Source organism: Neolamprologus brichardi, chromosome 15, assembly GCF_056152115.1.
Source record: "Neolamprologus brichardi isolate AB-2024 chromosome 15, ASM5615211v1, whole genome shotgun sequence".
In the NCBI taxonomy this organism is placed as follows: domain Eukaryota; kingdom Metazoa; phylum Chordata; class Actinopteri; order Cichliformes; family Cichlidae; genus Neolamprologus; species Neolamprologus brichardi.
Genome location: NC_142118.1, coordinates 23,478,402 through 23,603,366, shown reverse-complemented (window position 1 = coordinate 23,603,366; position 124,965 = coordinate 23,478,402). Strand labels below are relative to the sequence as shown.

General features: G+C 41.9%; 3 protein-coding genes across 6 annotated transcripts; 1 reads left to right on the top strand and 2 right to left on the bottom strand.

Moving 5' to 3' along the window:
- Positions 1–3,433: 3,433 nt before the first annotated feature.
- Positions 3,434–75,280, bottom strand: mei4 (meiosis-specific, MEI4 homolog (S. cerevisiae)). Of its 4 annotated transcripts, XR_015720719.1 has the most exons (6): positions 75,150–75,280; positions 73,883–74,128; positions 71,547–72,064; positions 48,306–48,437; positions 43,579–43,717; positions 3,735–3,767 (listed from the first exon to the last, which is right to left on the bottom strand). XR_015720719.1 is itself a non-coding variant. In XM_006793469.2 (5 exons), exons 1-5 carry the CDS (start codon positions 75,175–75,177, stop codon positions 3,522–3,524), a joined length of 1,170 nt encoding a protein of 389 aa, XP_006793532.2. In that variant the 5' UTR covers positions 75,178–75,280; the 3' UTR covers positions 3,434–3,521. The 4 variants fall into 4 exon arrangements, 3 of the variants coding, with proteins under 3 accessions (XP_006793532.2, XP_006793533.2, XP_087708643.1); XM_006793469.2 differs by lacking the exon at positions 43,579–43,717 and having other exon boundaries at positions 3,434–3,767; XM_087852517.1 differs by lacking the exons at positions 3,735–3,767; positions 43,579–43,717 and adding an exon at positions 47,708–47,925.
- A 13,853-nt stretch (positions 75,281–89,133) lies between these two features.
- On the top strand, positions 89,134–90,740 carry htr1b (5-hydroxytryptamine (serotonin) receptor 1B). Its single transcript, XM_006793471.2, has one exon. The coding sequence runs from the start codon at positions 89,475–89,477 to the stop codon at positions 90,624–90,626; it is 1,152 nt and encodes a 383-aa protein (XP_006793534.1). The 5' UTR covers positions 89,134–89,474; the 3' UTR covers positions 90,627–90,740.
- A 26,166-nt stretch (positions 90,741–116,906) lies between these two features.
- On the bottom strand, positions 116,907–123,139 carry LOC118454386 (uncharacterized). The gene is given in 6 exon segments (XM_087852511.1): positions 116,907–117,188; positions 117,190–117,626; positions 117,629–117,758; positions 121,681–122,228; positions 122,525–122,626; positions 122,737–123,139. Coding segments are annotated over 6 exon segments (1,902 nt in total).
- Positions 123,140–124,965: the final 1,826 nt, after the last annotated feature.

Below are 124,965 nucleotides of genomic sequence, written 5' to 3'. Positions count from 1 at the left end.
AACGATTGATAAGATGATGTCAGAGGAATTGGTGCGCAAATTATCGTCACTCACCAATCAGTGCTGTCGCTTTCTATACACAGTTCACGCAATTGCAAAGTGAAAGCAAAAAACAAGCGCAAATTCAAACGCGATTTCAGTATGTCACATATTGACAGTGGCTCACCGATGCCAATGACATAATTACCCAGCTACATTTCGGAAAGAATGCAACCTCATTGACATATATTTTTCCTTCCTATGATAGCCCGACGGGCAGGGCAGAGAGAGATTTTGGTAGCCCGACTGGAAAAATCGCTAGCCCCGGGACGTCGGACTAGCGATTTTGCGAGCCCTGCAGGCAATCTTCTAACAACTGAAGTTACCACTAGGAGGTTTTTGGCAGCATGCCTTCTTGGGAACTGATTTCACCCAGCAAGAGCCAGAAACCTTCAACAACTACTGCCAACCAGAATAAATGTTTCCTCAGCCAGCGATCGCATCGCATCCAATATGGCACACAACCCTTAATTCATGTCGTGTGAGAAATCTCAATATACGCAGATGTCATTTTTCAAACACAGGTATCGCCCCCTGGTCGCCATTAAATAGAATGCAGATTTCAGGAACTTCAGCGGAGGCAGTGACACTAATGTTTACAGACATTATCCAGTCGAAAGACCAAACAGAGCCTGAATCAAACAACTCCTCTATGATTCGAATGGCCTGCTAATATAGAAATTAGATAACTTCAAAGGAAAGAAGATGAAACTAACATTTGTCCAATTACTAACTTTGAACCTTTGCTGGAAGCATGCAAGAGGAACCACATCACAACAGGGGCAATTTTCATGTAAGATTTCATGAAGATTTAGAAAGTGCAGACATGTAAAAATAAGAACAAATGATTCAGGCTCTATATGCTAAACACAAATAAACCAGGACCAGCCTCTGAACTTCTCATGTTATGAAGTCATTTTCCCATCATCCATCATTGCAGTGCCTCTCACTGGGGTATTCAGCTGATGACCCAATCCGCCATGCCTGCGCCCGTCAAACACCCCGAACAGGAAGAGACATATCCACCTCTCCACAGAGGCACATTAACCAGCAGCGCACGTATGAGCGACCCAATTTTATTTTTTCTAATGCGAGCCCTATGCCTGCTTTGCTGTTCTCAACAGGATATGAAAGATGAGGAGATCACAGACGGAGAGGGCCAGAAGCCTGCAGCAAACACAATAGGAGCGATGGTATCGATGACGTACCAGGAAGCTTATTTAGCTGCGCTCGTGCCCAAATTATTATTTCACACGCCGAATGAACAGCAGGGGAGAAAGCAGCGCTGCTGATGGAGCCTCTCGGCTTCCCGAGGAGGGAGTTGGAAACCGAACGGTGGCAGCCCACATCATTAGGATGCTGACGCAGATACAGCCTCCATTAGAAGAATCTAATACCAGAGACAGTCAGGGAGTCATTTACACTCCACATAATAGAGCACGTCTCCTCTGACTTTTTAAAACCTTGTTTTAGTCCCATCTACATTTTTCCCTGAGATGAGTGGATGTAAAAGTCGAATAATTTCCATCAGCCGTAACATTTACAATAATTTCACTGTAATAACCAGCAGTGAGTTCTATTTTCATTAATTTTTGACTGCAAATTAAAATCAGAAGAACTAAGCCAATACGTAAGTCCCAAAAAATGCAGTTCCTCTGATGTCCACTAGGGTCTCTAACAGTGCCTGAGTCCCCACAGGCACACATGTTAAGATGTTAAGATGTCCAGTCTTACCATAGAAATAAACTTGTTTACAGCCTGATAAAAAAAACAACCTGTTACTAGTTTCTATGTATAGTTTGCCTGTTAATCAAAGGCAGTGATTTTTTTTAATAACACAGCCTTAAACTTTGCATTATTAGGGCCATGACTGTTACAATCATCAAAGATTGTGCTACAATTTTAGTGAATAAGAAAACTTAGTTAGCACTAATTATCAGCCACAGTGTATGGACACAGTTTGGTAGATTTGATCACTTCTGGCACCAAAACAACTAACATGGTGGATTTGACGCTGAAGCTGACGTTTGTAAGCCGTCAAACACATTGATTCCCTTTGTGGATGACGGAGGAAAGGAAAACTTGAAGCTCATAAAAGACTAACCATTATTTGATTTAAAGTGGGGAGCCAGAAAGGCACCAGCTTTCTGGGAGGAGAGAGAGTGAGGGGCTGCCATCTTGGAACAATATCAGCTCATATAGGCTCCCAAAGAAGTGAAGTTCTTTTTTCCTAAAGGATGGGAGGGGCAGTTAATGAGGACCCGGACAGAAAGAATCAAAACAAATGGTTGGATGGATGGATGCATGAATGCTTCACCTTTCATCTGAAAGGCTTCTTTAGTTATCAAAGCTGATGAGGAGTTCGAGATAATGAACCTCTAGTGGGGTTGTCATCTTGAGGTGTTGCCAACCTATCAGGGTCACATGGGCCTAATCTAAGGCTGCCTTGACCTGGAAGACAGCAAACCCACAGGGACCTGCTGTACATGGCATTTAATAATAAATGGTACCATTCATCATGAGACATTCATAGTCTTTAACCAAACGTTAACAGTGTGGCCTAAACCTGTAGAGGAGTTTAAAGACCTCCAGAACGTTTCATCTATTCCATGTCAGATTTTTAATGGATTCATTTTATACCTGCGTTAAGAAATGCATGAATAAAATGGATGGATCAAATTATCAGATCAAAGTTTAAACACTTACCTTCCAACAGTGAATAAGTTTCACAGACCTGCTCTGACTCTGTTAAACACCAAAAGCTCTGATATCAAAGGTCAAGAGCTCCAGTCATTATTCACAGAAATAAAGCGGGTCTGTGTCGGCTTCACGGGGAAATCAATCCTATTAGCGCTCACCGTGAATCATTTCAATTATGTTTCAGTGTCATTCATCCAAAGACAAACACTTTAAAGTCCAGCGAATCCCCACAGAGCTCATAATGAAATACTGAGACAGTTAATGTTTTTGTACCACTTAGCAGAATAAAGAGGCTTAAAAAAAACGCACTGAAGTAGAAACATTTCACACATTTTTGGTGGTTTCATCTAAAGTGATAGAAGGAAAATATATTATCTCCTGACACAGGAGCTAATGCAGATAAATTCATTACAAATAGATCAAATTAAGGCTGTAAATAGAGAAAAATACTTGCCATTTGTTTTAAATTTTTTAATATGTCTGTGAGACTTCTGTGTATGGGAGGGTTGGGGTCTTCAACCAATGCCAATTAAAGCCTTTCTTTTTTTACAATAATAGGGTGTGCTGGAGCTCTGTCTGCTGCACCATCTGACACATTTGGTATTTGTGGCAAATAAATGATGTGTTTTGGTTAAGAAACTACAGTGTGTGCCCGCTGTGGCACAAAGAAATGAGATATCTGAAAATAAAGCACTCAAAGGGATACATTTATTTAATGTTTGGGGCTTTTTTTGTCAGATTTTTTCGCATTAAGAGAAATGACTAATGTTTCCAGACATATCCTATCTGCTCAGAGGGGTGAGGAGACCTCGTATCCCCCACATTCGGATGGAAAATAATGGAAACTCATCGGACAGGAGGAAGACTTGCTGCTCCACATGGCTCAGGAATTCCAACTGTTCCGGGCCCATCTCGACCCTGTGCGCCACCTCGGGTTTCTGCAGGAGCTCCTCCAGGACGGTGAACAGGTAGCATGACTTCTGGTACCGGTCGATGGGAAACGTGTCAAGCACCGAGCCATCACGCCCCTGTAAAGGAAAATTAGTTTAACCAAAACTCGAATCTATGAAAGAACCAGTTTCCTGTGTGAGGTTTAAGGTCAAAATTCAGCATAAAACAAGGGGTACTTTTCCACTCACTTCACTCACTGTTACAGCGATACAAATCTCATCAACATGAGGGGAGAAACACGGCAAAAAGATGAACAAGGACAAGAAGAGGGGCAAGAGGAAAGACAAGGATGAGAAGACAGAAGATGATGATGAAGAGGAAGGAGAAGGAGGACATGAAGAACAAGCAGGAGGAGATAATTTTGTATTGTTGATCTTTTTAAGCGGGGGGTTCCCAAACTGGTCTCATGTGATGAAGGCCTGTGTAAGGCGCTGGCAGGTCTCAGACATGACAACAGCGAGACGAGCTGTCACAACTCATCCTCGTTTTTAAGGAGACTTTTAAAAAACAACAACAACAACAAAAAAGTAATTTGAAATATTTTAGTGCCAATTAAGGGCTTATTTTCAAACTGAGATCATTGACTTTGAAGACTTGAAGGATCTGCAGGAGCCCAAATGATTATTGACAGAACTGGAGCACTGGGGTAATCCCTGAGACGATGGGCTTTTAGATGATGAAACAACAAATACTCGTACCACGAGTTATTTACCTGCAGATTAAAGACGAGAAACACGAGATCCGACTGTTTTCAGAGCACAAACTGAGTGAAAGGAAATACAACACACAACAGCTCAAATCAAAACGTAATTATTCAAACCAGCAGAAGATGCCGCATCTCATCCCGACTACATCCCAGTGAGAGAGAGAGTGTGTGTGTGTTGTTTGCATGTAAAAGTTGGTGTGTGAGGGATGTCACAAAGAAAAACAAGCGCCAGATGGCTGTCAGGTATTCCTCCTGGCAAAAACCTTCAGAGAACCGACAGGATGTGACAACAACACCCTCTTAACCCCACACACATACACACACGCACACACGCACACACACGCACACACGCACACACACACACACACACAGGCCCGGACCCCATCAGCATCAGGTCAGCAGCCATTTTTTAAAATCACGATTCATGTTTTTCTGCCTGAAAGCTCTCCGGCGTCTCCTCTGCTGACCCACAGAGACGAAACACTGAGAGACACAGATTCACCAAAAACAAATAAACTGCCAATAAATTACTGAAATATTTCAGGGAAATGTGAAATTGTGAACACTTCAAATATGTCATCTTCCACTGTAACAACTGTAAAAATCTAAATCAGATTACTGGGATCTCTGGTCCTCCGGAAGCGCTGATTCTGTCGTGACTACGGATCAGGAACACTTCCAGAAATCACTGAACATGGATGCCATCAAATTTAAAGTGACTTCAACTGTTTCTCAGTGTAAGCACCTGATGCTTTGTGCGTTGTACTGTGAATAAATATTTATATTTTCCAAAGTGTTCCAACGTTTTTGGGATCCTGGATGTATTTTACCTTCCGCTCACGCAGAATACCAGAACTGTGTTTTTGTTGTTGTTCATTACCCGAACTCACTGAATTAAAAATGCCTCTGATAGATCCCTGCCAAAACATTTTTAGTCTGACTGGAGAAAGGAAAAAGCCAATGTCACCATCACCAAATAAGATAATATTAGTCGTGATGAGTTGCTCAATCACTGCGTCATATTTCTGAGGTCAGAGCTCCAGAAACACCTGCGGGTACATTTAATCGTTCCACCAACACATTTAAACCCAAGCAGCTACAGCACTTTAACTAACTAACCTTTAACTTAAATAGTTATAAAAATGTCAGTAATTCCTGAAGAGTTCATGAAAAACTTTGGTTGAACTCCTTGAATTAAAGCCAAAAAATTCTTGACTAATTTAAAATCTACTGTGGTGTTGTACAAAGGCAAAGCTACAAAAAATCAGTTAAAATCCAAAAACTTAAGAATTTAAATGTTTAACCCTTTCACGCAAAGACTGTTCTCTTGTATTTGTGTCAGTATTAATGATATACTTGCACATAAACCACTACATTGGACACTGATGTGTCACTCCACACCCTGCCACCCACTGGTCGTTTAATGTAACTATAGATGTATGACATGTTTCATGGTAATGAAGGAGCTCCCAAAAAGCCAGCTGAAGCTGAATTACAACCCATAAGACACTGTTAAAAAACAGATTCAGGGAACACTCGATCGTCTCAGTACAACACAAAGTCAGGGATATCAAACCATTGTTAATCCATTTCAGCTCCTTTCATCCAAACTGACGTGAAAACAGATGAACAGGAGAGGGAACAACAAACCAACCCTCACTTCTGCAGGTGGTGGTCACAGACCGCTGCATTTTCTTCACTGATTTTTCTTAGTGTCCTCTACGGCACCTTCAGCCTGTTCAGCTTCATGTTAGCACAGGAAGTCCAGCTCATCCATACGTGTCACCTGAAGAAGGTTTGCCAAGTGTCCCGGCACAATCAGGGGGGTGTGAAGGAGACACCAGGAGTGAGATAAAGGATGCTTATTATGATCCATAAATCATGCAAAGCTACTCTAATAGAATCCAAGAGTAACAATACAAAGCTGGAAATGTTAAATTTTCATAGCTCGTTGGAGCGCTCACACATAATGATTATTCAATATGTGCTGTGCTGTTTCCAGACTGCACCACACACATGCAAAGCTCATGCTTATGTAACTGTGCTGTTTATTTAGAGGCATGTCAGTCAGTGTGAGCGTGACAGCAGGTTACAGTCCCGTTAGCTCTGCGTCTGAACCGTGAATTTATGGTGTGCACATACTCACAGCATGTAGTTATATTTGGTGGAACAGGAAGAGGCCACACATATTCGCACTATCGGCCGTCAGCGGCTGTCAGCAAGATGGAGACGGTTTCATCTTATGTGGTGAACACAGGCGTGAAGGCAGAGACGAGGCTTCGCAGGTCTTTTCTAGAGAGGCGACTCAATCCGCTCCGAGTCCTTCCTCTTTCACGTCATTGTGCCGCCGACCGGCTTTGGTCTACCATCCGTTTAAAACCAACAAACCGACCAAGTGGCGAAGCTGAGACGAGGGAATGAAAGCGGTTCACACAGAGGGATAAGTGCAGAGAGAATGTCATGATTAATTTTTAAAAGAACCTCTCGCTTTATACCAGAAAAACAACCAAAGCTCTGCACTGATCTCAGGAGGGCTGTCAACCAGTGTTTCATAATTTGATTATATAATCAGTTAAAAAAAAAAATTGACATTCAGCTGTGAAATTAATATTCGATCGTGGGGGGGGAAAAGCAGCTCGCACAACTGCTGTCTGTCTCCTGAGCAGCAAAGTGGAAAACCTGACAGAAATACATGGAGCTCTCTGTTATTTGTATTCAAACATAAAAAGTCCTGTTCATTACCTGCAGATGAGCCGGCCCTTTGTTGTGTTACACCCCTCGAGTGAGAACGTTCTGTTATTGTTTAATCTAAATGCGGCGTTTGATTAGTGAGAGTGGACCAGCACTGGTAGCTAACCACTGAATGCAAACGTCTGTGTTTAGAGCATACTAACAACTAGGAGTGGGTTTTAATAATCGATTCATCGATTAAAATCAGTTCTGGCTTGGATAACGTGATGTCGATTCATTAAAATCCTGAATCGATTTTTTTTATATAAATGTATTTTGCCCAAAATTCCAGAATCTCGGGTGAAACGTCACAAAATTTTGACAACCACCAAACATTTAAAACAGTAAATGAGAGCAGGTACACGGCTTCTGCACAAAGACGTAAACACAAAGCACGGACCCGCCGACGGATCAGAATCAGCGAGATGTCGCCTTTCTCACCCAACGGCACGGACACGGTCGGGGCTGAAAGCCGACAGCTCGCTGATTCTGATGTTTCGGCGGGTCCGCACTTTGTGTTTACGCCCTTTTTGCGCTGATTCTGAAGCTGTTTGATCTCTCTCCAAACAATATTGACCGAACCAGCAGCAAAAGAAGATCCAAACTGAGCTTCACATAAACATCGTCATGGACTCCCTCTTACTTTCGCTGTTTTGCTTCCACCACAATAAAATCACACTTTATGCACAGCTCTCTCTCTCTTTCTCAGTGTACTTCAAGAACAGTTTCCCGTCTATCCCCGAAATCTGTTTTCTGCATTATTCGCTTGCTTGTTACGCACAAGTCTATCATTATTTACAGCGCTGTCAGCCGCTGTTTTTTTTTCCTTTTACTTACTTACTTAAGAAAACCTAATTTCTGCCGTTCAATAGGCTTCTGAACAAATTTAAACTTTTTGAAATTATACAAAATGCAAAACGCTTAGCCCTGTCTCTAATAAAACCGCTGTAACTTCAGAGGTAATGTTCATAAGTTGATTAATGGTTTTCTTTCGTTTTTGATGTACTGCAGAATATTTTTATAAAATCCCAGGCCAGGAAAATCACCTTCATGTTTTTCTGTGTTTTATCTTCAGCTACTTTGACACAAAGGCATCTGCTGTGATGCTCACACCTTTGATAAAGTCTGGAAAGTGTCAGCTTCCTTTTTATAGATACAAAAATATGTAAATGTACTGATCTGAATTATAGTATTTCTGACTGTCTGAGGCAAAATTTCCCAGATTCAAATCGAATCGAATTAAATTGAATTGAATTGAATCGAATCGAATCGAATCAAATCGAATCGAATTGTGGATCGAATCGATTCTAGAAATCAGTGACGATACCCAGCCCTACTAACAACACCAGGAGAGTCAGAGCATTAAAGACTATTAGTCCATCAGCTCGGCCAGCAGATCCAACGCCTGAGCGAAATACAGCAGCTGTGGATGAGAGCAGAGCTCAGGCTTACATGCTGCTTGGTTAACTGCTGTTTGATATCGGACACATTCAGCGTCTGATTTCAGATTTTCAGTTCAGTCTTAAGGCTACATACATCGGTGCATTTACCCTCAGACATACACTCGGGTCATTTTCTCCAGTTTGCATAAAAATGTTATGATAAAAAGTTTGGACACATATATAACGGTGCCTGTGAATTAATCAGTTAAAATTAGAGTAGTAGAAATCTGTTCTATTCTATTCGGGTTAGACCGTCAACATTTGTTTTTGTGGCACAGCTTGTGATATTTGCTAAGTCAAGCATAAAAGTGAAAATAGCATTTTCTTCTTTTTTGTGACAAAGAATTTATAAAAAGTATTCTGTTTTATTTGAGTATTAATGTGAAATATAAATACGTACGATTCAAAATGATACTACATAGTTTTTGTGCTATGAATTTTTTTGTTTTCTTTTTAACGCTCAACTAAAGGACTTTGAATGTTTGAATGTTTTAACATGCAAAATATAAATCACACTTCAGGTTTCACATGAAACTGCTGACTGTAGTTCTGTTATTACCTTCACTGAGTTTATGTAACAAAGATATGACCTATCTTTGTTCGCCTCTGTCAGTGCGCTCCAGGGTGGCTGTGGCTACAATGTAGCTTGCCATCACCAGTGTGTGAATGGGTGTGTGAATGGGTGGATGACTGGTTGTGTAAAGCGCTTTGGGGTCCTTAGGGACTAGAAAAGCGCTATACAAATACAGGCCATTTACCATTTACTCTCTTGTAATTAGCACAGTCCTAAAAACAACCAGACCTGATCACTGTTGATGAAGTCCAGTTATTTTCATTACTACCCATCACTGGTTCAACTAACCGACTTGCGGTTTAATTGATAGAAATCTAACATGACAAACAGGCCAGAGGACACACAGAGGGGCTGTTAAACTGTTCGCGAGTTCAATCAGTCAACTTATTGAGGAACTGGGGAAACATTTCAGTTCTAATAAGGTCACCAAAAAAACAAAGTCAATAATTTAATGGCTCTTATATTATGACTCATCAATATCAGTGAAACCCATCAGCCTAAGAGAAATACTGCAGGTGACACAAAACCAATCAATTTGAACAAACCGACAGGGAATTCGTGGTCTCTAGGTCCTCCTTCAGGAAAATCACAATCTTATTTGTGGGTTTTGGACTGTTGATAAAAGGAAAACAATAATAGGAAACCCAACTTTTACCTTTGAAATATGTGCAACCTGAATGGTTTATTGTCTGCAGACCTGTGCGTCCACCAGATTTAAACCTCTGTAAAGGAGACTATAGCGCGACTTTCATTTGACAACAACAGAGCAGCGTCAAGGAGGTCGAGCGGCTTTATGCCCGTGAGGTTGGCGAGATATTCCATTTTAATCTCCAACCTGTCAAACACTCACATGCCCACAAAATTTATGAAGCCGTGAAGCGAGATTCAATGAACGGCAGAAATCGATAACTGGAACGAGGATCCAGAGGGAGCGGTGATGGAGCATCTGCGAGGAGCATATAGAAACATAACGGGGGCTCGAGCTCCGCTGCAGGAGACAGAAATACTCTCAGAGGACCTGCTGGGCCTCCTCTTATCAAATCTGATTAAGAAAATCAACAACCTCCCAAAGTTTCTACATTTACTCCAATAAAACTCATTTTTCAGGTTTTTTAATGTTTCTTTAGTCACAGGCTGTATTTTATAAAACAACAAAATCAACTTCAGGCTTCATTCAGTGAGCCAAGAAACTCATCAGGAAAGTGTTTGCTGAGGTCACAGAGCAAAAGCACCTAGGGCCGTTTCTGCAACTACAAGAATCGCCCCCTGCTGGCCATTAAAAATAATACCAGTTTAAAGCACTGAAAGGCTTAATTTTTCAGAATCTGAAGCTGCATCCAGCTTTCTGCATCCACCCACTGGTTAAAGGAGCCTCAGCATTAGCTTTGCGGCTGCTGCCATGTTAGTTTCAGTTAGAGGTCACAGAGTTATTGAACAACTGTCTACCATATTTATATTAAGGTCTCTGCAAAGACACAAACTGGTGGCAGGAAAGGTGAACATATGTGAATCTGCTTCTGTGGGACTACAAATAAAAAACTTTGGGAATAAAATCAGCTTCAGTTTGCTGAGATACTTCCACAGACTGGATTTTCACGATGCCACCAACAGTAAGAAATGGAGGGCAGGTTTCGTCGTTGCTGTTAAATGTTGTTTTACAATACAGAAAAACAGAGAGAGGAAGCTTGGAGGAAAGCGAGTAAAATCATGAAACTTCGTGTTAAGTCCTGAAAACATGTTTGTGATTGTAGCCATCACCTGATCGCCTCCTCCTCATCCCATTGGCTGTTGGGGTGAATATTTATGAGATTTCAGTGTGACTACAAACAAAAAGGAATTTGGAATGTACATTGTGCCTGGGTTTAGAGTGTTTGGAAGAGAGTCCTGTCTCAGTCAATTATAGATGATGTGAGAGGGCGGGTGTGTGTGTTTAGGGCCCGGATGGCTTGGGGATAGAAGCTCCTCTTGAGTCTCTCTGTCCTTGCCTGGATGATGCGGAACCTTCTACCAGATTGCAGAAGTTGGAACAGTTTGTTGCCAGGATGGGACGGGTCCTTCAGTATCTGCGCTGCTCTAGTCCGGTATCTCCTGGTGTAGGTGTCCTGAAGCGGGGGGAGAGCAATCCTGCAGCAGCATTCTGCTGTACGGATCACTCTCTGGAGAGCTTTTTGGTCCTTCACACAGCTGTTCCCAAACCACGATGTCATGTTCTGTGTGAGGATGCTCTCCACAGCGCCTGTATAGAAAATCCTGAGGATCTTTGGAGAGACCCTGAACTTCCTCAGTTGTAGTAGGTGATACAGGCGCTGCTAAGTTAATTCAGCCTGTGTTTTATGGCATTTGTGTGAATCTTGCAGGAGAAAGCTCACAAAGGAAAGCTCACGATTCTCATCAGAAACCTTCATTTTGTCCCGTCTTTCACCCGAGCTAATGGGAGTATATTTTCAGGCTGTAAACGTGTTAATTTCTGCTATAAAGACATTTTAACCTAGGCGTTTATGAGGACTGACTGCCAGCCACTAGTGGACATTAGATGAACTGCAGCTTTTGGTGCTTCCACGCTGGCTTCACTTCTTAGTGACCAGATATTAGACGCGTGCCAGGGTACCTGGCAGGTAAAGAGCCAAATGATATCTTGTTACAGATCAGATACAAGTCTGTGCCATATTAAATTATCGGGATGCCAGAAAGTTCTTTATAGGAGTCACTCTGTGACCAGCTGGGGGCGAATGACATGCATTATCACGTTATTGCCATAACACAGTGGTTTATTACAGCACCAGTGGACCATCTATAAGATGCCGCCTGCTTTGACTGACTGCTGCCTGGGAATGATAACAGGCTGGTGCTCGCCTTCACAGAAGTGGGAACCGGATTTATAAATATCAGGGCGTTATTTGTGACCTAAAAACATGCGATGGACAGCCACTGTACTGTAAGCTTCTGTAACATTCAAATACATCTGTGACTTTTCAGCAGACTGCTTAAAGGCAAATACTTGAACCAGTCCTCCTCCTCCAATCCAAAGTACGAGTACAATGCACACCAAACCAATCAAACCATTTTCTCTCCCTCATCTCGGAGTATCTGCCCCAAAAACACAAGGTACAAATCACCACAGACTTTAAATAATCACTCTTCCATTTCCCCCCACTCAACAGCACATCTAACTCCTCCTTTAATGTGCTGCAAAAAAAAGTCAGCGTGAACTCTGCTGTGACTACAGAACTACAGTCCGACCAGAGGGAACCAAGCTTTCTGAAGAAGAAGTGGTTAAGAGCGTCTGCACGCAGAGACGAGCAGCATCTCATCTACTGCACTCTTTCTCAGGTCGTCTCCAAACAAAGGAAAGGAGATGTTAAAGAGACTTTCTAATGAGCTGAGACCCCTCCATCAGTGGGTGCTTCTGATCCTCTCTGTGGGTCTGAGAGATTAAAATCTCCCTTGGGTAATACTTCTCCTCTTTTACAATCCACCAGATGATTTTAATGAGTAAACAAAACCAAATAAACCTCCAGTTAAAGTTGTGCGACCAGCAAAAGAACAGACAGCAGCTGAAGGGAACGAGAAATTCAGTGGACCAAGCAGAAACAAACTTATTTGCAGAGTTTCTCTTTTTGTGTTCATTCAGCAACTTTGACAGAACTACAATAACAATAATAATATTAATAAAAAAGCTTCTGCTGCATGAAAAATAATAAAGTTTGTGTTTCTGGCCACACAAGCTTCAGGTCCCTCCCTGAAGAGCGGACCTCCTCTTCCTGCAGTTCTCTTTACAATGATGAACTGATTGTGTTGATTGGTTAATGTTTTAATTTTCATTTAATGGTGCTTACAGGTCTGAGGGCTGAATGCTGCATTCAGCTGAACTAAACAGCACATATGGCAGCAGATTTGCATTATTTACACCCAGGAGGGATATGATAGGATCATTTACACTTAACAGGCTGTGTCTATTATAGGCTCAAAAGTAGCTTTAGAAGTTGCCAGAACCTGGTATAGGCAGGAAGGCAGCAGCAGTAATCATTATAAACTCACTGTAAACGTGGTTATTCACAGAACCACAGAGCTGGCATACAGGAGAAACCAGCAGACAGCAGAGGATAACTGCATGTTTCCTGCTGTAAACGCAAAGCTGGAGACAACATGATGTCGGGTCGTTAGCACTCCTCCTCCTCTGCAGGCTGACAGTGATGAGACAAGGTGATGCCTTTGAATAATCCTGATAAACTGCCCTATCCCTCCACGCCAGGTACAGATTTTTAATCCAGGCCAAACCACGAGGTCACAATGAACCTAAACATTTTCACAGCGACCTGAGTCTGAGACCGAGGTCCAGGCAAGTGCTAGCTTTGAAGGCTGGCAAAATTGAGTTTGAGGCAATTTTCTGGAGGACTGCAGGAAGTTGAGATGTTACAGAGACGTGTCCTCATAAAAGACCACAATTAGAATCAGTTCATGTTTACTCTGTGCAGCAGGAGCTCAGCACCCAGATTTTAGTTTCATTTTAATGTTATTCAGTAACTCCACAGGAAATAATACATTTATAGCATGTGATCAGAGGTGTTGTGTGGTGTTGTGTCATTGTTGTGAGTTTCGATTTGAATATGGACTTAACTGTACTACAGCTCCTGACATGTTTAAAAGCAGCAGGTAAGGAGACTTACCTGGAGAAAGGAGGAGAAAGGAGTTTGCGTTCTGACTCTGCAGTTACCTCTTGATATATTTCAGGTGTTCATGACGGTAAAGTGCAGTTGAGTTATAAAGGCATTAAAAACTTGTGGGCCTTAGAGTACCTGATTAAATTATTAAATTATCAAAACACAAGCAAGTCTATGTTTTTACAGTTCCATAAAAAATATATTCTTTAACCGTGCTAGCAGTCCATCACATTGATCGAGACTAAAATATCTACGTTATGAGCCAGAGTCCATTAGACTGGGACATACATTACTGTGTCCCTCAGGAAAAGTTGTAACAGCTTTGGTGATTTCTAACCCTGTCATCAGCGGGTCGAAATCTCCATTCATTCACCCATTTCCTCCATCATTCATCCAAGCGGGGTCGCGGCGGGTCATTGGCTAACAGGCGGGGTGAACCTGTTAATTACCACTTCGGGGATCTGGAAATATGCGGGGCAATTTGCACTGAGGTGGATGGGTGGAGGTGGAGGACCTGCACTTGGCAACCCTTTTAGATCTGTATGTAGCGAGGCAGTCTGAAGCACCACGACCCAGATAGCATCAGCTGCCCTGAGATTAAAGCACAGCATCCTGAAAGGTATTTAAACGTCCATTTGATTAGACTGGGAGCTCGTAACACCACAACTGGACTGCAGCAACGCACACCGTTGATGGTGATGGAGGGACGGTCATGCCGAGGTGTTAATCAGAGTTTCTCCAGTAGAAGAAAACAAGAATGGAGGCAGAGAGAGCGAGACTAACAGTACATAATCACAAAAGGAGCCCAGGAGTCATGACAATGATGTCAAGATTTTAAAATCTTAAAGCAAAAATTAGACAATACAAACACAAATATGTTCACAGCTGCATCTTCAAGAGAAAAAGGCTTGGCTTGGAAGAAGTATCACACCCCCCCCGAAAGAAAAATGCTTTTAAACCTTCTTTAACCTCCTAAGACCCAAACTCTTCCACAGCATGCATTTTTTATTTCTCTTTGATATTTGGGCATATTGGGGCCCGATGAATGTAAAAACAAAGAATTACCAGATTTTTTTTTACCTTATTTTAGTTTTTAAGAAAAATAAGAGCCACATATGAAGATATTCGTTTAAAATTTTGATAGAACAGTAGCAGTATAATGTCCTGGTAAGTGGATATCAGGCCCTTGTAGAGCAAAACTGAGTATTTTGGTCTAAATAAATATGTGGACGCCAGGTCCTAGGAGGTTAAAAGCATTTTTAAGCATTTTAAGCCAAAATTCAAGCAGGCATATGTGAAACCATGTGATGTATTCAGCTTCTTTGCTGCTCTGCTGTGGATCTAAACTTAGGTCAGATTCATCCTGTTTCCTTGAATTTTCCTTAAGACGTGGAAAACGTGACTGAAGCCCACCGGCAGCAAACTGAATAGATTCCACAGAGTTAACGAAGACTCGCACCTTTGGTCCTGGCGTTTACAACAAACACCAGGACAACAAAGCTCAACCCTCGCTATATGATCAGACCTGAACCCAACCGAGACCGACAATAAAGCATCGAGGATCACACACACCAAAGTTCAGGCCCTTTTAAATGTGAACCGGATGATTTCTGGACTTCAGTCATTCAGAGGAGCTTCTTACCATTGCTTTCAAAAAATCTCACATCAAAGTGCTAATTGACGAAACTCCTTTAAAGCAGATAAATGGTGCTAATTAGCTTTGAGCCTTCAGTGACTCATCGCTGTACGTCTGTTTGCAATTCTGATGTAGACTCCAGAGTTTACTCAGTTTTTTATATGCTCTTTTTTATAACTATGCAGGTGCAGACACACAGGAAACCACATGGAAAAGCAGAGGGAAGGTGGTTCACAGAAATTGGTCCAGAAAGCCAAACAGAGAGAAAAAGTCTTTTTTTTTTTAAAAAAAAAGGAGGAGGAGTGGGAATCAGAGGCAGAGCGGCAGAGGGAGAGGCACATAATGAAGCTGTGCTCGGCCGCCAGCATGAAGGGCAGTAATTTACAGATCAAGGACGGACTCATCTGTCACCCGAGTGCAGGGGAAAGCCCACAGTGAGAGTGAGAAGCTTCAGTCTCTCAGCCCACACTCACAACAACTCTGTCAGTCAGTCACCCTCCACAGCAGCACCGTACACAGAGCTTCAACCCACCCGCCATCAGCAAGACCCACAACGACGGCCGGCCGAGCCCAGTAAAACCATCACATAAGAACTAATTTTTTATGATTTCTTTTGGTGTAAACAAGTATATTCTGCTTCTAAAACGCACAAACAAAAGACACCATTTACCTTACATGAGAAACTTTGAGTACTTTAATTAAGGTTAACCCACGTGTCTCGCGTCTGTCATTTTCATCACTCATTACATTTATTTCATATGTTAGAAATCACAGAAGACATAAGAGCTTTAGATTTGGAACTAAACTGGGTATTTTACATCGTTGTGACTCAGTTTGTCTCGATCTGAACGTGCTGTCGACTTTTAATCACTTCTTCATTCCAGAACAGTAAAGCCTGGAAGAACACGAGCTTTCACTGAGAAACTAGAGTAACTGATGATAATCACTTCACACCCTCCAGTGGGATGAGTTCTCTCTCTGGGCTCCTGCTCCACTGGGAGTTACAGGTAGCTTGGCATGTCACGCGTTAGCTCCAACGACAGTCTATTTTAATTGCTCAGAGTTAAGATCAGTTTAACTTCCTGTTGAGTTTAATGATAACCGCATCGCTGTCAGTCTCTTCTTGTTACTGCATAAAGTGTTGGTGGAGTGTTTATATCTATGTCAAATTTTAAGATACAATAGTAGATTTTAAAATCTGGTTTCTTTTTCTTTTTAAGGGAACTCTGATTTGAAATTTGGGATTGCAAAGTTATTCTAGATTACTAAAATAAAAAATAAAAGCTTGACACTGGAAAACAAAACCATGTGAAATGATTTTGTTGATTTTGTTGAAAACTAAACTAAAACTACAACTAAGCCCTAGCTTCAGTATTCATTAACTTGGAGAGAACTGGTTATCACAGTTTGCAGATGAAGCTTACACTGTTAAAAAAAACATCCTAAAACAACGGTAATATTCCGGCAGCTGGGACGCCAAAATACGACCGTGAAATAACAGAAAATAACTCCCCATAAAAATACGGTTATTTCCAGTAATAAAAATACAATTAGTTGCGCTAATTTGACATGGGATCTCGCCTTTTTCAAGTGCCGCTAAACATTAAATTAGGAACATGTTAATGTGATTAGACAATGAAATCATCTATAAATAGGAAAAAAAAAACGTCTTAAAAAAACGGTAATATTCCGGCAGCTGGGGCGCCAAAATACGACCGTAAAATAACAGAAAAAACTTGTCCCATAAAAATACGGTCATTTTCAGTAATGAAAATAGAGTTTGTTGCGCTAATTTTACATGGGATTCTGCCTTTTCCAAGTGCTTTTAGACATTAAATTAGGAACATTTTAACGTCATCAAACAATGAAATTACCTATAAACAAGGTCAATGAATGTGGCAATATGAATCATAATACGTAAATGTACAGAAATATACAGCTAACAGTTGGTTTAAATAATAATGGATTGCACGCCCTGGGACAGACTGACAGAGGTGAGGCTGCCATATCGCACCATCGGCCCTTCTGGCCATCGCCAGTAGGTGAAGTGTCTTGACCACGGACACAACGACGGAGAGTGTCCGAGCCAGGCGCGAACCGGCAACCTTCTAATCACAAGGCGAACTGCAAACTCTTGAGCCACGATCGCCCTAACTAGCAATGATAATAATACTTATGTGATGTAACACAAGCTTATAGGGCTCATGTTATATGCTGAAAAATGAACAGTAAAATACCTTCATATTAGGGTTTTTTCCTACGGTCGCAGCCATACCCGTGACCTTGTTGTTAGTTCACATTCATTGGCCGATGCTTAGCGTCATGTTATTTATATTAATTGCATTTCCTATCTCTACATTTTTTTTTCAAAACATATAATTAGCACAGCGTGGCCGTGCAATGTCTTACATTGTGGCATGCAGAGGAATCTTAACACAGAAGCTCACAGAGAAAGATTGAGCTTGTGATTCAACCCCAAGCTGGTAGGGGGAGTTCTTTATTAAAACACTTGCCGGTGCTTCAATGTGCCTCAAAGTTCAACAACAGCACAACAGAAGTCACTCATGGTACAGCACTCGCTCTACAAAACAACAACTGTCAGTGATTCTGCACCACGGCGTAAACACAACATTCAAGATAACAGTTAAAAGTAACGTAACCATAAACAATAAAACAAGAACATCTAAAGAGCAGCACATGTCCCAACGCATGATGGGAGAGAATTAGCTGTTCCCCCAACACGCCACAATATGTTTTTTTTAGTTTTTATTCCTATTAATTATATTTTCACTTGTTACCTCTGAATATATCCTATTGAATTATAGGTGACATGAAATTTTCAGCAAAATTATAATTCAAATACTCCTTTAATGATTGATTATTCTCATTAATTTTCGATCATTTTATATATTTTTCCATAGTATTACATTTGACTTTAACAGATCATTCTCTCACATAACAGACAAAAATTCGTGAAATTATGATACCTTTCTGGATGTATTTTTACAATCTAAATATGCATATGTACAAAAAAATAGATTAAAAAAACAAGTAAATTGTGTTTTATTACATTTACAGTGATGTTATGTTATTTTACATTTGACGTGTCAGATCACAGTCTAGTTATGTAAATGTAATGATATTCTAGAAAAACAGTACAAAACTGTAAAATACACAGTAAAATAATTTGACATTACTATTTTTTGGAACAGTTTAGATGGGCCTGTTTATTGAGCCTTTGGAGAGTCTTTCAGAAGATTCTGTGTTTTTATGCTGATTTCCTTCTGGGATTAAACTAACACTAAAACTAATAAAAACTTAAGCAAAACAATCAAACTCACTATGGAAACTAAATGAGACTAAACTGAATTAATAACAAAAAGTCAAAACAAACTAAAACTGCAATAATTAGAAAATACTCCAGACGTGTTTGGATGTGAAGAATTGCTTCCTTTGTTAAAGCATGATCAGTTTTACATTGTTGCGCTGCTCTTTCAGGCTGACTCACTGCATTTATTAGCTGCTGTTTATACTGTAAATCCAAATGATCAAAATATTTAAACATGAAGTACTGTAAAGTTGGTAATGGGCATTTTGAGCAGTGACTATTCACTGAGAACTATTCGACAGAGTTCAGCAGTGGCTGACTTTTTGATCTCTGAATGTCTACATGTGTCAAAAAGCATCTGTTATGCTTTCAGAAATATTATTTCCACATAAATAAAACCATAATAATCTTAAATTTTATGTTTTGTTGACTCTGTTTACCTGGACCTAAGGTGAAGAACACAGATTATTCCTGTTGGTTCTGCACTGACGTGAACACGACCACTCTCTGCTTTCCGCACAAACAGAGGAGGAAACAACTCCCCGAAACTGACGGCTTCCTTTTTCCTCTCTTTGTCTGTTCAGGAGCCTCTTCTACCCGTGTTTTATTTTCCTTCCCCCCTAACCGTCTAGTTCAGGGTGGTCCACTGAAAATCCACTGATTCAACTGACAGAAAGTCGATCCAATCTCATCCTAGTCGGCGTTCTCTCGGCTCATATCTTGACATCTCGGCTGCCCGGGGAGGTGGAAGAACACAGGTCTCTCTGTAACACCCACACACACACACACACACACACACACACACACGCAAGCACGCACGCACGCACACACACACACACAGGGGCTGTATCCTCATTTTCTGTGAGTTTCTCATGATCAGAAACCTAAAAAGTTCCACAGGGTTGGGTGATTTGTCGAGTGGAGGTGGCAGATCTGACAGCGGCGTTCCCCCATAGACCAAACCACAGTATTTACAGTGTTTACCCACTTGGAAAGACTTGATAGAGTAGAAATGCCAGAACTGACAAATAAGCTTTACTCTTTTTTTCCTCCTTCTGTTTGCCTCCCTGTCTCTGAAGCCTCTGAAGGTCATCAGCTCAGGTTAAAGGACTGTTGTAAAGTCTGTTTATTACACATTTAACTAAACTGCCTTTGCTGCAGCTCTCCTGTGCAGTGACACATTTTATCGGAGCTCACTTTCAGTTTAACATACAAATGAAGTGGTTCATAAACCACTGGTTTTAATGTTAACGGCCCAAACTTAACAAACATAGGCCAACAAGGTCAAGAAAGTTCTGTAACGGCACCACTGCCAAAGCTTCAGCACTTCAGTCTTTCCATCTGCAGGTAAACTTTACTTCACAGCCTCGGACTACGGCTGGTCAGGTTAGATTTGTTTTTGACGAGATCAGGGGAGAGCTGGTGACATCACGCAGAACCTGCAGCAGGTACCGAGCTGCTTCGTGTGCCACGACACCACTGACACCAAAACTGAAGAACAGGACCAACACAATCGCTGGCTGCAGGTTAAAATGCTGGTGTTCGCAGAACAGGAGCACCATTAGAGAAACAGCTGAATGACACAGAGAGCCACCATAACAACACCACACCAGGGAAATTTCAGTCACTACTAACTCACTACGAACCGGGCATGGAGCGCTAAATATTTAGCTTGCAAGCTCAATTGGCAAACTACACCTTAAAACTGTACAGGTACAACACACTACATGGATACTGATACACTGATAAAACAGTTTTATTACCACTTTCTTGGGTGGTCTGCACCACACAGGAGGCCTTTTTTGAAAAAAATTAATTAAAATGCTCCAAATGTCAGCAGCAGCAAACACACAGTCAAAAGCTCCAGTTTAATAACTTGTTCATTAAACTGGAGCTTGGCCTCTACACCCCTACCTTTAAACTGTAACCAAATGGATGAGTTATTAATAAATGAATCCCCCACACAGCTGTTATGTAGCAATAAATGCCAAACAGTTTTAGTATTAGGCTGTAAACATGTTTACCTCTGCTGTGAAGTTTTAGCATGAGTTTACAGAAGCATTAGAGGAAATGCAGTTTTTGGTGTGCTCAGGACAAAAAACTGAAATGGTGAATGCTTTTTATGAGAAATAATCATCTTAGAAATTCTAAAATTAAGATTCAGGCAGTAATCTTTCCCCTTTTGTAAATGGATGGGCAGAATGTTAAAAGCCTGTTTTGTATGACCTCGTGTTTGTGACTTGGAGCTTGTGAGTAGTAAAGTAACCCCTCAGAGGTTCCCAGGTTTACTTTTCTAAAGTGACTTTGATCAGCTGCTCTGAACATTCCTCTAATGAGGCCGGTGTGCTGTGAGGACAGAGGACAGCTTTGATCTGCAGCTAACTGTCCGTCAGTTTAGTCGCCTCATCCTGTTTAATCTGACCATTCTTCAGATGTCACACATGCACCGGTGGACAGACAGAGCCCACCTCACCTCACCTAAACAGATCTCTAAACCTTTGCTGAAAGCAGATGAAATATCTGCAGTTTTAGGAGGCCTCTCAACCTCATTTATCTCCGTTATCAGATTAATGATTCAATCTGGTTCCGATTTAGGCCCGAGTTATAAAGGAGTAGAGTGAAAATAGCTGAGCTTAACTGCAAATATGCGTAGTTCTGCACTGGTAGCACTGGTAGCACACTATGGACTACCAAGAAAACCCCTTAGATAGAAAAGGGGGGCTCTGCAGTAAGAGTTTGCTCTCACTGAATATGAACTTGTGTGTTATTTATTGCCTCTCCAATAAAAAAAATTGTCCTGATTGCTCTTTTCGTTCGAACAGATCTGCTAAGGTTCCTTTATGAAACTTTAGCACCACTTTCCAAGAATAAAAAAAACGATTTTACTACCGCTACACCACTGCTAACACCCTTAACACAACCTTGGTTAGTTTTGTCTCTCCTTTGCCTACATTATGTGCTTCTAAGGTCACTAAAGTTAGACACATCAGTGGATTTTGGAAATAAACTGGCAGACAGTCTTTCTCTATGTGAGCTCAGTCATAACTTGGATTATAGTCCAGAAAGTTTTGGCGAAAACTGGCTTTTGTCTGCCAAATTTCTGCTCTTTAAATGTACTTGGCAGCACCGGAGATCGGTCTAAATATTGGCTCAATTAATTTTATATTTTCTCCAGCAGTGACAGCCAAAGTTGAGCTGCTATGCAGACACACCACAGTGTCAGGATGTTGCTTCTCAGCAGATTTGTAGGCCAGTCAGACAGTAGCTCAACTTAAAATGCCAAAGACGTTACGACTGTGAGGAGCTGGTAGCTTTACATGAAAATGCTGCAGCTTGCATTTACGTGGGGGAAAATTAACTGACAGTAAGACACTAAATAATGCTGTTGAGCACTAAAAGAAAGAGTCAACGAAGGAAAAGAGGAATATCTCTCTGTCTTTTCTGCTTATATTAACTCATCATGTCACATGAAGGCCATAAAGGCGATGAAACCATATATTTCCCATCCTGTCTTTGCCAATTCATTAGAGTCACTGCAGCTCCTCGATGTGGTTATCCATCCCAAGTCGCCTGACGCATGTGATACTAAAGACTAAGCAGAAAAGTGGATCCAATTGATTATTTAAGTGACAGCTGAGACAGGCGGGCACTGTGGGAGGAAGACGACAAATAGAGATAAAGACAACAGACAGCCCGAGAGCCCAAGAATGCTAATTAATTAAGCCGTCGCCACAGATGCCACCAGAGCTTCAAGACAAAGGATGCAAAGGAAAAAGAAAACTACCCAGAAAAGGAAGAAAAGTATAAAAATGACATTAATTCTTCTGTGTGGCTTCCATCTTTGACTTTAAAGAAAATAACAGACCTGCTGCTTACCACACTAGTGTTACACACATCATAATCATCATCATTTTCCAGATCCCGCTGGTCTTCATTCTGCAATCCAACATCTTCTTCAGTCAGTTTCACACCTCCTCTTGGTGCCTGGCTCCCTATTTCCTCTTAACAAAATGACATGCCAGCAGGAATGAGACAGCAATTTCAGATGATGCTCGAGATCTTCAGTGGGCTTTTGCAGAGCTGCATGCTAGTGATGTAGCTCCTCCAGGAAACAGGATGGTACGAAGGATGCAAGAGTAGTTTCCATTCAGTGTCTTGCTCACCAACTTGGTCAGGGCCCCAGATTCAGAGCTTTGTGGTTTCTGGCACAACTGGCAGTGCTTCTGAGGTGCATGGAGAAGATCAAACCTAAGACTAGGCTGAAGTTTGAGTAACATCTGGAAGAACAAGTTTACCTCTGGACCAGCACATTTCAGCCTGTAGCCTTCATCAGGATCATCGAGACATCTACCAGACATACTTTAAATAGCACTGATGTTTTAGTAGAAAATATTTCTAGTGGACAAAACAACCAACTGTAAATATCCAACATACATACAATGGCCATGTGGTCATTCAGTATAAGGCCAACTGAGGAGTGACCAATGAGCTTTAGTCACAAGAGTGCAACTTTAAGATGGTCTTCATCAATAAATGTTGGTGAGAAGACTAAAAGTTCATGCCGGGGGTCCTCGATGGCCTCGCTGGGCAAACCCCATCACACAGCAGGAAGAAGACACCATAAATGGAACAAACTTCAGTCGAAGAACATCTGAGCACTGGGTTACTCATTAATATGTAGCTGCATGGTTTGGGCAACTCGATATAAGTATTCTGATCCTGAACTAAATGTCACCACTAAAATCTGAGTGATTCTTTTCTTGGTGTCTGGAACATTGTGTGGCCATTAGGCCAAATCTTAAAGGTGTACTGCACGTAAACCGTGAAAATAAAAAGCTGGAGAGGCAGAGAAGACAATAAAAAGCAAAGCACTGCAGCACATGACATGACGAGAACCTGATCGGACAGATTCAGCCAAACTCATGCATGCTGCTAGATTAATGATGTTGCATCTTCAAGTGTATTACCGTAACAGCTATGGATGACTGTGGGTAATCCTTTAAGTCATTAAGTTTATTGAAAGGAGATGCTAAAAAAACTGCAGCTCCTCTAATGTCCACTGGAGGTGGGCTCCAACAGAGTACCGTAATTGTCGGGCTATAAGCCGCTACTTTTTGCACAAGCTTTGAACCCTGCCGCTTTTAGTCAGGTGTGGCTTTTCTAAGGATTGTCCATGATTTTTGTGATATCGTAAGAGGATTTGTTTTGTTTGTTCCGCTGTTGTATGGCACTACATTGCCTGGCGGAAGGGCATGTGATCAGACACACAGTATCGGGGTTCAAGAGTGGTATGTTGGTCACATGTCGGTACGCCAGGCAACATAGTGCTGTACGAAGTAGCGCGAAAAACAAACTTCAAAGTAGCGCTACGCGTTCAGTGGGAGGCGTGGATGACGAGTGGTGATAAACTTGCAAAAAACAAGTTATGCCCAACTCCACCAGTGGATTCTGACAGCGTGGAAAAGTGTGAAAACATCCACGATCACCAAGGGATTTCGAAGGGCTGGACTGCTGCATGATGGAGAGGAGGACACCGCCATGGCCCTTCTGAGGGTGTTTGACTCTGACACTGACAACGAGGATTTCTTTGGTTTTGAAAGTGACAACAAAGGAGAGAAGCGGAGAGTGGATGACGTAGCCATCCTGAGCCTGTTCATTTCCGACACTGGAGAAGAGGACTTTGGTGTCACGAACGGGCGGACTACGCACGGTAATTCGGCGTGCCTGTGTGGCGTGCTGGTTAGACCCAAACGCGGGGAAGGCTAGCGGTGGGTAGGAACAGACACGCAGTTAATCTAGTAACGGTCAGTGCACGAAGCGTGGCTTCGGACTGGCGTTACAGAAAAAGAATCGAGAGGAAAAACACTCACGGTTGCTGAATCAGAAGGACACTGACGTCGGCAAAGAGTTGGAGCTTCTGACATGAGGAGAACGATGTCTGAGCGGCGAACAGGTGGGTGGCGTCTCCCTTTTAAACCCGGCCCCGTGATCAGCTGGCGATCAGCTGATCACCGGCTGACATTTGGTGGTTTTAGTGCGCAGGAAGAAGAGAAAGATGGTGGTGAATGACTGACTTTTCTTCTTGTTAAAGCCGTGTCACTGCACCTGAGCCTAAAAGGTAGTCCGAATCTATTTTTCTGGTGTGCTGTAGGTTATTGTTATGTACTACATTTGTTACTCATTTATGAAGCACAGTACATGTTTTGTACTTGTAATTACCGCTACTTGTACATATACCTAAAAAGTTATGCAAATATGTACCCATAACTTGTTTTCAAAATATTAATAAAAGGGATGTGTCTCCAAACAGCCATCTCTTTCCTGACAATTCCCTTGCATATTTCCCGTGCATATTCTCTTACATATGATAAGTCAACATTGAAACACCTGCGGCTTTTAGTCAGGTGCGGCTAATGTATGTACAAAACAGGATTTTCCCCTGATTTTAGCTTGTGCGGCTAATATTCAGGTGCGCTTTGTAGTCCAGAAAATACGGTACATGCCTCCAATCACGAAGTGGGTAAATTCATGCGTTCTTTCATTCACAAAACCATAGATTTGGGTGAAGCTTATTGTCTGTGTCAGACAGGAAACTTAATTAAAACTAAAAGTTAATTTCTTATTTTTGGTACCAGAAATAAAACGTTTAATTTGGACCTGCTGATCTGCCTTTTTCAGCCTTGTCAGCACCTGATGGTTCACTGATTATTACCTGACAATGCCTCCCGTGTCCTCGACCGCTTTTCAACGTACTGCTGACTCAACTCAACATGGCCGCATTCACCAACTTTAGCGCCGCCTCTAGCATTGATGTCATCATTTGTTTTCCCATTAAGGTGTTTTATTGGTTTTCTGTCGCCGCGAGGAACAGAGCAGAGCTGGTGAGTGAGGATAAATAAGGAAGCCGAGAAGTCCTGACAAAGCTTGCTGCAGGAACTCCAGCTGAGACTCGGGCTTTTTATAATTCACTTTTTAATGTTCATCCACGTTTTCAGAGTATAACTGACAGAACTGCACGCTGCACACTTCGCTTGTGAGCATAAGATTCATATTTTTCCCTTTTGTGTGGAGATGAGATTCAACATCACACACAGAAAGGTCCTTTTTGCTCAATTGTTTCTTATCAAACTGACTCTCTCATCACCATCTCAGTGTGATGTCCTTAAACCTCAGTGTGAATCTTCTGTATGAAGAGACATTTGTGGGAAAATTTACCCAATTCCTCAATACAGCAGCCCATCATATTGTCTTCAAATGATGGGTTTTAACAGCTGATTTACCAACGATCACTTTTATCAGGACTTAACCGAGTCAAGGATTTCAGTTCTCACCGTCACACCTACAGAGGCTGAACGCTTTTTGGAGATTTCATCAGTTCACCTCTCATCTCTCCTTGAGACTTTCTCCTTCAGAACACCTCTGCCACTCAAACTGAAACCACAATCCCATTAAAGCCACATTTTTCTGAGTCAGAGATCACCAACAAGCATCAGGCAGCTCTGGAGAAAAATAGAGGACTGAGTATTTGAAAGTCCTGATATTTGAAGATTAGATGCAACACACAGCTGAGGCCCAACAGTGCCGGTGTCACCGCCTAGGCTTTGGACCCACAGTTTGGGGTTTCTGTGAACAGTTGTGATTCTGTTTTAGTTTTGAGGATCATTTGTGTTTGAGTTTTGCTCTTTTTGCATCACAGGCTGTACGTTTATGTTTTACCTTTATCTTGTGGAGGTCTCTGTGATGCTTGGGTAAATAGTATTAAGTTTATTCCTTTTGTGTTCCTTTCTGTTTTGGTCTTAGTTTTTTTGTCCTTCAGGGTGTCCTGTGTGGAGTTAGTCTAATTTCCACAGTCATCTCCTTCTTAGGTTTCTCTGCCTTTGTCTCATAATCCCAATTAGTGTCAGCTATGTTTCATCATATCACTTGTTTCATTACCTGGTGTGTGTATACATATTGTCAGAGTCTCCTTTTGTCCTTTGTCGCACCATGCCTCATTGTTGTGTTTCCTTGCCCCGGATTCCCTGAGAATTTGGCTTTCTCTGTATTTTGAATTACCACCATTAAATCTGTGTTTTGAGTAGACTCTTGGTTTCCTGAATCGTGAGCGTGTGGGTCCCTAACCTGCCAGCCACACAGCCATCAGATGTCTAAAAACTTACCTGACCCCCAAATCCAAACTTAGAATCATTTAGAGGTGCTGGAGTTAACCTGTTAACTCCAGCTTCCTGTCTTTGATGTTATTTTTGTCAAAAAGAGCTTGGTAAGAAATATTCACATTGGAGAAAGATTGGAAGACTTGATGTTATGCTTTGTGTGTTCAAAAGCATACAGAAAGCAGGTTTTCCAGCTGCTGCTAAACGTGCAAACGTCTTGCAATCAATGAATTTTCTCTCTGCTTTAAAATGATGACATTTAGTTGAAAGCACAGCTGTGTAAGAGCAGACTACCACAACTTCATATAAAGCGAAAGCAGTTATTTGCTTCACAAACCACAGAGAACCTCATCAAACGTTGCATGCTGATCTCTTCCAGCTCACGGTTTGTGTTTGGTGGCAGCAGCGGGCAGTTGTTTTCATCAAAAGGAGCAGCAGTAAAGTCACCAAACACCACCTGCCCGGCAGGCGGACGGACGCAGGCAGGAAGTGAAGAAAGGCAGACGTTTAGCATCCAGAGCCAGATATTTGTCTCTGGAGCCTTTAGAAAAAAAGTCGGTTATGCCTTCAGCTCCTAAGATGTGTCCGTTTGTGTTTCTTCTCTCTTCCTTGTCACTTTGTGCTCACTGGCAAATTGTCATGCTCTTTATTTTCCACCATTTACCGAGTCCAAACAACCATCTTCTCAGGTATGTCCACAGCTTTTTTTTATTTCTGACTTCACTGCAGACCCCAAACTTGTTTCAAACTGACCTGAATTTATATTTAAGGGTCGTCCTTTAAGAGCTGGCACTGCGGCTGAAGAGTCCGCACGTTCCAAACCCGGAGGCAGAACCTCAGGTAACCGGGAGGATTCACCGGATCATGCACCGTAAATTTGTCCCCAGGGTGAGACTGAGAACGTGAGACCTACCATGATGTCCTGAGGCTTGAGGGAGAAGATTCAGAGGCACCAACAGAACTGCAGTGGTGATGTCACATCACACTGAAAACGCTTTTACCACACCAAAGATTTATTTCCTGCCATTTCCTCCACATCCTGGAGATTAAAATTGACCTGAAGGAATATTAAGTACCTTAAAACAAAGGGAGCCCATTTTTATGGGTCTGTTCTCACAACTCTGTTCTTACATCTCATACATAAATAATCTAATCAGAAAGCAGCTTACTTAAAACGAATTTTTAATCATCTAAGACTTTTCCTAAAAGCTTCAGGAAACCAAAAACCTCATCCTGCATTTACTCTGTTAAACTGCTGAATCTCAAAAAAGCACATTTATCACCTTTAGCTTCTGCGTAACGCCACTGCCTGCCTTCAGCAGTCCGGTTTCTAACCTTGCCTCAGTTATTTTATTTTTACCCTGTAATAATTTTTACTGGATTGATGTTGATTGTTCACTGGTTTTAACTTTTGATTCTTACATTTTTAAAGTTCTACTCTTGATTGTAATCATTTTCTGTGTCTTCTGTAGTTTTAATAAGTGTTTAGCATCCTCTTGTTGCCTTTCTGTTTGTGTTTGCCGGTGACTGTTGTTTCTTTTTTTCTGTTGTTTCTTATTTTTATCTTATTAATTAACTTGCTCACGTCGGTCTGTTGACCGAGTTATACATCTTCTTGTGTCGTGCGTGCAGTTTCAGTGCTAGTTTATAGTGTTTTGCCTGATTTGGGCCCATTTACACCGTAAAGACATTTATTTGTCGTCTGGTTTTCAGCTTGTTCAGCAGCTGAGATTTGGTGCTTTTGTCTGTTTTCACCCTCCTAAAAATCTTCTGCACTATCAGTTTAAAAAAAAGAAAAAGAAAAGGATGAAGTATCCACCGACACTTTGCATAAAAGGCAGACGCCGGGACAGCAACCACTGAGGGTGCATAGTAATGGCATCAGAGTGGCATTTACACTGCCCAGAGGTTTGGCGGATCTCTGCGTGCTTTGTCCTAAGGGGCTGCCACCGAGTGTCACGGACCTCTGACAGAACAGCGAAGCGTCCAGATGGTGCGGCTTATCTGTATGCTGCGTCGCTCCAAGGACAGCGGCACTGGGCTGGAGCATCTCTGAGGGCATATGTCAGACAGGAACACCCGCCTACACAGTGCCGCAGCCCCTCATCCTCACGCCCTCCTCACTACTCACTGAGAACTCGTGTCCTTGAAGCCGTGCATGTGAAAATTTTTTTAAAAATTCTTCAGTCGTGACAGCTCTGAATTTGAGTGATGCGCAGTTTTATCATCTTGCACCTCAGTGTCATCATATGGAAGTTTACGTGCTAGTGTCTGCTTTGCTTTAGTACAATCATCAAGTCTACGTACACATTAACACAGAGCCTAATCACAGACTCACATTATCTGATTATCAACATTGTAATTCAGGTTTATGATGAATTCTTGACCTCCAGCAGGTCAGTGTGCATTTTAAAGCTCCTCGTAGGACGTAATGTGCTACAACCATCAGAGGGTGGTGCTAATGCAGCTATAAGCAGGTTGCAAACCTCCACTAAACAAAAACAGAAGAAAAAAAGGATGACACTGCCAACAGTCTTCAAACAGGCATTTGAAGATTAGGATCTCTCCTTCAACAAGGATCAGAAGGGTAAAAGCAACATATATGAAAATCCAAAGACAGCCACAGCTACCCATCTTTAGTTAAGTCAGTGGGGTTAGGACTCTACTGTGTTAGCACTTCTGCCACAGCCATGTTGGTTTTTTAATACAATCTTTGGACAAGAGGGAGGACTGCTAAGTTATCAGCTAAGTTATCAGAGCTAACTCTGGCTAGGTTAGAGAGTAAGCTGCAAGGCAGCGACACAGATCCCAATTAATCATTTCTGAGTAACGTCCAACTTTAAATCCTAGAATATTACTCACTAAAACTGGAACTCAGGTGTCACGGACAGCGTGACGATTAGCTGCACGGCAGACGATGGCAGATATGCCTAGCAGACAAATACCTCTCTCACCATCCACCTGTCAGTCCAAGAGACCACACCCTTAAGGTGTGGTCTCAAACTTTAAAGCCTTAATAGAGTTTAATGCTCACCAGCTGCCTGGACTGCTGTTAGGAATACGGAAACTATACCTAACAGACACCAAAGCAGTTTATTCCTGGACATTTTAGTAATGCACGCAATGAGAACCGACTCTCTGATGGAGCCCCTAGTGGACATTTGTGGAACTGCATGTTCCGGTGCTCCATTTTCCAACAAAAACATTATTGACTATGTGCACGTTAGCATATGCTACTTCCGGTGCGGAAACTCCTGTGGGGAGCTTTGTTTCCGGTGTCCAATTCGCACCCTGTTTACGGTCCAAAACAAGTTAAGCAAATGAATGAATCAAGCGGCGATTTACATTTCTATAGATGTCTTGGGCATTTACCCAATATATCTGTAAATGATGTTCATCGACTTGTCGATATTTCTCCGCGCGCCTCAGGGCAAAAGAGAAAAGGGATTCAAATGTTATATTTCTCAGCTGTCCCTCGTTTATCGCTGGTGTTATGTTCTAAAAATAACCAGTGATAGGTGAAATCAAGTAGCCAATTTTATTTTTTGACGGTGCAAAACGTTTTGTGGACATCATGGACATCCAGTACTGCACTTCAGAGTCACACTGCTAGCGATCGATGCAGCGATTCTGTACTGTACAGGAGAGACGTCACGGAGGAGATCGTCTGCAGCGATCAGGACGCAGGACACAATGTGACGTAAAAAAAAGCATGCAAACTTGCACTAAAAAATCCGCGAAACAGCGAGGTGAAAGGTGACCCGCGTTATAACAAGGGGCCGCTGTAATTTTGAAGGTAAGTCACAACATACCCTTCGTAAATACTAATGTATAGAAACCCTTACCAGCAATCGTTCATTTTTTGTGTGGCTTTTTTCATGGTTTGTTAACATGCTGTGTGGGTGTGTACTTGACTAGCTGATATCGACATAACGGGGGAAACATCTGGTTTGACTATTCTTCACCTGTAGTTTGAATGCTGAACATTTGCCTGTTTAAATCATAAGACCAGTCACTATACAGAGATGTGCTTCTGAATGTTGACGATGTGTCTTCTGCATGCAGTAATGCAGTTCTGCTTGTGTTGAGTGATGTAAACAACTGATCGATTTAAACTCTTTAAACGTCAAAATTGATCATTCGATTTTTTTATGACACAACAGTGGTGAGTGTTCCCACCTTCTGCTCTTTGTAACTTAACGCGATCTTTCTGTTTTCGAGTTTTGGACATCAATTTTGGAGTATATCTTCGCAGTAGCGATTGACCGCAAAGTAAAGCTACCGGAAATGTACAACCCCACATCCGGTCTCAAGCCAGGAAGTTAGCATATTCTCGTGCACAGGGTCAATTACAACCTTCGGCCTGAAGAAGACAAATCTGTTCATTATGATTAATCTAATCAAACTGTGGGACTAAATAGTTTGTTGGGTCTGTCAGTTAGGCTGCTCGTTCAGTTTATATATTTATAATAGGAAAATATCTCAAACTAATCTGGATCCAGGCATTCATAGTGTGGAAGACATTTCTACCTTTCAGAATGTTTTTAAAGAACATTTTTGAATTAATATATCACAAATAGGGATGGGTATCGTTTAGGTTTTATCCGATACCGGTGCCAAACCGGTACTTTTGAAACGGTGCCGGTGCTTAAACGGTGCTCAAACCGGTGCTTAAAGAATGGAGAACACAAAATTGGTCCAAAAACCTCTCATGTTTAGCTGTTTTTTTGTAAAAAGATAACAATGTTAGCCTTTTCTGCAGCTATAGGGCATATATGGTATCACTCTTGGCTGGAAGCAGTGCTTAAACAATGGAAAAAACACAAACTTTGTCCAAAAACCTCTCATGTTTAGCTGTTTCCCACTCTTTCTTTGGTCATTTTAGCCTTTTTGGCCAGGGTGAAGGGAGTATCTGCCATCAAACAAGAAGACAGCCGCATGTAGCTATGATGATGTTTGCTAGTTCACCTTACATGCATTAATGTAATAACGTGTTTAGCCTACTCAATGTAAATTACACACGAACAACATTAAGCTACTCACGCAGAGAAGAACGGCTGCTGCTGCCATCATCATCCATCATCGTTTCTGCTACACTGGCAGGGCTAGGGGCCAGGACTCTACTCTTCGGGTTTTTGGGGGATGTTGCTAACTCCGGGTCCGCTAACAGGCACCACACCCACAGTAGATGTGCTCGGTGTGAGGTCTCGCAGCAAGCTATCAAATATGGCGCATTTTTCGGCTTTTAAAAAAAACGCTATGCGTCGCCAGGTGTTTCATCGGATTTGAGGTGTTACCTCCTTTGACAGTATCACAGTATCAGCTTAAGGCACTTGTTGCAGGCTGCTGAGTTTGCATATTTTGCTGTGAAGTACAGCCTGACTTCTGACCGCTTCGCTTTGGGTATTTTTAATCTGTAGCTCTGCTCTAAAAGAACGTACGTACCTGGACCCGCCTACTATCCTCGGAAACCTAAAATGATTGGCTAGAATCTAAAGCGTATCACAGCTAAGGAAAAAAAAAAGCACCGAAATAAAGCACCGAAATGTGCGCTGCTTTTCGGTCTGGTTACTACCGTTTATGTCAGAACCGGTGCCATCATGGCACCGGATACTGGTACCCATCCCTAATCACAAATAATACATATATCTTAAATTATAAATTTGTATCTGTTTTTGCACCCAGTATTGAATGCTGACTTATTAAAACCAGTTTAACTGCTGACATACTGACATATAAACTGTAATAATACAGTTCATAATAGTGTCATCAGCACTTGCAGCCACTGAAAAACCAACAAATAACATCCCTGTGCTGGTATCCATTTAAATTCTCGCTTGAATGTGCTTCCAGACTGGCTCATAGCACAAGGTTCAGGTCTCTGACTAGATGGCACGAATGACAACAAGGAAATAAGGTTGATGATGTGTGAACCTGACACCACGCCCTTCAACCATCATCGCCTGTCCTCTCCACCTCTGGTAAAAGAAGGCCTGAGTCAGCGGAGAGTCCCCGGACAGATGGGAACAATCTGCTCTCTGAACCACCAGCTGGAGAAAAAGAGGGCCGGCAGTGTGCCGATGACCTGACCGCTTCAATTAATTACTGCGTTAACAGTATCCGTACACACAGCTAACCAAATGAAGCTTCCTCTTCATTTATTATTTAAAAAATGTTACCATGTATCAACAGTTACTGGTACAGTGCACTATAAATGGCAACTGAGCATAAAACAGTTTCAATTTAAGATATGGAACCAACATGTTATTCCAAACACTTGTTACGCGTTTGTAAACCTGAATGCCAGTGCTCTCTGGTTTCTTTCCAGAAGGACAAAATTATGATTAAAAACAACAAACATGAGCACAGTGTTTGCCTTTTTCCCCCCGTGTACTTCCGGCTTCCTCCCACAGTCCAAAGACATGCAGTTAGTGGGGATAGGTTAATTGGAAACTCTAAATTGCCCATAGATATGAGTGTGAATGGTTGTCTGTGTCTATGTGTTAGCCCTGCGGCAGACTGGCAACTTGTCCAGGGTGTAGCCTGTCTCTCGCCATAAGACAGCTGGGATAGGCTCCAAATGGATGGATGGAAAACAAACATAAATTATCTTTTTTATTTTTGATGGGTTTTGTCCAATTTTGCTCATTTCTATTAATATTTATGAAAACAAGAATAAAGATACTGTTTGACAAAAGTGGGGTCTGAACTCTAAAAAAACTTCGAAAAGGGAAAACCTGCCTCTTCAAAAGTAACAATAAAAAATCTGATGACTTTATAGTGAGATTTAAAAAATCTCGATGTTTCCTCAGTAAAGCTAAATGTCGGGAATCTGTGTTGAGGTTTGCAAAAGAAATGCTTAAAGTCAAGTTTTTGTTCGGGTAGATGAACTGCTTCCTGTCCGGGGGGGTGGTCCTGCAGAGAGGACTGGAAAGCCATCTGCTTCTGTTATCAGCAGGAGTGAAGGGTTAACTGAATCTCAATGCCCACATAAATCACTCACTGACAGACACTAAAAATAGAGTGCACAGCACCTGGATGTCTGAGTAACCTGTGGGAACACAGCGTGGGACTCAAATTCTGCCTTTAAGTCTTTTTCTGTAAAGTTACAAAGTTTCAGCTCTTGTCTCCCAGAGGAAACGCTCTTAATGCACCACCTGAGCACCCAGTTCAAGCCTTTCTTCAATAACCACCAACAAAAGTCGGCATGTGGGAGTTTATAGTTTGACTTGTTTATCATGGCTTATGTCTTTGACAGCAACATTTACATCCTTGCCTTTAGCTGAAGGCGGTACACTGGTCTATTACACGAAAAACAATCAGCAAACCTTTGCAATAAATGTTCTGGACGTGAGTGAAGCACTGCAGAAAAAGGCCAACAATAAAACCACCATTATTAAAGAGAAAGAAAACTGCGACAAATGATTTGTTAAACTTAAAGAAACAACCAAAGGGGAAAAGAAAATCATCAAAACACAAGGTGAAAGGTCTTGAAATAATCTAAAAAGTTTCAGTTTACTGAAGCCAAGGAGAGAGGCATTCCAAATATTAAGTTTGTCCGTTCAATGGAAAGAAATTACTAATTAAACAATCAACTGTTCAATTAACCAGCCTATCAGCGTCATTCTAAAACGATCTGGTAGGTCTGCAGCCACTGAATAAAACTGTGGAAATCCAACATCCTCTTACTCACCGCCTGAGAACCTCGGTTTAGCCCTCAATGATGTATTTCATTTCTAGGGAAATACAGCAGAATGAATGCCAACAGAAAGCTGCATTTATTTTCTTCATTTTTCAAGGCAAAATCACAAACCCAGAGAGAGGCGCGCTCAAACCAAACAAGGTTTCAAACCAAGGTTTCTCATCACTCCAGCTCCCAAAGGTTTCCTGTAAATTTCAATGTGCTGCTCGTATGACTAATGCTTAGCTCTGATTAATGTAATCAGTGTTTTTTATCAAGAGTAGACAGAAATGCATAGCAACTCACTATTTGATGGATAAATCATGACGCACACAGCTCTATGATCGTGTGCTACAGGGCAGCAGCGTGTTTGTCAATGCAATCCAGAGTTTAACGTTGTTTATATGCATATTTAGCTTGTCCGGTGTCACAGATCTCCCACAGGAATAAATGATTATGAACATTATTAGATGCTGTTAGACAGAAAATCAACTGAATGACATGACAAATCACAGACACAATAAATAAACTGACCTGCTGATCGGATGAAAAACATGTTATTTTTGCGAGTCATTTACATCGTTCAGGTATTACATGAAGACAATAAATCTTCGTGCAATTCCAAAACTTCATGCAATTTCTTTACTCCAGCCGTGGTGGGGAGAAGCGTTTGAATTACGTCCACCGTGCAGTATAGCGCCTCCGGTCTTGGGGTAAACCGTTATATTTGCCCTTTTGTTTGTAGGGTTCGATTGCTGCCGCACCCTCTCAGTGACCAATCGCCTGATTTTTAAGCTGCTGTTTCAGGGCTCCTCTGCAGGGCTACGTACAATCGTAACCAGCACCAGGTGTGTGTGTGTTTTTAAAGATTTCAGTTTTTCTTTTAATTTTGTTTTTTTAAATTATTATTATATAGAGAGCCTGTTATTTGGTGTACCACGTTTTATCCTTTTAATGTGTATGTCTTGTGCTTTTATTTCAGCGAACTGAGGATCTACCAGCGGCCGTGGGACCTCAGGTGGCGGGTCATTTTCCACACTTCCTTTGTTGTACAGCACCGGGTGAATAGACTGTAGTGGAGTTTTTTGTATGGTTTTCATTTTGGTCCACCGCTGCTGGTAAGTCCCAGTTGTCTGTTTTATTTTTATTGTAATTTGGGACTGTAATTTAGATGACACTACATTCAGTGCTCTGTCATTGTTGATGTTTTATCTTATTTTATATTAATAAATAAAATTGTTAATATTTGGGCCAGCTTCAGTGTGCATCCCTGAACCTGTGCAAACGTTGTTGTTGTTTGTTTTTATTTTTTTTTATTACATTTTATTCCCAAACGATTTTATTTCCTGGGGGTGAAATTTCCCTTGGTGGCGTTGTCATTTTATTACTTTTTTTTATAGCCCCGCCGACCACTTGGTCACACTTACATATATGTAGTAAAAGTTTACACATTTATTTTTCTTTTACTCCAAATAGTCTATTTAATAACTGTATGCTCATTAATAAAGTAAAGTTCACAGAACACAGACAACACCAGAAATAAGTTAAACTAAACAAATTCCTGAAACCAAGTGTAAAAATCAGTCCAAATCCAAGTTCGAAAACCAGTGAAAAGTAGGGCTGGGCCATATTATACCGTTCACGGTAATACCGGTACAAAGCTAGGCAACGATAAGAAAATGACATATCGCGATAGAATATGGGTAAAACGCGCATGCGCAGTGCCAAAAAAAAAGCACGGAAAACGCACGGTAACGGAGAATGTGAATGGGGAAAGTAGATTGTTGAGTGAAAAGGATGAGCCAGAATTGTTTTGTAAAAATGGTGCAGCTTAACTGGTTTGGTGTTTGTCCTTTAGATACACAACGAAGCACTTTTTTTTTTGTAGAACATGCAAGCGGGCCACCGTATTTGTCGACTAAGGTGCTTGTAAATCTGGGAGTAATCTGGGTCCTAAACTCCATCCTTTAAAGTCCCGAAGTCAAACGAACGTCACTGAGAGTTTAAAACTGTCTAAATTCTTTCACCTTTAATGAAATGATCAGCATTGCTGCTTTACCAGGTGTAACTATGAAGTTTAACATCCAGGCATCCATGAAAACAGAATTCATTACATTTAACGGAGTTAGAAGCTAGCAGGAAGTTAGCGGAAGTTAGCTCGCTAGTTTCGCTAGTTACCTAAACATGATATAGCATGTTCTGACTGAGATATTTCTCTAGCGACACAGCTGTGTTAGCATAACATAAACAGTGAGGCTCGAGGATGAACGCTAACACTTTTCCACTTGATAAAAGTTAATGTGAAGGTTCCTGATGGTTAGAGACAAAAGCAATCGCATGGCAGAATGCTGTAAACGGACCAAACTTCAGTCAGGAGAACAACTGAGATAATCCATCCACAATAGATCAAACAATAAAGTTTGATTTATCTGACTGCTTTGTTTTGCTTAATGTGCCTTATAATCCCGTGCACCTTATAGTCCGAGAAATACGTATTTGACTTTTTTATTTGGCACACTGCAGTATAATGTTGCAAAGCGCCTCTTTTTAACTTCAGTGGATATTATACATGGTTATGCTCAGGATATGTCAGCCCATTTCTACTGGAAATCCCTTTAGGTTTAACTTTCAGCAAGGAATTTGCATTTGCACTGTTAAATGTTTATATAACTTTAATGCATATAAAAACAGCTACTTTTTTAAGTAAAATGAATGGATCAGGGTTTTGGATCTAGTAAAGTTGTGGAGTTGTATTTTGTCTCGCAGAAATTATATCGTCAGTTATATCGTTATCGCAAATTTTCCAAATATATATCGTGATATATATTTTTGACCATATCGCCCTGCCCTAGTGAAAAGCTTGACCTGAAGACTAAAATAAGTCTAAAACAAATCCAATGATAAGACTGAAGTCCTAAACCAGTCTAAAACGAAGACCAAAGCAAATATATATTTCTCTGCATTTAGTTTTTTTTTTTTTTTTTTTTTAAATGTTTATTTATAAGATTTTAAGTTCAAAGTTACATAACGGCACACCAGACAAAGGACATAAGATTCAAAAACAATAACATTTAAGCACAGAAAAAAAAAAGAAAAAACAGAAACCAAACACAACAAAAAAAACCCAAACAGGAAAACAGGAAAGAAAAGGAAAAAAAATAAAAACAAAATAAATAAATAAAAATACACCAGTTAGCCAGTACAAATCAAAAGTTCAAAAGAAACACCATTGTCCAAAGAAGATGATCTTCTGTGTGAGGTTAGACAGGGCAACAGAGAGTTCACCAAGACCAGAAGATGTGGGAAACATGTCCAGGAAGGAATCAGGGTCCGGCAGAGGTGCAGTTTCACACAAACACAAAGTGCAGTCAAATGGGTTAAAGTTTATGTTAAATTCCCATTAATATGATTGAGAAAAGGGCCCCAGATTTCGACAAACTTAAAATGGGTGTCAGCCAAACGATAACGAACCTCTTCAATATACAAACAAGCAATCATCTCACGTAGCCAAACCCTGAACAGTGGAGGAGATGGTGATTTCCAGGCTCTAAGAATAAGTCTTTTAGCTACAATCATGCCAAACATTAAGGCTTTCTGAAGAGGACGTCTGAGTGCCAATGAGGTTAGGGAGCAGCCTAGCACTGCAAGTACACCATCCGGCTCTAATTTTAAGTCATAAATCCGGTTATATATATCAAATATCTCTGCCCAGAAACTCCTGAGTGTGGGGCAAGACCAGAAAAGGTGACCAAGGGTTCCATCCATTGCGTTGCATCTGTCACACAAAGACGAAATAGACGGAAAAATGCTGCATAGCTTTGTTTTAGAAAAATGCAAACGATGAAGGACCTTGAACTGTATAAGTTGTAGTCTGGCATTAACAGAGCATTCTTTAATCTTCTTCAACCCACTGGCCCACAAAGCATCCGATATGTCTACTTCCAAGTCCTTAACCCAAGCATCCTTGATGTGATTAGTAGGTGGTATAAGTGTAAAAAGTGTAGTAAATTGGCTGATTAGGTGTTTGGAAGTGGGATTTTTAATCAAATAATCATAAAAGTCACTATGAGCAGGGGGCTTATCCAGATGGGTAAAAGAGTGTTTAACAAAATTCCTAATTTGTAAGTATCTAAATAAATGAGCAGAGGGGAGCATAAATTTTGATTGCAGCTGAGCAAATGAAGCAAAACAATTGTCGATGTAGAGATCCTTAATAGTGTGAAGACCTAATGCTGACCAATGCTTAAACACAGGGTCCATCAAGCCAGGTGAAAAAGAAAGGTTTTCAGTTATGGGAGCAAAAATAGATAGGTCTGGAAGGCACAAAGCACCCCTAACTTGCTTTAAGATCCTAAGAGAATGACCTAGGACAAAATCATTACTTAAAAGTTTGGTATGTATGTTGGGCTTAGAAAACAGAATACCATCAAGTGATGTACCAAAAATTGATTTAGCATTGTGTGCCTCTATCAAAGGCCAAGAAGGACCGCCTCCCTTCTGAACAGCAGGAACAGCTGAAACACTGTTCCAGAAAACCCACGTTCTGGCATTGCAAGTCCAATAGTAGTGCCTGAAAACTGGAAGGCCTAATCCGCCCTCAGAGGAGGGTTTCTGCAAGTGTGCCTTTGAAATTCTATGGGGTTTATTTGCCCAGATGAAAGACAAAATGATAGAGTCGATAGTTTTAAAAAAGGATGAGGTGAGAAAAATGGGTATGTTTTGGAAAACATGAATAAATTTAGGAAGTACTACCATTTTAATAATATTGACACGTCCAATTAAAGAAAGTGGGAGAAGAGTCCATTTATCTATCTTAGCTTTAATACTATCAATAAGTACCTGAAAGTTCAATTTAAATAGCAGCTTACGGTTTCTGGGAATGTTAATACCTAGGTATTTAAAGTGACTGCTGGTGGTTTTAAAAGGTAAGCTAGAGATGAAGCTAGAGTCGAGCCCATCTGCCAATGGCATAAAAATGGACTTGTCCCAATTAATTGTGAAACCAGAGAGTTGTCCAAATTTGTTAATGAGATGAAGCAGGGGAGGCAAAGAGAGCCTAGCATCAGACAGTGTTAGAGCCACATCATCTGCATATAGAGTTATAGTGGATTTGACAGGACCACAAGATATACCTACAATATCAGAGCTGCTTCTAACTGCAATGGCCAGAGGCTCCATAGCTAGAGCAAAGAGCAGTGGAGATAAACAGCAACCCTGCCTAGTCCCCCGGTGGAGTAGAAACGGATGTGATCTATCAAAATTTGTCAGTACCGGTGATCTTGGCCGTCCATAAAGCATACGTACCAAAGTTGTAAAATTACTACCAAAGCCAAATTTCTCAAGTGTAGCAAACAGGTATTTCAACTCAATTTGATCGAAAGCTTGTTGTGCATCTAATGAAATAACAGCTGAATTTGGAGGATTTGTTCCATACAGTACATTCAATAGACGACGGGTATTAGAGAAAGCAAATCTGTCTGGGATAAACCCAGTTTGATCGTGTTGAATTAAAGTGCCCAAAACTTTATTAAGGCGTGAAGACAAGACTTTTGCAATGATTTTTTGATCACAGTTTAATAAACTAAGTGGGCGATATGAAGTCACATTGGTGGGGTCTCTGTCCTTCTTAGGGAGAAGACAAACGTGGGCATCATATATGCTATCAGGGAAAGAGCCCCGTGCAATAGAGCAGTTCACCATTCTGAGTAAAAGTGGAGCGATTATATCAATATGGGCTTTATAAAATTCTATGTTGAACCCATCCGGTCCGCAGGCTTTACCGCTAGGGAAAGAAAGGATAGCAGCTTTGACTTCTGTGATGCTGAAGTCAGCTTCAAGTGCTTGGGTGGCAGATTCTGTAAGGGTTGGAATACTCAGAGAGTTAAGAAAGCTAAAAAGCTCAGAGTCAGTGGCGTTCGATTTAGAAGAGTACAGTGTGCTGAAAAACTCAACAAATCTGTCATTAATCAGCTTAGGATCAGTAATTAATTCACCGGTAGAGGAGGCAATTTTGTGTATGGTGCGATGGGCTTGCACATCTTTTAATTGTCTGGCAAGTAATTTATGGGGTTTATCTCCCAACTCAAAGTGTCTTTGTTTCAATTTAATAATATCGCTACCGACTTGGGTTCCCAAAATATGATTGTATTCAAGTTTCAGTTTTAGAATAGCATTAGATATGTCCTCAGTATCAGATTGGCGAAGGGCCTCCTCTAATGTTGATAATTCAGACTCAATTTGGGACAGACGATTTAATCTAGTTCTCTTCGAAAATGTTTGAAAGGAGATGATCTTGCCACGCAATACTGCCTTAAAAGATTCCCAAAGAGTGGAATCAGAGACCTCACCGTTGTCGTTATGTTTTAAGAAATCTGAAATCTCTGTGGAAACATAAGTGGAGAAAGTTTTGTCTGACAGAAGGGTAGAATTGAATTTCCAATTGAAAATTTGAGGTTGTAAATTAAAATCTATTTTCATGGTAAGTGGGGCATGATCAGAAATCAAGATTTGATGATAAGCAGAGCTGATAATACTTGGTAATAGTCTAGAATCTGTAACAAAGTAATCTATTCTGGTAAAGCTACAATGTACAGGTGAAAAAAAGGAATATTGCCTGTCATTTGGATGCTGAAGCCTCCAAACGTCTACCATGTTGTGTGCTTTTACCAGATTGTTCAAAACTGCCGTGGATCTAGTAGTGGGGGCTGTTTTTGTAGACGATCTATCCAAAACAGGATCAAAATAGCAGTTAAAATCGCCACCAATTATTATATTAGACATATTATATTCAGAAATTAGGTCAAATATTTTGGAAAAGAAGTCAGGACAGTCAAAATTAGGGGCATAGATATTTAGCAAGACCAGTGGAAAAGAGTTAATGGACCCAGAGACCAAAACAAATCTCCCACCCGGATCAGTAACGACGGATCCAAATATAAATGGAGTGGTTTTCCGTATGAGTATAGCAACACCTCTGGCCTTAGATGTGAAAGTGGACTGGTAAACCTGCGACACCCAATTTGCTCTTAAACGTCTCTGTTCATTGGAGTGAATATGAGTTTCCTGAAGAAAAATGATATCAGAAGATAAATGCTTCAAATGTGACATAACCTTCCCACGTTTCAAAGCTCTGCCTAGGCCCTTGCAATTCCAAGATGTAAACGTCAAAGGACATGTTCCTAAACCAGTAGCATTGTTACCCCGCATCTAAATGAGAGGTGGTATGACATATGGACTGGTGAAAAATAATACAAAGGACTGGCATAAAAAAGGTTAAAACAAAATTAACAACAAAAACACTGAACCCCACCCCCCAAAAAGAAAAAGGCCGCAAAAAAGAACAAGAACCACTGCGGCCCATCCCAGCGTGCATTAAGGGGACTGCCGGGAAGAGGAGCACAAAAAAACAAAAAGAAAAAGAGAAAAAAATATCCTCCGTATACGGCAGCTCCGCACCAGACTCCATTAATCAAAACAATAGTTACACCCATAAATCGACTGATTGGGTAAAAAAAAGAAAAAAAAGACGCAAACATAGAAAATGACTTGTGTATAACCAAAGTTATAATATAAATGTTCTCAGTACTTCATGACAGAGAATAGTTTTAAGACGTCGTAGCAAAAAAAACAAAGCAAAAACAATGATAGAAAGCTATCACCACAGAAGCATTCAAAAAATGATTGAACGAATCGCGACTCTCACTATAGGAAGAGAAGAGTGAGAATGTTCAAAAATACAGCCGCATCAACAACATGAACAAATATATTACCAGGTCACGATTACAGTGAGTCAGCAAAACGTTCAGCTTCAGCAGGAGACTTGAACGTGTTAGTGATGTTGCTGTGAACTACCCGAAGCTGGGCCGGGTAGCGCAGACTGCACGTCGCTCCAGAGGCGCTAAGCTTTTTCCTGACCGCATTGAAGGCCATCCGCTGCGCAAGGACCTCCGCAGTGTAGTCGGGGAAGATGGACAGATTCTCTCCATCGCAGCTCAACGAAGCATGTTGGCGTGCCAGACGCAGGACATGCCACACGTCTTTCTCATGATGCAACTTGGCTATAATAGCCCTCGGTCGCTGGCCAGCCGTTGGTTTTGGTCTAAGGGTGCGGTGTCCCCTCTCCACTTTTATCGGCTTAATAAAGTTGTCTTTCCCTAACACATCCAGCAGCAGGGATGAAACAAAGTCCGCAGGCTTACCACCCTCAACACCTTCCTTCACTCCAACAATCCTAATGTTGGCCCGACACGAGCGCGCCTCCATCTGGCCTAGCTTGCCATGCAGGTTATCGGTGGCCGCCATTAGTTCCTTGCATGTAGCTTCAAGCATACAAACACAGCCGTCCATTGTAGTAAGCGACTCATCAATAACATCTAGACGCTGTTCGGATGACCGGATATCTGCCTGGAGCTTAGACAGAGTAGACTCAATTGTGTCAAGGCGGGTCTCCATAGAAGTTTTTAGGCTAGCGATAGCTGCTAGTATGGCGTCGGTGCTCGCAGAATTTTCAGCTACTGCTTTCTGGCAGTGTGTTGCATCTTTTTTAGGCGGCATGTCGTTCAGTATTTATCGTAGTCGATGCAAAGCAGTAGTGCTGTTGACCAGTTAAGTAAAGAGTCAGGGTGTCACGTCAAATTGTTGGAAAAAAAGAAGAAAAGTGCGGAGCTGAGAAGAGTGCGTCCTACTCCATCAGTGTACACGAGCGCCCCCCTCTCCATTTAGTTTAAGAGTGCAGAGTATGTTTAGAATTAGATTAATAATTAACCTAAGCTAAAGGTTTAAAGGCACCGTGAGGTGAAATAAAGACACACCACTGGGTATTTTGTTTTGAAATGAATGTGTCGGTGATAAATTTCTGTCACACAGTGATGTGCTATTATGAAGGAGTGTTCACTTTCTCTGATGGTCCTGTTAATGTTGGCAAGAAAAATCAAAACATTTGAAAATGAAAGGAGACAAATAAAATCCACCCACTCACTTCTGCCACTGTCATGATGGTTCTCCTGTCAAAAGAAATCCTCCATGCTGAGAACTACTTTTCACTCCACACTGCTCATGGGGTCTGCTGCTGCTGACAAAGAGCTGAGGCAGGGGTCTGTTCGTGGCGTTGACACAGCCTGCCGAGAGTGTGAAAGATCTCAGTTCTGTACGGGGCGAGCTTGTAACTGCAGAGCTCAGTGGTTTTCGAATGACGAACAAGAAGCTCTTAGAGGGTCTTTGTAGAGTCCCAGCGGGTCGCCGGCAAAGTAATATGTAGTTTAATGTCACTCCAAGTCACGCAGTCAGTATTAGTGACTACCCAAAACTAAGTCTGTGAAGGTTCTCAGTCATCCAGGTCATCGTAGTCAAAGGAGCTTGCAAAGAAAAGCGTCTGGACTTCTTTAAGTTGCTTGAAGACGTTTCACCTCTCATCCGAGAAGCTTCTTCAGTTCTAAGGTCAAATGGTGGAGAGTCCCAGATATAAACCTGGTGGGAGTGTCCCCCCACAGAGGGACAAAAGGACCTGATGATCCTCTAATCGCCTGAGCCGAGGTGTGAAACTGGGTGTGGGTCCCAATCAGCCAGAGTTTCGGGTGAGTTCATTCTGAAACCTGGCCCCACCTTATCATGCGAATTCCTGAGGTCAGATGGCCCAGGATGTAAGTGGGCGTTAAGGCGTCTGGGAAGGGATCTCAAAACTGGATTATAGATGGCAGAGAGTTGGTGTCGTAAACCACCGCCTCTGTTCAAAGATGGTCGCTCACAGTGGACATACATGGCTTCTTTCACTCCTCTTTCAAACCATCTGTCTTCTCTGTCCAAAATGTGAACATTGGCATCCTCAAAAGAGTGTCCTTTATCCTTAAGATGCAGATGGACAGCTGAGTCTTGTCCTGTGGAGGTGGCTCTTCTGTGTTGTGCCATGCGCTTGTGAAGTGGCTGTTTGGTCTCTCCAATGTAGAGGTCTGGGCATTCCTCGCTGCACTGTACAGCATACACCATATTGCTACGTCTGTGTTTTGGCGTTTTGTCTTTCGGGTGAACCAGTTTTTGTCTGAGCATGTTGCTGGGTCTGAAGTACACCGGGATGTCATGCTTGGAGAAAACCCTCCTGAGTTTTTCTGATACACCGGCTACATAGGGGATGACAATGTTGTTGCGTCTGTCCTTCTTATCCTCCCTCGCTGGTGTCTAATCTTCTTTTCTGTGCCTCTTTGCTGACTTTAAGAACGCCCATTTAGGATAGCCGCACGTTTTGAGTGCTTCCTTTACATGTGTGTGTTCCTTCTTTTTTCCTTCAGGCTTAGATGGAACATGTTCTGCCCGGTGGTGTAGGGTCCTAATTACTCCAAGTTTGTGTTCCAAAGGGTGATGGGAGTCAAACAGGAGGTACTGGTCCGTGTGTGTGGGCTTCCGGTAAACTTCGATGTTGAGGTTGCCATTCTCTTCAATGTGCACAGCGCAGTCCAGGAAAGGCAAACAGTCGTCCTTTGTGTCTTCCCTGGTGAACTTGATGTTTTTATCCACAGCGTTAATGTGCGCAGTGAAGGATTCCACTTCTTGTGTCTTGATTTTGACCCAGGTGTCGTCTACATATCTGTACCAGAACTGAAGAAGCTTCTCGGATGAGAGGTGAAACGTCTTCAAGCAACTTAAAGAAGTCCAGACGCTTTTCTTTTCAAGCTCCTTTGACTACCCAAAACTAAGTTCAAAACTAGATCTGAAACCAGCCCAAACCCAAAACTAGATCTAAAACCAGCCCAAACTAGATCTAAAATGAGTCCAAACCCAAAACAAAGTCTAAAACCAGCCTAAACCCAAGATCAAAACCAAGTCTTAAACCGATCAAATCCCTAAACTACCAAAAACTAAGTTCAAAACTAGATTTAAAACCAGTCCAAACCCAAAACTAGATCTAAAACCAGCCCAAACTAGATCTAAAACCATCCCAAACCCTAAACAAAATCTAAAACCAGTCCAAACCCAAAACAAACCTGTCTAAAAAAAGGCCCAAACTCTAGAACAAAACCAAGTCTCAAACTTGTCTAAACACAAGTTCAAAACCAAGCCTAAAGTAAAGAGAAAAACTTACCTAAAACCAAAACTAGATCTAAAACTACTCCAAACCCAAGCCAAAAAGCCAAAGCTAAGTGTAAAACCAGTGCAAACCCAAGAACGTTGACCTTTAGGCTTTGTTATACAAAAGTTTACATAGATCTCTACCTCTGCGTATCAGATTATTTATACACTGTATGTATTTTCAGGAAACTAAAGGTGCTGGAGCATTTTAAGAACCTCACAGTTGGGGAATGACCTACATGCACAAATCAGACTAGAGCCTGTGACTGCTTTTCAATCTTCTTATCTATGACATAGTACAGTTTTCACTGAACTTTCACTGGATGTTTCTGTTTCACTACTTAACATCCCAAGTCTCTGGTGAAATGTTTAAGGGGTTATGTTTTACTCTACTTACATTTCAGCCCAATAGACCTGAAATCGCTGTTGTTGAGGAGTCTGCTTGGTACTTAAGTTAAAAGTGAAGTTAATTCCTCATGAATGCTGACAATGAGTGTCATTTACTTTTACTTTGAGGTTTTTTTTGTGCACTTCACCCATGGGGTGAAGGGCAGAAATTTTTAAAAATCAGTCTGAACTCATATAGTCACTAATCCCCTACTTGGACATAGCAGTCTTACATAAAGCACTTCTCACTTTGTCCTGAGGCTTTCCATTTGGTTTTACATTAAATAAGTGGACAACTCAGCAGTTTCCCCTTGTATATAAAACTGTACAGAGTGCAAATAATGGGTTTAAAACATTTTCCTGATATAAAAAACTGGCCCATTGTTTTCTTTTTTCCCTTTTTTCCTTAGGCAAATGTATGCATTTGCTTTTTGTGCAATGAAGCAAAAGTAGGACCACAAAGCTGAGTGTTATCGCTCGAACATTTGCCGTAACTAAACACAATGGTATATTTGGGTATTACACTTCTGGCCATATAACTTCTAAAGCTATAAGGCTGTCATGTTGATAAGATGGAGGAGCATAGGTGAGACATGAAGAAAGCTGAGGCTTCCATATAAACATTTTTGGGCTCCATAACAGGGGTTGTGGTCTTCCACTGAAGGAAAAATCACCAGGAATTTGGTCAAAATTGTTTATTTTGAAGTAATGTTTAATCTGCTACAGCTTAAAATAAATGTCTGTTTATTAAAACAAAGGGAAAATGCACAGATGGTGTATGTAAGCAAGGTGATGCAGACTTTCTTTTCTTCATGTGGACCAATCTCACTGAAGGTCCATTTTGGGGCAGAAAAACTACTCCAGAGTCAAAGACATCCTCTAATTTGAGTCCAGCCAGCTCTACCCCAAACCACGAATACATTCTATGTGTTTTTAATAGCATGCTTTGTTAGGAGAAGGCATTTAAAACATATTGAGGACTGCAGGCTGAAATAGTTTTCTTCTGAAGGCTGTGATTGAAGAATTGAAGGTTCAACAGAGGCAGCCATCATCATTTACTGTGAAGCAGAGCATGATTGTGTGTTTCAAATGCTGCTCTCCAGTTTTTTACATAATGGGAGCCACACAGCTCTTCCCCCGAGAGGCTGAACCACAGAGAGCTGCAGGCAAATATGGGACCAACGTCTGCAAATACCAATCTCAATCCCATCTCTCTAGCCTTGAAAGAAAAGAGGAACAAAAGGCTTGTGGGGTGGTCTCTGAGACATTTCCATGGACACACTGATGGCTGCCTGTGTGCTTGGAAATGTCACACCGTCATAGCAACAGGTTTAACATCCTGCTTAATTCAAGTTCGCAATTACAGGCCTGGTGCATGCACACAGGATGATAACAGGGCCGCACTTTTATGAAGGACTACCTCTTCAGAGTCTTGCTTACAGATACCCATTACTGCTAGTTTGCTGGAGACAAAGGCTTCACTGCAGCTCAAGGCTGTTTTGCATTGTCAATATCTCCAGTGAACAGTGTGTTCAGCTGTTTGTCCTCTTTAACTTGGCTCTAAAAAAAATGCAGCATGGATAAATTTCTCTTTCTGGCATCGCCTGACTCTCGCGGCTCTCTCTCGAGAAGAAAAACAGGCACAAGTAAGCGTGACCGACCCTGCTGAGTGGGAGGGAAGCTCAGCAGGAGCAGTGAAGGGGGAAAATTGTCTGTATCCTTTTTTTAAAATTTTGATTTTTACACATTTCCATTTCGCAGGACCCCGGAGGCATGACACCTGCCTCTGCCTTTCACAGGAAGCAACACCGGTCACACGCAGCTCTCACCTGGTCAATGAAACCCACTGAGAAACGCTTGAATACGGTGGACAGGAAACCTGTAGGAAGCGGTATTGATTATGGTCTTTCAGACGCGACCGTGACAATGAGTCGATAAGGGCAAACTGTTTGGGCCTGAAGCTTCGTACAAAGGGCGACTTTGAGGAGCAAAAAGGTCAAATAAAAAATAGATGTATGAGAGAGAGACAGAATCTGTGGGGAAGAACAATAAAAACAAAACAAAAAAGTGAGCACGAGTCACAGATTTATGATCTGAACATGGTTTTTAAAAAAAGAGCTGCAAAGCTGCAGAGACTGGGAAAATAAACCTGCAGTTTATCAGCAGAAACAAAAGGGATCAGCATTGTCACTGAGCCAAAAATAAAGACACAGGAGAAGAGGTGGAGGAGCAGGTGTGGGGAAGGCAGCGGGCGTTTACCTGGAAGGCTTGCCAGAGCTGATCGGCCAAGGCGCCGATCTCCGAGAGGATGTGACGAACGAGCAAAGATGCTGACATGCGGCTGCTTCCCAGCGCGATCACGTACTCCATCAGCTTCTCCGCAGGCTCGAGCTGAGTTTGGAAAAACACCACGATGATGCTTCCTTAGAACTTTAGAACTTAATAACACAGAACATAAAATCTGTAAATACACTGATTCTATTTCTCAAGATTCTAAACTAATCATAAACAGAGTTTCTGCAGGATTCACCTCCAGCATCAACAGTTCATCATGATATCTAACTTTGTAAAATAAACTAAAACGTGGACATCATTTAGTGATGCATTTAACATGGATCTCTCTCCACTCAAATTTTACAACAGACACAATAAATAGTTAGTTTATGAAATTAATAAAGCTTTTTCTATTGACACATGAGGAAAAGGTAGAACAATGTTTCCCAGTTCAAAATAAGCTTTCTTAATCTGATACTGGGCCTTTGTACAGCACCTCATATCAGCCTGTGACTGGAATAAGCTTTTTTTTTAACAGAGGGTTTGTCACACAGCAGCGGCACGACCAATGGCAACTCGATAACGACTTGAATTCACCAAACCTTTATGAAAAAAAAAACACTGATGTAACAAAACAAAGAAAACCAGAATCAGGATAAATCCTGATCAGCAGGTCACGAAAAATGCAATAAGTGTGACCTTTTCTGAATAAACCCAGCACTGCCTCTACAGGTGAGTTTGTTTTTTAAAATAAAGACATTAAAAAAAGAGAAGAATAACATTGTTATGTTTAATGTAAAAAATGGCTCCAGTTAATGGTTCAACCTGAGCCAGAAGAAATCACTTTCACGATCTGTGATTTTTTTTTTTAAATTTAATATAATTTTTAGTTAACCTTTATTTATACAAGTAATGATATTGAGTCTCATTTAAAAGAGAAACCTCTTTCAGACAAACACTAAAGTATTGAATATTAATGGCTGTAATTGTACTTAGAGCAGGGCGATATGACCAAAAAATATTTATCATGATATACATTTGAAAATTTGCAATAACAATATAACTGACAATATAATTGACACTAGATAAATTACTTTACAACTCCACAACTTTATTAATGCAAAAAAAGAAAATCATCAATGTATTTTCACTTAAACAGCAGCTGTTTTTTATGTGCATTAAAGTTATATAAAAATTTAACAGTGCAAATGCAAATTCCTCGCTGACAGTTTAACCAAAATACATATCCTCAGCATAACCATGTATAATATCCACATGACTAGAGGTTATACACACACACAATACGGTAATATTATGTTGAAGCACAGTACGTATCACTACGCGAGGCTCCTGCCTACGATAGCCGTAATGCTCCGACAATCCATCAAGCGGTGCGGGTTCGTATCCATCAAGGGGGCACAGTCGATTTTCAGAAAAAGGATTGATTTTAAGTGTGCCGTATTTTCCAAAAAACACGGTAATAACGACGGCCCGCTAGCATGCGCTACCAAAAATAGTGCTTTGTTGTGTATCTGACGGACGAAAGCTAAACCAGTTCCACACCACTGAAGTTGCAGCATTTTTACAAACCAATTCTGGTTCATCCGTTTCATTCAACGATCTGCTTTCGCCCTTCTCATTCTCCGTTGCCGCCATGCTTTTTCCACCATGTGCGTATGTAAACAAAGGCACTGCGCATGCGCGTTTTACCCATATTCTATCGCGATATTTCTTATCGTTGCCCAACATTATACCGGTATTACCGCGAACAGTATGATATGGCCCAGCCCTAATTGTACTTTAGGTTTATTTTATGTCACATTTATTTACTTATTTAATATTAGTTAGTTGGTTGGACACAGATTATAGGGCATATCTAACGCACATCTTCCCTTATCGTCTTTTATTTTCTGCATTATTTGACTCAGTAATGATGAATGGATTTATAAGAGATCAGGACCCTGCCTATTTCAGATTTTCCTTTTATTTTTATGTACGCCACAAAGAAACTTCTCCACACGTCAACACATCCTCTGTGCTGCTCCACAGTCTCCAGTCGCCTCACATTTAGAACAAACAAACACTGCCCGAAGCTCATTAACAAACTTTTTAAATTATTTCAGCTGCTGATTTAACTCCAGTCGGGGAAAAAAATCTAATTTCACTGAAAAGCTCTGCTGAGCTGAGAAAGTGCACCCGACACCCGATGACAGAGGAGCAGCCAAATATTTTTAGTCTTGAGAATATTTTAGAGCATGATTTATAGCAGCGTGCTCAATATCTGATATGGAAATACTCAAGTGGAGCAAAAGTTGCTCCATTTTGTAAAATAATGCAGTTTTGTCAATGGAAAGTCCAAAAATGAATACAAAAGAATAAGTTTTGGCAGAGTCCGACACACACTGACTTCAATGATAAAACACTCAGATCTCGATCCAACCGCAGCAGAGCTTCTTTCCTTGCTTTCCTATAACTGGATGCCCCAGGTGTAGAAGCAGTCGACTCAGAAAAGGTGTTTTTAAATTCCAGATTACGCTCAGAGCGCATCCTCTGCCAAGGCTCCAGTTTAGCAAAGATGGATGGATAAACTGAAGTCCAACATTTTTCTTTTCCTTTTTTAAATCAGTCTCATCAGTTTTCTATTGGTGGAAATCATAAAAACATCTTTATATGAAAACCCTGTGGTGTATGTGCTGTATGTGTTACATTTCCACTTTTACTTTTTCATGTTAGTTCCCTTTCTGCCAAATCAAACACGTGGAGCTCCTCGCTGTGGCAACCTCTTGTAAATAAATACCAGCTAAAAATAACTTTTCTAATTATCAATTAAACTCTGTGAGTCTTGTCTGTGAAACCAAAAAGATAAATTAGTGCTTGTGTATCTAATACAGTCACAAAACATGTATTATTATGCATTATTCTGTTAAAGAAGCTGGGGTTCACCTACCTTTACTTGCATGTGTGCGGTTATTTTGATCGGTTGTGGTTTTCAACTAACGGTACAAAATGTATTTTGTACTGTACTACTGTAGCACTAATTTAATTTTGCAGATTCATCTCATTAACATAAGTTAATAGGTTTTTACAGATTAAGTTACCCGGGAGTGTATAAAGTAATTAACATCGACTCCAATAATTCCATGTATACAGTTCTGCATAATGTGCACTTCCAGTCTGGGAATTTAAATATACTTTGACACATTTCCAGTGGGATTATTTTTTATTTCAGCTTTTACTTAATGATCTTTCATCTGTCGACTGGAAAAGAAAAAAGAAAAAAAATTATGCTGGTGGAAAGATTCTGTGGAAAACGGGTGCCTTATATGTGATAATTAAAAATTGATTTGGTGAAGATTATGTGATTTTTGTGGTTAAATACTGTGGTGGTTGGAAAGGTCGCCAAAGCAGGCTGAATGTGCGACTGAATCCATTGTGAGAAATCCTTTTTGTGGGGTTAGCTCCTGTCTGAAAGTTCTTCAGAACCTTCGATGATTGTCGTCTCCTTCGCTTTGTGCAGCATGAATATTAGAACAGACTTCAGTCACAGTCTTAAATCCTTCTGAGAATTCGCAACTCTCAAACACACGAGAATCCTGACGGCATCACATCACTCGACATTGATTGAGGCTGGCACTACAAATTTAAATGACCTCCCAACCAAACAGAAGCTGCCCGATTAAAGGTTAACAACAGAAGCCAATCAAACAAACTCAGATTAATATTCTTAGGTTGGGTAAAACCAGCAGATCACCAAGTCCTCACTCGGTGACACACCTCCAACACCTCTTTAAAGACAAAGCTTTATCTTTAAAAAAGGGGTCTGTACTTTAACCAGGCAGCTAGGTGATGTTGCACCCATCAAACATACAAAAACAGTGCATTTGTTTAGGATTATTTTCAGTGGCGTGTTTGGCGCTTTCTTGAGTATTTGTGGCAGCAGGACTCTTCAGGGTAGCAGTGCAGCTCACTGGCATGTTTTTAATAGTTTTCATGGAGCTCATAAGAGGTTTTTTGACTAGAATATTAAAAGTATACTGATCCCACAACACACTGTCAGCTGTTTTACAGCCGACACATCCAAACTGTCCTCTGATGTAGTTCCGCCTGGCAGCTCCAAAAACAGCAACCAGGGGGTGAAATACCCAACTCTCAGACTTCATTAAAACTTCAATTTAGGGCAGGGACCACATCCAGTTAACCTACGACTGACCGGGCAGTTTGAAGCCCAGCAGAGAGGTGTAAATCTTTATTTATTTATATGAAAGAGACTTGAAAAAAGAGGTTTGATCGTTGGAAGTTTTTTTTTCCTTTAAATTTACTGCAACATCTTCTTATGTCATGTCTTTCATGCGTTACCTGCCCATCCTTTAAAAATGCATTTATTTTGTATGCCTTTGGAAAGATGATGTTACAGAGTACAAACCTGTGCAAGAGGCCTATTTTTTTAAGCCTAGCTTCATGATTTGTCTGCATATATGTGCACTGTAAGAGTGAAAGGCAGCACCGTCAGAAAAATTAATGGTGCGATATGAAGGTGAGTTTAAACACTGGCTGGATCCAGGGTACGAGAAGGTAATAAAAGTTTGTCCAGCAGACAAAAGGATGACATGGGTAAGATGAGGCAGCGGTGGAGTTATAAGAAGCCAGACAGACACCAAACTGTTCACCCTCTGAAAGGTTACTGCATGAAATATGTCTGCAGTTCAGCACAGAGGGAGAGTGACATTTGAACGAAGCCGCTCGGGGATCCGGAGCTGGCAATTTCACCCTGTGAGTTCTTCATCTTGTCCAATCTCATTCGTCTTGGCACACAACAGCTCGTCCAGGTGTGTCTGAGAAATGCAGGCAGAAATAAGAGCTCTCCGTGAGGACCTGAGCAGCTCTGAAGGCAGGACCTACCACCAAATAAACTGCAGCTGTAAACTGAGGCTGTAAGCAGTTTGCTGAAACTTGCAGAGGACTCTTACTCAGCTGTTTTCACTGTTTGAATACATAGCCAGGGTTTCAGAAAAAGGCCAAACAATGATGGTATAAAACTGTCTAGAGCTGTCACATGGGTCTCCGTTTTCAAATTTAGTAACACCCAAACAGTGAAATTTCTTGTTATTCCTTTCTGCAAGACTACAAAATGACTGAGCGGCTCAACAAAATGCTGAAATGCATCTAATGAAGACTGTAACTGACAGACGTGATCAAGTTAATGAGCACAAAGGGGGTTAAGTGCTAAAACACAGGCATGCACAACCTGTAGCAACTTACCCAAGAAGTCTGGAGCATGTGAATGAATACGAGATTTCAGTAGGTTTGTCAGAAGATCGCAACTTTTAGAAAAATGTTAAAATTTTAACCCTGGAGAACCCATGGGGTCAAATTTGACCCCATGGGTTCTCCAGGGTTAAATGCCCTGTCTCACAGTGATGCTGAAAACCCTTTCCAAAGTCAAAGTCTTGAATAATCAGGCCCCATCATCTTTTGAAGCGCTATACAAATACAGGCCATTTTGAAGACCTCATAGTAACCCAGAAGAGCTGTTTGCTCTCAGACTGCAGGCTTACTTGTTGTTCCTCGAGTATTTAAAAGTAGAATGGGAGGCAGAACATTTCAGGCCTCTCTTCTTTGGAGCCAGCTCCCCGTTGGGATATAGGAGACACACGTGAATAAAACTGGACCTTTTCAGTGTTATTGAAGGGTGAACTGGGGTATTTGATTGATTTAAAAACTAGTTGTATAAACAGCAGCAACAACAAAAATAATCTGTGTAAAAACATGAAGCAAATGACCTGAATATGAGCAGATCTGTAAGGTAACACTTCATAACTGCCAGTTTAGCACTTATTATCTGTAACTAAACTTTAGTTAACAGTTTTTATTAAAACTGACATTACTGACATTCAGCATTGAGCTGTAGCGACTGTCTTTGCTGTGATTCTGACAATGCTGACTGTCACTACATAACAGACATTTAGCTGCTTCCTCCAGCACAATTCACTACTCAACCTTTCTGATGATGAGTGCCATCTAAAATGTCCTCAGAAGTCAGTGTGCCATATGACTGCATTAGCAATAAATTTAATAACGCTCTATATTAACAGTTACACACTATATAGAAGAACTTAGAATTATAGAATTATATTTGTGCGCGATGTTGGCAGCCATCAGCGAATAGTTTTCAGCTATTTTGAAACAAAAAAAGACTTTTTATCCATAACAGCAAATGAATTGTACAACAGAAAATACAAATGCTATTTATGGTCTCCTCACAACAATGATAAGAAAAGTAAACTGGGCCAATATGGCATGTTTGTTAATACGGAGATACACATGTTAATGTGATCTCTGGTCTCCCACTCAGAGACACAGGTCTACGAGTGTCCAGCATTCAGACCGCTACCTGAGGACACTCATGTGAGAGAAAATCTGCTCACACAGATATGAAGAACCAAATACTGTCAATAAGGCCTCTGCAATGTTCTGAAGACAGTTAAACTTGTCAGGTAGTGATGTCCAGCAGGTGAAAATGCAGCTCCATGAACACGCACAGCTGTGGATTCCAGCTGCGTTCGTAGTTCTGCAAACTTCGACCACCACAGAGTTGAGCTTTTCAGTTCAATCAGCTGCATTTCGATGTCCTCCGTGTCCAGCCAGTTAATGTGAGACAAATCCAGCTGCTCATTAAAGCTTTCTGGTTTGATCAGAAATGAAAACATTGGTCCATACACAAGAAAGTCCCGAAAAAGCATCTCGAGTCTACGGATGTATCCGTGTATTTCCGCGGTGCTGATACTGCGCTGCGTGGAAAGCTCCTGAAGCATTTGGAATGTGGACATTTCAACATTGGTTGAAAAAACTGCCAGCTAGCAACGTCCCGTTGGCTAAGTTATTTTTAGCCAATTGCAAGTTTAATCTGGTAGTTGGGGTTGTTAGCTAAGATACCGTCATTAAGAAGTGGCAAAACTAATGTGTCTATGCGTGCTAATTTGCGATGTGCACCACTGGCCAGGTCATTTATTTTTTAATGCACCTCCTCAGATTAATTCACTGTGTGTCGTGCCCAGGGTTGGACCACCAGGTATTATAGGAAAGGCCATAAAGCGTTTGAATGAAAACAAACGCTGTTGTGACAGTGATGTACGCTGTCTTGTTGGTATATGTATGATTTCTATACATTTTACATCAGATAAAAACTTTGGTTGTAAGATTCAGATAATTATTTATTAAAAGCTAGACATTTTAACCCTTTAAAACCAGTCGGAGTGGGCACGCTCCATTTTGCGTAACTATTTTTTAAATCCCTGTAGAACCGGAACCACGTAAGCTAGCACAATAAATTTTTTGCACATGAAACCGGAGGAGTTGTACTTACATCTTATGCCATCAACTTGTCCTAAGTCACGGTTTCCTTCCACATATAGCTTTGCAAAAACAGCATAAAAAGCACTTGCAGCAACAAAAACATTGTTGTAATGTTAATACAACAATGTTTATAATATCCCAGAAACACACTTTGCCGATCCGATCAGCTGTTTATAACACTTCCTACGTTGGAATAGACGTCAGCGCGAACTATCGCGTGTCCACCATTACCTGGCCAAAACTGGAAGTGACGTCATTTTCGTGGAAAATGTGGTTTTTTACCTTCAGGGCCTTATAAGCCTGTACTGGTGTTTTTAAGTCATGTTTGACTTCATACTTTTTTGAATAGTTTCTGGGATGCTTAGAACTCAAATTGCACTGCTGAAAATAGTTTATTTTGATGCACATGCTGTTTTTTTGCAGATTTGCATTTCGTTTTTCTAGCAGTATATAAAAATTTGTATATCTCAAAAATAAAACTATGAAGACACTCAAAATAAATTTCCTGTTGTTAGAAACTATTTTGTGCAACTTTAATATATTTACAGTTTTGAGAAACAAAACTTTTTTTGTTCCTCAAAAAATTTCTCTAACTAGAAATATATGTAAAAAACAAAACAAAAAAACGATTTTTTTGTAGTTTTATTTTACTACAATTTATGTAGTTATTATAGACTTAATGCATACATATTATCAAAATCTGGGCTATAACAGTTATATTGATGTATAGCAACTTGAAATGCTCCCAAAAATGGCACTACAGCATGTACAAATATAAAGATAACTCTGGCGGACTTGGTTCTATGGTAGGTCTTAAAGGGTTAAATGAGAATAAGAAAGAAAAGTATTTCTTGTGCCCCCCTTTCCCTGTTAATGCCTCACCTGCCCCCCTGGCAAAACTTTGCTAGACCCGCCCCTGCACAGTTACCAGTTTTCAGCTACGTAGAAAATGATCCTGGTGTTATTTGTCTCTCAGAAACAGTTCATAACTTCCCTTCAACTCATTCATTTCACCTAAAAGGTAAACCTGTTTCTCCATCACCTGTTCAGCTCACCACATATCCAAACCGATATCATGACCAGCAGCTTTACGGCTTTGGCTCCAGCAAACATCGGCTAATACTAGAAATGAATATTAAATAAATTCTAACAGCAGCTGATCAAGCATAAATGTGCTGCTGTTGTTTAACGCGACACCCACTGGTTTCCTCTTTCTGGCGCAAAGTGGGCGATAAACAAACAAGAGAGAAAAGCCGATCAGCTGATCATTGATCAGTTTCATGATTGAAGTAGCAACAGGAGAGGGAGGGTGAGAGGATGAGAGAAGAAGAGGCAGCTGTGCAGCGTAAAGACACAGAAAAACTCCAGCTTTGTGTCTTTTTTAATTCTAGCTGAAGTACGGGACAAACTGTGTTCCTTCTCAGCTCAATACGAAACGCGTAATATTTTCTCTGAATACGGGACAATTCCGTTTTTTACAGGACGGTTGGCAACTCTAATAATTAACCTTATGAATAAAATAAAGTTCACTATCAGTAACATCATAGCACCCACCCAGCTGTATAGAAACTCCGTCATGCTAGCTAGCACGCAGTACGAGTTATTGTAACTGACTGTAAAAAGTCAGCACAATGAAAATAAACTCCACCTAAACTTGGTTTATATCTGATCCAGATAGACTGCAGGTCATAACTTCTTACCTAAAGTTCAGTTCACCTGATATTCGGGCCTGTGGCCGCCTCGGGTCTCTCCTCCTTCTGCCTCCCCTTTCTGTCATCCACCTGCTGGCCTCTGTGGAAGCTCCGCCATAGCCACCACCAAACAACTGAGTTATTTTTACACATCGACCAGCATCTTGCCAGTCCACCACCTTTCATTGTTTATACCATTACAAAACAAACAAACAAAAAACAATCGGCCCATAAAAACGAAGAATCACCATCACAATGCCCAGTGGGCCGATGGCCAGTCCAGCTGTGGCACGTGTGCCCTGGGTTGCCGACCCCTGCACTACTCCATATTTCTAGGAATACAAAGTTTTAAAAAGTTTTTAAAACCTATTTCTTATGAGTCACTCGATTCAACATTTCAAGTCATAATAAGAAAAACAAAAGATTAAAGAATAAATCACTCCATGCTGGATGATCAGTTGTTTTATAGCTGTCCCCCAACAAAGAAAAACTGCGAGAGGACTCGTGTTAAACTGCACCTGAACCTCGCCTTCCATCTCCAAAAGATAATTTCCAGGACCTCTGATTCATGTATACAGACCACCTCTTGTTTTGTGGGGGAAAAAGTCATCACATAAAGAAGAGTTATAGCGTCGGTGAATGGACACACTCCCCTCTGCTTTACAACAATGACTTTCTCTGGATGTCAGAGACCTAATGCTTCTGACTGACAAGACAAACACAAGAAGTTTTTCGATTTAGATAAGACTTGTGCTGGATGGCATGAGTTAATATGTCCACACAGCAAGATGAGAAAAACAAGTTAAATATTACAACATGCAGCTGTCAGCCACAGCACCAAACACACTGACAGGTGAGGAGAATAACACTGATTATCTTGTTACAGTGGCACTGCCAAAGGGTGGGATACATGAAGCAACGGGGGAACAGTCAGTTCTTCGTGTTGATTCACTGATGGAAAGAAAATGGATCTGAGACTTTAGAAAGTCACAGATTGTGATGGTTGAATGACCGAGACAGAGCATCTCGACAACAGCAAGGACCAGTGATGAAGTACCCACCAAAAGTGGTCCAAAGATAATCAGTGAGCCAGCAACACAGTCAGCCCGATGCTCACTGATGTGTGGAAGGAGTGAACTCTGGACCGAAGCATATTCAAGTGCAGATTTGTTTTATTTGATGCCATTCACACAGCAATTAGAGAAAGGGTTTAGGATATGGAACCTCGTCTTTCTCAGGGCCTTGAATGTATTGTAACAGCACATTTCAAACAAGTTTGGGAAATTCTTTTACATTTCTTCATAAAATAAACATGCAAACAGTCAAGACTGTGGCTCTCTGTCCAAGTGAAACAGGCATGAGAGCCAAATAACTTAATCTGAAATATGAAAAAAATCCTTGATGTCTCTACAGGAGAGAACAGTAGTGGTGGCTGATCACAGGATCCTCTCAACCTATCAAGATAGCAAAGTCTACCACAGAGAGAAGACTGAAAATATAGAGGTTTCAGTTAAGTTGGATGGGTTTCTCCCAGAAGGTCGTCATGTTAGCTTCGTGTCAATCAGTTCTGTTTGACGCTAGACTGCAAACAGCCAGACGGACAGACAAACATAGTTTGAGAGATATAATTTTAAAATTTTGTGTGATGGCAGATACCAATAACTATTTGAGCTGATTTAATTTTAGTGAAAATCAGGTCAAGGTCACAACAAATGTCAATATCAGTACAGCCTAAAGGGGAAGGGCTGTACACAAACAAACAAAGGTTAAATGAGATGAGATGAGATGAGATGAGATGAGATGAGATGAGATGAGATGAGATAGCCTTTATTTGTCAGTTGCAGGTCTTTTGCCCACAACCGAGATGACAGACCTTGCCGACCGTACATAAAATACATAAACATCACATTGGGGAGACAGGTCAGGCTAGGTAGCAAGGAAAAAAAACCTTGAAATGTGTAACACAAAAGGATAATACAGGAATGCACAGATATCAACACACCATAGCACGATAAACACAGACAAACAACATGGGAAAGAGTTCCAGTGTGTACATCTGATCTGGGACCGCTGCAATCTTTCGACTGCGCCTCCAACTGACCCGATGTCCACATCAGAGGGGAGGTAAGCGTTGGAGGTGGCGTTGGATCCGGGGTAGGGAGGGTGATGCGTCAGTGAGTGCTTATCAGTATCAGTATATGTATGTGTGTGCGTGTCCATAGTTCAGCTGAGACAGTGTCCTTCGCCCTGCCAGGCTAAGTAAACAGTCTTCCAGCCAACCCAGGTGGCCTTGCATGGAATGGGAAGGAACAGACTAAACACAGTCGTTATCAGGGTGTTTTGTTCAGCTCCGGCCTTGCAGCTGGCGCCGAGAGGGTATCCGCATAAGTGATGTTATTTTTTTACTTTAGTGCGAACAGCTCATATGAATTTCAAAGCAGTTCTAAAGTCCAACACTGGTCTCTCAATCTCCTGTTGGAGAGCCGCGAGCTTCGCCATACTTGCGTTCTGTGATGTTGTCATTTCTTGTGCTCAAGGAGCCAATTTCTAAGAACTCACGGCAGTGTGCCTCCCCGAGATGTCATCCAATTTTGCGCCCAGAGATGTTATTCCGGGCTAGCCCTTCCGAGATGTATCCAGTCTGCAGTCAGAGATCTTATTCTGAGTATTCACAGCAGCCGTAGCCTCTCCAAGAACTTATCCCTGCTGACTCAATGAGCCCATTTTGAGAAACTCACGCCTCTCCCATCGTTCCAATCCCAGCAGGCAGCCTTGTGGGGGTTTGAACAGCCGGTTCCGCTTTCTTAATTCTTCGATAAGTCAGGGCCAAGCCAGCTCCGATCAGCCAGAACCCTGTTACCAAGGTTCCGAATAGGTAGATATCTTCAGCACTCAGGCTCACCCAAGCCCAAACTTCTCGTTGAGAAAGGGGTGTCAATTGCATTTAGGGACCAGTTGATCCAATCCATAATTCCTCTTTTAGGTTTTAGAGAACAGACTGTGAGAGAGTGTTCCAGGGAAAATACAAAAAAAAACCAAAAACACGAGACTAGACAAGGACATAAGCAGGGAAGATAAGGGAGAGGAGAAAAAGTGCGTCCGCCTCCTCCGAGCGCCAAAGAAGAAAAAAAAACAAAAAAAAAAACGGCTACAATAAATCCTGACAAACCATCACAAATGACTGAAGGGTCAGACTGAGCTGCATGCAAAAGACTCTCCACAGCGTATTACAAATTAGCATTTTAACAATGATTATGACAATTTGTCCAGCTACATGTTAGTCCTCGATAAGAGGAAATTGGGTATAAAAATGTCTGTAAGTGCTCGAGTTTTTAAATCTAAAATTAAAGCTGAGACTGCGAATCACACCTAGGTTCTTTAATTTCAGATAAATTATGGTGGGGAAGCGGATCCAAAATTATTCGCTTTATATAACCTATAATTTCTGCACATTTGGTTTATGTATTTGCAAAACAAAGAAGAACTCCGGGCAAGACAAGGAATACTTTGAGTTTAAAATCCTGAAAGATATAACATTTAAGTCCTTCTCTCTTTTTTAAAGCAATTGCATGAGGTAATAACAAGCAGATGAATCATTTATTTAAAAGTAAGTTTTATTATTTGTGTTTGCAAATAAACGAAAGTTCTTGACAGAAACAGAGCGACTGCTTGTGTATAAAACATCTCACGATAAACCGGATCAAGACTGATGTTGTTTATTAAATGATTTCAACAGTTTTAATAGGCGGGGAGGTCTAATAATGCACAATAGTGTTCTCCCTCATCTCTGTCAGTTAAAGGGAGACACTGAAATCTACTCAAAGCTCCACGAACTTTGCCAGACAATCTCGTCTGCTCACAGATATGAAATTGTTCTTGAACGGCGTGTTTAATAGATTAGTCTGGTGTCAGAAAGCTTTACAGTCGTGTCCCGGCTGCCGTTTTTTCCTCCTCGATCATGTCAGGAGCCGTTTCCAGTATTATAATTACCCCTGCCCTTCATCTCTGACCTCCTCTGCCATATACGAACTGTCTTTGACAATCAGTTTGACTGGCAGAGCGATGGCGTGTTCGCCAGCTATCCTCAAAGTCCTTTCCAACGTCCTGACCCAAGAAGTTACAGAGAATGCAAATTTTTAATGGAAGCTGAGAGAAGGCTATCAGCTGCACAATGAAAATGCTTAGTGTGCTGGAGAACCCAGAGCCCCGCGTTTAAAGATAGAGCAGTGAATGACCACACTTTGCTTTAGATATAAGCGCTCTTAATTATTTAATAAGACGGTTCATAAGGTGCTCCTCTGCAAACTACTTAACCCTTTCAGGCCCAAATTACATTTTTTGTTGCTACTGCACAACCAAGTCCTGCAGTGGTACGTCTGTGTAAAAAAAACCTCATAAAATATGTATATGGGGTAATCAGGCTGTTAGTTCTTAACTGTTGCAAATCTACAACATCTGCCTGGAGAGGGTTAATAACAAATACGTAGAATAAGTGGGACCTCTGAGTATTTAAAAACCTAAAAATAAGTCAACGTTTGGATGGCATAAAACATGCGACACAGCAGGGTTCAGTGTGTTTTCCATTTTAACAAGTGAAAACGCTTCACATGCTCAACAATGAAGGCCGTTACACCTGGTTTCTGTAGCCAGGTCCACATTCCTCCTGCCAGGAAAATCAAGCTAAAGGGGTTTTTGTATGCTTGCATTTGATATGACAGAGCAGCTGTGTTTATCAGTGATGAGCTAATGATGAGCCGTATTCCAGTCCGATCGTGTTACAGGTTAATCAGGAGTGACAGGAAACATGTAAACAGACAGCATCTGCCTCTCCAACTGCCAACCACGAGGTCAAAGAGCTCAGACTTCATGAAAACATCGTGCTGAAAAGTTTCATTACCCTATTTTCTGTTAACACCGACAGACTGCGAACTGTTAACTTGGAGAATGCAACATTTCATTCATCAGACCAAAGCAAACACTGGAAACAGGAGGAGAGCAGAAAACTACACAAAGTAACATGGCCAAGCAAAAACCTCAACCTGTGCCACCCCCAGTCAAAACAAAGGATGTGCATGATTTTTAAATATTCAAACAGTTATAATAACATATACCTTATATATCAGTCATGGATGGGCCTCTCAGAGCCTGGACCTCAGCATTTCTGAAGCAGCATGAGATCATCCTGACAGAGAACAGAACAAAACGTAGAAACATCCAAAGAAGAGTTTTGATTGTCCTTCAAGTAACCTGGAGAACGATTCCTGAAGATCCTCATAGAGCTGACAGAGAGCTGCTCAGAGTTTTACAAAATCTTTAAACCCATTTCCCTTTTTCCCAGATAAATTTAAAGGGATGGCTCAAAACTTTTGCACAGCACTAGTTATTCCAGAAATCATCATCTGCTGCTGCTTTTTAATGCTTTAATGAGTTAAACACTCAGAGTGCACCAGAGCCTGGAGCTGCTGCATTTTAAGAACGGGCCCAGCTGAGCTCAGTGAACTGCATCACCTACAGAAGAACGATCACATTTTAAAAGCTATTTCTCTGCCTGTGTATAACCATGTCTGACTCAGAGGAGAAACTTTACACCTCTGTGCTGAGCGCTGCTTCATTCTGCAAAAGAAAATATCAAAACCCAGACTGAAAGAGAAGGGAGCACATCAGAAACAGTGATTGCACATGCATCACTGATTGGTCAAATCGAACCATCAAAGAGGATTTTTGCTCTGAGTTGGAGTCACACTGGGGACAACAGTGGGGGGGAAGTTACTGGAACCGTGTGCAATAAACTTTGAATCTCGCCCCCTGTGAAATGGGCACTTCGAAGACGGGGACCACATCGTTTTCAAAGCGACTTTAGCTCCATGAAGATTAGGGATGGGTATCGAAAACCGGTTCTTGTTGAGAACCGGTTCCCACTGTTTCAATTCCTTGGAATTGTTTGCCATTTTTGCAAACGATTCCCTTATCGATTCCAGTCGCCCCGAATGACGTCACCACGTTGCGGAGCGTCATTTACCTGGCAGGAAACATGGCGGCTCAAACGCTCAAAAGTTTGGTTATACTTTACGAGAACGGATGACTAACAACAGGGCAACTTGCAATACTTGCAAAGTAGATATTTCATTTAAGGGAGGAAACACTACGAATATGCAAAAGCATTTGCTCACAAAACACGCGATAACCTTAAATGAATGTCATGTTTTTAATTCCGCTCCGGACTCGTGAATCCGCAGCAGCGGTAACGTTTGCACGTCCTCTCCCGTTAATGCGGCAGGTAAATAATCAACTAACAGTGCAAATTATATTAGCGCGATCTGCCTTATTACAAGACCTGCCATTACTGTGCGTTGCATTTAGGTGACCATAATGAGAGAGACAGACAGAGTCTGGCTGGCGCTCGCTGGCAGTTGTCGCTGCAGTCTACCGGTAGTGTCTCCTTTCAGGCCAGGATAGACGAATGTCACCGAGCAGTGACTAAGTTTGTGGTAAAAGGCTTGCACCCATTTGCCACAGCAGATGCCCTCAAATTTTCGGAAAGTGAATGTGTTTGATTGTAGGCAGGGACATTACTGGATATTCTTGTGTAATTGCTACAGAATAATTTATGTTATACTTTGTTATTGCTACAGAAGAATATTTATTTTATTATTTTACATTTACAATTTTTTTCCCCAGGGACCCCGTGACACCCTATTGAAGAGCCATAGGCTGGATCTCTTAAAGATCTCTTAAGATCTCACTGTTGGGTTTGTAAGACCATGTTACTAAATTTCTATGTTGTCCAAAGAGAAGATATAAAACAAAGTTCTAAGCTAATCGACCTTAGTGTTCTCCTTTTTTAAAAATAATCGATAAGGGAATCGATAAAGAATCGAATCGTTAAACAGAATCGAAAATGGAATCGGAATCGTGAAAATCTTATCAATACCCATCCCTAATGAAGATGTTGATAAAACATAAAAATAACAGAATCAGTCAGCTATCAGTTTCTTGACTGAATGGGGTCAAGCTGGCAACTGCATGCAATCTGGTTCTGCTAGTACGGTCATTAAATGTGATAAATCAGTGAAAAATCACAAATCTGTTGCTGTCTGCATTAGCAAAAATTCACAGCCAGAACCTCAGAGATCTGAAAGAGAAAATTCTCCATAAAGGGGATCAGTAGCATGTGGAAGAACCGCACACAGCCAAAAACGCCTGGCACCTCCTCCTCATGGTGGTCACCAGCTTGGCCATGCTGCTGTCAGTGACGGCCTCCTAACTGCAAATCAACAGGATCTCAGCAGCCTTGCTTATATACAGAAATATGGCCAGTTCAGTCCCCCAATGCAAAGAGATAAGCTGTACTCGTCGGTGCAGGCTGACCCTGAGTAGTTGCAGTTTCTTGGCAAACTCTCTACATTTCTACATCAGACGGCAGTTATTTGCAAACCTTTACCAATGTCTCAGAGTGACTGCAGTCAGTCCGATTCAGACAGTGATTGTTTGGAGACAGTTTGCCAGGCAAAGGTGTTAAATGCTCAACCTCCGGATGGTCTGTTGGTCGCTGCAACTACTTTCAGTGCAACTACTGATTTTTGATGTTTACGTTTTTTAGTGTAGTGGCTACACAGGTTTACATTCATAGATTGTAAAGAATCACTAACAGCAATGATAAATAAGAATTACAATTTTGAGGCTCTCCAGGCTAAATTTGTTTTAATGCGAGTGTAGCTTAAACAGATCAAATGTGCCCATTACATATATCACATACTTTTAAAATGATCAAGCGCTGCTGCTGGTGTCGTAGTTAAACCCCGTTCTTCCGGCTGATGTCGCTCAGTTTGAATTCACTCTGCATTATTGTGATTATCAGTCCTGTAAGGCTGCACAGCAGCGCATCTCTGCTGGGACATTTAAGTTCTCGTTAAACTGAAATGATTTCACACCCTCTTCCTTTAAACCGACAACCACTAAATATCTCACAGGGAAACTCCTGTTTCTTCAGCGTAAGTCCCGACAAGCAGCGAGAAGAAATTGCCTGCAGCCATCTTGGTTGAACAAGCAATTTTTTCCCTGAGCGTTCAGACGGGATAACTTCATTTTTCGCTGCTCAGCTCACTTTCATCTCCATTTCCCGGCAGCCAGGACCTGCCAGGACGGTGTCATGTGTTAAAAGCAGCGTTCCCCATTATGGACTCGGCCGGCTTTGAAAGAAGGTTCAATGTCATAATGTCGACACTGCTGCACAAGGTTACTGTAATGGATGAGGTATCTGAGGTAACACTACATATATTTATATATGACTGTGTGCTGAAGCCTGGATTGTACTGACAGGAAACACTTGTACAAATAAGACTTTTTGTTGTTTCAGCTAAAACAAACTCCTGTCAGCGCCCTGGCGTGAACCTCAGTGCAGGAAAATCCTGGACACTGCATTAACAGTTTTAATGCTCAGAAAATCTTGTTAGCAAACAAAACACAAATTTGAGATGTGAAGTTGTAGACATGCAAATAAAGCGCAGAATAAAATTGTAAATGTAAATCATTTACAATCACATGACTTCTCTGAATCTTCAGACATGCTGGTTAGATGTGCTGTAATGCTCTCTCTTTCTCTACATCTGTTTGATGTATTAACAGTTTTTATTATTTTCATTTCTGTTAAATGGCTCCAGGAAGCTTAGAGCAAGGATATGGCTGCCATTCCAACCAGGCCGTACTTGTTCAGTCTTTTTCGTGAACTTTAACCTCCCACAGGCTGACTGAGGCTGGTAGAGTCTCAGATGGAGCTCTTGGGTCTTTTGCTGTTTTGCACAGTTTGACCTCAGGGTTAATCTGCTGGGATGTCTAATCCAATGTAGCAACTGAATGCTGCAGATCAGCAAACTGCTGTAAGCACATACAGCAGCCGTTTTACAGTATGTGTTCACAGTTACTGATTATAAATCAATCAAGTGCATTTGACTGGCAGCACTTCAGTGTTACTCACACTTTAATTCATAGTTCCTCATCCAAAGCAAGCCGAGGATTTTCAGTAATGAAAATACACCTGACCTGTGACCCCCACTACACATCCTATCAGTCTTCTATTATTAATCTATAAACATCTGCAAATAACTGACCAACTGCAGCTTTCAGTCACCCCTGTTGGCTGCAGGCACTTCTACTAGAAAGAAGGAGGACAGCTGCTGTTGGACTGCAGCAAAGTTTACAAGAAATATGAGGAATTAAGAGACTGGAGAAATAAAACTTCATCTGCATACAGAGAGCTTTAGCTTTTCATTTATTTTGCTGTATAACACAAAACAGTGGTGGCTGGATGTTTCTCTTCACCTTGGTTGGAGGAAATATACAGTGGGGCAAAAAAGTATTTAGTCAGCCACCGATTGTGCAAGTTCCCCCACTTAAAATGATGACAGAGGTCAGTAATTTGCACCAGAGGTACACTTCAACTGTGAGAGACAGAATGTGAAAAAAAAATCCATGAATTCACATGGTAGGATTTGTAAAGAATTTATTCGTAAATCAGGGTGGAAAATAAGTATTTGGTCAATAACAAAAATACAACTCAATACTTTGTAACATAACCTTTGTTGGCAATAACAGAGGTCAAACGTTTACTATAGGTCTTTACCAGGTTTGCACACACAGCAGCTGGTATTTTGGCCCATTCCTGCATGCAGATCTTCTCAAGAGCAGTGATGTTTTGGGGCTGTCGCCGAGCAACACGGACTTTCAACTCCCGCCACAGATTTTCTATGGGGTTGAGGTCTGGAGACTGGCTAGGCCACTCCAGGACTTTCAAATGCTTCTTACGGAGCCACTCCTTTGTTGCCCGGGCGGTGTGTTTTGGATTATTGTCATGTTGGAAGACCCAGCCTCGTTTCATCTTCAAAGTTCTCACTGATGGAAGGAGGTTTTGGCTCAAAATCTCACGATACTTGGCCCCATTCATTCTGTCCTTAACACGGATCAGTCGTCCTGTCCCCTTGGCAGAAAAACAGCCCCATAGCATGATGTTTCCACCCCCATGCTTCACAGTAGGTATGGTGTTCTTGGGATGCAACTCAGTATTCTTCTTCCTCCAAACACGACGAGTTGAGTTTATACCAAAAAGTTCTACTTTGGTTTCATCTGACCACATGACATTCTCCCAATCCTCTGCTGTATCATCCATGTGCTCTCTGGCAAACTTCAGACGGGCCTGGACATGCACTGGCTTCAGCAGCGGAACACGTCTGGCACTGCGGGATTTGATTCCCTGCCGTTGTAGTGTGTTACTGATGGTGACCTTTGTTACTTTGGTCCCAGCTCTCTGCAGGTCATTCACCAGGTCCCCCCGTGTGGTTCTGGGATCTTTGCTCACCGTTCTCATGATCATTTTGACCCACGGGATGAGATCTTGCGTGGAGCCCCAGATCGAGGGAGATTATCAGTGGTCTTGTATGTCTTCCATTTTCTGATGATTGCTCCCACAGTTGATTTTTTCACACCAAGCTGCTTGCCTATTGTAGATTCACTCTTCCCAGTCTGGTGCAGGTCTACAATTCTTTTCCTGGTGTCCTTCGAAAGCTCTTTGGTCTTGGCCATGGCGGAGTTTGGAGTCTGACTGGTTGAGGCTGTGGACAGGTGTCTTTTATACAGATGATGAGGTCAAACAGGTGCCATTCATACAGGTAACGAGTGGGGGACAGAAAAGCTTCTTACAGAAGACGTTACAGGTCTGTGAGAGCCAGGGATTTTCCTTGTTTGAGGTGACCAAATACTTATTTTCCACCCTGATTTACGAATAAATTCTTTACAAATCCTACCATGTGAATTCATGGATTTTTTTTCACATTCTGTCTCTCACAGTTGAAGTGTACCTCTGGTGCAAATTACTGACCTCTGTCATCATTTTAAGTGGGGGAACTTGCACAATCGGTGGCTGACTAAATACTTTTTTGCCCCACTGTAATTTTTTTACATGTGAAGGTTTTGATGTCGACTGTAGTGCATCCAGGTTTAGTGTCCAGTAAACTGGACATCGGGCCACCGGTTATGTCGAACTGTGTACACTTACGGCAGAGCAACATCGAACAAACACTGTTCAGAGTTCATGTGGGAAAAAGAAAAAGCTCCAGTTTCATGAGGATGAAAACAAACACAGCAACATGTGACCTCTCTGAACAACAAATATCTGCGTTGCTACCGCCACTCGCAGCCTCCCTGAGAGCCTCAGAGTTGCTCCTCTCTTTTATATCTTTGTAATTGAGTCTTTTCTTTCTTTTTTCTGTTTTTTACAGAGGAATTGATCAAAAGAAAAACTGGAGAGACTGAAAACAGTTGTGCTGTTTGCAGAGCCGGCTTTTAAATCCACCCCAGCGACGCGTCTCTTTCACCCCTAATCACACTCTGTGGTTGTTGGTGGTTCACTGGACTAATGATCATTTTTTACATTTGCCTCTGAGCTCTCTGCTGCTGCTGGAGACTACATTCAGATGAATCAACAAATATTTTCACACAAACCCCCCCAAAATTAAATATAATAATAGCCTCTTGGGAAGCTGGCATTTGGGTGATGTTAGTGTAAAACTAAATGACCTGAAGGGAGGTGCAGCCCTGAAAAGTAAATGTGCAGAAGAAAAAAAGTCTGCACCGCTTTTAGTTTAAAGACAGAAAATGACACAAAGACGAAGGAGATGATCCCCGTGTGAATGAAACCGCTAGCATGAGCCTGTTTTTGAGCACTTTTCACACAAAATACCCAAACAGAAAAGATCACAAAAGAAAAACTACAGTGCAAAAACACATCGATGAGACGTGATTACAGTAAGCACATTTTGGGGGCTGTAGTCTTTTCTCCATGTTGGTGTCCAAACTCTTCACATACTTTGCCGATGTTGTCATAAAAGAAGTGTGAAACTTCATCTGTGAGGCTGACTTTAGTTTAGGACATCAGTGGTGCCCCTGAACATCTCCAAACAAAGACACTGTGGTTTTTACTGTGACTTTCACCATCATTCATTCTTCTGTGCTGCTCTGTCTGCCAGTTACTCTGCAGATCTCTGCTGCATGAAACAAAGAAACTCCCCACGATACACACTCACAGCACTGGGCTGAAGCCAAACTACCCACGATTACTGCAGCTGAAAAGAGGAGACGACTGGCTCCAGTCATAACTGACTGGCATACTGAAAGCCAGCAATGGCTCAACACACAACAGTCCAACTGGTCTCCAAACTGGGAGCGTTTGTTGTAAATGGCCTGCAAATGGTAAATGGCCGGTATTTGTATAGCGCTTTACTTAGTCCCTAAGGACCTCAAAGTAGGGCTGCTCGATTATGGCAAAAATGATAATCACAATTATTTTCACTGAAATTGAGATCTCGATTATTTGACGATATTTATTTAACCCTTTAAGACCTACCATAGAATCAAGTCCGCCAGAGCTTACATTATGTTTTTACATGCTATAGTGCCATTTGTGGGAGCATTTCAAGTTGCTACACATCAATACAACTGTTATAGCCCATATTTTAATAATATGTATGTATTAAGTCCATAGTAACTACATTAATTGCAAAAAAGTGCAATAAACTACAAAGAATTGAAAATCATTTTTGTTTTTTTTCACTTGGAGAAATTTAAGAGGTTTATCCCTCAAAACTTTAAATACAAAAAACTTGCAAAAAATAGCTTACAACAACAGAAAATTTATTTTGAGTGTCTTCATAGTTTTATTTTGGAGATACAGCAATTTTTATATACTGCAGGAAAAATGAAAAACAATCCTATGATGCAAATTTGCAAAGAAAACAGCATGTGCATCAAAATAAACTATTTCCAGCAGTGCAATTCGAGTTCTAAGCATCCCAGAAACTATTCAGAAAAGTCAAACATGACTTATAAAAACACCAGTATAGGCTTTTAAGGCCTACAAGTAAAAAACTACAATTTCCGCGAAAATGACGTCACTTACGGTTTCGGGCAGGAAATAGCGGACATGTGATAGTTCGCATTGACATCTTTTTCAATGTGGGAAGTGTTACGAACAGCTGATCGGATTGGCAAAGCGTGTTTCTGGAATATTATGTTTTTGTTCCTGCAAGCGCTTTTTATGCAATTTTTGCAAAGCTATGTGTGGAAGGAAACCGTGACTTAGGACAAGCTGATGGCATAAGATGTAAGTACAACTCCTCTGGTTTCATATGCAAAAAAAATTATTGCGCTAGCTTACGTGGTTCAGGTTCTACAGGGATTTAAAAATAGTTACACAAAACAGAGCGTGCTGCTCTGACCGGCTTTAAAGGGTTAACAATAACAATGTATTGAATAATGACTTATAATAATATAATATAATAATATAAAATAGTGTGAAAATACTGATAACAGTGCAAATGTTTGCAATATAAGACATAAATGAAAAATGTAAACATCTATGTTTAGTGAACTTTGCAGTGTTGCTCTGTGGTGCAGCTACTACACCGTAGCAAAGTTTACATACTATGTCTACTTGATCCACGTCTGACTCCGCGAACCCATAATGTTTCCACACCACTGAAGTTTTTTTTACCTCTCTTTTCAACCAACGGCAGTCACTCTCCTCTCCAAATAACTTCTGCTTAGCTTTCTGAGCTTCCCTCGGGTCCTCTTAATTGTTGTGACGCGTGTTCGAAATGCAGAGAGGTGCGCTCGATTTGCCACACGGAGCAGCGCGAGAGTAAAGCACGAGGGAGGGGCTAATAATCGGCTCAGTCATTTTTAATGATCGTTGAAAGCCCAGATCGTAATCGTGATTAAAATTTGATTAATTGAGCAGCCCTACCCCAAAGCGCTTTACACTACATTCAGTCATTCACCCATTCACACACACATTCACACAGGCTGTCCTGAGGCGGAAACTAAACAGAAAACGATGAGGACATGTCCATTTTCAGGCAACAAGTTAATGAAAACAAACACACCCAAAAACTAAATCCAGGAAGTTGGGAAAGGTTTGGTGAGACAGCAAAAGAATGTAAAGAAAAAATCTCTTTGAATCTGCGGATCATTGCAGACTAAACTAAAACTGTAAAATAGCTCAAAGCTTCTGTAAACAAAGCGACTGTGTAAATTATGGAGTCTCAAACAGAGCAAACCCTCTCCAGCCCGCACTGAGAAGCTTAAACCTGTAACTGTACAGCTCTAACCTTGGGGAAGGTTTTCCTGTACTCACCCCGTCGGGCCAATCACTGTGCAGCAGCATCCTGCTCAGCTTCCTCAGTGGCTCTTCCACACGTCTCACGAGCTCAGCCGACGGCAGCTGCAGGGAGCAGTAGAGGTCCATCGCTTGGGCAGCGATCTGGCAGGCCTTCAGGAGGAGGTTGTGTGATCCCAGCGTGGAAGAATCCCTGCAGGCGGCCGCCACAGAGTCAAGGAGCTGGCACACGGTGTCAGCGAGTACTGACCCCACGTCTCCATCACACCCGAACCACAGAGCTTCCACTCCTCTGCTGTTCCCATCCACTCGGTGCAGGGCACACATCGACTGCATGAACTGCACATGAGGATGCAGCGCGGCTTCATCACGGTGACTGCAGGGAACCAGCGGTGGAGAGGAAGCGGCGGCAGGCTCGGCTTTATGCAGGAAGAGCTTGGGAGTCTCTGAGTCACAGTCTTGTTGATGTTCTTCGCTGAACTCCACTCTTCCCGGACCAAACAAATCCTGGGAAGGGTCATCCATCTTGCTGCTGTCTGCAAAAAGAATTACACAAAAGAATGAATAGAGCGCACAGCATGTTCGTTTCCTGCTGCCTCAATGGGTTTGTGTGTGTGTTTACGTTAATTTGGTATTTTAACATCTGAATTCTGAGGTTGTCTAGTGATAATGACCGAAACACCCGATGAATCCAAGGTCCACTACTGACAATGTGTCCCAAAGTTTAATATGATAATATAGATCAGAACTCTAATCCCTAAACCTAACCAAGGAAGGTAGAAAAATGGCAGATTAGCTTGGGTAAAAGACCAAAACATCCTGTGAAGTTGAGGCACACAACAATGTGTCTCGCTGGTAAAGTTTCTGGGCTGCCTTTCCTCAAAACAGCCATCCCTCAAGACTTTCTCCATTCGAACCAGTACATTATCATGGATTGTATCATCTAGTCCTTTTACTGAATCAGTCACACACTGAACATTAAAGTCAAACATCAGCCCCTTCGATCCCTCTGGTAACCCTATTCAAGCTGACATCACAGATAAAGCAGCTAAAAAGATGGATGGATGAACACATTGTTTAAAAACATGAACTAAAACAGAGAGTATAGACAAATTAAAGCACAATCTCACATCTATGGAAAGGATGCAGCTGATGCATGGATAGCATATAGTATCTGTGATGTCACTAATAATTAAGTAAAAAGATATATCTCGATGACTTCTACTGAAAACATGATGAGAAAGCTGTTCAGAGGCTTTAAGTTAAAAGGCGAATGAAGGTCAGGTCTCATCAATAAAGCGGTTTTGGAGCAGGAGGCCATCGCGGCCTGTGGGCGGGGCAATACTGGCAGCATATGTATGGCTTGGTTTAATATAAATAGTATAATAATCATGTAATTATGCCATAAAGAAGATAATCACAGTCACTTATTTCAAATATGATCCCCGTCGTCAAGACAATCTGTCACCAAGCTGCCTTCAGCTGAATTTTACTGTCGACCTTGGAAGTTACAAGGTGCCGACGTCTCATAAACTGGAGTTTATGTTTCAGCTTGTGCTCTTCTTCACACTCAAAAACGTCGAGAGCTCACACCTCTAAACACCTCATTTTTTTAAAGAGGGAAACTGTTTTAAATACTTTTAGAACATTATTGTTAATGGTGTTGCATTTATAGTATCTAATGAAGAAACATTAGGGGCCAGACTGATAGTCTAATTTTGTATAAATATGTATTTACTTAAAGTGTACGTTTAAGAGTTTCTCAGAGGTAAAACTTCATTTTTGACCTTGAGATGAACCCTGATGCTTTGTTGTTTTAAAGGTCTCTAAAAACAGATCAGTGGGCTTCTGCTCTCAGAATTACAGCCATCTTACCTCGTAACCCTGACAGCAGAGGCACCTCGGTAGCCCTAAATGTCTCCCTATGGCCCTTGAGGTTTAGATTTAGGAGGACAAACGTTTTCCTTGAAACAAAAGGTGTCATAAAGGTGGCTCTATTTACAGCTCTTTATGTTTTTCTATGCAACAGTCTGTTAAATGACAAAAAGATGGAGCCTCTGTTGGGAACCAGGATTCATTCAGGTATGGGAAATGAATGATATCATCATTTAAACCTGTCATGGCACCTGGCGAGAACCAGCAGGCAGCTACAGGTCTCCCACATAAAAGAGGAATGATGGGCAGTAAGTGTGGAAAGAAGGAGAGCGCATATAAATGTGCCATATAGAGTTTTAGAAGTAGACTCTGTAAATAAGCAGCATTTCTACAGGATTTAATTCAAATTTAAAACTCTTCATTAATTATACTAATAAGCCACTCTGACTTCAGTGAGCTGACTCTGGAGGAAGGCCTACCTGCCACCTGCGTGCTGCTCTTTGAGGCGCACGTCGCTGTGGCGATCAGTGCTTCCTGCCGCAGCCTCAGCACCTCCCGCTGCAGCTCCTCTGCTTTCTTCTTCCAGCCTTCATCCTGACTCCTCAGCCTGCAGCCCAGAGCCTCGGCGTACTGCCTGCCGCTCATACCCGGGGGGCGGTTTCTTATTAAAGCCACCGCCACCGCCACTTTAGCCTGCGTGGAAAACCACTCGGCTCGACTCAGTCCTAAAAGACAGGGGCGAATATTTCAGGAAGTCCACATCCCAAAAACTGATGGGCTGACTAACTGCATGAATGTAGAATGTAGAAATGTTATTAGAAACATAGTTTTATTAGGTTAAGCATATTTAATGTGTGTTTATTTTAAATAATATCTCTATTTTAAATAGGTTTAATTATATTTTCTTTCAGTTTTAACTTAAAATAAAAAAGTGAAACTTTAACTTTTGTTTTTTCTACTTCCCTTTAATTAATTTTACTTCTTAGGTTTAATTTTATTGGATATTATTTACATTTTTTGCTCATTGGATTTTTTTTCCTTTTACCTTTAATGCATTTTGGGGGGGGGATATTTTTACTTCTTATATTTTATTAAAATTCTTTACTGACTGAACTTAAATATTAAAGCCAAATTAACAAAAATTACACATTTTTCCTTTTTTCTGTTGAGTGTTAATTGCTAATTTTACTGTTCTTTATAGTCTAGTTTTTACATTTGAAGGTGTTAATTTATTTAATTGTTATAGTTTAAGTTAACTAAACTAAGTTTAGTGAGTGTCTTCTGTCACATTTTAACTGAGTGCTTATCCAATGAGCCACAGTATAATAGACCGTACACAGGACAATACAAAATATATAACCATTTATTCACCGATACAATGAAATTATGTCCTCCATGCTGCATGTGGTGGTGGTGATCATTTTGTCCCAATTTTATCCAAATATATTATGCATCTATTTTTGGACAGGCAGCTAATAAAGTGCTAGAGAGAAATAAACCCATGACTTTATTTACAGCTCACACAGTCTGAATCCATCCGTTTTTATTTTCTATATTTTAATATACCCTTAGCTGAGAGGAGAACTAAAACTGAGTGAAACTTTGCTTCAGGTGAAGTTAAAACTACAAACTACAAAATCTAATGGGACCTAACTAGCTGCACAGCTAACAGTCCAGCTAATGTTCACCATTTTTCTCTGCACTCTTCAACAAACTGATATACAAACTACACAAATAACGATTTACCTGTTAAGCCGTCATCCTCTTTCTCCATTAGCCGCTGCCCGTCCTCCTCACCTTCCGAATAAACTTAACTGAAAGTCCTTCACTTTCAGAGCTAGCCTAGCTTCAGCAGCTAGAAAGATGGTAGTGATGTGTCGGTTGGGAACGAAATGGCTCTTAGAGCCGAGTCTTTGACGTGAACGACGCGAGCCGGCTCCTTACAGCCAGCCATGGGGTTTGTTTGTTTTTTCATTCTCTCACCCTCTCTCTCGCACTTTTTTTCGCTTCACTCCACATTCAGTGTTGCCAACTCCTCAGTAAGGAAAATCGCTATTGGTTGTCCTAAAAGTGCTAGAAGTGCTAAATAATGTCATCACCTAATTTGCATAATTGGTCATGCTAATGTAATTGTAACCTATGCTGCTGGAGAGAGAAATAACATCGTGGACGAGACATAAAGTGAGTAAAAAACGTCCTAAATGCATTTAGAATTTATTTAGAACTACAAATTAAATTTCTTTTAGCTATTATTGTTTTTTGTAATGTCATAATTCCAACCCTGCTCCTTTACCCGGGCTTGGACCAGCAAAAGTGACCCGAAATAGGCACTCTGGTGGAGTTACTTTGTGTGTGTGTGTGTTTATAAGTAGTTTTAAACCTGATCCACAAAACAGCATAAGAGTAAAAGAAGAACTGACTGCGTTACAGCACCCGCTGCTTGTTGAGAGTAATAATAATAATAATAATGGATTGGATTTATATAGCGCTTTTCAAGGCACCCAAAGCGCTTTACAATGCCACTATTCATTCACTCTCACATTCACACACTGGTGGAGGCAAGCTACGGTTGTAGCCACAGCTGCCCTGGGGCAGACTGACAGAGGCGAGGCTGCCATATCGCGCCATCGGCCCCTCTGGCCAACACCAGTAGGCGGGTAGGGTAAAGTGTCTTGCCCAAGGACACAACGACCAGGACAGAGAGCCCGGGGATCGAACTGGCGACCTTCCGGTTACAGATACGCTTCCCAACCCCCTGGGCGATATGCGCTTTCACGTCTTTTTTTAGCGACTTTTTTTTAGAAAGAAAGTCGCTAGGGGGTCTGAAAACTCGCTAAATATAGTGACAAAGTCGCTAAGTTGGCAACACTGTCCACATGCCAGCCTTATGCTTTGCGCAGAGCAGAGGCGGGAGGGGCGGTAGTTACACTTGCAGTAGCACAGGAACAGAGCAGGAGGGGGAGAGAGAGAGAAAGAGAGCCAGGGACAATAAGATCACATTAGAAAGGTATAGTAATCATCCACAACAATTTTCAGTTGTGGATGATAAAGGATTCAGAAAGTTTATTCATGCAGGTCCATATGACAGAGAATGTGCATCTTTTTGTTTTCATATTTTAATTTATATTTAATTGTGTTGTGGTTTGCAGCGTTTTGTGTTGTTTCATTTTAAATTTGTTTAAAAGGAAAAAGCTGAAAATTTAAATAGTTAAAAGTTGAAATGTAAATAGTTGGTTTTTGTATTTAGGGCTGTGCGATATGACAAAAATCTCATATCCCGATATTAAGACATGTATCGTCCGATAACTATATAAATCACAAACATGTAACATTTTTTGTAAATTCTGTGAATCTCGGGCAGCTCGACTTGCGTGAAGTGTTTCCAGCTGTGCATCGTGTACCCGGAGTCGAGTGTTTTAACTGATGCATGAAACGATACATTTTTAGACATGTTGTAACGGCCACCGTTTTCTTTGTGAGTATTTATTACACGGCGTGCTGCAGGGAAAAGCCTGTTCTAACATTTGAGTCTAAGGTTTATTTTTTAGCACCTGACGGCTCTTTTTTGCTTCTCCTTCTCTTTTGCTGATCCTTAATATCTGCATGATATTAAGGATCAATTACAACCTTACGGTGGCCCCTAGAGACAAAGCACGTACAAAACACATGCAAACCCCAAAACACATGCAAACCCCAAAGCACATGCAAATTCCAAAACACAACAGAAGTGCTCCAGGACGCTAGGGGCAGTGTTGAGCTCGATTTTCAAAATAAACGGCAAATTTGTCTGTATGGGACGGTCTAGTCTCCGTCATGCTTCCCAGGTTGCCTAGCAACCATGATACTAACCGCTGGAAACGTGTCATACAACTTTGTTTGACAGAAATGAAGGAAAACATATTTTGTTCATTTGTTTGTTTGTTTCTACAAGAGCTTTGTGTGATTTGATAAGTATCTGAGGTTGAGACCACAGGACAGTAAAACATGATTTTTGGGCTTCATTTCTGTACTGAACAGTCATTTAAGATTAGTTAGTAAATAACAATTAGCTAATGTTGTTCATGAGACTAAAGTCATATCACTTTGGTAATGTAAATATAATATGGCCAATATTATAGTTATTATATTAATCATTATTAGCTATTACAGCAGTGAACATGAACTCTGTGTCAAATACTGAGCCTCAGTACAGATTCAAGTTGCAGTTATTTATATGTCTTATCACCTTAAATCTTCACTCAAAGACAAGTATCTTTGACAGTGCATATATAGGTGTATCATATATAAGAGACAAATGTTGTTACTTCAGTATGTTGGCATTACTAAATTTGGCTCATTGCTTACATACATGTGTAAAAAGAAATTGTATGAGCTGTGATAACTGTTTCTGATAAAATGAAGAGTAGACTGATATATTGAATATTCCTTTATTGGGTGAGAAAATCAGACCATGTCATAACTGCTTTAAGTCATACAGAATAGATATCAGAGCCTTAAACAGGCTGACTTCTGCTAAATGGGTCAAACTGGGCAGAAAGTATACAAACACATAACATCCTTATAGAATATGATGTAACACTATAGATCAACTTACCTCAGAATATATAAAGCATATAAACAATTACAGCAATATGATGCAACAAACACAGCAGTACTACTAATCCAAAATACTCAAAGCTTCATAGAACTGAAACAAACATTTATTTTTAGCTCCATTCTGCTGCTGATACATACTTTAGGTTTCTGAATATTAAACTTGTTGCTGCCTTTCATAGTGTGTAACTTGAAGGCCCTGAGTACTTTCTCCCACACTGAAAACACTGGGATGATAAAATTATTTGAACATTACCTAATAAGACTGATTCAGGACAGACAATTAGTTATTTTAAACTTTCCTAGCAGTCCTTCACAAACAGGGAACAGTCTGTCTATTCTCTCCATCTGTCAGCTGCTGCTGGCTCTTCCTCCTCCTCTTCCTCACACACTGCTGAGTTTGTCCTGGTGGATCATCAGGGGTGCAAAGCCTCACAGATGATGTGCAGCAGTGGGTCCCTCAGTCTGTCCTCACTCTGGACACTTGCAGTTGTCACACATGGAAATCAAATGTGTGATAAGCTGCAGGATTCAAACACAAGTGTCATTTATAAATACATTTTCATACTTTTATTCCACAATCAGAGAGAAAGAAAAAGAGAGAGAGTGCAGGACAGACAGACAGGTGACAGTCTCAGGTGTAGACACTGCTACAAAACAGCACAAAAGAAGGAGGACTGTGTTATTATGAAACAAGAAGAGTTCCCAGATGGTACAGTGGACACTGTACAGTGTGTTACTCCTGTGATTAAAGCATCTTTCTTTCAGCTTAACGAGTGAACCGTCAGCTCGTTCAAACACACGTTAAAGTCCGTTTGGCTCGACACCACCGAACAGAGGCAGCAATATAACATAGCTAACATTAACAGTGCAGTGTATCCTGCTTGTGTCGTAATATTCAGGACTGCAAACCGAGCAGCATCACTGACTTTCAGCTTGTTGTGTTTGTGGATATATGACTGACTTTAATTATCCATAAAATCATCACATTCTCTGTAAGATTAAAGTCAACTATTGAACGGCGTATATTTTGAAGTAAAGGCTTTAAAACCAAGTTAGTACAAACATCGCTAATGTCACATAACTTTCCCGACATGTGGCCAACAGTAATGTTTTAATGTTCTTCATTATAAAAACATTTGCGCATAAATAAGTGACATAATATTCAGTACTTACTTCTGAAAGTTTACTCTTCGGCGGCTCCGCTTCTGCCGTTTTTTTCCGCAAAGTTATCCACACCACCGCCGCGCTACGAAATCTGGGATATGTTGGGCCATGAAGGCTACACCGACCCATCCTTAAAATTCAGGGCAATTAAGGACGCATTTGAGGGCCGCATTTCGAGCAGCCTTTGAATTGGGACAGCCTTCGTCGTGTCGCTGTGACGTAATCGGCCTTAAAATGCGGCCTTTAAGGCTGCAGACCCCAAATCCGGTCATTGGTACTTCCTGGCTTGTGTAGTTACTAGGTAACAAAAGCTCAACACTGCCCCTAGCGTCCTGGAGCGCTTCCGTTGTGTTTTGGAGTATGCATGTGTTTTGGAGTTTGTACGTGCTTTGTCTCTAAGGGCCACCGTACAACCTGGCTTCCTGCGTTCGACATCAAATCTACAAACGGTGTCTTCAGCAGGAAAAAAGCAGCTTGTAGTTTTTTCTCGTAGTTCAGCTAAGAATTCACTGGAAATTACCAACGTTTCCATGCAGTGATGGCTAACCTTTTGAAATTTTGCTGAATGAAATGCTGAAGTGTCCTCAACGGCATATCAGTCAGTTTGAAGAAGCATGGCAAAAACACTGCCTTAACATCTGCAGAAACACAGCTGCACCGGTCTCAGGTGCAGTCACAGCATTTTTATTAGTGAGGAAATCATTTCAGACTCCAAGCAGAATTATTTTGACCTTAATGCTAAATGAAAAAAAAAAAATTCACCTACATTCTCCATTTTCTGTCGCTTATTCTGGTTCAAGCTGTCTAAACAGACATGTCCTCCCAAGCCACCACCTCAGATTTTCAAGAAGGAGCCCGAGGAGCTAGCTGAGCCACATGTTCATCATGTGCTCCCAATGGGACACACCCAAATGCCACACCCAGCAGGCATCCTAATCAGATGCCCAAACCACCTCGACTGGAGGCAAAATGACCACAAACAGATGTAAAATAATCACAAAGTGAACCCAGCAGATTCACAGTCATGATAACTGACAAATGACCACAAAGAAGAAAAATATGCATGCAAAACAGCTACAAAATCAAGTACAACACCCACAAAGAGACACACAACAACAACAAGCCCTGTATCTGCCCTCTCTCCTGGACCCAACTGAAGAAAGTGAAATTAGTTTCTTGTCCTTAGAAACATTTTATTGTCTTAGCAGTTTTAGCCGTGTTTGTTTTTCTCCAGCTCTACATCACACAATTGCCTCCACTCTGGATGGAGATGGATGTTTGCTGCTGCTGAAATGAGCCAGCCAGCTTTTCTTCATTGTGAAGAAGCAGCAGCTTGTTACAGAGGCCCTTTTGGTTCACTGAACGCCTCATTCCCCCGCTGAGACCGAGGCCTTTCCAGAAGAATTCATTTCTGAGTGTCTGCAACGTGCAGGTGTGCGGGTGAAGGTCGGCAGGAGTTTGGGTGGAGGAAGGAGAGCATTGCATTGACTCAGATGGCTGAGCTGCACAGTATGGAAGCAGCGTGGACAGAAAGAGAGATGAAGTGTGCTGAATGATTTATGCTGAAAATCTTGCTCTGATTGATATTGCTGGAAGCTCAGAGCTTAAAAATTGAATGTCATTTGCTGAAGGGAAAGAAGTGTCCACAGGATTCTTCAGCTAAACTAAGGCAAACTTTTACTGATGTCTCTCTAAGGTGGTTTGACGTTATTTAATAACACCGGCTGCTTGACATGTCGACCCTGTTTCCTGTCCAAGCGTTTGCTGAAGCTCCTTTGTTCCTTGTTTGCCCCCAAAAAACTCATCGTTCTCAACCTTTACAGCTTTTTATTAGAAGTATTCACATGCAACACGTCTTTAACATCAGTTTTTAAAAACTTGTCACATACACTGCAGCCTAAATCCACATTTAAACCCGAAAACCTTGATTGAATACGAACATTTATTAAACTGTAAAATAGCCTGTAATTTAAGCTAGAAGACAGTTACTTGGCTCCCAGGAAGACACAGGGAGAACATGCAACGTCCACACAGAATGACCAGGGCCAGATGGTCGATTCGAAACCACGCAACAGTGCTAATAATGACCTACTGAAAAGATATGTAAAATAATGATAGAGACACTCAAAATGACCACATACTGACATAAATTATCCACAAAGACAATTAAAATAAATACACACAGATGTAAAAACAACAACAAGAAAATAAAACACAAAAAAATAAAATAAGCAAGAACATATAAAATCACCATTACACTCAAGATTATGACAAAACTACATAAAGTCGCCATAGATACTCTGAGCCACTTCACGCCACTCTGAGACAGGATATTTCTAATTTTAGAGATATTGCACAAATGAAAGAAAGCAGTCTTACATATTTGTTTAATATGTGCATTGAAGGACATATCCTGGTCAAGAATAACTCCAAGGTTCCTCACAGTGTTACTGGAGGCCAAGGTAATGCCATCCAGAGTTAGAATCTGGTTAGATACCATATTTCTAACATTTTCAAGGCAAAGTAAAATAACCTCAGTTTTATCTAAATTTAGAAGCAGAAAATTACAGGTAATCCAGGTCTTTGTGGCTTTAAGACATTCCTGCAGTGCAACTAATTAGTGTGTGAATCTGGTTTCATAGATAGATAAAGTTGGGTGTCATCTGCATAGCAGTGAAAATGTATCCTTTACCTTCTGATGATACTGCCTAAGGGAAGCCTATATAATGCAAACAGAAATGGTCCTATAACTGAACCCTGTGGAACTCCATAATTAACTTGAAGAGGACCCTCCATTTACATGAACAAATTGGAGTCTATTAGATAGATATGATTCCAACCACTGCAGCTCAGGAGTTAAAAATAAGTTAATTATATTTAAGACTGAAGCATTAATTAATGGTGGGACTTCTTTGAGCAGTCTTGTGGAAAAGGAGTCTGAAAGACATGTCGGTGATTTGAAGGAAGTAATTCCTGAAGTTAACTCAGAAAGATCAACTGAAGGAAAAGAGTCAACATAAATAACAATACTATTGAAAGTAGTTGTACATAATGCTATGTCTGTGTGATGGTTACAAGTATTTTTTTTCTATAATGGTAAAAATTTTATATGTAAAGAATTTCATGAAGTCATTACAAGTTAATGTTAAAAGAATGATTGCCTCAACAGAGCTCTGGCTTTTTGTTAGTCTGGCTACAGTTCTGAAGAGAATCCTAGGCTTGTTCTTATTTCCTTCAATCAGTGATGAATAATGTTCTAGCTTTACGGAGGGCTTTTTTAAAATAGAGCAATAAACTGACTTTCCATGCTAAATGATGATCTGCTGGCTAAATGAGGAACAGGAAATGATACTCTACCGCAGATTGAACCAACACCAAGTGAGTGTAAAACACCAAACAAAAACACCACAAATTGGCCTGAAATAGCCAGAAAGACACCCATAATAATCCCAAACAGATGTAAAATAACAATAAATTTACTCAAAATGTTCACAAATTAAGAGAAAATGACCACATATTTACATAAAATAGTCAGAAAGGCATTTAGAATAGCTGCACACAGATTTAAAGCGACCATAAACATAATTAAAATGAGCAAAAACTGTTGTAAAACATCCACAGAGACACTCAAACTATTCGTGCAATAGATAAAATGACCACATATTGACATAAAATAATTAGAAACATGCCTTAAAGATCATAAAAATACTCAAATTTACCAAAAACTGATGTTAAATATTCATAGAGATACTCCAAATTCCCAAAACACATGTAAACTGGTTATAAAAACACTCAGAATTACCACAAATTAACCTATGATGACCATGAAGATGAAAATGACTTGTGAAAATGGTTGTTTTTTTTTTTTTTAAACCACTGAGTTATGTTGAATTAGCTACACTCATGCATGGGGTTTATTTTGTTGATTCTTAGTGAGTATCAGTGCGGCCTGGAAACAGTGTGTTACTCAGACACAGTTGTTATCTGAAGTAAACTGAAGGCCTGCCAAGAAAACATTTGCCACGCTAGTTTAGGCTTCTATGATGAATGAAGCCAGAGAGTCTCTCCATTTTCAGCTTGATAGGACCTGAAGGCTGCAGAGCATCGAAACTGTGTGACCTCAGTGACCACAAGCCATCACGGCAATGATGCCGAGCACCTGCTGCTGCCGCCTCCAGCCGTCCTGTGTTCAAATGGACATGAAAGGAGAACAGACGAGGAGAGTAACAGCAGACGTCTGCGCTGGCAGCATTTACAGTATGTTCCTTAACAAGGTCACACCAGGATATGAAACAAACAAACATTTGTGTGGAGACATCCAAGAAGACTTCCGATAAAACTGTAGCAGCAAGAAACACATAAGATAAGATACCTTTATTAGTCCCACAAGGGGAAATTTCATGTTAAGGCTGCCGACCTATTGCATGCAGTGGCGGCGCCATCTTACCCTCCGACCATACATACATTACACAAAAACATCACATGGGGAAGACAGGTCAGAGAGGTATAACAATGGAAAATGCACCACATGAGGAAAGATAAGGAGAAAAAAATAACTCCCCCCAGACTGAGCTCCAACAGGGAGATCAGTTTGAGAACAGAAAAAAAAACACCTCTGCACATAGCACATGAAAAAACTCTTAATACACCAACACATGACAAGCAACAGGGATGGGTAAAGGGTGAGAGACAGCCAGTGTAGACAGTGCATCCGGGCCTGCAGCATAAGCGCTAGTCTTCTTGATCCACCGTCAGCATCGGAGGAGAATAAGCGTCGAAGGCGTTTGGAGGGGGAGGGGGGATGAGTGTACATCTGCATGTGTATATATGTCTGTGTGTGTGTGTGTGTGTGTATGTGTCCAGAGTTCAGCTGAGACAGTGTCCTTCGCCCTGTCAGGATAAGTAAACAGTCTTCCAGCCAACCCACGTGGCCTTGCATACAATGGGAAGAGCAGTCTAAACACAGTCGTTATCAGGGTGTTGTTGTTCAGCTCCAGCCTTGAGACCGCAGCTGGCGCCGAAAGGGTATCCGCATGAAGTGATGGTGGTTTTTACTTTAGTGCGAACAACTCATATGAATTTCAAAGCTGTTCTAACAGTGCGACACTGGTCTCTCAATCTCCCGTTGGAGAGCCGTGAGCTTTTCCATGATGTTATCAAACTTACGCTCCGTGATGTTGTCATTCTTGTGCTCAAAGAGCCGATTCTGAGAACTCACAACCGCAGTGAGCTTCTCCAAGATGTGATCCAATTTGCGCTCAGAGGTGTTATTCTGAGCGAGCCCCTCCAAGATGTAATCCAGTTTGCACTCAGAGGTCTTATTCTGAGTATTCACGGCAGCCGTAAGCTTCTCCAAGGTCTAAACCATGCTGCACTCAATGAGCCATTTTGAGAAACTCATGCCTCATCCCATCGTTTCAATCCCAGCGGGCAGCCTTGTGGGGGTTTGAACAGCCGGTTCCGCTTTCTTAATTCTTCGATAAGTCATGGCCAAGCCAGCTCCAATCAGCAAGAACCCTGTTATCATGGTTCCGAATAGGTAGATATCTTCAGCACTCAGGCTCACCCGAGCCCAGACTTCTCATTGAGAAAAGGGTGTCAATTGCATTCAGGGACCAGTTGATCAAATCCATAATTCCTCTTTTAGGTTTTAGAGAACAGACTGTGAGAGAGTGTTCCAGGGGAAAGTAATACCAAAAACATGAGACTAGACAAGGACATAAGAGGCTAAGCAGGGAAGCTAAGGGAGAGGAGGAGGAGGAGAGGAGAAAAGTGCGACCGCCTTTGTCAAGAGCAAGAGCAACTTTAATGACATCAAAATGTCATTAAAGTTGCAGTCAGTCGTTTTTTGAGGTTATTTCACAGAAAAAAAAAATACTGTACTCGAAGGAGAGCTTTATAAAATGTCATCCTTTTCTTCCTCAACTCAAGCCTCTCCTGAACTGAAGTCAGCTCTAACACACAAACATGCATAAACATGCTCATTTAGTCCCGATACTGTTGCAATTAGTTATTGTAAGCAGATACATGATACGGCTAAACAACAACATCCTATTATAAGCTAACATTACGCCAGTGAATGTTAGGCTTAAATGTCCTAAGTCACACTTTCCTTTTAACAGTTTGATTAGATTCTCACATCATAGGACAGTTTATTCACTAAGCATCAAGTCCAACAATGTAACAGCCACTCAAAGCACAGTTTAACTAACACCAGCTAACAGCAACTAACATAAGCTAACAAACTAACAGCAGCTAAGAGCAGCTAGCAGAGCCTAACAGCAGCTAAAAAAAGCTAAGAGCAGCTAACCAGAGGTGGGTAGTAACGAGTTACATTTACTCCATTGCATTTACTTGAGAAAGTTTTTGAAAAAAATGTACTTTTAAAGTACCTTTTTTGCACGATACTTTTTACTTTTACTTGAGTACATTTGTGAAGAAGAAACGGTACTTTTACTCCGCTACATTTGCAAAATTCGACTTGTTACTTTAAAAAAAAAAATTAGTTTAACACATTAGATAACATGCTGCCAGTGGAGTTTCCAGTGACTTTTTTACCAATCAGATGTGGCCATGCAGTCACATGACCAGTTTGAAACTGTGGCGGGCAGAGCGACCCAAGCATTTCAAAGTAGAGGACACACAGAAAGAATAAACACATGAAAACATGGCAGAGCCAGTCGTCTATGCTAGAGCTGAAGAGGATGAACACCCTTGGCCTCACATACAAAGAATGTTTCGCTTAAAAGCAGTACAAAACAGCTATGTCTTCAGTGAGAGCCAAAACAAACCAACTTTTCAGCGTGAAACAACTCAACTCGTGTAACCTGAGGAAACGGTAAGTTTTCTGTAAATATCTTTTTAGCTGTGGTTAGCTGGATGTCAGTCTTATGTTACAGCAGCTGTGTTGAGCTCGAGCTGCGAGTCATATTTTCGGCGCTACGTTGTAGTGAGACAAGTTTGTGGGTGTTTTGGCAGCTTCGGCTGTCCTTTTAACTGTTCGCTGGTTAGCTAGCGTGAGCTATAAGCTAACAGCTAGCCTGGTTAATGACGCTAGAGTTCAACGCACATGCAAACAGCTTGTCTCTACTGCCTTAACTGTTAAAACAGAACACAATACTGCGGGTGACAGGGTTTAATATGTAAAACAGCAGCTTTTTTAGTTTAAACAGTCTGCATTAAGCTAGGCAAACACTGTGCGATTTTTTTCAGTCACGTTATTCAGCTCCTGCTCAAACTGTACAATTAAATTGCAGAGGTTAGAAGTTCATAGGTCACGATGCAGGGTCTCACACTATATGGCCTGATGCTCTGATGCGACCTGAGTGCTCAAACTGTGCGTTCATAACATGAAGCTTATCATACATAATCTGTCTCTCGCTCTCCCTCTTTGTATCTTTCACTCACTCACTCACACAGACACACACACACCACCATCAACTTTGCTAAATTACTAATGAAAAACATTGACCAGGCAGCTGCAATTGAGGTTGTTGTAGTCGTGATCATTTTGTGAGGCCACATTGATAAGCCTCGGATACGGAAGCATAGAGCTGCCACCCAGGCAAAAGAAAAATAGAGCTATATCATGTTAGAACGTGAAATGTTTATTGTCATAACAATATACTTTTCATGTTCGTGTAATATACCTTTCACGTTTGAACAATATAATATCACGTTATTCCAATATACATAATTATCACGTTCGTGCAATATAAATATTAAATTGGTGGCAGCTCTACGCTTACGTACTCGGATGAGCTTGCCTCATCCTACAAGTTGTGCCTCCATCTCTTGTGTCCAGATCACACGCTGCACTGCCGTGCTGCTCCACCTTTTCACTTTCATTTCTGTGTTTGTGTGTGCGCAGTGTGAGAGGCTGCGTTGAGGGGCGACAGGATTTCAAACAGGTTTGATTATCTTGCGACCATACGATTGATGATTGGGAGCTGGTCGTGAGGCGTTAACTGCTTTTCATTACCCCATGTATACTACACGATGCACGACACACGATTAAGGCAAAACTTGGGCCGATCCCCAAAATGGTTGCGTTACAGCACTATAATGACCAGACCTAATTCTTTTGAAAACCATACAACTTTCCACAGGTCTCCACTTCATCAGACATCACCTAGACACAGAGCTGGATGAGGCCAGCACAAACAGCGGCCTGACCAACTAAGATGATGGATCCATGGGGTCAGGAAAGCCAGAACCAGGGGAGCTGGAGAGGTACCTTTCATGTCCATTCACTGGAGGTGTGGATCTATTGCATGGCTTTCCTCACATCAAGAAGCTTCGATCAAAATCAATACTGCTCTTCCTGCATCTGGAGCTTGTGAAGGACTTCTTAGTCATGCAGGACTCCTGTTCACTGCTAAACAGTCACAGGTTCACAGTATGAACCTTGAGAGCAAACTGCTGCTGAAGTTTAACCATCACCTCACTGAGTTAAGAAATGGCACATTTTTGCTAAATATGCAGAAATAAATGCACACTCATACAACTTATGGTAAACTGAGCTGCCTTGTATGTACATACGTTGAAGATGCCTCGTTCTAATGTTTTCTCTGAGGCTGCTGTGCCATTTGGAGCAAAAATGAATATAAAGTTTACAGCATATCTTGTCACTGGAAATTGTTTGCACTGTTTATATATTTATATTATTTACTGTAGGTATTGGTGAAAAAAGCTTTATGTTGTGAAAAACTGAAATCTGGAAATTAGAATTGTGCCTTATTTTGTTGATGTTTTTACATATATTCCTTTTGAAAATACTAAAATTTGTTATTTGTTAATTTTTGTTTGTCTGATAGCATTTATTTATAAAATAAATCGGACATTTCAAACAGTTACTCACTACTTGAGTAGTCTTTTCGCCAAGTACTTTTTTACTCTTACTTGAGTAACTTTTTTGACGACTACTTTTCACTTTTACTTGAGTAATAATATTTTAAAGTAATGCTACTACAATTTTTGGATACTCGACCCACCTCTGCAGCTAACTGAGACTAACTGCAATTTACTGACATTTAGAGATGAGATTTGACACACAATATAACTTTAAAGCTTTATATTATTTCAGCCTACACTCATTTAGATTAAGATCACCTGAGTTTCCTGGCTGTGGATCCAAAATGTGATCTCTGGATCTCAGCTCTGAACTGAAGAATTATTATGATAATGATGATGCAGGAACAACAACAGTAGAGGATATCAAATACACCAAATCCTAAACTAAAGAAAACCCATCTATGAATACAACATGAAAAGAAGTCTCTAATCAGACAGCTTCTTCAGAGATATATTTTGGGTTCAACTACTTTGCATTTCTTTATGTCTTGATGCATGCTCAATCATCCAGGTAAGTAAAGCCCAAAAAGTTGATTCTGTTCATTTGGACACAGTGTCCAGATGAATCAACTCTTTGGGATCTGCATTTCTTTAGTTTGCTTCCAAGGAACCAGATTTTCTTGTCATTTTTTAAAAAAGTGGTCATAAGTAGCAGTTCTTCAACTTTGTGGTCTTTCAAAGTTTTCTTTGGACGTTGGCTGCTTTTTCGTTCATTTACAGGTAACATACAGATAAACTCAGATACTGATCCCCCATTTAAAAAAAATCAGGAAATCGGGATCTGATTGGGTAGTAACTGAGTCCTCAGTACAGACTTTGTATTATTGCAGGGTGTTAAGTATATAGCACCTTGAGGCAACTGTTGTTGAACTGAACACCTCCCAAACCTATAAATATGTGATGCTTTAAATGGATTCTTGTGTCTTCTTTGCTCACAGACTCTTTGGTTGAGGTGTAAAAGAATAGAACATTTTCGGGGGGAAATATTTGCAAGAGCCCTTTAACCATCTGAAATTTAAAAAAAAAGAAAGGGAGGGAGTGAGAGAGGGAGAGAGAGAGATAGGCGTGCGGTGCGTTGGCAGTATAAAACCTGGAGTCAGACTTGAGCAGCTCTGAACTTGTGAGGAGAGCTGAACGCGGATGAAACTCCCGCTTTCTTGTTTTATACTGAAAAAAAAAAAAGTCCAATATGAGAGAAAATGACCGGAGAATGATGGAGAGGCCGCCCCCTGAGCCTTCTAATTCTCAGCTGCTGGATATTTAAGTTGATCAGAGAGTTTTTATGTTAAACATGCCGCGGGTGACGCGAACAGGATGAAGAGGAGAAGGCAGAAATGTGTCGGATAAGTGCTGGAGATGGAGACGAGAAACGCGCGCGGTGGATGAATATCTGAGGGGCTTCGGAGCGGTCTCCTTTGCGCTCGATGACAGCGGGGTCTGACCGGGGAAGGTGGAGGGATGGAGAATGCCAGTCAGCTTAAACCGACTCCTGCCATCTACGGAGAGCTTCTAAACATCTCAACCAACGACACCCATGCCAATTTCACGGCGAAAGCGGAGCCCAAGGACAGTAACGTGGCTCTCCAGGCGGGTCTGGCCGTCACCTTAGCGCTCATAACTTTGGCCACGACGCTTTCAAACGCGTTCGTCATCGCCACCATTTACCAGTCCCGCAAACTGCACACGCCTGCAAACTTTCTGATCGCGTCGCTGGCGGTCACGGACCTACTGGTGTCTATCCTGGTGATGCCCATCAGCGCGCTGTACACGGTGAGCCAGACGTGGACGCTGGGGCAGGTGGTCTGCGACATCTGGCTGTCCTCGGATATCACGTGCTGCACCGCGTCCATCCTGCACCTGTGCGTAATTGCGCTGGACCGCTACTGGGCCATCACGGACGCGGTGGAGTACTCCAAGAAGCGCACGCCGGCGCGCGCAGCCGGGATGATCGCCACCGCATGGGTGATCGCCATCTCCATCTCTCTGCCGCCGTTCTTCTGGCGCCAGGTGAAGGCGGAGGAGGTGACGAGCTGCAACGTGAACACCGACCACATTTTTTACACCATCTACTCCACTTTCGGCGCGTTCTACATCCCCACGCTGCTGCTCATCGCCCTGTACGGGAGGATATACGTGGAAGCCCGGAAGCGCATCCTGAAGCAGGCGCACAGCAAGCCGGGGAAGAGACTCACCTCTGCGCACCTGATCACCAACTCCCCCGGCTCGGTGGCGTCCACCACGTCCCTGAACTACGGGACCAACGACTCCTCCTCCTGTGACACTACCTCGTCCGCGAACGTGAGCCAAGTCAAAGTCACTGTGTCCGACGCGCTGCTGGAGAAGAAGCGCATCTCCGCCGCCAGGGAGAAGAAGGCGACCAAAACTTTGGGAATAATCCTCGGAGCCTACATCATCTGCTGGCTGCCGTTTTTCATTTACACTCTTTTAGTGCCTCTGTGCGATTCCTGCTTCCACCCGGAGCTATTTGACATTTTCACCTGGCTCGGTTACCTCAACTCCTTAATCAACCCCATCATTTACACCATGTCCAATGAGGACTTCAAGCAGGCCTTCCACAAACTGATACGGTTCAGATGCTTCAGGGCGTGAAGGACGATGCCAGCCATGATTTTACCCCGCCCCAACACACACACACACACACACCCCACGACCTCCTTCAAGCTCCCATCTGTAAAATACCAGGATTGAGTCAAACCCGATATTGACACCCCCCCCCCCCCCCACCTCTCCTCCCCTTCTCCTAAAGTTGCCATCACCCAAAGCCAGATTTCTTTATGGTACAGTGGCTCCAGAAGGAGCGTCTGTCTGATAGGTGGTGCAGGTGGTGGACATGGACCCGCCTCCCGGCCTGTGCTGCTATTGAGGATGTTGGCGCAGATGAGAGGTGTCAGTGAGTGTAAGGCGTGTGACTCGTTTGCAGGTGATTGTGTTGCTATAAAGACTCAGAGAAAGCTCCCCCTTCCCCATGCAGGGGGCCACCCCCCGCCTGTATGTGCTGCACTTGGCTGCAGCATACAGACTCCCTTTGCCATAAGAGTTTGACAGCCAGCGTCAGTTGGCTCGTAAGCACAAACAGCTTAAGACTAAGCTACCATGAGCCCGAAGGGCAAAAAATAAGATTTGTGTTTCATTTTCCTGTCAATAAGGGGAAATACCGGTGCCTACAACATGTTTGGTTCAGTTCTTCAGATGTGCCTGGCCCTAACGGGGGCAAAGGCATGATTTTAGTTTGTGGGAAAAGATCCAAATTTGGTTTATTCTTGTGGCCAGTGTGTGTATTTCTGTTTCTTTTTCTTGCTGTGGCTGATGTTCACCTTTAACCATGGCTCAGAACTGAGTGTAATTGTACGAATCTGTATGCATCAGTGTGAGTTTTACATTAATTTGTCCAAAAAAAGAGGCTGGATTTTGCTTGGTCATGCTGTAAAATAGTGCTAATCTCAGAGAGAGGGAGGAGCCGGTACTGTAAAACCCAACCTATCTACCAGAGCTCTCTAAAGATGCATTTCTAAGTGTTGATGTTTGCTTTAATGTGCCGTCTCATATCAGACTCAAACAATTCAGATCTGACTCTAAAGGCTGCTGATGCAGACTCCCATCTCTTGGCATTTGTGTCTTCCACACCTCAAAAGTTGTGCAAATTTATTTATTTTTAAAAAGCTGGAAAATGTCACGATATTGTGATCAAAATCACATGTTAAATGTCAGGCTGTAGCTGCTGCTGCTGATCCCTTAAAAGAACATTTCAAGGGAAAAAAATCTTTTTAAAAAATAAATCTGTTTGCTTGCAGCTTCTAAAAAAATGTAAAAAATCATTTTATGGATAAAAAAAAAAAGCCACACATGTGCAGGACCATAGCAGAGGCACTGAGGTGATGGGCTTGGTTTTGTTAGGGCTGCTCGACTGTGGCTGTGTGGTGTACTGGTTATTCACCCAACGTGGGAGAGAACGCCCAAGTTAAGGCCGGCAGGAGAGATAAAAACCCTGCCTGATGGTCTCAGGCCTGGATCAATCAGGAAGGGCATCCAAATCAAGCATGTAGTGACTCATTAGCAAACAAGGGAACAGCTGAAAGGATGGTCCAAATCCTCTGGAATGACAGTGGATTTTTCACCCTTTAACTTTAAATTCAGCTGAATAAATGAAATAACTGCAGTTCAGGGTGATGGCAACTTTGGCTTTTTTGCAGGGTAAAAGTAAAGGAAAGTTGATTGCGAAGCTGATTTATTTTATCTTCATTATATACGCTTCGTAACAGGAAGCTGAACTTGTCCAAGAAATTAAGATCCAACTTAACTGCACAGTCTTAGGTGTCATTTCTTGGAGTTCTGGTTGTACGGTTATACCCAGTTTACACACTGGTTCGTTTTTAAAGCTTATTCTGTTCAGTTTGGGCCAACAACATATGACATTCAAGTGATTTACAGTATTTTACCATATTGCAGACTTGAAATTAACAAATTATTTATTATAAATTAGCAAATACAATTTAAAAATTAAATATATAAAATGTAAAACTTTAAAAAAAAAATAATTATTTACTGAGTTGCATTTGACTCTTAATTTGACCTGTGTTTGTAAAATTTCCAGTGATGCCCTAAACATGTATAATCCCAGATAGCAGGTTGGAACCACGTCCAGGTAATTTATGGAAAATGTTAAAGGGTTACTGGATTTCTGCCCTAGGGTTAAAGGAAAAGGTTAAGGCCACTCTCAAGACGAGCCATCCAAATATTTATCATACAATGCTGTCAGACAGTTTCCCCTCCTATCAGGTCAGGAGCAGCTACAGCAACACTGAAGAGTCTGAAATAACGCGTAGAAATAAATAAACAGTTTGGAGAGGAAGGTGAGTTTCTAATATCGTACTAGCCTTGTAAAAATTCACAAATTTCACAAAGAAATTTCACAAAAATCTAAATTTTCACTTAAAATGAAAAAATTTCCTCACAAATGTGCGGCTTTATAATCTACAATTCTGCCACTTCTGTCTTTGAAAAGAAGATTTTCTCTTTTTTTAGTTTTTTTTCTTAAACTCAATGGTCCGTATGTGCCCCTGTAGCTACAGAGATCTAGCAGATCTTCAGACTTTGATATGAAGTCAGGAGGTGATAATATTAGCTTAACTTAGCATAAACATTGAACTCAAAGGAGAAACAGCTAGCATCACATCTCTTTTACTCAAATCTCGAGAGAGTACGCAAGCTTTAAAGGTGAAAGGTCGTGGGCTAGCTTTCTCTCCTTGGTTTATGCTTTTGCGCTAAGCTAAGCTAAGATAGGCTAAGCAGGTGCTGACATACAAAAGAAAGAATGGTATTGATATATCTCAGATAGAAAGCTATATATTATATATATTAAACTTTTCCATCAAAATTAAAAGGCTGAATTTTCTACTCATCATAAAGGTGACCTATTCTGCTTCTGCCTAACCCCATATTGTTATTTTGAGACTCCACGAGAGTAACTTTGGATAAATCCTGGTTCAAAATAATCCTTATTAAGCTCATACTGGGCCTTAAATAGTCCTGTTCCTGTCTTTTTAAGACCCACCTACCAAAAAAAGGCAGATTAGCTTGCAGAAGCCAGCTGAGGGATTAAAATTGTTGCTTTTGATTATTTTTACTCACTTTTTACTGCATTATTTATCACATTTAACGACTATATTCCGAAGATAAGGAAGAGCAGGATCAGTCTCATTTAACAAGGGAAAATTCACTGAGCTGTTCCCGATGAACACTGAAATTAATGAGTTTGATTCCCCAATAGAAACAGTGAAAATGTCTAACCACTTTAAAAAATAGAAAATCCCGGTGCAGTTTCTCTCGAAGAGATCCCACCTCTTCTTGTAACTGAACGGCGGCCACTCTGGGATTCAATCTGGACGTATGATAGCCATTGTGCTCAAATCCAGCTCTGTGACGAGTCGCCTCTTTATGTACAGTATCGATCAGCTCAGTGTGAAATTCATCTGGTGGCTCCGTCAATCCAATGGAAGTTGCATTTCATCCAGGTTAGCTTTTTGCTGTACAACGCTTCTGCGCACATTGGCGATGCACTGTAACTGCTCTCTGCTCTGCAGGATGAAATCCAGCCCGGATGGAGCACAAAAAGCACTGCTGCTGTTGTGAAAACTTAAAAAATGAATAAAAAAGGTCTATGGCATCATGAGGATATGACCGTTTGCTCACTTGTGTTCATTTATTCCGATTTGAATGATTCTGAGCCTCAAAGAGAGCGCTGGCATTTCTTCTATCTGCCAGAATCTGTTGGCGTTTCAGTTTGCACTGAGAGGATAAAACATTTGACAGATGTGAGCTGATAGAGGTGCTGCGTGACGATATTAACAGTTCGTAACTTAATTAATCAGCAGGGGGAAAAAGTGGAAGCAGAAAAAATGTCTGCTGTAACTGCCTAATGAAATGCACGCCCTGCTTCTTTTTTGTCTTTTCCATGCTTCTTATCTGAATCTGCATCCTCCACTGTGAGTGGGGATTATATGTTAATGCACCCAGCTCAGCATACATACAGCATAATAAGGGCTTTGTCACGCAACAGCAGTTAGGTGGCCGTTGTGTTGCGAGTGTATAGGTTTATTGCTGTTTTTGCATTTTAAGTGATGTGCAGTGTTTTAAAAGTCAGCAGTTATTCTCACAAACACCAAATGTGCACTTTAAAACCACAGAGTGACTAGAAACATATTTAATTTCATATTGCAGGAAAAAATGACCCAACAATTCACCGCAAGGTCAAAGTCACCCTGTTAGTGTGTGGAGATGATTCTGGTGCGAGTTGCCCATTTTTAGTTACGATATCGGCTTTTTGTGAATACAAGGTGCAGTCAAAAACTTCCAGGAACAAACCAGAAGCCTTTCCTGATTTAAATTTGACTGAACTCCCCTTCGATGTCATCTTTTTGTGTACCTTTGAATTGTTTCGGTGCTGTTGTCATCTTTAGATGGAGGACCTGTTATGTCACTTTATACTTTGTACCTCCAGTGTAGAAAAAAAGGCACTCCTTCAACTTGATTAGCATTTTGGGGAATTATGCCCTAAGATGCTGACATTCTCGGTCCACGGGATGAGTTCATGGTGCACAAGCTGATCTGTGTTAAACAACCATAAACTCCTGGTGTCCGTCCCACTTTCAGTTCCAACTTCAGGCTTAGAAACTATTCTTCGGCTGGGCGATGTTCAGTTGGAGCTAAAGACCGGCTCTACCTACCTGTGCAGATTCTTCAAATAAAATTTGGGTTGGTTTAAAACAGAAGACAGAGTTTTGTTGGTGGTGAAATCACAGAGTGAGGATTGTAAGTGGTCAGAAAGCGACTCCCAGACAGAGGTCTGAATATAGCAGCCCTGTGTAAGCCGTCCAGTCATGCCTGAGAACATGGCCTTGAGTGGGACAATGACCAAATTTAAATCATTTAAAGTTTTTGATTCTGACAGACCTGTTAAAAACATATATTGAAAATTTCAGCAGCAGTGTTTGTTTCCAGAAAACGTTACCCAACAACTCAGGAGAAAAATCTTCCTCAAACGTCAATGTGAACAGTTTGGATGTAAACGTAAATCGTAGCATCTCAGCTAGACATACACTTCCGCCAGGACTGTTTTCAACAGCTACCCAGGAGGCCCGAGCCCCCCCAGCTGGCTCCTTTAGATGCTAAGGCCCATTATCTCAACTCAGAGCCTCCTCCAACTCTCCAAGATCCCCCCTTGATCAAGGCGAAGTGCAGAAACTCAATGGAGGAAACTCCTTTTGATTGCTCGTATCTCACTCTTTCACTCACATCTCATGACCATGGATGAAGGTTGGAATGAAGATTAACTGGTAAATGGAAAGCATCGCTTTGCAACTCATCTGTGTCTTCACCCAACTGGAGATCCGTATAACTGCAATTTTTGCACCAATCTGCTGGTCCGAGTCAGAGGGGGTGTCCAAATTCATGGGCTGCATCCTCCTGAGGCCGGATTTGTAGGCCGATTACGTCACAGTGACGCGAGGAAGGCTGTCCAAATTCGTAGACTCCTCCGAATGCAGCCGACAAATGCGTCCTCCTTTTCACCGAATTTGAAGGATGGGTCGGGAGTGTCCTTCGTGGCCCACCATATCCCAGAATTCATAGTGCGGCCCAGCCCAATTCCAGTTTTCAACAATGGTGGCCGCTACTAAGTTTTTTAATATTACCCTTATTACTCTTTCTGGGTCACAAAATAAACTTTTAACATATTTTCAGGTGAGAATGTAGCTGTGTAAACTTCAAATATCTGCTCAGTTTATCAAGACACCACATATTTTCAAAAGTGCTCCGACGTTTTCAGAGACGTCTGTTATCCACCAGCTCGATAGCTAGCTGGGAGCTCGAGGGTCACTGAAGCCACCGTGAACGGCACAACTCCCGGTACATCATTTTCAGATCACTGCGGTCTTTCACCACTCAGGTTAAACGTAATATATAAGTCACTTAACAATGTTATTTTTTGGCTTTTTTCAGTGTTTTATTTGTTCGTGAGTAAATCGGTTTGGCTGAGATTAAAGTTATTAGATTAGATTAGATTAAAAAAAAACTTTTTTCCCACAGCTGAATAAACGTCAAACAGAAAACTGATTAAACAGAAGTGTGAGATGGTCGAGAATTTACGCTGTTGTCCTGTTATATTTTAGATAGCAAGGAGCAGACGGCTGAGTTTACTAAACTCCACCGAGACAGCGGTGACGCAAATCAGAAGGCTAGACCGTCCAATTCCACAGCCGTTTACTTCCGGCCTACCCGACCTCCTGAGGACCTGAGGTCCTTAGGAGGATGCAGCCCATGAATTTGGACGCGACTAGAGACATTTAGTGACTTCCATAAGTCAATGTTTTCTCAACTTTGAAGCAGGCAATTGAGCCAACTGCCAGTGATCATAGAGGATACTGCAGATCGACATATGAGGATGATGTAAATACATTAGAGCGTTGCCTAGGCAACCGAAGCCTGGAACCAGCGACCAGCAGTCAGCTGTACAGCAAAGTCCAACATGTGAGGTGCTTCCTCTGCGGACGCCCTTGGACGGTGCTTCCGTGCTTGTTGACTTGTGTCTTGCTGTGAGGGTGTGGAGTGTGGGTGAGTGTATTTGTTAGTACCATCATCATAACAACAACAATCAATCACTGAGAAAGCAAACTGAGACTCATTCATAAACTTTGTTGATATAGAACAGGCTTTCGATGTACAGGAACAGGCTTTCGATGTACAGCAACAGGCTGCACAGGCTACCACCTGATCAGCTTTACATGTCTGAGACCCTGATGTCACCTCCTTGGTCAGAGGCCATCAGCAAAAAAAACCAGTGGGTTAGCTGTTGGTTAGCTCTGAGTGTGCTCCAGATCGATGTCGTGAGGTTCAGTCACCCTTTCGTTATTGATGACGTCCTTATTCAACTGTCAACCAAAGCTACGACAGTCCACAAGAGAAGCGAAGAAGAGAGTGCAGGAAGGGGGGAGTGGGTGGAGGCGAGTTTCAGGGCTGATTTGTGACAAAAGGATAATAGCAAGGGTTAAAGGAAAGATTTACAAGATGGTAGTGATAGCTGCTGTCATGTTTGGTTTGGAGATGGTGGCATTGACAAAAAGTCACCGAGCTGAAGAGTGAACAGCATGGACAGGACCAGAAATCGGGGACGGCTCAGGTTAAGCAGTTTGGACATGTGCAGAGGAGAGAGAGTAGATATATTTGGCAAAATGATGATGAATGAGGATGATGAAGATGGAGCATCCATGCAGGAGGAGAAGAGGAAGACCACAGAGGAGGTTCATGAATGTGGTGACAGAGGAGAATGCTAAAGTCAGATGGAGGCAGAAGATCGGCTGTGGCGACTCCTAAAGAGTTTCCCCAACCCAGCAGAATAGAAAACCATGATTTCCATCAGGTATTATTCTTAGAAATACGCCCATTGCTAGAAAACAGACACCTAATGGTCCTCCTGAAATCTCCACCTGTTTGTATGAATCTGAGCTCTGAAGAACATGTCACCCAGAGCAAGTGTGCCTCATAATTATCAGTTTTTGGACAACTATTGAGCTCTGTGGCACAAAGAATAGGAGGCTTTGACAGACACACACACAGTACTTGTTAGCAGACACGTTCTCTGTTGTTTTGGCTCCGCACATGCGACAAAATATAAACCGTTGCCACACTTCCTCTTTAAAACGCAAATTTAGAAGCTTGTGGTATCTGCCAAGAAACCTAGAGCCAATGTCATCCTTTCCTCTTGTCAGAAATTAATATTGCCGGCTCCCTTTGAAATCGATCAGTCCACCGTGGCCCGCTGAACACTGTTTCCATGGTCTGATGCTCGGCTAAACCATGGCAACGCGAGCCCTGCTGGAAGTGTGTCCTGCTGCAGGAGCCAAATAAACACATCGACTGGAATGTAGATGAAGGCATAGAGCTGATGTCACAGCGCCGTACCTGCTTCTCACACTGTCGGAAGGTTTAATTTGGAACTAATTTGTTTGTGCTGACAGAGCCACACATGTGTGATGCTGTAACGTCCATCTTCAGGACAAAGACAATGGTCAGTTTGAGCTTCAGGGTGTGACTGAGCTTTACCCGGCTGTGCTTAGACACAGCCCCTGTGTCTTTATCAGCTCTCACTGCTCACAGCAGCAGATCTTTACCTGGGCCTGAAGCTGCTCCGACCACACAATCTGTCGCCCACAGACACTGAATGTAAGGATCATTTAAACAGATGTTGTTACATTTTCTTGCAAATTTCTACATTTTTAAGTTGTCTCTGTGTGAAAGTCTCTGCTCTGCAGCTTTTGAATGAATCATAGTTTTATTACTTTGATCAGTTTGTATGGAAGAATGGATTCAGAGTGTTTTCTGGTATTCTATTTTACTTTATTTAATTTTATTGAGCCATTTGTTCTGTTTTATTGTGTTTTGTGACTTTATTTTTTTCTTTGCACTCTCTTTCTTTCTTGGGAATTCTTTCATTTTATTAAGCTACATTACTTATTTCAATATTTTGTTATGATCCATGTTATTGAGCTGGATTTTTACAGTACTCAGGCTCTGTGTTTTACTTTTTGTGATTTCCTTTTGTATTGTTGGTACTGTTTTTTTAGAATTTATGGGTTTTATCTACAAAAACAACCCATTAACATAAGAGGGTGAATAGTTTATTCTCATCCTGAAGGTCTCTGAATTTTGCGTGTCACAAAATGACTTTCCTACTGGAAACATTTTACTGATAGTGAGACAACCCGGGACCAAACAAACAAACTGAGCATGTTGTGACGCTGGTAATAATATTCATACAGTGAAGCCAAATACCGACAGAAGACCACAGGTGAAAAACACTAAATGTGGTAAATGAGGGAGGGATCGAACAAGAACAAGAGGAAGACCAGACCAGTGATAAATGCTGAGTGAAGATAATAAGACACAGGTGAAGTGTGACAGGATAACAGACTGGGAGAATGAACAAAGGCAAGTGTAGCAGATATCAAATGGTAGACTGCGTTGCGACGACAAACAGGCTGGTTGCAAAACTGGCTTTACAAAAACAACCCATTAACATGTGGATCCAAAAGACAAACTGCAGCAGCAAAATCAGTGGACACACACAGCAGCAGGCCTCGCTTCATCCCTGTTTAGCACAAGTGAAAAGCACACAAATGGGTGGAACAATGGATAAAAGGCAGTTTCAATTACTATTTTCCTCGTTCAAAGTAATCAAAAGCACTTTGGCGACCTTTAGCCCTAAGAACCAATACTTAGTAAAGTATGTAAGTAAGTAAGTAAGTAAGTAAAATTTATTTATATAGCACAGATATATATTATATTTCACAGATAAAAATCACAAAGTGCTTAACAATAAGATCAGACATACAAGTTAAAATTAATTAAAAGCCCGTTTGTATAAAAATGTCTTCAGCTGCTTTTTAAAGGAGTCAGTAGAGTCTAGACAGCGTAAAGACAACGGCAGAGAGTTCCACAGCCTAGGTGCCAGTGCCTGAAAAGCCCGATCCCCACGTGTTTTAAACCTAGTACGTGGGACCACCAGTAGCCTCTGACCTGAAGACCTAAGTGCTTGGGATGAAGCATGAGGTTTCAACAGGTCAGAGATATACTGGGGAGCTTCACCGTGCAGAGCTCTAAAAGTTACAACTAAAATTTTAAAATGAACCCTAAAATTTACAGGCAACCAATGAAGACAATCCAAAACTAGAGTAATGTGTGACCTCTTGTTTGTACCAGTTAAAAGTCTTGCTGCTGCAAGACTTGCATTCTGTACAGACTGAAGGCGATCAGAGCTGATTTGTTGAGACACGTAAAAAGACCGTTACAATAATCCAAACGAGAAGAGATAAAAGCATGAATAATCATCTCAAATTCTGCCTTTGACACCTGTAGTCTGAGTTTAGAAATGTTTCTTAGATGATAAAAACAGTTCCGGACAAGTTGTTTAGAGTGTTTCTCAAGAGACATTGAACTGTCAAATATAACACCTAAGTTTCTGAGACTCGACTGAAATGAAGGGTCTAAAAAACTGATATGCTGCCTAATTTCTGAGAGCATGTGATCAGGTGCAATAATCAAAGTTTTTGTTTTATCTGCATTTAACTGAAGGAAATTGTCATTTAACCATTGTTTGATTTCTGACAGACAATTATTTAAACAAGACAATTTATAAAACTCAGAAGCTTTGAAAGAACAGTACAACTGAATGTCATCAGCATAGAGATGATAAGAAATATTATTGTAACGTCTGATAATGTGGCCTAGAGGGAGTATATACAGCAAAAAGAGAATAGGACCTAAAACAGATCCTTGAGGTACCCCAGAAGGCAGAACTGATGTTTCCGACAGCACATGATTTATACAGACAGTAAAGGATCTTTCAGATAGATACGACATAAACCCTTTTAAAACAACACCAGTAATCCCAAACAAGTCCTTCAGCCTATTTATCATGATGTTGTGATCAACAGTATCAAAAGCAGAGCTGAGATCCAACATAACCAGAACGGTGTACTCTCCAGAGTCTGCTGCCATCAGAATGTCACTAGACACTTTAAGCAAAGCGGTTAAAGCAAAATACACTAAATTTAAACTTTTAGTACAGGGAGAAGAGCTATGTTTGTGGAGTCCATGCAACTCTGGCTGGGAACCCCCACACATGCAACATGTTTACTAGCGGCGTCCCACTGATTAATGCCCCACTTCAACAGTGAAATGTGGAACCTTAGTATTACGAAAATTCTATTTAAATAATAAAAAATAAAATAGAGACAATGCCATTTTGAGAAAGTTCACTCAGTACATTATATCTCAGCTATACAAGAAAACAACTGTTAAAATCCCTCATTATTCCAGAAGAAGTTCCCAGTTTGGAATAACAATTTCTAAATTAATTTTATACAGATTAAAATGATCTTTGCGTCACTTTATAGTTTGCTGTATGAATAATGAACTAACTGAAAAATTGAGCGTGGCTCTTGTTGAGAAAGGTCAGTGTTTTCTGCTCAGCCGGTATCACAGCTGATCAGCTCATTGAACCAAACTAAACATGGAATTAAAAATTATGTTTCTGAAGGATAACGTAGAATTACGCAGGTTAAAGGTTTGACATCCTGTAATAGACACACAATTCCACTTAATGGAGTTTTCCTGATTACTTATAAGCTCGATTGCAACCTGAATTTGTTTGAATGGTTCTATGAAATTCTCCTTGTTCACTCACTCATGTTTTGACCCCTCAGCCATGAAAGGCTGATAAGGGATTGTCGTCACCTTGCTGGGTGGACAGGCATCAGAGGGCATGGGACCCTAAGTTTTTGAACACGATAACTTGAGAACGAAGCAACGTGAGATTTTCAAATTAATAGCATAGATGCGTCTACTAAAAATCTTAGAGGAGTTTGAAGATCAAGGTCAGAGGTCAAGTTTTCTGAAAATCTTGTGAACTCAATAACTTAAAAAAAGGCAACGTAAGAATTTTAAATTCATGCTTTAGGTGCATCTACTAAGGCACGACCGCCAGTATTTTTGTGCTGCAGTTACTGCTCATGCTCTTGTGTTTGTCCAATGGTAAATTGGTACGTGGCTCACTATTAAAGCTGCTTTAGACTGCATTTAATCACTGTTGCTGCTGCAAGCCACTTTGCAACTTTCCTCTATCCCAGCTCCTCATTTCTGTTCATTGTGGGGTTCCTGCTGTTTCTTTTGTGGAACCTGTAGGCCCCAAAAGCCCTCAGATGTTTAGTAAAAAGTGCAGAATTTTCCAAAAGTAAAACAGAATTAGACTGAAGTACCTGAAAATTTTACTCAAACACAGCATTTTGAGTGGATTTCCACTGTTGAAACCAGCACTGAGTAAACTATTTCTGACACCTTTCCATCAGAAAATGATCTGAAACACTTCTTCCGCCTCCATCTGTCCTCGTTGCTGACGCATCTGAATCTGAAGCCTTCCAGCCATGCAGAAACCATCTTCCAGCAGCTCGTCAGGATTTCTGTGCAAACACAACCAGAAGAAGGGAGATACTGTACATTCACAGTAAATTATTCATCAGGACAGTGTTTTCACAAGCAGTTCATCACATAACAAAACCAATGCAAGACTGGAGCATATGTCAACAGACGACTGGAGGAGCTGAATACACACATTAACACGTCTTTCATCCATCCTCAGAGTCTGTGTGTGAATTCACGTCTTTCGTTGTCGTCGGCATGTTTTCGTTGTTTCGTGTCAAACAGATTCTGTTCAGCTCCTTTCTGTTTGTTTAGCAGTGGGATGCTTCGCTGAGCTTTACCTCGCCTACACACATCATCACTTCTTTTTTCTCCTCTTCTTGCAGCGTTTGGGTCATTTAGCTTCAATCCATCTCTCGTTATCAAACATGTGCTCATCTCTGAATGGGTCAGTGCACCTTACAAGAAGCAGCATGCACACCTCGAGTCATCGTGCAGGAATTAGACTCAATTCTTTTTACTGACAGATGCTCCGTGTGAGCGAGTGTCTAATGTAACAGCTCAAAAAATCTATTAAATAAAGGGGAAACCAATTAGAAAAGAGAATCATCATCTAAATCGGCAGCTCCAAGAAGCTTTGTAGTGAGTTCTGTCTCATTCGCCTCTCTGGTCCATAAATTTACTGATTTACTCTTACTGCTCTCGAAGACTGATTTTTGGCAGTTGTGCTGACCAGACTCCAACAGAATGCTCTGATAATCCATATCATGCTTTGTGCCAGCACCAAACTGCAGCGTCAGAACAAACCGAGGAGCACATTACTACTTCTCTCAATATTTTTTCTTTACAACAAATAGTCAAAGTTTTGCGCAGAGGTTTTCCTAACTCAACACCATCAAGAGCTTCCACAGAGTTTTGTGCATATTTGAAAAAAAATGGCTTAAGGGTTGAAGAAAATGTCTTAAATCTCATGACAGAGTTTGCAGCCAAGAGGTGAAGGTTGATTATATCTGTTCTGTCTGAGAGGGCTCAAGGAGGGGATTATGCTCAGCTGCAGATATCATGGATAAGGAGCTCCTCTTATACTTGTCTGATGTCTGTCTGCATTGTTGGGCAAGGTCAGGAATAGCTTGTCAAGGCCCAGTAATGTTACCGGTGGTCAGGTAAGTGAAAGGGGACAAGGAGGACAAGGAGAGCAGCACAGGCCATTGAGGAAGATTCTGAGAGAGGAGACAGTCCAGGTGAGTCAAATCCAAATTATTTACAGGGGTGTGTGTGGGTGGAGCAGACCAGCTAAAAGGAAACTTTCAGCCAGCAAGGAAACTATAGAGTGATGAGGTTAAGGAGAAGCAGGTTGTCCGGACTCCACCCAGAGGGATAGAGAATGCCTGCTCAACCCATTGGAGAGAGACAATACCAGAACAAAGGTACATGGGCATCTTCATGCTGGAACGCCAGGATGTATGACATGAAAAATCAGCTCACCCAACTGTATGATGCGTCAATCAGCCAGTCAAATTTAACTATTCATTAACTGATCATTCCAACCCACTTTAACCTGCATGTATCTCTGGCATCTCTCTCTTGTGTCTTGGATCTGAAACTTTTTTTTTTCAGCATATGGCTAAAATGCAGCCTAACTCTGACCCCAAGTGTTTCACTGGTGACCCGGTGGGTGAAAAACAACAAGGTCTCATGAGGATCTCAACAGTTATTAAATATCCAAACAGTCCATTATTCTGGTTACAGATGAAGAGTGGGATTATTCTAGCAGACACTGTTGGAAACCAGAAGCAGAGCTGAGTGAGGCTAAATGTTGTACTCGCATTGATTAGATAGACACAAACTTGCCTCTAAATGAGCAATAATGTAGCTGTTTGTGATAATAAGCAACTATTTCCTGACTTTTTCAAACCAGTCTGGAACTTTGTCAGTCGTCGTGCCCCCGCTCAGATTTAAAATTGGCTCCTTTGCTGCCATAACGTTCAGCCAAACAACCACTTAATGGTTTGTTTTTGCCTTAACAGGCTGGATGCTTGTTGGTCATGAAGCATTTCATTCAGACTCCAACAGTTCAGCAAAACATCAATCTTAAGCTGCATGAAATGTGCTGACAGCTTCTCAGAAACTTCCTGCTCCCCAAACTGTGGCCAAGTGGTGCATATTTATCCCTCAGCTAGAGACGTCTCAGGTGCAAAGAGAGGAAAGTTGTTAGCTATAAAGGCAGCAGAATTTAGCGCCAGTGAGGGCATAATAAATGGCTTTAATAGTTCCACCCAGTGTAGGTCATTACTTAAGGTGACAGCAGACAGAAGAGCAATGATTAAAATAATAATTCAGATTATGGACGAGAGAGGAAGCCTGTAGTCCCGGTGGGGCCAAGGATGGAGGTGAGGATGACACTTTACTGGGAAAAGGTAATGATTTCACTTTGTGCTGTCAGGAAATCATTACATTCACAGTGTGTGCTCACAGTTTCTCAATATTTAAATCCAGGAAGCTTAAAACTGGCTGCTGCAAGTTCCTCGTGAGCTTGATTAAAGCTAAATATTCTGAAATAAAAAAAAAACTTTCAGAGGAGAGAGTGAAGAAATACTGCATATACACTGAGAAAGATGCCTGGTGAACGATCATTTATACCACATTAATCATCTGCAAGTTACACCTTTATTAAAGACATTACTAAAAGAAGTTATACCCACGGTTAAACTAACACCACTGTCAGATACATGCTGCCTAACTAAGTCACAGCTCGCTGGCTGATCTATAGAAAATAAATGTAAATTATGCGTCTTTGATTTGGCTGAGTAATGTGTTCCAGGCCCCATCACGTCAGAGCGAGCACAGCAGCTCACATTCTCTCTCTCTCCACACACACCAACACTGTAAGTGCAAAATAAGAGCAAGCAGCAATCGTCAATAATATCAGCACCATGGACAGCAACCACGGCCAGGTTTAGGACAAACTAAACATTAAAGACAGCTGTGATGTCTCTAAGCATAGAACAAAAGAGAGACAAAAGAGAACACATGACCCACAGGTCAGCCTGTCGAAGACCTCATTAGTTTGTGAATTAACACTAATTAGCAGGTATCTATGTCAAAGCGCATTTCTGACTGCTGTTTGCTAACCAATCAAATTACACCTTCCATCCAAGTATGGTCACTTCCAGGTCTACAAAAACAAAATGAGTGATGTCACATTGTCATGTCCATCTTTGTATACAGTCTTTATTCATGTACCCTGGAGCGATAACGCCACTATACAACAGATAATTCTCTGACTTTCTAATTTATTTTTTATTTACGCAATAAAAGACATGTTTGATTGTGACCGGTTAAAGCCGAACACTTACCTGGATGGGTACAAAGTGTAGACTCCGCCCACACAAACCCTGCTGAAACCCAGCTGCTTCTTTCCAGAGCTTCGCACTCACAGCAAGGCGATTTATAACGTCACGTTTATTTTGATAATCGGCCAAACCGGCCACCATCAGGCCTTCAGCTGACGGTGATTCAGAGACAAACAGACCTTTTTGCATAACGGTCTCTGCTGTATTCGTGGTGGATGAAGGAAGAGGAGCTGAAGAGCAAGAAGAGGAGGAGGCAATGTGCGAGACAGACCGCTGGCCTGACAGGGTGGCCGCCGGCGAGGGCCTGCGCAGAGCGAGGCTGCAGAGTGGGTGTAATGATCGCCTCAGCTCAGGAAAACAAATCGGTGCTGCTGGCAAACAGAACTGAAGATGCTGTAAGAGGCAGCCTGAGGAGATCACGTTCAGGACCAGCTGGAAAAGAGCCGAGTGGGGAAACAAAAAGAGTTGGAAAGGAGCAATTACTATGTGAAACACAAAAACGTAATTATTAATGTTTATGTTTCCCCTAATTGCCCCAAAAAGATTAAATTATCTCTGTTATACAAACGTATTCCTCTTCTTCCTCTGCTTCCAGGCTCCATGCTAAGCTGGGTGAACAACATCCGACTCCAGCTCTGTGCTGAACACAAAGCTGTATTAGAAACTGCTCCTTTAGTCCCAAAATTACATGAAAACAAGCTGTTTTACTTGCCTGACGTTAAAGGCTCCCTGTGGAGTTATTGACCTCAAGTGTACTTCAGATTTAAATGAAATGCATCCAGCTTATTTGTTAGACCTCGAGGATATACTCTGTGTTTTGGCAAGTGTCTCTAAATGAAAGTTGGTTTTTGGTCTTGAGCTGTTTCTGGTACTCTGCTGCAGAGATTAATGAAGGAGGAAAGTGTGTCACTTTTGTTATGTTTGGGCAACAAACGATCAATTAAGCACCTCGTAAGTAAATCGCAGCCTGAAGGAGGTGGTGGGGCGGATGATGGGCACATAAAGCCCACCTTTTGTGGTTATTGCTAGCCAATAAAGAAAGAGGAAAAGCTGTTTTCAACTGCTCCTTTATTCAAACTACAGCAGCTCCACATGTTTGATTTGGCATTTTTGCCCTTCCTGATGCAATGTCAAAGGGATTCATTCCCTTCCACTCTACAGCAAAAGCATGACATGAATTAAAAACGGCCATTAAGAATTAAAGAAACGTGATGAAATCAAAGTAATTGTGTAGTAATCTCACCTGATATATATACAAGGTCCAAGCACAAGATTCAGACTCATTAGCATCATCCACCCTATCTTGTTATCACGTGTGTACATTATGTGCACCTGACAGGTCATTTACAAACATTTCAAACCACTCTGACCATCTTTTTCTACAACCAACAAATAGTCACCATCAAAGCAGCTGCATAATGAATTCATGTCAGTAAAATACTTCACTGAGCAACAAATGCTTTTAAATTATATTAAAAATGTGTATCAAAGGTCCCTTTTTGTCATGGTAATGCATCTTGTTCAGTTAAACCCATTAGCAAAGGTCCTGTGACTCTTACACGAGAAGTAGTTAAGCATTAAGCAGTCATTGTGCAGAAAATAAATCCAAAGCTGTGACTCCAGGAGAAAACACAAAGCCATCAGATGATCCATAAATTAAAATAAATTCTAGCTGCAGTTCGAGGTTAAGCATGAATATTCTTTCACCTGCTGAATTCAATTTCTGGGACCACATTCAGGTTTACAGAGTCCTTCCAGGGCACAGTCTCCATGTTTCCGTCCTCCTTTTATGAATTTGTAAATCCATCATTCCAGTACGGCTATGAATGCGCAGCGTGTGCCTCTGCAGTCTTTTAAGGTGGAAATCATCGGCGGCTGCCGTCAGGCAGCTCTCTGAACCTGGTCAATCTCATGGATCAGTTTGCAGAGGCCGGCCGGTCCCCTCAGCTCCAAAAACACCTCATTCCTCACAATTACACAGCTGCTTTAAAGCCTCGTATTGATGCGGAGGTCTGCTGGGAAAGACTCTGTCGAGTGTGAAAGCTTAATCAACTGTGTTTGTCTGCAGCATTGACAAAAGTCAAACTCGAGCCGTTACAATCAGACAGTTGGAGTTCTTTAAATGCTCGTTCATCACACGGATCACCGTGGAGGAGCTTCAGTGGTTAAGGCCATATTTGTGCACATTACCCACAACACACAGGCTTGTTCTCACACCAGTGTTTTTGTGTTTTCCTGCATTCTGTTTTACACCCATCCTGTAATTAGTGAGGAACTCAATATGTGCTGAATTATGAAGTCTTTACTGCAGACATCACGATCCATATCGAGGTTGGAAGTGCTAAATTACATTTGTTCTCATTACTGAAGCTGGGCATTTCCTCACATACATCAAAACTTTGAAACTAATAAAGAAAAAAGAAAGAGACAAGAAAGACGCCGTCAGGAGCATGAAGCGTCAATCCTTTGTCATCATTTGCTGCTTCGCCGGAGGCTTTTGGATCTCTGCCTTGTTTTGCCCCTCAAGCCTTGATCGATGCATCGACTGTGGAGTCACGGCGCAGAAAGCCGGTGAGGTCACGGGTGTGAGGCAGGAAGTGAACTGGGTATGTGCTCAGAGGTGAGCAGCTTCAAAGGGGCTGAAATCAAAGCAGAGACGAGAAATCTTCCAGAGAGGGCACACCTCCACCGAGGTGGCACACCTCCTCCTCCTCAAATAAATACTCAGAGACGCTTCAGGTAGAACTATGTGTTACTGCGAGCGCTTTACAGAGATGTAGATTTTTAATAAATATATAGTATTGAACTTACACGTCTCATTTAGACCTAGACCAGGCGGTGTTATTTCTGTCTCCTGCATTTGGTTGTGCGAATTAATCCACTGCTCACACATCCGTAATATGACAAGGTGAGCCTGTATTGCGGCTGATCAGTCTCAAACTTAAACACAATAGATCCAGAGAAATCCATAATCTAAAGAGCCAGGAGTTACCATGAAACAAGCTGGGCATACACTGTGCAATTTTTTCAGTCGCATTATTCAGCTCCTGCTCACACTGTACTATTGAATCGCAGGGGTTAGAAGTTTGTAGGTCACGATGCAGGGTCTCACACTATACAGCCCGATGCTCTGATGCGACCTGAGTGCTCAAACTGTGCGTCCATAACATGAAGCTTATAACACAAAATCTGTCTCTCACTCTCCCTCTCTGTCTTTCATTCACACAGACACACACATCACCACCATCAACTTTGTTAAATTGCTAATGAAAAACTTTGACCAGGCAGCTGCAATTGAGCAGCAATGTCCAACTCTTTTCACGGTTATTGCGGTCGTGACAATTTTGTGAGGCCACAGGTTTGGATGAGCTTGTTCTGCAAGTTGGGCCTCCATCGCTTGTGTCCAGATCACACGCTGCACTGCTGTGCTACTCTGTCTTTTTCATTTCCATTTCTGTGTTTGTGCATGTGCAGTGTGAGAGGTTGCGTTAAATTGGCTCGTGGCACTGCTTCAGCAGTGCAATACCCTCACGAGGGGCGACCAGGATTTCAAACAGGTTTTATTTTCTTGCGACCATACCATTGCTGTTTGTATACTGTTTGTCATGTATACTACATGATGCACGTAATTAAGGTGAAACTTGGGCTGCTCCCCAAAATGGTTGCATGACTGAAAAATCATCTCAAAATGGGCTAAAAATCGCACAGCGTATGCCCAGCTTTAGACAGCAGTTACACATCTGCAGTACACAAACAAAAAGAGAATGCAGGGGGACACGAGATAAGTTTATAAAAATGTGCTTGTAAGGAGCTTCATCTCTTCAGGCAAAGCAGAGCGGCCCTAACAGTAAAAGTTGGGTCACCTTTAGATTTATAAGGCTGTGAGACATCTCATATGGAGTCAACATATGTGACCTAGAGCTTGAGACAGACCACAAAGTGCTTTAAAACTGGTCAGCAAAATCTTAAAATCAATGAAAACACAAATCGATGGAAGTCTGGACCATGATGTAATGCCATCTTGAACGACCAGTAAGTAACCAAGCTGCTGCATTCTGGACCAGCTGGAGACACAAAGTGACCAGAGAGCTGCGGCCTACAGAAAACAAACGCAATGGAAACAGTTTTAAGAGCAGATTTTGGAAGTATTGGTTTAATTTTTGCAGTGTCCAACTTTTCTGACGTGTGGTTCAAAGGTCAGGACTGAGTCCAAACATAGCCCTGAGTAGGGATGGGTATCGTTTAGGTTTTATCCGATACCGGTGCCAAACCGGTACTTTTGAAACGGTGCCGGTGCTTAAACGGTGCTCAAACCGGTGCTTAAAGAATGGAGAACACAAAATTGGTCCAAAAACCTCTCATGTTCAGCTGTTTTTTTGTAAAAAGATAACAATGTTAGCCTTTTCTGCAGCTATGGGGCATATATAGCATCACTCTTGGCTGGAAGCAGTGCTTAAACAATGGAAAAAACACAAACTTTGTCCAAAAACCTCTCATGTTCAGCTGTTTTCCACTTTTTCTTTGGTCATTTTAGCCTTTTTGGCCAGGGTGAAGGGAGTATCTGCCATCAAACAAGAAGACAGCCGCATGTAGCTATGATGATGTTTGCTAGTTCACCTTACATGCATTAATGTAATGTAGGCTGCTGAGTTTGCATATTTTGCTGTGAAGTACAGCCAGACTTTTGACCGCGTACCTGGACCCGCCTACTATACTCGGAAACGTAAAATGATTGGCTAGAATCTAAAGTGTATCACAGCTCAGGACAAAAAAAAGCACCGAAATAAAGCACCGAAATGTGCGCTGCTTTTTGGTCTGGTTACTACCGTTTATGACAGAACTGGTGCCATCATGGCACCGGATACCGGTACCCATCCCTAGCCCTGAGTTTCAGGAGGTGGGGTTCAAATTGTCATATAAGGGCCTGTGGACACTTTCAGAACAGGTGATGTGGTCTGGATGACACACAAGAGAGTTAAATACACGTTTCTTGGGGAATGACAGTCCAGTAATATGTCCATATAGAAGGCATCATAAATCCAGCAGCTAGAGGCACACAAGGAAACATACTGGAAGAATAACAGATGCCGTGACAAAGACATTATCAGTCAACGCCCGGGGGGACACAGATGAAAACAATTAAGACAACAGGCAGGGGAAGTGAAACTGGACACAGAAATGAGAAAATAAACTCCATCTACAGCTCATGTTACTAGCTAGGCTTTCACGGTATTCAAGGTTCAGTGGTAAGTACATCTGCGTAAGGTATAAAAGTGGAAAGAGACATTATTATTGTGACACTGGACCCCCAAACGCACACACACACCAGCGTCAAGGTCAAGCGACAGCTCTTTTATTGGTGGCAACACGTGTACACACACACTGCAGTTTTTAGCTTCTCAGCCCAGGACACAGATACTCCTGGATGGCTGATGGCTGCCGCACTCTTTTCCTGCTCGGCTCTTACTGTCCAAAAAGAGAAACACACAGTCAATCAATGTGGCCGATCACACCTGTTCCAACCCATCCCCGGAGCCTGCCCCTGCAGCTCACTGTGTCACCCCTCCTCTGCAACAGGCAAGAGACCACACAAGCATCTAAATCCAGTTGTTAAGTGATGACATATGAACCCTGCTTCCGGGTCCAAACATCTCTGCATTTATTTAAGCTGTTTTGTTTTTAACATGTTTTAATGATTTTTATCTTGTTCTATTAATCTGAACAAGCCCTAAAAAAAGTCAGTGATCACTGTCGGACTCGCTCGGTCTTTATTACCACTATTCATCAGCAGCACGTTTTAAAGCTCAGTTTTTAAAACCTTACAAAGTAACTACAGCCCAGCCCATGCAGCAGTATATTAATGACTAACCTCGTATTGTGGATGGATTATCTCAGTTGTTCTCCTGGCTGACGTTTGGTCCGTTTACAGCATCCTGCTATGTGATTGCATTTGTCCCTAACCATCGGGAACCCTCACATTAGCTTTTATCTAGTGGAAAAAAGTTAGCGTTCATCCTCCAGCTTCAATGTGTTTATATTATGCTAACTATAGCTGTGTAGCTCGCCACTACGTTGCACATCAATATATACCAGCAGTAAGCACATGGTATATCATCTTTAGATGGAAACTAGTAAGCTAACTCTGTGCTTACTAGCTAACTCTATTAACCTTCATAAATCCTATTTTCATGGATGCCTGGATTTTAAACTTAATGTTACACCTGGTAAAGCAGCAACGCTGATAATTTTATTAAAGATGAAAGAATTTAGACAGTTTTTAACTCTCACTGATGCCGCAGTGTTCATTTGACTTTGGGAACTGAAGCAGAGTTTGGACCGGCTAATGACGTCAGACTTAAAGACCGGAAAGAAAATAAAATAGGGCTTAAACTCAGACCTTACCACAGGTAACATGAGCTGTAGATGGTGAATAATTACCTGATGTGACTGAGGAGGTTCACTCTCTCTTAAAAGGCTAAAAAAAAAATTCTGAATGCTGTGATTTTAATTAAAATTGGTCCCAAATATTTCTTCCTCAGCTTTCCTGCAATAGTGTCCTTTGGTGGTGGTGACGCAGAAAAAGCAGAAAAAAATAGTCTAAAACATTTATGGAAAACCTGAAATTTGCCAGTGCACACGCTACTACCTGAGATGATTTTTCAGAAGCAAACAGGACATAAAGAAACCTAATAGAAGCCATCAGGAGCTAAAACGATCTGATGGTAATGGAAGCAAAATGGAACTTCAAAAAATGTTCACATCAGGAGAAAATTGCAGCTGTAAAACAAGTTTAAATCCATTTGTTTCAGATAATTTCAGGATATGAACGTAGAAATCGTTTTCACTTTAACCTGGTAATTCTGAAGGAAAACTGTACAAGATATTACAACACTGAATGAGTCAAAGTCCAGAGCCCAGCACGAGGCATGACGAATGCACCGCAAACATGCAGATCATATTTTAATGTGTCCGAGATGACCTTCAAACATTCCATCAAATTAAACTAAAGCTGCAGCTGAGCATCCTTTAATTTCCCCCAGAAATGAAGGAAATGAAGGAACATGCTACTACAAGGGATTTTGAGCTGATGAGTAACTTCACACTCTGCTGAGTTATTGACTTTCTGTCTGCTCCTATCATTTTATACTGACTGTGCTTGTTATTGATCGAATTATGTGCTTTTCTGGCCCTTCAATGGTGAGCCATTGTGCACTCAGTGTTTCCCCGCTTCAGGCCGAGTGACCTCAGGAAAGGACTGAGAAACTCTGAAGAGGAAAACCGTGAAATTTACGGCGTAACCTTTTTTTCACAAAATGATTCTCTATCTGAGTATTGGCAGTTTTGTGGCAAATGTTTTGCATTTGGGAAGACAAAGTGAGCTCTGGGTTAATGGGAGAAGCTGCCTCTGCAGCAGGGAACTACGATCATGTTTAAGAATAAAAACAGAAATTGGTTTTGACAGTTCACTTCAGCGGCTCTCTGAAAATCAAAGGTCAGGTCCCACAGCTTGTTTTATTTCACCTCCTACAAAATTCACAATCCCACAGCCCTATGCTGTCTGGGCTGTTCTCTTAACCTTTATTTGTCTGCTGATGTAGGATAAAGTGAGACAATCACTCAGTGCTGTTGTGTTTGTCACGATTCAACCTCTAGTCCCTGCGCACAGCATGTGGTGATGCACTGTAACCAAAGGGGAAGCAAACCTTAAAGCACCGCTGCATCACCTCTGTGCCAAGCAGCCACCGCGTCAGCTGACACCCGCACGGGGATAACAGATACACCTGAACTCCGCCCACACAGGTGTATCTGTTATCCCCATGTTGGTGTTGTTCCTGTATCGTGATAATTAATATTGGTCCAGGTGATCATGTTTCCACGATTAGTTCAGGTGGCCCTCAGAGGGAATGTTCAGCCCCTCTTCAGCATCCTTGGCACCACATTAGTGCCAACAGAAGGCTAAAGTCCCAGTTTGCTCTGTTCGGTGGTGATTTGTGGTTTGCTGCAGACAAGTAAGCAAATCATTTCACTTGTTGTTATTCTCCTCATTGTCAGTCAGTGATTTGTTCACTTTACTTTCTGTGATCTGGTAGTTTTATGAATGGATCATGGTTCCAGTTTTCATGTATTTATTTACTTTGTATTTGTTTACTTTGTGCAGTCGTATGTTACCAAAAAAAAGTTTAAATGTCCAACGGATATCCGTTCTAGTCTTTACTAAGGTTTCAGGGTGGATCTTATGTTGCTCTAACCAAACCGCTCTGGTTTTACCCTCAGGTTGTTAATACAGGGCTAACTTAGCATAAGCCCAGCTGGTACAGCTGTTTTTACTTTGAAGGGGCATTTTTTAGTGCGTCTTGTTGCTTCCTGCCTTTGTTCTTTTTCCTTGTTTGTGTTTATGCACCCTGCCTTGTTGCCCATTCTGCCCTCGTGAAGCTTAAGGGTGTCAATGAATGCTGAGTGTTGTGTTGGAAGGTTCCTGGTAGTCTCTGCACATATGGTCATATTCTCCAAACACTCAAGAAAGGTGCTTCAGTGCTTCCTCCGTTACCTGCATTTCACTAGCAGGGACCACTCCCTTGGTAACGATGAGCAATGAGGGATGAGGAAGTGTGATTAGTGCTGCGGTTTGGGAAAGGGCTTGAAGGGGACTGGTGACGGCTCTCGGGCCGGGCAGAACCCCCAAAGATGGCATCCCCTGCAGGAGCAAAGACTGGGCATAACGGAGGTTTTGGAGAATGTTGTGAATGTATACCAGGTAGGCTTGTGATGACCATCGACCCAGGAGCTTAAATGAGTGGTCAGGGATTCCTTTGTGGGAGGCAGAAGTCACGACGCCGGTGAGAAAGGGATGGCCAGGGAAGTGATTTGGAGGAATCCCAGAAGACGAGGGCGCTTGGCGAAAGTGTGAAAGGGGCCATGTCCTGATTGGGGCGTGGCCAGATTCGGTGATGAACGGAGGATCTGAAGGTAAGGTGTGCTGAGATTTTCTGAGGTCAAGGTAAAGGGTTAGTCGTTCAAAGGGTCTTAAAGGAGAGTATGTAGGCATGGTGCTACCCGATTGATTGATTTGCTTCGTTTGAGGATGAAAATGAAGCAGTCTTCGGAGTCTGGGTGGATGGCACTCGTGAAGAGTCAGATGGAACTTCGAGGATGAGGGAATTCGGAACAGCGTAAGGCCAAAGAGGCAAGCAGGAACATGGCTTAGAGTGTGCGTGCCAGGAAGTAGTCACTATACTTCAGCCGGAGGGTAGAGATGCAGCGATGCAGACGATCTGAAGTTAGGGGTAAGCGGTGTAGGGTCGTGGCAGGTGACTGACGCTGGAGACTTTTGATGAGTAGTGATATCTGGACCGCTGGCCTTGATCATGTGGTGGCAGAAGCCCTCAAAGCTGGAGGAGAAGTCCTTGTCATACGTTTACACAACAACCGAGAATGAGAAAACTACCGGGGCATCAACTTACTCTCCATCGTTGGCAAGGTCTTTATGAAAATAATTCAATCACACCTTCAAAAGCACCGTGAGATGACCAGCTGGGAAGAACAGGCCGGGTTCCGACCCGGACGAGGCTGCAGCGACCAGATCTTCACCCTACGTTGATTCATGGAGGAACGGATCAGATGCGGACGCCGGACAGCCATCACCTTTATTGATTTCAAGTCTGCGTTTGATTGCATCGACTGGCCGGCTTTGTGGAGGGCTTTGGCAGCCGAACACATACACGTGAAGATCATCGAGCTACTACAAACCGCCTACATTGGCTCGACCAGCCAGGTACGTATTCATGACGAAGTGTCCGAAGAATTCCCCATCAGGACAGGGGTTCAGCAGGGCGATGTGGTGTCACCGCTGTTGTTCAACATCGTCATCGACGCGATAATGCGCAAAGCATTTGAGGGCTGCCGTGGAGTCCAAGCCTCGGCCGATCGATTTATCACCGATCTAATGTTCGCTGACGATAGTGCTATTTTTGCAGAAGACGACACCGAGGCAACTCACATACTCTATGACATGGCCCGGCACTCCAAACCATATGGCCTCAAGGTTAACGCCGAGAAGACCAAAGTCCTGACCACCGACGGCTCACCAGCGATCGTCCACCTCGACGGTGTGCAGATCAAACAAGTCCAACAATTTAAATATCTGGGTTCCCTTGTCGAAGAGAGGAAAGTGGCATCATCAGTGGAGATAAGCTCCAGAATTGGGCAGGCGGCGGCAGCATTGGCTTCCCTGCGCTGGTGTGTCTGGAAGAAGAAGAACATCTCATTGGCGACAAAGATCTGCCTTTACCGAACCCTGATCCTGCCCATTCTACTTTACGGCGCGGAGACATGGACAATGCTCAAACACGACCTGAGCAAGCTCGGAGTTTTCCAAATGCGTTGCCTTAGATGCGTTCTCGGCGTTTCCCTTCACGACCGTCATTCAAATGACACCATCCTCACCAGCTGTGGCAGCCAACTGACGATAAGCGACCTAATTCAGTGCCGCCGACTCCATTGGTTTGGCCACATTTGTCGAATGGACCCGAGCCGCTACCCCCATGGCCTACTCTAGTTGACCCACCCCACCGATTGGAGGGTGCATCGAAATGCACCAAAGAAGACATGGATGAAACAAATCCAGGATGATTTGAAGGCCCTTCGACTTGACCTCGAGCAGGCAAGAACCATCGCCTTAGATCAAAAAGCGTGGAAGATAATCGTTGGTCAAGCAAGAGAACCTGCGGCACCTACAGCAGCGTACTGGTTGTGCGGCAGACCACCGCCGCTGGTCGCCCGCTAAGGACAAGAAGAAGTGATATCTGGAATGACTCAATGTTTGGGCATGGTGAACCTGTGAGCAGTTTGGCAAGGAAATTTATGCCGCTTTATGGAGGGAATTTTGATGCTCTGGAACCGGAAGGCATGGATATAAAGCTGGAAACTGTTGCAATGTCGAATGACGGGAAGGGCAGGTTGGAGTTTTGATGCAATGAACGGAAGCTTGCTATGAGGCTATTTAAAATCGCTTCTTGGGAGATGCTGATGAGTTCTGCGATGCTGGGGTTTAGATCTTGAACGTCGTGGCTGAAAATGGAGGAACTGGGGTCGGAGCTGCCTCTGCGTGGGGCGCCAAGGCTCTGAATGTCTGGAGGGAGAGTCAAGACACGGAGTCGGCAATGGAATTGAAGCGGCCTGGAATGTGTTCTGCTCTGAATAGGAACTGATGGGTGACTGATAGCCACGTGAGCCGCCGCATGAGGGGCATGATGGAAGGAGAGTTGCTTCGGCCTTTGTTGATAATGTCGACTACGGCAAAGTTGTCTGACCGAATGAGGATGGATTTTTTTTGACCATTCGTGGCCCCACAGTAAGGCTGCGATGACTACCAGGTAGATTTTGTAAACAGCTGATGAAGGCAGGAACCGATCGTGGATATATTTACGGAACTCGGGAGGCCAAGCTGAAGAGAACAACCTTCGGCCGTAATAGCCCCCAAAGCCGGCAGAAGGGGCGGCATCTGTGAAGAGCTGAACGCCATCGGGGTGGGACAGCTGATCATTGTAGAAGAAGGTGATGCCGTTCAAGTTGGCGAGCAGAAGTTGCCAGAGTTCGGCCCTGGAAGAGCTGTCCAGTCAAGGAGTGACGGTTTAGATGCAGCGAGTGAAAGCAAGTGAGAAGGAGCGGCCTTGAGGGATGATGCGTAGAGCGAAGTTCAAGTGTCCCAACAGGGAGAGCAGCTGTCGTTTAGAGCAAGTGGGAGCGAGGAGAAAGTTTGGGAGGAGAAGGCCTTGAAACGTTCAGTGTCGAGGGTTATTCCGAGGAACTCCAGGGATGTCAAAGGTCCCTCTGTTTTCTCTTCCGACAAAGGAACGCCGAGTTCGGAGAAGACTAACCTCAGAGTGGTTAAAACTGCTGGCTAAGGGTAAACGTAAATTCAGTAAAATCATAATTCACGTCGGCAGTAATGACACCCGGTTACGCCAATCGGAGGTCACTAAAATCAATATTGAATCGGTGTGTAACTTTGCCAAAACAATGTCGGACTCTGTAGTTTTCTCTGGTCCCCTCCCCAATCAGACCAGGAGTGACATGTTTAGCCGCATGTTCTCCTTAAATTGCTGGCTGTCTGAGTGGTGTCCCAGAAATGATGTGGGCTTCATAGATAATTGGCAAACCTTCTGGAGGAAACCTGGTCTTGTTAGGAGAGATGGCATCCATCCCACTTTGGATGGAGCAGCTCTCATTTCTAGAAATATCGACAAATTTATTAAACCCCTCAAAACATGACTATCCAGAGTTGGGACCAGGAAGCAGAGTTGCAGTCTTACACGCCTCTCTGCAGCTTCTCTCCTCCTGCTACCCCCCCAAAAACCCATCTCCATAGAGACTGTGTCTGCTTCCAAAAAGACAAAAAACAAACTAAAAACCAGCAACAAACAACTTAAACATTTACAAAGAAAGAACAATACAGTATCCACATCTGAACCAAAGAGTAAAACAGTGAAATGTGGATTATTAAATATTAGGTCTCTCTCCTCCAAGTCTCTGTTAGTACATGACTTAATAATTGATCAACAAATTGATTTACTCTGCCTTACAGAAACCTGGTTGCAGCAGGATGATTATGTTAGTTTAAATGAATCAACACCCCCGAGTCATTCTAACTACCAGAAATCTCGAAGCACAGGTCGAGGGGGCGGTTTGGCAGCAATTTTTCACACCAGTCTATTAATTAATGAAAGACCAAGACAGACTTTTAATTCATTTGAAAGCCTGATGCTTAACATTGTCCACCCCAGCTGTGAAACTCAGAAACCAGTCTTACTTGTTATCATCTATCGTCCACCTGGGCCTTACACAGAGTTTCTGTCTGATTTCTCAGACTTTATATCTAATTTAGTTCTGAGCTCAGATAAAATAATTATTGTGGGTGATTTTAACATCCATGTTGATGCTAAAAATGACAGCCTCAACATGGCATTTAATCTGTTGTTAGACTCAATTGGTTTCTCTCAAAATGTAAAAGAACCCACCCACCACTTTAATCACACTCTAGATCTTGTTTTAACATATGGCATAGAAACTGAACATTTAACAGTGTTTCCTGAAAACCCTCTCCTGTCTGATCATTTCTTGATAACATTTACATTTACAATAATTGATTACGCAGCAGTGGAGAGTGGACTTTATCAAAGTAGATGTCTTTCTGAAAGCACTGTAACTAAGTTTAAGAATATAATCCAGCCACTGTTATCATCGTCAATGCCCTGTACCAACACAGAGCAGAGCAGCTATCTGAACGCTACCCCAACAGAGGTTGATTATCTTGTTAATAATTTCACCTCCTCACTACGTACGACTCTGGATACTGTAGCTCCGGTGAAAACTAAGGTCTCTAATCAGAAGTACCTGACCCCGTGGTATAATTCTCAAACACGTACCCTAAAGCAGATGACTCGTAATCTGGAGAGGAAATGGCGTGTCACAAATTTAGAGGATCATCATTTAGCCTGGAGAAATAGTTTGTTGCTTTATAAGAAAGCCCTCCGCAAAGCCAGAACAGCTTACTACTCATCACTGATTGAAGAAAATAAGAACAACCCCAGGTTTCTCTTCAGCACTGTAGCCAGGCTGACAAAAAGTCAGAGCTCTTTTGAGCCAACCATCCCTTTAACGTTAACTAGTGATGACTTCATGAACTTCTTCACAAATAAAATTTTTATCATTAGAGAAAAAATTACCAATAATCATCCCACAGATGTAATATTATCTACAGCTACTCTTAGTTCCATTGATGTTAAGTTAGACTCTTTTTCTCCAATCGATCTTTCTGAGTTAACTTCAATAATTACTTCCTCCAAACCATCAACGTGTCTTTTAGACCCCATTCCTACAAAACTGCTCAAAGAAGTCCTGCCATTGATTAATTCTTCGATCTTATATATGATCAACCTATCTCTAATAATCGGCTATGTACCACAGGCCTTCAAGGTGGCTGCAGTTAAACCTTTACTTAAAAAGCCATCTCTAGACCCAGCAGTCTTAGCTAATTATAGGCCAATCTCCAACCTTCCTTTCATATCAAAAATCCTTGAAAGAGTAGTTGTCAAACAGCTAACAGATCATCTGCAGAGGAATGGTTTATTTGAAGAGTTTCAGTCAGGTTTCAGAGTTCATCACAGCACAGAAACAGCTTTAGTGAAGGTTACAAATGATCTTCTTATGGCCTCTGACAGTGGACTCATCTCTGTGCTTGTCCTTCTTGACCTTAGTGCAGCATTCGATACTGTTGACCATAATATCCTGTTAGAGCGATTAGAACATGCTGTAGGTATTACAGGTATTGCACTGCAGTGGTTTGTATCATATCTATCTAATAGACTCCAATTTGTGCATGTAAATGGAGAGTCCTCTTCACACACTGAGGTTAATTATGGAGTTCCACAGGGTTCAGTGCTAGGACCAATTCTGTTTACATTATACATGCTTCCCCTAGGCAGCATCATTAGAAGACATAGCATACATTTTCACTGCTATGCAGATGACACCCAGCTCTATCTGTCCATAAAGCCAGATAACACACACCAATTAGTTAAACTGCAGGAATGTCTTAAAGACATAAAGAGTTGGATGGCCACTAACTTTCTGCTTCTTAACTCAGATAAAACTGAGGTCATTGTACTCGGCGCTGAAAAGCTTAGAAATATGGTATCTAACCAGATTCTTACTCTGGATGGCATTACCTTGGCCTCCAGTAACACTGTGAGGAACCTTGGAGTCATTTTTGACCAGGATATGTCCTTCAACGCACATATTAAACAAATATGTAAGACTGCGTTCTTCCATTTGCGCAACATCTCTAAAATTAGAAATATCCTGTCTCAGAGTGATGCTGAAAAACTAGTTCATGCATTTATTACTTCCAGGCTGGACTACTGCAATTCATTATTATCAGGATGTCCAAAAAACTCACTGAAAAGCCTTCAGTTAATCCAAAATGCTGCAGCAAGAGTACTGACAGGGACTAGAAAGAGAGAGCATATTTCTCCTGTTTTGGCTTCCCTTCATTGGCTTCCTGTTAAATCCAGAATTGAATTCAAAATCCTGCTCCTCACATACAAGGTCTTAAATAATCAGGCCCCATCTTATCTTAATGACCTTGTAGTACCATATTACCCTATTAGAGCACTTCGCTCCCACTCTGCAGGCCTACTTGTTGTTCCTAGAGTATTTAAAAGTAGAATGGGAGGGAGAGCCTTCAGTTTTCAGGCCCCTCTTCTGTGGAACCAGCTTCCAGTTTGGATTCGGGAGACAGACACTATCTCTACTTTTAAGATTAGGCTTAAAACTTTCCTTTTTGCTAAAGCATATAGTTAGGGCTGGACCAGGTGACCCTGAATCCTCCCTTAGTTATGCTGCAATAGATGTAGGCTGCCGGGGGATTCCCATGATGCATTGAGTTTTTCCTTTCCAGTCACCTTTCTCACTCACTATGTGTTAATAGACCTCTCTGTATTGAATCATATCTGTTATTAATCTCTGTCTCTCTTCCACAGCATGTCTTTTATCCTGTCTTCCTTCTCTCACCCCAACCGGTCGCAGCAGATGGCCGCCCCTCCCTGAGCCTGGTTCTGCCGGAGGTTTCTTCCTGTTAAAAGGGAGTTTTTCCTTCCCACTGTCGCCAAAGTGCTTGCTCATAGGGGGTCATATGATTGTTGGGCTTTTCTCTGTATCTATGAAGCGCCTTGAGGCGACATTTGTTGTGATTTTGCGCTATATAAATAAAATTGAATTGAATTGAATTGAATTGAATTGAATAGAGTGGATAACCCGTGAGCTGGTGGTGACGTGTGAGGGGAGATGACTAGGAAGTCGTCGAGCAGGTGAACCAAAAAAGGCAGCTTATGGTTGTTAGAGAGGATCCAACATCGAGCTTCAGAGAGTGAATCAAAGAGCTTGGGGCTGCTTTTGCAACCGAAGGTCAGTCTGACGGCAAAATAGTAGGCATCCCTCCATTTGACTCCAAACAGGTGCCAGAAGTCGGGGTGAATCGGCAAGACCTTGAAGGCACTTGTGATGTCAGCTTTAGAGAGCCATGCGCCTCTGCCGGCGAGTTTAATGAGAGAGATGGCATGGTTCACTGTTGAGTACTTGAGAGAGTAGTCGTCGCTGGGAATGAGGCTATTTATGCTTGGAATCTGACTGCCATGGAGAGCAGAAAGATCGATGATTATGTGCTTTTTTCCTGAATATTTCCTGGTGGCGATGCACAGAGGGTTGATGCGAAAGAGAGGGAAGGGAGGTTCGGGAAAGGTCCGATCATGAAACCCTCCCTGACTTCCTTGGCGAGCGGGCTGTCGACGGTTTCTGGGTCTTTGAGTGCTGACTGCAGGTTATTGCAAGTGCAAGAAACCAAATGCTGGGCGATGGTCCCTGGGTGGAAGCCCTCCAAGAAACCTTTTATTAAGAAGTTGACGAAGTCTGGGTTAGGGTGATTTTGTAAGGCAACTTTTAGTGCTGGAATGTAGATGGGTGTGGAGGCTGACGGAGCTAGCCATGGCTTGGTGGGGTTATGGGGGCAAGCGGGTCGGAAATGGCTGCCGCCGCAAAAGGAGCAGCAGTGAAGATAGCGGCGTTGAGACAAGGAACAGCTGGAGTCGTTGAAGTTATTGCAAATGGTACGGCCTCCGAGGTTCGTGATGTGCCTGCCCCGCCCGTCTGAATCGTGAGGCAAAGGCATGCTGGGGGTGGAGATTGTGGGTTTAGAAGGTTCTGGTACAGGAGCTGGGGTCAAGCGGGAGAGAACGGAAGGACAGCACGAGGGCTGCGAATCGTTTTGGGCTGGGACTATGCAGGCGGAAGCGGGATGTGGGGGGGGGCGCCTCACAACTTGCAGGAGAGGGATGAACGGGCAGCGAAGACGCGGCAGTAGATTTCCTGATCGAGACTGCCCCAGAAGGTGTCTTGGTTAAATTGCTGAAGGCGAGCAGCTTCCTGAGAAGCAAACTGGATGTGGTACTGATAGAATCCGGTGCCGCCGAATTGTAGCGCGAGGTCGAGAACAATGGTCAGATAGGAGTCAAACTCTGGTCTTGGGGAGGGAAAAGCGGTGCAGAGGACGTCTCTGTATAACGAGAAGGCTAGAGCAAACTTGACCGGGGTGAGCTCTTTCGTCTGAGAAGGGGCCGCACCATGTATAATAATGCGTGGGAGGAGCAGCTGAGGAGGGAGCATGCGGAGTGGTGGCGAGCTGCGGCTGTAGCTGACTGGGTGAGGCTGAAAGGAGCGAGGAAGCATTGTTAACGGAAGCGCTAGCTTCATTTGTGTCCGGAAGAGAATTAACTGTGTTCGGTGAATGAGAGCGGGAGCGGTGAAATGTTAAGAAGAAACTGAATAATGTAGCCTTGTTATCGGATCAATGAAAGTGAATGCCCCTCTCTTTCAGGGCTCGTTGGAGACGGGCGACAGTAAAGTCGGAGATATTCGTGGGCAAAGAAGCTTCGGGAGACCTCACCGGTGCGTGGGAACGGCGACGCGACCTTGGAGTTGAACGCTGAGATCAATTGTATTTCCGGGAAGCTCCGCGGGGCTGGAGACGCGCCTCAGGGCGATCCAGAGTGGAGTTCTGCCGAGAACCTTTACTGTGAGGGGATCGTCCTCTAGCCGATCGGAGGTTGGAGTATTGCGGGGAAGGGGAGCCACCGGAGCCGGTGTATTGTAGAATGGAGCGGAGAGAGGAGTTCTGGGGAATGCGAATGGCAGAACTGAAGGCTGCTGGAAGGCGCGCCGGATGGGCCGGCTGTAGTAGGGCACTCCGCAGCGGCTCCACTAGGAAGATCAGATCGTGGATCCCGAGCTGCTAGGGGAAAATCAGGCGGAGAAGGAGTCAGGTCGTGGTCCAATGGGCTGAGCGACGGGGAATTCATGGTGATGAGCCGAAGGGTGAGTAGGAATCAAGCTCTTACAATTTGCGAGGTGTCTGACGACGAGGAGTGTTGGCATGAAAATGAGAACAGCGGGTATTGGAGAAGGGGGGCTTTTATAGGCCGAGGCCAGAGATGGCGTGAAGGAGGAATGAAATTCAGATGATATCTCCACTAATAGAGGATACACTGGACCATCCTTTATGAAACAAAAGGAAATAATGCCATCCCACAATTCTCAGGAGTTGACCATCGGCGCTAATGAAAACGATCAGAGTGACCGATCAGTGGCACAGATAATCACATAAGGGGAAATCGATAGTTCTTTTTCGTTATGAATTTTCTTTACACCAGGTAAAATGATTGGGGAATTAATTTTCTGGACTGCAGCCTGCAGCCATGTGCTTTTCTTTCCCTCTGCCAGATCATCTGTGTCCATCACCCGTGTCCCCGTGCTGCTTGTGCAATCATTACCTCCCATCCTTTGATTTGTTTCTGGATATGAATTTCCTGTTTTTGAGTCCTTGAATACATTTTTTCATCATCTGCCTGCTCTTATATTTACACATTCATGTCCATGCACACTAAATTAATGTTTTCTAGTTTTAAAGGGTGAAAGAGTCCAAGCAGGAAGACTGGAGGGCAGTGAATCGTTTTGCTCCTCACGGAAGAGGTGGAAATGACACGGCACTGATCTCTGTCCTACATTTATAGTAAAACTACTCAGATTTAAATAAAGATCACAGTTCGATGGTTTCCAGTTCTCTTAAAGCCCTGCTTCCTTGGAAATCTCATGTTCACCAAGCTGCTTGTGTACTGTTTTTAACGCTGTGTTCTTTGAATTCAAACATCAGATGTCCGAGCTGGGAGTGACACCACTCCTGAGTCGAGCCCATTCCAGTACTAAACTTGGAAAAGTGAGAGGAAGCACAGGAATTATTTGCTCCTGAGAGGGAGAGCCATTCAGATGGTGTGGTGCTTGATGGTGCTAAATGAACTTGTAAACTCATCTGTTAGATTTATATTGTTGGATTGTCATTTATGCTTAGAAATATATACTCATATATTTTTAGAGTTTTATAATCGATTGCATAATGATAGAGGTCTGATCCTTAGTAGTCTGCAAAGACTCTGTGTGCCTTCCAGAGTGTTCTGGCATGCACACACATCCTAAGGTCATGAGAGAGGTCCTACCTTCTC

Bases quoted from the DNA above. Each gene is read 5' to 3' on its own strand.
- mei4 (XM_006793469.2), bottom strand. From the start codon at position 75,177: ATGGAGAAAGAGGATGACGGCTTAACAG. The intron at 74,129-75,149 runs GTAAATCGTTAT...CCTGTCTTTTAG, and splicing joins AGAGGATGACGGCTTAACAG to GACTGAGTCGAGCCGAGTGG. The intron at 3,768-48,305 runs GTAAACGCCCGC...TTTCCTTTACAG, and splicing joins AGCTCTGGCAAGCCTTCCAG to GGGCGTGATGGCTCGGTGCT.
- htr1b (XM_006793471.2), top strand. From the start codon at position 89,475: ATGGAGAATGCCAGTCAGCTTAAACCGACTCCTGCCATCTACGGAGAG.